Source organism: Myotis daubentonii, chromosome 2 (assembly GCF_963259705.1).
Source record: "Myotis daubentonii chromosome 2, mMyoDau2.1, whole genome shotgun sequence".
Taxonomy (NCBI): domain Eukaryota; kingdom Metazoa; phylum Chordata; class Mammalia; order Chiroptera; family Vespertilionidae; genus Myotis; species Myotis daubentonii.
The window spans coordinates 173,246,910-173,391,088 of NC_081841.1; the positions used below are offsets into that span (position 1 = coordinate 173,246,910).

The window sequence follows — 144,179 nt, forward strand, 5'->3', positions numbered from 1 at the left end:
CAGCCAGTGGCCAAGGACAGAGACAAAGGTCTGTCTCTTTACCTTCAATTTGGATAAACTCTGAAGACCCACTGAGGCTGCACAGTTCAGTTAGCACTGCACTATGTGACAGTTTCTCTTCCCATCCCATCCTGCATTCCGAACGTCCTTTCAGGTATATCTGCTAAGAGTACTCTTCAATAAAGCTCCTGCATGGTATTTTCCATAACAGTTTGTTTCCAGGAAACTGATTTTAGAGTAACTGGGACCAGAAACATCAACCTCATAAAACAAGGCTTGTACTCTTTCTACATTCTGGAACGACTAGAAGATAGTGAATTATTCCTTGAAAGTTTGATAGAACCTACCTGTCAAACCACCTTGCCTGTATCTTTTTTGATGATTATCATCTTTACTTGCCATAACCATTTATATTGCTTATTGACCTACACATTTTAAATTTTTCTAGAAATTTATACATTTAATTTAGGTTTTCAAATATTTTACTGTGTGTTTCTAATAGTTAAAAATGATTTTTAAAATCTATTTTCATCTGTAGTTAGTTTATTTGCACATTCATTTCTTGGCCAGTCTTAAACAAAAACCTTAACATTTTCTATCTTAATATTTTAAAAGACTTGGTTTGCTTCATCCTGTTTTGTAATTCTGCCCTTATTATTTGCTTCTGTATTGTTTGTTTGTTTAGATTTGCTTTGTGGCTCTTTATTCAACCTTTTTTTTGTTTCTGTGTGTGTTAAACCTTTAGCTTTTTATCAGCCTTTCTGATACTGTAGTCATTATACTTAAAGTTGTAAGCATCCTTCTAGACATGGATTTAGAAGAGTCCCACAAATGTTGCCTTGTGGGATGTGCAGACACAGTGGATGTGCATATTTCTCCCAGTACTTTTGTTAACTATTTATTTTGAAGCTATAAAACCAGGAACATCTATGTTTATGATGAGTATAGCTTCCCATTATGTTATTCCTTGTATAAGTAGATAGCATTCTACTTTGTTTCTTTGGTATTTTCTGGTTCAAATGTTCTCTTTGTCTTTGTTGGTTTTATTGTTGTTACATAACATTTCCAGCCCAGCCTTCTCCTTCTTCTTCTTCTTCTTCTTCTTCTTCTTCTTCTTCTTCTTCTTCTTCTTCTTCTTCTTCTTCTTCTTCTTCTCCTTCTCCTTCTCCTTCTCCTTCTCCTTCTCCTTCTCCTTCTCCTTCTCCTTCTCCTTCTCCTTCTCCTTCTCCTTCTCCTTCTCCTTCTCCTTCTCCTTCTCCTTCTCCTTCTCCTTCTCCTTCTCCTTCTCCTCCTTCTCCTTCTCCTCCTCCTCCTCCTCCTCCTCCTCCTCCTCCTCCTCCTCCTCCTCCTCCTCCCCCTCCTCCTCCTCCTTCTCCTTCTCCTTCTCCTTCTCCTTCTCCTTCTCCTTCTCCTTCTCCTTCTCCTTCTCCTTCTCCTTCTCCTTCTCCTTCTCCTTCTCCTTCTCCTTCTCCTTCTCCTTCTCCTTCTCCTTCTCCTTCTCCTTCTCCTTCTCCTTCTCCTTCTTCTTCTTCTTCTTCTTCTTCTTCTTCTTCTTCTTCTTCTTCTTCTTCTTCTTCTTTTTATTTTTTATTTGCTTGATATATCTTTTCCAGCCTTTTGCTTTCAACTTTTCACTGCCCCTCCCCCCTACCCATGTAGTACTTTTTCTGTTGATACCCTCTGTGTGTGTGTGTCTGTGTGATAGTGTGTGTTTTAATTAAATCAGAGAACCTCTGTTTCTCATTGGTGTGTTTTAACCATACACATATAAACTGGATTTCTATTTTTTATTATTTTAATTCTAGGTTGTTATGAATAGATTCCCCTCTTTTATTTTTACATTAAGTTATTTGATAACTTTTGCTGCCCATGTCTCTTGCATCATCTATTTAGATGATTATTTTCCTTCGTAAGAATATTTTCAATGTGTATTTTTGTGGTGTAATATTTCTTAAGCATTATATGTTTGAAAATATTATACCCTTCCTATTAAATTTAATTGCATCTAAATATAAACTTTTAGGTTTAAGTGTTTTGATCTTTAATATGGAAAACAATTATTAATTTGATAACTTCTTCCCCCCAATATCATTATTGAGATTTATGTTCATTTCCATGTGAACAGTTATTTTTTATTTTTTGGAAGTTCATGAAATTTTGTTGTCATTTTGGTATCATGTTGATTTAAGAATTTTCTACTTTATTTGCTCTACATTTTTACTATTATCTTAGGATATATAACTTTTGATTCTTGTGTTATCTTCTCTGTACACTTAATGTTGTATTAATGATTATGCCTGTTTTATAACTTGCAACCATTAGTTTTGCTTTATACACATTTAACTTAACATACCAATGAATATACACATTAGATGAAGCAAATTCTGGGGCTGTTTTACACACTCTTATTTACTTGACCTATGCTGGCAAGATTGCAAAATTTCCAAATGAGCTATAGCAAAGACACGACTTGCCATATCAGCAGGAGTATAACACTCTGACTCCTTGGAGCTTTCCCTTCTTCCTATTTGAGCAACCTGATCCTGAGACAGCACACATTTTGCATAAGTAAATGTGCAGGCAAAGTGGATGCTATAATGCTATCCTCCTATAGATGAAGGAGAAATTACTGTACTGTGAAATTGTAAGGCAAGGCTACTATGATAGTTAGCAATAGGGCATGCACTTGCACAAGAAAACAATAACAAAATCTCTAGACTGCTATTTGGCTTTCTCTTACTTAATTGTCTTCCACTGATGACCCTTACCAACAGCCCTTGCTCCGTATGCTCAGAGGTCATGTTGGCCAAAAGAGCAAAAGTAAATGAGATACAAGAGCTCTAAATTCCATGGAAAGACAGGGATTTCCCAAATGTGCATCTTCCTTACCTCAACTAGAGACCAAATAAGCTCTCATCTGTGCTCTTTTTCAACAAATAAAATCAGGGAACTTAAAATTAGACCCTATGCTAAATACAGTATTGAGGTTCTAGGATGCTAACTTCATTGAAGAAAACAATAGGCAACTCAGAAGAGAGTTGTAGACAGTAACTATTGGTTAAATTGCATACCTATAGTTCTATCTATATATCATAAAACTTTAGAAAGAACTGAATGTATGTGCACTGCCACATGGCACTTGCTCAATAACTATCAGTAGTATTATTATTCAGTTTTTAAGCATGTATATGAACTTTCTTGTACACATTTACATTTGCTGTATTAAAGTAATAGAAGCAATGCTATATATTTGAAGCACAAACTGACCCTAAATCATTCACCCTGTTTCTTAGTCTCACATACATCTATTTAATATGTGGTTCGGGGCAGGTCTTAATCTTTTTGTACCTCACTTTCAACACTTGTAATTTAGTATAAATATTACTTTAAATCACTTCCAAATAATTAAAATAGTTATTTTAATTATCTTAAATTATTTGTTCCAAATAATTATTAAATAATTATTTTAATTATATTTTCTAAATAATTAAAATTTGGAATAAGCTCTATTCATGCAGTTATTACAAGGATGAGAAGAAAGACCATTTCCTGAAACGGTAAAATTTTACATCCTTAGAAAGAAACTTATCTCTTCTTAACTTCCTCAATTTTGCTTAACTCATCATTCTAGTGCACAGAAGCATTCATTGTTTACAATGTATTCAGCACCACTGTGTTTCTAATTCTTTTTAATCAACTATGCATGTTCATAGTTTAGAGTAGTTTTAGCAAACTTATTTCTCTATAGCGCTGATATTTTAGGCTGTGCAAGCAATATGGTCTCAATTGCAACTATTCTGTTCTGCAGTTGTACTGTATGAGCAGTTATAAAATTACATAAATTTTTTAAAAAAGAAAAAAAATTTCTTTTTTTCAGATTCATAGAATATGCATTCTTGGCTGCCTTATCTGAGCATTGTGGATCCTCTTTTTAATAGTTCGTAGAGAATTATAAGTTGTACAATGAAAAAACATTGACAGCTAATTTACAGTTTACTTAAAGAGCATTTTCTACAAAAAATAACCAATATATTGAAGCATGATTCTGATTCCCTTCTGATTCTGACTAACTAATTTTACTAGGATCTAGTGGTTGAGATGTACATAAAATCTTTCATCTGGATCATTTGCAGATTTATCTCATTAAATACTGTAATTTATTATTCTCAGTACTTCTCTGCTGGGGTTCTTGTTCCAGCATTAAGAAGGCTATGCGTAGATTAAATAGGAGTCCAGGGATGAAGCATAATTTTGAAAGGCATTAGGGGTCAGAGGAGCCTAGTTTAAAGGAAACTAAGATCTAAGTTCTAAGTTCTCCTCATCTCAGGACCCCATGCTTTTTTATTAACATAATTTGTCCTGAGGAGAGGCAGAGATATACACTTCAAAGGGTCAGGGTTTCCTATACAGAGGCATTGTCAGAATGGAAGAATTAGCCTACGGCTGTTCAGGTGTTTGGCCAGTAGGAGGCAATGACATGTAGATTAAGATGCCCTGAGCTGTCCTGGCAGCAAACAATCAATTTATTGTATCCTGTTCAGGTTTGGGGAAATGCCCTTGCCACTCCAGATGATTCAGCTGGAATTGGTTTCCGGCACTTCTCTGTTCGACATTTTGAGCCAGCTCATAAAAAAGGCATTTCTTCTCTAAAAAATCCCTGGTTTTGGAAGAAAATCTGAGTAATTGCAATGCATCAAATATTATAGATGCTAGGAAGATCCAGTCAGCAAAGACTTTAGAAATATTAACAGATGAGGTAATGTTAGAGCCTCACCTATTCTATCAGGTGATCAAGACTGTGAATGTGATTCTAGGCTGGGTAAAATTAAGTGCAAATTCTCAGATACATAAACACAGAATGTTCATGTTCAAATAATTACAAAGAGCTTTAAAGTCTATGTGGGAAAGTGAGTCTACCACTAGGTCATGAAACTGATTTCCACCTAATATTGATCTTTATTATTACAAGTCATGTAGTAAAGTCTTTTTTTCTAACTAACCAGGCAGTGGCTGTCAACACTAACCAGTGTAACTCAGGTTGGTGTTTATCATCTCCAAGCTTATTTTTGACAATTACCAAAATGCATGTTTTCCAAATGAATTCATATACTTATTTTTCAGATACTTTTAAAATTTGAGGTTATGATGCCATAAAGCATATGTACTGTCAGTATTCAACCTGCTAATTCACTTGATGTTATGCTTTTAAGATCTATCTTTGAAGATACATTTAGCTCTCTTTAATCATCTGAAGAAAAGTGATTTATTCCATCATGTAGATATATTTTGTATTTATTACATTTCCTATTGGTGGGTATTTAATTAATTTTCTATTGTGTTTTTTTTTTCCCTAGAAGCTTTATAATGGTAGGTTTTATATTTAGATATAGCTGCAGCTCTGTTGACCACTTTGTACTTACTGTTACTACACATAAAGTGAATGTAGGAGTTATATTTCATAAATAAATGTCCTAGTTTATACATATAATCTTGGCATAAAAGTTAATGTTACCTTTCATTATTCAAACTGTCTTATTTTAGAGAAAGAAATACACCATCACCCAAATAATAAGACATTAAGATTGTTTCTTATCCAAAGTATATATAACACTTTAGCCAGAATAATAGTAGTAACAAAGCTATCATTTGTTTATTTTTCCTTTGATAAAGCAATAAATCTGGCTTTGAGTTTCATTTATATGGAAAACTTTTCGTTGCAAAATGGCTTCAGAACTCATTGAGATCCTTGAAAGTATTAGATCTACTTTATGTAGTCCTAAAGAGCTGACAGATAAAGGGCATTCATTACTTACTTAAGAGTAGGCAGGCTGGTAGTGCCAATTTTTTTTTTATATGACAGAAAAAGTATGTCTAATTTGGTGAAAGAAGTACATGTTGGTGTAGTCTTTCAACATACTTAGAAAATTGATAATAAATAGACACAATAATAAAAATTAAATATTGTGCTTAGTCATTTCAAAATAAGTTATATTTTACTTATGTTGTACAAGATGGTAGGTAAAATTTTACATTACTGAGAGAACAGGCAAAATGAGAATAAGGAGATTTGGGGATGCCATGTAAGCTAGTAGCCAAAGGGTACAATTGATGTAGGGACTATTTGATATATGGGTACCTGTTAATGAATAAATGAAACACACATTGCTTTATGGTTACCCCATGGATATGAAATGGACCTCCTTCCAATCAGTACATTGGATTTGAGGCCGATAACAATACTCAAACACAAGAGAATTTTGTATGACTCATATCGTGAATTTTTTCTGGAGAAAGCAAGGCAGAACTCAAGAGGGTCTATAAAAGCTGGAAAGACTCAAGAGGAACAACTGGCTTTGGCTTTTATTTGTTTATGGAGGAGGGCTATGGTGCTAATTAACCAACTGGCCATGGCTGTGTGGCTTGAACTTCGGTGTCAAAGCAGGGAGGACATGGACTCTCTTATTGACTTGCCCAAATGTGGAACAACAGAGAAAAGGGAAGGGTAGGCTTTAAAGCTGTCAGCAATCAAACATCAAAATGGAGCCAGGCTCTTTTTCTCACATTAAATTAGCAGCATTAACATATGTTCACAAGTTTATGCAATTGGAAGATAAAAATATTAATTACTTAATACTATATTTTTACAGTGCATATTTCTTACACTTGAAATGTTTATTTTTACTTTGTTTTAATATGATCTCAGAAAAACACACTGTGGTCCATTTCAGTAGGACAATACATTTGAATATTAAAAAAGAAAATTAAAATTTAACCTTAAAGGAAATAAATTCAGCTGTGCATAGCTAGAGGAAAATAGGCTCCAGTGCCAAATAGACCTAAATAGTATAAACATTAAACATGATGAAGTGTGTTTCAATTCAACTGATAGATAATTATGCTGTAGGGTAGCTGGTGATAAATAATCGTGCTGTAGGGTAGCTGGCGATAGATAATCGTGCTGTAGGGTAGCTGACGATAGATAATCGTGCTGTAGGGTAGTTGGCGATAGATAATCGTGCTGTAGGGTAGCTGGCGATAGATAATCGTGCTGTAGGGTAGCTGGCGATAGATAATCGTGCTGTAGGGTAGCTGGCGATAGATAATCGTGCTGTAGGGTAGCTGGTGGACTTCTCCATGAGGGGGTGGTTGGGTGGCTCAGGTGCTGAGGCTCTATTCATTTTATGACCCTGTCAGTCATTGTGGATTTGCTCTCAGATTTATCAGTTCAGAGAAAGGAAGAGAACATTTATAGCTTCTTCAACACATTGGCCTGCATATTTCATACAACATATGCCACATTCTCTTGGCTATGATTTTGTAGCATGGTGAAACACAACTGCAAATGGGACTATGTGCTAAGAAAAAGAACAGCATATAGATTATGTTGAATAGGTTTATCCACTGCTAATCCTTAGGTTTGTGGGACCTAAGGCTTATCCCCAAAGTGGAGTCCAGAGTAGCAGCAAGACTAAAGTACAGGTTCCTTGAATTTGTGATGATATTTAAAATGTAAATTCCTTCTCAGGCAGGATTACCACAAAAATTATATCATACCAGGACCAGAAATAATGTGTCTCAGTGATAACAGCCAGGTATTATTTAGTACATGGGGGATTGAAATAAATTTAATTTTATTAATATTCATATATACTATTTCACATGATATAAAGAGATCAGTCTCATAAATACTTAATATATTTTAAAATATAAGGTGTTATATCTTCCTATTTTTAATTATTTTTATCATGTTTTATTTATATTGGAAAATGTTGTGATAAAAATGCATTATAGTTCTAATGAACTAGTAAAATTTATAGAGAAAAAATATTTTAAAAATCCATTTATATAGTAACAAACCAATTTTCATGTTGAGGTTAATCCGCATATTAAATGATTACACTGGGCAATGCAAATCTAATTTCCCATCTTGTGCATTAGGCTGCCATTTATTATATATGTTTGCTTTAGTCATTTTGAGTCAATGCATGGTAAAATCCAGAATAACCACAGGTAAGCCAGAAGGTGTGGTGGGAAAGTATGATGAATCATTACATTAATTTTTATTAGTCCTTCTGGATGGCAATTGTATTTATTTGTGTATTCTTTTTAAGGTGTTGAAATCACAGTACAATCTTCTCAGTAGATTAAGTGGCTGGTGAGAAATCACTTAAAAAATAAATATTTACACAATTTATAAATGAATTACCATTTTCGAAGTGTAAAATGAATACATTTGTGGACTTAAAGATGAAAATTCCAAACCAAAATGTAAAGATTGTCAGATAATATTTTATTGAAATAAGTGATAATTTTTAAGCAACATTTTTTTGTTTTTTGGGAGGGTTTTCTTTTTCTTTTTCTTTTTTGCCTTGTGGCACAACAATTACACATCTAGAAAATTTATCTTGTAGCTAAGAGTATAAAACAAATGACTGACTGTTACAGCCTTAGTATTTTTGAGAATGAGTTATAATTGTTCTACATATATAGATATTACTAGCTACTATTAGTACTAATAATTATTAAGAGTAGTAATTATAAAGTGATATTAGAAGCATTCGTAGTAATAATTGCTGCATAAGAAAATATTATCTACTGTAAAAGGGACAATAAAGATTATCCTCTTGCCGAAACCGGTTTGGCTCAGTGGATGGAGCGTCGGCCTGCGGACTGGGGGGTCCCAGGTTCGATTCCGGTCGGGGGCATGTACCTGGGTTGCAGGCATATCCCCAGTAGGAGATGTGCAAGGGGCAGCTGATCGATGTTTCTCTCTCATCGATGTTTCTGGCTCTCTGTCTCTCTCCCTTCCTCTCTGTAGAGAATCAATAGAATATATTTTTTTAAAAAGATTATCCTCTTGATAATAATTTAAATACTGCTGAATATAAAAGAAGGAACAATAAAATGATAACATTATGATAATTTTGAGGTTCAGGCCAGAATTCATCTTGAAATATCTCCTACCTTTAAAAAAAGAACAGAGACTCATTTCTTTAAAATCATAGGAACTTGAAATCCTATGGGTTTTTTAAAATTGAGGACTGAAAGGCTCTTGAATTACTGATCTGGGAGGTCCCCTCTAATGTGGTTCTAGGCCAAAGGCGGCTACACTGCCCTTTATAGAGATTCCTACAACCGGATTTTGTCATAAGGGAAAGACATTCAGTTCTACTCCCTTACTAGTAGTCGTCCCCTACTAGAAACCGCCCCCACGCCCCCGCCCCGTAGAAGTCATCCCAAATAATGTCTGAAAATCTTTAACAAGTGTCAGAATAATTTTTCTTTAACAGGGTTGCCAGCTGCCAAGTGAGCAGTAAATGAGAATCACTGAGTTTAAGACAGTTTTTTTTTTTAAACTAGAGTATTTGTAATAAAATATTTCTATTGAAACATGTTATCCAGTTTCAATAAAATGCCTTTTCAGATGTGTATAAATATCACCTTTGCAAAGAATTCTTTTGGAGAAAAAAGTACTTTACTTAGAAGATGAAAATATGATGTAATATGTTTCTGTGATTTAAAAAGTAAAGGCAATATGCATAAGAATTAAGGCTGAGAAGTGGGGATTTGGTACATATTCTTTGCTTCTTGTAACTTTTAACCTAGAATGCCCATTTCAGAAAAAACAAACAAACAAACAAAAAACAACCCCACAAAATAACAGCCTTACTTCATCTTTGTTCATGCATGCATCAGCTCCCTAAGGTTCAAATTTACTGAACTTAGCTACTTGGTATTTTACTCTGATCCTTTTCAATTTGTTGAACTGACTCAACAACAAGCACTATAAAAAGCATACCTTCCTTCAAAAAATGTAGAACCCTCGAACACCAGAGGAGAGGCTAGAGGCCATATAATGGTAGCAGAAGAGTGAAGCTAGTAGAGAGAATATAGTGATGGAGAGAGAGGTGAGAATAGAGCCTTTGAGAAATAGATTGAAAGATATAAAACAAAATATAATTTCAGGGCTGGGAGGGGGGAACGTCATGGAACCACTGAATTTAACATGTATCATCATCATCATCATCATCATCAACATCATCATCATCTTTACCACATAGTAGTTTGGATGAGAGGTAAACCGTGACTCTACAGTCTTGAAAAACATACTCATGCATGGAGTCTAGAAAGCATACATAGCCTTGCCCTTCAATTGTTTACCTCAGGAGAATTAAAAAAATAAAACAAAACACAATTCTTACCATTTGCAATAGCATAGATAGACCTGGAGGGCATTATGCTAAGCGAAATAAGCCAGTCAGAGAAAGTTAAGTATCACATGATCTCACTCATATTTGGAATCTAATGAACAAAATAAACTGATGAACAAAATATATCCAGATACATAGAAGCATGGAACAGACAGACAAATTTCAGAGGGAAGGCAGGAGTGGGTGTGTGGGTGGGGAATGATTAACCAGAGGAACTTATATGCACATATGCATAGTCCACGGACACAGGACACAGACAATAGCGGAGGGGTGGGTTCAGGGCGGATGGGATTAATGGGGGAAAAAACAAATGGGACATTTGTAATATTTTTAACAACAAAGATTTTTTTTTAAATAGTATGATTTTAGGACATCAAAACAGTGCACTTGAAATCCATTTATGTCCTGGTCTTTTTATTTTATTTTTCTTCTTTTATAGCCAGCTATTTGGATATTTGGTCTTTTCCCTTCCCTGTATGTGCAGTAAATGAGACTGTCCCAGGTTAGGCATTTGCTGCTAGGAATTTAGTGCTGCAGAGTAAAGTTTACAATGTTGTTCCCTGTGAGAGGGGAATGAGGGCTATAAGCCAGAGGCTGGGATGGCAAAGAGTTTCTACCTCCTAAACTCATTAACAACAACACAAAATGTGTAAATAAAGACATAAATTAGGGATATATTACTTAGTAGAAATATTATTCTTAGTTTCTAAAACCTTTCCTTAAAACCTCTTAAGTTCAATTTAGAAAAATTAAATTTTGTCATCAATGTGACAATTTCTTTCCATCTCCATACACATCGGTATTTAATCCTTCAGAAATTTCCTCCTTAATGTAATTCTTCTGATCTACTTTTCTGCTCTTTTTCAAGAAAACTAGTTTTGGTTCTATTTTTTTTCTTTATTATCTGTCATCTTTGCAAACAGCTCACATCTAATATTTTTTATTCCTTTGCCTTTCTCTACGAATAATTAAAACTGTTGTCTATTTCACTAAATCAGTGTCATGCAGTACAAATTTAATTCCCTTGCATACCTGCCATACCTTACTAATTGACCTTTTACTTTAAGGGGGCTCAATTAATAATACCATTTTTTCATCATATCTATTATGTTTTTCTGAGATATTTATTTCCTACTCCTCACTTGTGCGTGGATAGAAGCTTCCTCATGTCTGGCTTTGCTGTGTCTCTTCCCTGACTTCCAAAGAGGAAGAAATAAATTATCTGATAGATGCATTTGGTCAGATGAACAGAGACTTCATGTTCAAGCCCTTCTGATTCTCTTTGTAATTTGTCTTCTGCAAACAATTTTGCAGTTCCATACTCTACTTTTACAGGTTATAGTCAGCAAATATGTGTAATCAATGATAGGGGGTATAATTTTAATTTGGAGATATCCATAAACCTAAGACATATTTTCCAAATATTTTATTATCATAAGGTGCCATTTCCATTTCCAACGTTTTTTTCTAGTTATCATTCAACTTCAAACCTGGTGGGAGAAAAAGGAAGTAGAAGTTATTTACTGAACCCTCAAAATGCTAACAGATGATATTTCATTTTAGAACAAAAAAATCAGTTATCTTTCCTTGCTCCTTCTGCTGTGAGAATGTACAACCACTTAACATAATCCCACTAGAACACAATAAAGGTATAGAACTATATTGAAAAAGGCAAATACCAAGTATTAGAAATGTGGGTCTGTTATTTGGCATGTTACCACTTGGCACACAGTATTTATGTTCTATGACTATATGTCTATGATGAATTTATTTGTAAAATGATGGGGTTATACAAAATTCTAACATGCTCTATAAATCTTAATATAGTATTTCTTAAAAAAAAAAACACCACAAAAAACAAATACCCACTGCAAGTAAAAGTAAATAAATAAATACATAATAATTTTTAAAAATCTGTATTTAAACAGATAACACCACCAAAGTTATTGATGTAATAAATTGTATGGGCCAAATTAATTTGTAAAAATCTACTGCACTGGCCATGGCTGGTGTGACTCAGTGGTAGATCCTCAACCCTCACACGGAAGGGTTGTGGGTTCCATTCCCTGTCAAAGGTCAAGGGCATTTACCTGGGTTGTCAGTTCATTCCCAGGTCCTGGTAGGGGCATGTGTGGGAAGCAACCAATCAATTTGTCTCTCTCACATATCTCTCTCTCTCTCTCTCTTTCTCTCTCTCTCTCTCTCTCTCTCTCTCTCTCTCTCTAAAAAATCAATGGAATCAATGGAAAAAACGTCCTCAGTAAGGATTTAAAAAAATTACATTTTATCCACCATATAAACTGATTTTTAAAAATTACATTTTATTCACTATATAAAATGATTTTTCAGAACTTTCTGATGATCTCCATCCTGATTTGAACATTAGTTATATGAAATTATATTTCTAACAACTAAAAGGAGTTTATTTCAGAGCCAAGTAAATGATCCTGAAAATAGCTTTTCACCAATGGCTTCTAATTGAAATTTAGGACAGTAACCTTAATTTCACCAGCTGTTCTTGCTGGAATAGAAGGCCTTGTGAAAAACACAAAGCTATAAACTGAGATTTACAAACACATGTTGTAGGTGGTCAAGCAAGATCTTAAAACAACAAACTTTCTAAATCCAAGCCAGATTTTTTATAATCTTAGAACATGCTGCTACTCTCTGAGAAGGAGAAATTGTTTAGGACAGTATAATTTTATGCACACAAAGATTTCAAAAATGATATTTAGAGACACACTAAATATGAATTATGGTTCAAAGTAGCATATTATTTTTATTTTTCTATTGATAATGTTTATGAACCATGAACCAGATGCTGTAATAATCTCAAGCTGAGTAAAGGGTTTTTTAAAAAATCTATATTCAGATATTTTGTTACTTGTATCTGTTCCAAACATATAAAATTGTAACTATGTTTGAATATTGAAATAAGGAATTCATTTACTATTTTGTGATCTTCCTTTATATGGCCAGAATACCTTCAGCAAGAAAGAGACAGGAAATACAAGAAAAGCATATAATAAAAATAAGTTTAAAATATTTATAAGCTCTGACTATAAGATTCATAAATCATAGTCAGTAACTTTTCCCAAAAGCTTTGAGGTAAAAATGGACCTCACCATTCCTTAGTGTTTGTTTAATAACCTCATTTTCATTTACTAGTATCTGTATGTTCCATTTCATGCTTTTTTAAAATTTTCATCAGTACTTCTAATATACTTAGTACTTTGCTCTTTCTTTTAGGAAATGAACTTTCTTATTGTTTTTTTTAGAAAACAAAGTATATCAATTGGAAAACTGTATATTTCTCCATAATTAACTATCCAACATTCCTATGTTATCTTCTAATTCCTTCCTGTTAAAGCAGGAAAATGGTTTCTCCTGCCAAAGGCTTGTGTTCCTAGTGCTTGAAATTAGATTTCTCCTACCTTGTCTTGTATTTAACACTCTCAGTTCATACTCTCCACAAACACATAGTCTGCACACTTTAAACTGCCTTGAAAACTCATCTACTTTTATTCTAGCTACTGTTCCATTCTGGGCTTTCTTTCTCACACAATAATTTGAAAGATTATCTCATATGATGCACAGACTTCATCATTGTCCTTACACTCTCAATAAAATACATATCGCACGATAGTGTCATGGGAATGTTCCTGGACATCTCTAATTACACTCACATTAAAGCCAAATGCTTTACATGGACATGATGTTCTGCATGCTGTGTCCTCTGCCTAACTCAGGGCCTTAAAAATCTAATTACACTGAAACCTCTGCTTCTGCCAAGAAGTCATCGACAAGGCAATGCATGATCTACTGCAGCCCCAAGCCACAGAAACATCATTGGTCCCACTCTTAACCATATTAGCAAATGCCAAATAGGGGAGCCTGGGGTTTCACCCTTGCAAAGCCGTAACCATTCACTCCAGCACCCCTATCATATTAGTGTCAAGAAGGCCACGCTGCTAACAAGTCCTGCTTTTGTGCCAATGCAAACCTCCAGAGTAGCCTGGACTTATCTTCCCTTCCCACAATAATGAGGTCCCTCTGTGACCCTCCTTTTCCCATACGGGTTAGAGTCAAGGGAAGCTCGCTAGACAGTCAAGAATGTTGTTATTGAACAAAAAGGCAAGCCCTACCCTGGTGACAGGTACGATGATGCAGGCAACCAGAACCCCCACCACCACTTTCATTCCTGGGGGGAAGCTAGGATGCCCCCTCCACCTGGCATTAGTGAGGCAGCAAACTGCCCATCTCCTCAGGAGGAATGGCAACAGCGAAAACGGAAGCTTTGCTGTAAATAAGACCCAGTGTCTCATGACAAAACATGAAGATGTCCAGGTTTCAATTAAAATCATTTGTCATACCAAGTACCAGGGAGATCTCAAAGCCAATGAGAAAATGAAAAAGGACAATCAATATATGCAAAACCTGAGATGACAGACTTGTTAGAAAATTAAAGCAGTCATGGTAAAAATGCTTCAATGAGCAGTTATGTAGGTACTTGAAACAGCAAAAATTAGAAATTATCAGCAAAGAAATAAAGGATTTTAAGTAGTACCAAATAGAAAGTTTCAAACTGAAAGATATAATTATCAAATTAATAATAATTATTATTATTTTTAAAAACTCCATGAATGGGATGAATAGGAAATGAGAGGGCACAGAGAAAGGAATTGGTGAATGGGAAAATAGAACAGAATAAATTACACAATATGAACAACTAGGTGAAAAGAGAATGAAAATACATGAACACAGCCTCAGAAAGCTGTGAGAATATAACAAAAGACCTGGCATTCATGTTACTGTAGTTCCAGAAAGGGAAGAGAAAAAAGGCAAGTTTAAAAAGTACTTGAAGAAATAATGGCTGAAACCTCCCTAAATTTGGAAATGATATAAACCTACATATTCGAGAAACTAAGAGAATCCCAATCATGAAAACCACATAAATTGTATCAAGATGCATTTTAGTCAAACTTTTGAAATCTAAAGACAAAGGGAAAAATCTGGAAAGCAGCTAGTGCAAAATGACACCTTACAATGTGAATGACAGCAGATCGCTCATTAGAAATCAAGAAAGCCAGAAGAACTAGGAACAAAATCTTTTAAGGGCTGAAGAATAAGAACTGTACACCAAGAACCTCATACTCAGCAAAAGTGTACTGCAGAAATGAAGGGAAAATCTATATCTCTGCAGATGAAGAATTTGTCATCAGCAGATCTACCCCAAAAGAATGACTTAAGGAAGAAGTTCTCTAAAACAAAATGAAATTATTGTTGTTGCCTTTTATTGTTTTTAAGTACATTGGTATGTCAGAAGGAGAAAACAAACACGGTAAGCAAAAATGTGGGTAAGTGCAATGAGATTTCCCTCCCTTAAGGTTCTAAATTATGGTTGACGGTGAAGTAAAATTTTAACACCATGTGATATAGTTTTAAATATATGTAGAAACATTTAAGACAATTATATTCTAAAATGGGGAAGGAGACTGAAGTGATATAAAATGAGATAACATTTCTATACCCTGATAACATGGTGACACCAGTGGGTAAGTTATATGTGTAGTTCACATTTAGAATAACCACAGAAAACCCTCTAAGTAAGTAAAATGAAATCCCAAATATGTTTGAGTAACTCCAGGAAGGCAGGACAATGAAAACAGAAAAAGAATGCATAGGGAGAACACACAAAGGACAAAAATAAATTGGAGACTTAAGCCTTAATGTGCCGGGAGCCGGTCCATCCTTGCTGTTTCAAGGGACCTGGCATATATGGCATACGGTTCTTAATATGTTTGCTCACCTTCTTGGCACTATGTGTTTTAACCAAGGTCACCTTTCTGAGAAAGGTTGTTTCCCCAGGTAGGGATTGTCCCCTGAAGTTAGGGAGGGAATAAAACCCCTTAACTAAGTGACAGGTGGGTAATTAATCACTTTAACTACGAACAATCATGCTTAAGCTACATAATCTTTACTCCCTGGAATGGAGATAAGAAACGCCCTAACCTTTGGAATAGAGATTGATAGGATTGGAATCAACTGGTATAAATACAGATGTAACAAGACACAGTACCTAGACACAGAACCTACACAGAACCTAGAGACAGAAGAACTTCGCTGGAGAGAACATGGCAAAAGATCCTGGACAGAAACTGGCCTCAGAACCTAGAGACAGAACCTAGCGAGAGAACATGGCAAAAGATCCTGGACAGAAACTGGCCACAGAACCTAGAGACAGAACCTGGCTACAGAACCTGGATAGAACATAGCTAGAGAACCTGACTAGAACCTGTTGACTGAACCTGGCTGGAGAACCTAGCGAGGGAACATGGCTACAGAACCCAGCTGGAGAACCTGGAGAACCTGGCTGGAGAATCTAGCAAGAGAACATGGACACAGAACCTGGCTGGAGATCCTGGCTAGAGATCCTGGCTAGGCTGCTTATCAACTGAACTCTGTCTCCGTGTCGTTCCCTCTTCCCCGACTCCATCCACACCTTTGGGGATCCCTGGACCTGCTGGGGTTGGACCCCAGCAAATATAGTCTTCATTTATCTGAGATAAATGCTCAGGAGTACAGTTGCTGTGCTATATGGTAAGTCCATGTTTAGCTTAATGAACAAAGAAAGAAATCCTATAAAATTATTTTTGGGATGGACTATCCCATTTTTATATTCCGTATGTAAGATATGAGTGATCCGACTTTGAAAATACTCAAAAGCAATTAGAGGTGTCAGGATTTTTTACTTTTTGCCATACATATAGGAGTATAATGCTAATCCACTGTGGCTCTAATTTGCATTTCCAAAATGGTTAATGATGTAGAAGATTTTCTTTCCTGAGTGAGTTTGCTGTTTATTCTGTTTATTCTATTCAGTAAGATCTCTACCTTTTGCTCATTTTAAAATTGAATTGTTTTTTACTATTGGGTTTTAAGAATCCCAAATTATATAATTTAGATACAAATATGTTGTTGGATATGTGATTTGCAAATACGTTCTCCCACTCTGTAACTTGTCTTTCTTTTTTTAAAAAAACATGCTCACCTGAGGATATTTTTCCATTGATTTTTAGAGAGAATGTAAGAAAGAGGGAAAAACCTCGAGAAATATTGATGTGAGAGAAAAACATCGATTGGTTGCTTCCTGCATGCGCCATGACCAGGGCCTGGGCTGGGGAGGAGCCTGCAACCAGACTGGAATCAAACCCGGGACCCTTTGGTCCACAGGCTGACTCTATCCATTGAGCCAAACTGGCTATGGCTATAGCTTGTCTTTTCATTTTCTTAATAACATCTTTCAAAAAGCAGAATTTTAAATTTTTTTTTTAATTATTATTTTGGGGTCTCATAACATTTATTTTATTTTTTAAGTTTATTGTTGATCTCCCCCTATTTTTTACCCCATTGCCCCTCTCCACCACAGCCTTCACCACTCTGTTGTCTGTTCATGGACAATACATACATGTATATAAGTTCTTTGATTAATCTCTTCTCTCTCCCCTTCCTCCTTCCCTCTGAGATTCGTCAGTCTGTTCCATGTTTCCATTCATCTGGTTCTATTTACTCATCAATTTATTTTGTTCATTAGATTTCACATATAAGTGAGATCATGTGATATTTGTCTTTCTCTGACTGGCTTATCTTGCTTAATGTAATAATTCCCAGGTCCCTCCATGTTGTCTCAAAGGGTAATGGATCCTTCTTTTTTCATACCAGCATAGTATTCCACTGGGTAAATGTAACACAGCAGTTTTTATCCACTCATCTACTGATGGACCCTTGGGCTGTTTCTAGATATCAGCTATTGTAAATAATACTGCTATGAACATAGGAGTGCATATATTCTTTCTGATTGGTGTTTAGGGACTCTTAGGATATATTACTAGAAGTGGGATCACTGGGTCAAATTTTGATACAGTCCAACTTACCAATTTTTCCTTTTATGGTTAGTGTTTTTGGTATCGATTGCGAAATCTTTACCTACCTCTCAATTTTCTCCTACATTCGTTTTTAAAACTTTTATAGCCCTGGCCAGAATGGCTCAGTGGTAGAGGATCAGCCCATACATTTAAGGGTCTTGGGTTCAATTCCTGTTCAAGGGCAGGTACCTGGGTTGCAGGTTTGTTCCCTGGCCCTGGTCAGGGCGCTTGTCTCTCTCATACTATTGTTTCTCTCTCTCTCTATCCTCTTCCCTCCCTTCCACTATCTACAAAACCAATGGAAAAAATATTCCCAGGTGAGGATTAATAAAAACAGCAACAACAAAAATACTTTTGTAATTTATGTTTTGAATTTAGGTTAATGATCCATTTTGAGTTAATTTTTGTTTAAGGCATGTGACTTAGACTTAGGTCAAAATTTATTAATTGATTAGTGGATTGACTGAGGAAAATTTGGCTATAGATTATTTGGTGTAAATTGCTATGTCTTCTAGGTGGTTTGGCTTCTTTATCATTATATAACGTTCCTCTTTGTTTCTGGTAATTTTATTTATGAAGTCTATCTTATCTGATATAATATAACAACTTCTAATTTCCTTAATTTTTTGTGATTTATATTTTTCCATGTTTTACTTTCAAACTGTTTATATCACTCTTTTGAAGTGAGTTTCTTATAGACAGCATATAGTTGGGTCATGATTCTTAATTTCTTCTGCCAATTTCTGTCTTTTAATTGTATATTCACCAAGGCATTTAATAGTCCGTTAATGCTGGGGTCCTGCCCCAGCAGGTCCAGAGGTCCCCAAAGGTGTGGACGGAGTCAGCGAAGAAGGAAAGACACGGAGGCAGCGTTCAGTTGATCAGCAGCCTAGCCAGGATCTCTGGCAAAGTTCTGGTTAGGATCTCCGGCAAAGTTCTGGTTAGGATCTCCAGCCAGGTTCTGTGTCCATGTTCTCTTGCTAGGTTCTGTCTCTAGGTTCTGTCCAGGTTCTCCAGATAGGTTCAGTCACCAGGTTCTAGTCAGGTTCTCTTGCCATGTTCTATCCAGGTTCTGTAGCCAGGTTCTGCCTCTAGGTTCTTCAGCCAGGTTCTCTCGCTTGGTTCTGTCTCTAGGTTCTGAGGCCAGTTTCTGTCCAGGATCTTTTGCCATGTTCTCTCCAGCGAAGTTCTTCTGTCTCTAGGTTCTGTGTAGGTTCTGTGTCTAGGTTCTGTGTGCTGTTGTCTTGTTACATCTGTATTTATACCAGTTGATTCCAATCCTATCAATCTCTATTCCAAAGGTTAGGGCGTTTCTTATCTCCATTCCAGGGAGTAAAGATTATGTAGCTTAAGCATGATTGTTCGTAGTTAAAGTGATTAATTACCCACCTGTCACTTAGTTAAGGGGTTTTATTCCCTCCCTAACTTCAGGGGACAATCCCTACCTGGGGAAACAACCTTTCTCAGAAAGGTGACCTTGGTTAAAACACATAGTGCCAAGAAGGTGAGCAAACATATTAAGAACAGTATGCCATATATGCCAGGTCCCTTGGAACAGCAAGGATGGACCGGCTCCCGGCATATATTCAAATGAAAACCTGCTCACAAATGTTTAGAGCAGTTTTACAGTAAGAGCAAACCTTGAAAGTAGCTCAGATGTACTTGACTGAGTTAATCATTAGATAAACTGATATATCCATAGCATGGAGTACTGCTTAATAATAAAAATGAATGATCTATTGATAGTTCCAACAACCTGGAAAAATCTCCAAAGAATTATGTTGAGTGAAAAAAGCCAATCCTCCAAAGGTTACATAATCTATAATTCCACTTATATAATCATCTTGAAATGATAAATTATAGAAATACAATGCTAGTAGTTGTCAGGAATTAAGTGGGAGAAGTGTGGGAAGAGAAATAGGTGTAACTTTAAAAAGGCAAAAGCATTATGGTGGTATAGTAACTTGACTGTGTTAAAATCAATATCCTGATTTGGATATTACATTAAAGTTTATTAATATGTTAGCATTATGGAAATCTGGATAAAGTGTACATAGGATCTGTCTATATTTTTTCTTAGACTGCCTTACCAGTTTATTTTTATTTTTTAAAATATTAATTTATTCATTGATTTGAGAGAGAGAGGGAAGAAGAGAGAGAGAGACAGAGAAGAAACAATTATTTATTGTTCTACTTCCATTTATTTATGCATTCAGTGGTTGATTCTTATATGTGCCCAGACCATAGATTGAACCCACAACCTTGCTGTATGAAGATGATGCTCTAATCAACTGAGCTACCTGTCCAGGGCTGACCAGTTTATTTTTAAAAAGTTGAAATATATGGAGGAAGAAAAGGGGGGAACAGAGGAAAAACTGTTACATCTATCTGGAAAACATTGACTTGGAGCTTAGTATTTTAAAAGTATTTATGTTATATTTCACATTCTATTTTTTTATATTAAGTCCTGGAAATATAATATGTATATTATATTTATGGCACCTCAAAATTTGGACTAGCCACACTTCAATTGCTTAGCTGACACATGTGACCAGTAGCTACTATATTATAATGTATAGAAATAAGTGTTCTGTGAACATTTATTGGAGGGAGTGATGGAGGATGGGAGGGTGAGTGAAAAATAAAAGATTAAATGAAGAAAGGAAATATTTGTTCAGTGGGAGAGATAATAATTTAATATTAACTATCTGATAATATTGATCAAATATAAAGTATATAGTCTATCTAAATGGAGATTCGTATCCAAAATATATAAGGAATTTATACTTAACTAGAGGCCCATGCACGAATTCGTGCATGGGTGTGATCCCTTGGCTTGGCCGGTGATCAGGGCTTATCGGTCAGCCAGGGGAAGGGACTGCAGGAGATTGGCTAGCCATGGAAGGTTGGCTGTGGGAGCACACTGACCACTAGAGGGAAGTTCCTGCATTAAGCGTCTGCCCCCTGGTTGTCAGTGTGCATCATAGCAAACAGTCAACTGGTCGTTTGGTCTTTCAGTCGCTTAGGCTTTTATATATATAAAAAAAAAAAATTCTATTTAAAAAATAGCAGAGGAACTGGATAGATACTTCTCTGGGAAGGTGTCTAAATGGTCAACCGATACTTGAAAAGATGTTCACCATCACTAATCATCAGGGAAATGCTAATATCACCTCATACCACTTCAGATGTGGAGAAAAGGGAACCCTTGTGCACTGTTGATGGGAATGCAGATTGATACAATCACTGTGGAAAATTGTATGGAGCTCCCTCAAAAATAAAAGTAAAATCACCATATAATTCAGCAATCCCAATTCTGCATCCATGTCCAAAGGAAATGAAATCAGGATCTCTGCACTCCCATGCTCTTTACAGCATTATTCACAATAGCCAAGATATGGAAACAACCCAAATGTTCATCTGCAGGTTAATGGATAAAGAAGATGAAATATCACTTCCACAAGAAATAAGGAAATCCTGACATTTACAACCACATGGGTGGACCTTGACGATATTATGCGAAATAAAGTCAGATAGAGAAAGATAAATACTGTATTACCTTTCTTATATGTAAAATCATAAAAACCAAAAAACCAAAGTAATGGAAACAGTAAAATGGTGGATGCCAAGAGCTGGGGAATGGGGAAGGTGATTGTCAAAGGGTATAACTTCTAATTATTAGATGAATAAATTCTAAGTATCTAATGTACAGAATAGTGCTTCTTATTGTCAAAAATACTGTACTCTGTGTTTGAAAGTTGTTTAGAGAGTAGATGTTAAATGTTCTAAATACAAAAAATAAATGATGAAGGTGCTATCTAATGCTATGGTCATAATCATTTTGCAATATATGTGGATCAAATCAACATATTTTACACCTCACACTTGCACAGTGTTGTATGCCAGATATCCTATCTAATAAAAGAGAAACAAGGTAATCAGCCATACCTCCGCTACACTTCCCATTGGCTAATCAGGGCGATATGCAAATTAACAGCCAGACAAGATGGCGGCTGGCAGCCAGGCAGCTTGAAGCAAACATGAGGCTTGCTTGCTTCAGTGACGGAAGAAGCTAACGTTCCCTGCCTGCCGCTGCCGGCCTCTGAGCTTGCAGTTTGAAACATTGTTACAAATATAGAAGCTAAACAAAACCCCAGAAACCTGCTTTCAGCCAGCCGGGATCTCAGAGCTGGAGTTGAAACAATGTTTCGATTACAGAACCCAAACAAACCAGATACCTGCTTTCTGGCCTCAGAGCTGGACCCAAGCCTCAGATATAAAGCTGGCCCAGAATAAAAAATAAAAAGAAAAAAAGGAGCAGTTGGGAGCTTCAGTCACCCACCAGCCTGAAAACAGCCCTCAGCCCCTAACCCAGACTGGCCAGGCACCCCAGTGGGGACCCCCAACCTGATCCAGGACACCCTTTAGGACAAACCAGCTGGACCCCACCCGTGCACCAGGCCTCTATCCTATATAGTAAAAGGGTAATATGCCTCCCTGCACCGGGATCAGCGGAGGCGCGAGGCCTCCCGGCACCGGGATCAGTGTGACAGGGGGCAGCGTCCAAACCCCCTGATCGCCCTGTGGCTCTGTGTGTGACAGGGGGCGGGGCCGCAACCTCCCCATCGACCCTGCCTTGAGTGTGACAAGGAGCGGTGCCCCAACCCCCCAATCGGCCCTACCCTGAGCATGACTGAGGGTGGCATCGCAACCGCCCGATCCTCCCTGCTCTGTGCATGAGAGGGGGCCCTACCCAACTCCCCAATCAGCCCTGTTCTGAACCTGACCAGGGGCTGCACCTAGGGATTGGGCCTGCCCTCTGCCACCCAAGGGGTCCCAGACTCCGAGAGGGCACAGGCCGGGCTGAGGGACCCCCTCTCCCCACCAAGTGCACAAATTTTTGTGCACCAGGCCTCTAGTTTTATATAATAAAAGCCTAATATGCTAAGTGTCCGGTCCACTGGTTGGCCATTCAACCAATTAAAGTGTAATATGCTAATGATATGCTAAGGCCACTCAACTGCTTGCTATGATGTGCACTGACCACCAGGGGGCAGATGCTTTGACCAGTTGCTTAGCTTGCTGTTGGAGTCTGGCCCATCAGGACTGAGTGAGATGGGCCAGACACACCCTGGAGCCCTCCTGCGGTTCCTCACTGGTTGGCCAACCTCCTGCATTTCTCTGATCATGCACTAGTGGGTTCCCTCGGCCTGGCCTGTGCCCTCTCACAATCCGGACCCCTCGGGGGCTGTCAGAGAGTGGTTTAAGCCTGATTCCAAAGGGGGAGTGCCGCTCAGCCAAAAGCTGGGCTCACAGCTGGTGAGCACAGCGGCTGTGACAGGAGCCTCTCCCGCCTCTGCAGTAGTGCTAAAGATGTCCGACTGCTGGGGAGTGGCCCTAAGCCATCAGTTGGACATCGCCCAAGGGCTCCCAGACTGTGAGAGAGTGCAGGCCTGGCTGGGGGACCCCCCAACTGTACAAATTTTGTGCACCGGGCCTCTAGATCTTGATAAAGATTTAAGGGGGAATATGTGGTTTTCCAGAGACAAAAAGTCTGGCTATTAAATATATTAATTGTGTGAATTTGAATACCCATTTATATAATAAAACAGATAATGTCAAATTTTCATTTTTGAAGATTAGAGATAGTATTAAAAAACACTGGAACAATCTCTACAATATAATGACCTCTAATTAAAATTGATTCTTATTATAAATTTTCCTAATTTTTATTAGTAGGCATTTCTATACAAGAAAATATATCAGATTGCTCAGAAACTAATAAAAAATTACATCTTCTTATTTTATGTTACAAAATGTATTTCATATTACATATTTCATATTACAATTCTGGTTGTTTAGACAGGTTGTCATATTTGAGAAAAATATTATGTAAAAATATTAGAGTTGGACACATGTTGGATTGTTTTCTTTTTCTAAATAAAGACAGAAAAATTTCAGAATGTAAGAAAAAAATTACTAAATGCAAAAGAAACTATTCCAGAGTTTGTTTTGGCAAAACCAAGCACCTTTTCACGTGCTAACAAAGGAAGGAATTATATTATAAAGCTTTGGGGGAAGGGAGATAAGAAGCTTGTTAATCTATAATATCCAAATTACCATTATCATGTGAAGAATGCTAAATGTCATTTGCAGATATGGAATAATTTTGAAAGATCACTCTTCTTGTACATTTACTAAATAATCTGTGCGCTTTGATCTTCAAACCGTAGAAGGTTTGAAGATCATGTTCTTAGTAGAGAAGTGGAATTGATCAGAGAGGCCTATAAACTTCCACTTACTTAAAATTATGTGTGCATACATTTTTACATAGATGCATATTGTCAGTATAGTTTATGCATGTCATATATATATGCATATATATTCATTACAGGCTATGCATGCTATAAAACATACCCTAAAATTGAAAAACAATTTAATATAGTAACTGGAGAAATGTGGGGATGCAGGGAGCATATTGAGGGAGTATAGCACTGTTTTCCTTGATTGTCCTCATGAAAAAGAAAACCAAATAACCAGGACAGCCAGAAGTCTAAACCAAGTTTTGAAAACTTTTTTGGTCAAGGACCAGCTACAAATATTTTGTGGATCACATGTGGTAATTTTTTCTTATTTCAATTGTTTTAAAATGTAAAAAAAATAATTCCCTAGCTTAAGGGCTTATGAAAACATCTGATTGGCCACATTTTTTTCTGTGGACTGAATATTGCCTTACCCAGATTCTAGATTCACCAAGCACAAATGTTTGGATCGTAGCTGGAGAATATGATTAGGATACTGTAAGAAGTTAAGTATAGGATTAATGGAGAGTGAAAACCTAACAACTTGAACTTTTATTATATCTAGCATAGGTAGGTTAATTACCAAAATAAGAGGCCTCAAAATTTCTAATTTATCAGTTTAATTTTAATCATCTATTTTATTCTTTAGTATTATTCCATATTAAATCCTTTCTTTTTTTATAATACTATTTTTTATTGATTTACTGAGGACATATTAAAAGAGGTGGCTTCAAAAAATAAAAAATCACTTTTATTATAAATATCGGCTTAAGTACATATAATAACAGTAAATATTTGACTTTTTAATTGTTTATAATATCTAAGGTGAATAATGAATTATTTTCTTTCTACACTTGATAAATTATTCTATTAAAAAGATTCACTAAAACTTGTTTGGATGAGCAATGAATGTGAGGAGTGAATAAAAATTTATGTGAATTCAAATTAAAATAGAGCCTATAAGAGTTGATATTAAATGTGCTGACTTTTTGTGTTTTAAAATAGGAAAAAAAGCAATATTTGCTAATGAAATTTCAATCTAACCTTAAAAACCTTTACAATGAGAATATACAAATAATCAAGTATATAAACATAAAAGAATAATCAGAAATAGATTAAACAATCTGGATAGACAAATTTGAGTATTGAAGGATATTTCCAGTTCCAAACTGTCACTGATCTTAGCTAAGTTAATTCTTGTTTTCCCTGACCAAAAAAAAAAAGACAAAAAAAAAAAAGAAAAAGACAACTGTCTTAAGTAGGTTCAGGAACATGGGATTGGCTATATACTTTTCAGTTTATCTCCTGTTAGGATCTTTTTGATTCTGATCCTTTCTATCTTCCTTCTATTATTTGTTTGAAGATATGTTTATACCTGGTGCCTTGTATCAGTCAAGACCTGATAAAGTATATTGGTGGATGAGTTTTTCAATTGCAGTTTAAGACTCCCCATCACCCCAATGAACAAATACCCTTACTAAGCAGAATTTATTGTATGTATTTAATCAAAATTCATGAACCACAAAATATTTCCAAAAATTATAATTTGTTTTTAAAATAAATAAAAATATTGTATGAATTAATGTACAGTAAGAGTAAACATGTATGAAAACATAATGTCTATTTCATGTCTTCATAAATCCGGAATCACTCATGGTCTATAAAACCCTTCCTGGGGCTTATTATTATTATTATTATTTGCAGTAAGTTTACAATGAAATAACTCCTCCATATTAGAAATCTACACTTCTCATGCTTTGAAAGTGCTTTCTTCCTATATGATATAACAGTAATTTGGAGACATTCTGAGACCACGCTGTATTAACAGAGGGGAGAGGAGTAATCTTAAGCACTGTTTTCTCAATTTTCCTGGCAGTAGACAAGTGGCCTTGGCCTCAGATGTTTCTGTAACCTTCTATTTCCCTCGCCATGATCTCCTAACCTGTCATAGAATCTCTGCCTCTGACATGCAGTATCCACGGAACATCAGGTGCTGGGGGATACTCAGCACGTTTTCAATTTGGGCTGTCAGCAACCACGGTAAGGCAAGACAACAGTGACAGCACAGCAATCTGACATTTATTTGTTCTTTTTTCCTATGCTACCATATGAAGTTGTAAAATTTTTACCAGTAGGAATGTCATCAGTCCTTACACAAGAGGGCCAAGTCAAAAAGGGTGTGAACAGAATAAATAATTATTCTTGAGAACATTTGCATCACTCTCAACCAGTGATAAATTTTAACTATGTGCTGCTTATATTCAGGCATCTCTAATTGCTAATGATGTTTTTCTATGGAAAAAATTCCTGTATTATTGTCTGAAGACTGGCCCTCCGCAGTTTCTCATTTAATATTAGTTCACAGACTCTTAGGCTATGGTCTGAGGCAGACATCTACTCTGATAGGCCCATTCGGATTTAGTTTATTAGAGTCTTCCCTAATGAGAACTGGAAGCCATTGAGTTGAATATATTGATAGTGCAGATATTGGCTTTTCTACTCCTGGATTAAGTTGACAGGCACACTTCTTCCCAAGGGAACCCCTGCTACACATGCACACACTACACACATCCATATGTGTTAAATGAGACTTCTGATGAGAAAAAAATTAAAAGAATATTGTTCGCTAGAGAATTTAATTCATATCATGAGTATGAGTTCTCTTTGAGTTTTAAGTTTGTAACCCTTTTCATTTCAAACTTTAAACAACACTGAAATTCTCAACCAGCTATAAAAAAGGTGATTTCTTGTAGTCAATATGGATTCATAGAATACATAATTATATATATATGTATACATATACATATATATGTTTATATGTGTTAATATTTAAAAAGAATAAGGAGTTTATTTATTCTATTTCGTATGGGAATTACCAATATCTTGACTGTTAAAATGTTAATCTATTATGTTAAAGTAATACATAGTACTACATTATCTACAAAATTAAATATACATCTCTCTATACAATTCAGCAGAAACTGTAATTTCAATATTTTCCTTGATCTCTTCTTTCAATAGTCTCCTATATATCTAATGTTGCTACAAAATTGGACTAGCTTTATGCTCTTTAATCTGCCTGCAGTGTCTTTCCAGTCTCCTTTATTTTACCTAAGTTCTGAAACTTACTTAAAATATGTTTTCCAAAAGTCTTTGGGACAGTTGACCTCTGGAATTGTGGCTTGGAGAACTCTGTGGACCTTTGCCCCAATGAAACAGCCTTATCTGGTGAAATTAGACAAATAAGTAAACAAACAACCCTTTAAAGTTCCTATAAATTGACCTAAGGGCATACAACAGATTAAGATGCATGTATTGAAGAAAATTTATTAAATCTAGCAAAACTAAGAGTCTGTGTTATTTGAGGCAGGACCCTCTGCCACACAATATGATGGAAGATACATTCTAAGGAGTAACTAAAAAACTCTCTCCTCTGACAGAAGGGAACCAGTTGATGACAGCATTATCTGCCCAGGCAAGGCAGGGAACCCGCATTTCTAACCTACTCAACTCCATGCTGGATAACAGGCAAGACCAGCTAAGGTTCAGGGACTTTCTTCCTCCATTCAGCCCCCACTCATAGGATGGAAACTATACCACACATAGCAGGCCATGAAACTGAAATTCCAATTACCTCTCTTCAGCTCATTTGTAGGGTAGAGGTGCCTCAACAGAGAAGCAAGCCCTGAACAGAGGCCATCTCTCCTGACCAGCTCATTGCTCACAAAGTAGGGACACCACTATGGATAAGTGGAGCCTTGTCATTGCACCCAGCTCCTGAGTAGTGCCTCAGAGATTTCCCTGGAGAACAGGCAGGCCGTCACAATAGAGAGGTACTAAAGCTCTCCCAGTGACCTGACTTTATTTAGGACAGAGTATAGAGAAGTTCCAACTTAAGGATGCTCTCAAAGACAGCGGAAATTTTGGTGACAAACAACAAAGAATCCAGTAGCTCCATGTGAGCAAGCAGTTTAATAGGGAGAACCAGGCGGCAGAAACAGCAAGCATAGCCATCCTGGATTCAGAACAAGTCTGAAAGATTGTCCACTAATACTGCCAATTCTGCACATATCAATTCATGTTAATGTGACCTAGGGAAATAATAAATGTTTTCACCAATTTAACCATTATTTTCTGTATTTTTCTAAAATTATAATTACAGAATTGTTGTTCCCATAAAATCAATAGATCTTTTACTTAGAGGAGACAATATTATACAAATTATTTATGTGTCCCAAAATAAATCAACAAAAAGAAATACTTCTGTAGCTATATATTAAATGAAATGTTAATAAGAGTCTAGGATATATTAGGAAAACATTTGAAAAAATTAAAACCTATAAATAAAAAATTAAGATTTTTTAAAATTATAGACATCAAATATGATAAAATAATTTATGTTGAAAGAGAATGTATAAACTATATTTCCTATTTTAATTAAATTATATTTGTTAAATGAAAGAGGTTATATACTGTTTTTAGTTGAAGGTTTGTAAATTGAAATGATGACTCATAGATGTTTTAGTTTTCAGCTTTGTTTTTATTTTTAACAGTCGGGGGGGAATGTTTTTCAAGAGAAGTGATTATAATCAAATGGATGTTCTATATTTAGCAAGGCTTAATAATATGGTTCTCATCTGACATAAAACATCTGGAGATGTTTAGATTATATAAATAAGCAAAGCCTTCTGTTTCTTACTTTAGATAATAACATATAAATCTTAATTCATATAGCATATGCTTATTACAGGATAAGAAAAGCAAATCAAATAGCTTGGAGAATGAGGTGTGCATTTGGAAAAGATATAGTAAAAGAATATTTTGCCTGGCTGGTGTGGTTCAGTGCTTGAGCATCAATCCATGTCACAGTTCAATTCCTGGTCAGAGCACATGCCAAGGCTGTGGGCTCAATCTGCAGTAGGGGGCATGCAGGAGGCAGCTGATCAATGATTCTCTCTCAACATTGATGTTTCTCTTTCTCTCTCTCCCTTCCTCTCTCTGAAATCAATAAAAAATATATATATTATAAAAAGAATATTTTAAGGACTCAAATATTCAGAGATGCATTAAAAATAACATTTTAATTGAACATTTCTCATCATTTATAAAACAAATGTACAAACTAACTGAAAAAATAGAAACATATGAGATTACAACACAATTGGCATGTTTTCAAATTAGAAAATGCCATAATATACATTAACTACTTTCCTCTCCAACTGGTATTCAATTTATAATTAGTATAATTAGATTTATAAATGTTTGTGTTCCTTTCTGTTATATAGCTCAAACTCTATTATTTTTAAATGGCAATATTCTTGTTTATGAAGGATGACAATTGAGATATTTACCATAAGATAAAGTGATGATGAGACAAGGGTTAATGATATCTTTCTAATAGTGTGAAAACAGTAGTTTAGGAAGACACTACTGATAAGAGTGGGATTAAATGATAACAACCTTCTGTAGAGTCTGAGTAGTGACATATTACTATGCACACTCCCTCTATGTAGGCTGTTACATATACCAGTCCACCCTCATCCTTGCTTCCTTGCTTTGGGAGAATCACTGCTTTTCAAGGCATACAGAAACCTCAAGAGAAATGGAGGAATAGGACTTGGCCCATACAACAAAGAGCGTAAGGTAAATAATTGCACTATTTTGTGAAGGGCGTGCGGTGTGGGTCAGAGTTGATTGAGATAGACAATGGGTAAGGAAGCATGATTATTTGAGAAACATTCAGACACTCACCCAGATTTTCCTGGACAATGATCTACTTGACACTTGCTTTCTCCATCTTTGAGAGGGAGGACTTCACTTGATCTCAATTACCTACCAAAATGACAAAATCCTTCCTCCATCAGGGAAATCTACATCTTCACATGCTTCTCAAGTTTTCCAGGTATAGGGTAGCTAGCTCCCCCAGATCAGTACCATAAAGAGCTGGCACACCAATTCTAGACAACATAATGTCAAGCTATCTGTATATTCCCTACAGACAAGGTTTATCCTATTTTAAAAACACCACAAAGAGCTCAACCAATGTGGCTCAGGGGTTAAGCCTTGACCTATGAATCATGAGGTCATGATTCGATTTCTGGTCAGGGCATATGCCAGTAGGGGGCATGCAGGAAGCAGCTGATCAATGATTCTCTCTGATCATTGATGTTTCTCTCTCTCCCTCTCCCTTCCACTCTGATATATATATATATATATTAGAGGCTCAGTGAATAAAATTCGTGCACTGGAGTGGAGGGGGTGTCCCTCAGCCTGGCCTGCACCCTCTTGCAGTCTGGGAGCCCTTGGGGGATGTCTGACTGCTGTGGAGGCAGGAGAGGCTCCTACCACTGCTGCTGTGCTCACCAGCCATGAGCCTGGCTTCTGGCTGAGTGTTTCTCCTCCTGTGGGTGAGCACTAACCACCAGGGGGCAGCTCCTGCATTGAACGTCTGGGTGGTCAGGGTGTGTCATAGCCACCGGTCGTTCTGCTGTTCAGTTGATTTACATATTAGCCTTTTATCATATAGGACTAGAGGCCTGTTGCAGGAAGATTCCTGCAAGAATAGGGCTTCCTGTGGCTGGAGCGAAGCAGAAAAGGGAGTGAACCCCGCTGAGGCAGGCTTCACTCCCACTCCACTGCACGGCTGGTTGGTTTCCCCTCCCACTCTGCTGCCCAGCTGGGTTCCCCCTCCCGCTCCTCCGCCTGGCTAGTTTCCCTCCTGCCTCCTGCCTCCTGCCTCCGCCGCCTTGGCTCCGTTCCTGTCTCCGCCACCTCTACTTTGCTCCCTTCTGTAGCGCGTCGCTTCCACGTTGTCTTCAGTCTTCGATCCCAGTCAGTATATGCAAATTAACTGCCATATTGGTTGGGTTAATTTGCATATGGTTGCTCTGATTGGCTGGTGGGAGTAGTGAAGGTATGGTCAATTAGCATATTTGTCTTTTATTACTGTAGATGACACAAAGAGAAAAGTGCCTCAGTACAGAAATTCAAATCTATCCTGGCCCAACAAAAACCTGAATTTACCACTCAGTTGATGCCAGTTTTCTCTGATGCATGGAAATGTTTGATATTTGATAGAAGATATATCCTCAAAGAATAAACACTAATAATATTGCATGTTCTAGTAAATTACATGCCTTTATTTAAAAAAAACATATGAATCATAAGAATCTAAGTAACATTTTTTAGTTAAACTAAGATGACCATAAATGCAGTCCTATGTCCTGTGCCTCATTACAGCATCAGAATATTTGTTTACTCAGACTTTGATCTTAATTCAAAGTGCCATTTTTCCACATTTTGTTATGGCTCTTAACTAAATTTTGCCTAATTCACAAATTATTTCATCAAATCAGGCATATTTATTTTTCCTATAATAATTGGTATGTTTGGGAGAAACAAACTACAGCTATGCAAGCATCTTTAGTGACAAAGCCTCATGTATCAGCCTTTGACACAATTTTATGACATGGAAGACAGCTTCATGTGAGATTAGCAGCAATATATCTTCATTAAAGACTGCTGAGGAGAGCATAATGATTTCAAATTTGTAAGCATATTGTTAGGCTAGAAAGAAGAGCAGTAAAGCATATTAACTTGTTCTGTTATGGGTAGGAAACTTTTATAATTAGTAGAGGAAAATTATGTTTGGCTTCTTTTAAACAGTTAGGAGAGTTAAATACAAAAATGATTTTTATGTCTCTGGTGCTTTAATTAGTGCCTGAGCTATTACTAGAGAATTTTAATAATGTTTTCAAATTTTTGTATCTTCCATTAAGAGTGACTTTAATTACCTACTTTTCATAAAAACTGCTCAATGTGTCTTTAAAAATGTTATCACAGTTTCTTTTAAATCTATTGAATTTTATTTGACAAGACAACCAGACTAATCAGATAGTGCTCAGCTTTTAACCCAGAAATGTTTATATATTTCACAGTCATGTTTTTAAGCCATATTTTTTCCATGTACATATTCATGGTCTCAGTCATTATTTCTCCTTAAAAAAAATTGTTTTAAACCTCCAATAGTATAATCCATTACTGGTATTTGTACCCATGCTAATGTTAATGGTGCTGTTATTACTACTACCAATAATAATAATAATCAAAATAATAGTGATGCATTTTCCATTCTTTCTCTGGCCATGCTTTATTTATTTATTTATTTATTTATTTATTTATTTATATTTTTTTACATTTATTGGGTGACATTGGTCAACATGATCACATAGGTTTTAGGTGTGGGTTTCTATGTTACAAGATCTGTATATTGCACTGTGTGCCAACCATCCAAAGTCGAATCTTCTCCTGTTACCTTATATTGGGGTCCCCATATCCCCATCCCCTTCCCTTTGGCAACCACCACTGCTGTTTGTGTCCAAGAGTTTCAGTTTTATATCCCACATATGAGTGAAATCATATGGTTCTTAGCTTTTTCTGACTGCCTTATTTCATTTAGCATAATATTCTCAAGGTCCATCCATGTTGTTGCAAATGGTGCTATTTCATCCTTTCTTATGGCTGAGTAGTAATCCATTGTGTAAATGTAACTCATCTTTATCCAGTCCTCTATCACAGGACACTCTGGTTGTTTCCATCTCTTGGCCACCGTGAATAATGCTGCAATGAACGTAGGGGTGCATATATCTTTGTGAATACTGATTTTGAGTTTTTCCAGTATATACTCAGGAGAGAGATTACTGGATTGTATGGTAGCTCTATTCTTAACTTTTTGAGGAATCGCCAGACAGCTTTCCATAGTGGCTATACCAGTTCACATTCCCACCATCAGTGGATGAAGGTTCCCTTTTCTCCACAACCTCTCCAACACTTGTTATTGTTTGTCTTGTTGATAATGGCCACTCTGACAAGCGTGAGGTGCTATCTCATTATAGTTTTGATTTGCATTTCCCTAATTGCTACTGAAGTTGAATATTTTTTCATATATCTATTGACTCTTCGTATGTCCTCCTGGGAGAGGTGTATTTTCAGGTCCTCTGTCCACTTTTTGATTGGGTTGTTTATTTGGTGTTGACCTTTATGAGTTCTTTATATATTTTGGAAATTAAACCTTTGTCTGAGCTACTGTTGCCAAATATCATCTCCATCTTGTTGCTGTCTGTTTTATTGTCAGTTTCCTTTGCTGTGTAGAAGCTTTTTAGTTTGATCTAATCCCATTCATTTATTTTTGCCCTTACTTCCCTTGCCTTTGGGATCAAGTTCATGAGATGTTCTCTACGACCAAGGTCCATAAGTTTTGGCCATGCTTTATGCCCATATATATTTGACATGCAATCATTTGTTTCATGTTTATAACATGTGTATTCATCATAATTACATTAATTATGTTTATATATGTGGAACTGTAATTGTCCACATTCACATAGTGAATAGTTAGTTGATAATAGTTGAATTTATACAGTCTTTCATAGATTTTGAATTTTTTAGTACAGAGTTATGAAGGTTTTTCCTATTCCTGTGATGTTATGATAGAAATTACATAGTGAATGCTTGTACGCTTTTCTTTTTCACTATTTGTATAATTCCTGTTTTAGAACTTAGATTCCTAATTCATTTTGGACTCAGTCTTGTATACAAGTGTGACATGGATCCAATTTTATCTTTTCCAAATAGTTGTCCGGTTATTTTAACATCATATAGTTAAAAGTTCATCATTTTTCCTCTAACCTGAGATGCCACATTTAGCCTATATTAAATTCCTCTATAAAATGAATCCATACCTAAATTTTCTATTATGTACTAATGTCTATAAATATGCCAATAAATTATTATAAAGTATGAAAGTTTTATAATAAGGTTTAATATCTGGTAGACCTGTATATCAGTCAGGATTGTAACGGAAGCAGAACTTTTACATTCAATGTGGCAGAAATTTGACCGCATGTAACTGGGGGAGATGGGTGAAAAGACTCTGTACGCCCTTTATCTTTTTATTTGATGCTGAACCTTGAAGTAAAAGGGCAGGCAGTCAAGTAGAGAAGATGGATGTAAAGTGGGGAAGAGCAAGGACAAATTGCAACAAACTGCCAATAAACTGGAAACTAACTGTGTTAGTCTCTCACCACTTCAAAATTTGATGATGCTGGTGTCCTACAGAAGAAGTTGGCAAACTTCATCACAGACCTAAATATGCATCTAGCTCAAGAGTTGGGGGAAGATGGAATAGCTTTTGGCAAGCTGCTGCCCCATGCCAATGAGGTGAGCCAGCAGATAAATATCAAGATGTGTGCGCTGAAATAGCACCTGGTGCTTCTTCACAGGCCTCTGATTATGAAAGCAATATGGATGCTGCATCAAATTGCACACCAAATATCTCTTGTGGCGTACCCTAACCAGAATATATAGGGGAGGAAATTTTGGAAATATAATTTAGCAGAGCCACGGGGATGTATAATAAAGCCACCACAGTACAGCTCATAAACCCAGCATGCAAACAGAACTCCTAAAACCATATGCAGCTTCTAAATAAAATAAGAATGGAGTTATGTTCCACCAGGCCTGATGAAACTGTCCCACATGCAACCGAATACAAACTTAACTCTTTCTCCAAAAGAAGATTGTAAAGCTCTCTTTCGCTTTTAGTTGAAGTTCATTGTTTTTCTAACTGAATCTCACTACTCTGTAATTTAAATGCTGAGATATAAAGTTAACTCCTATAAACATACTTCATTACAGTTGGAGGGAAAGTTTTGGGAGAAGTTCTTATACATGCTGTTGAGCATTTAGCTAAGTTACTCTATGATATTGGCACCTCAGCAACCATTTTGTTTGGCAAAGTGGCTTGTTGGATCTTAAACAGATATTGGTCCCATCATGCAAGCGCATGCCCTACACAGAACCCCACAGTCACAACTAAATGTAAATTCCTGAAATGACTTTCCCAATAGCCCTTGTGATCAACAGCCACCCCCCCCCCCCGCCTTTCCGAGTCTTCCCCTGAATTGACCCTTAGATAAGACCCTCATGGAAAAACCCTACTCTTTTTGGTTTGAATCGATGGGTAACCTTAGTATGGGAACCTCAAAACACTGCATCCTGGGCCCTAATAGAGGTATTTTTCCTAGGTCTTTTCTCTTGTTCTGCCTGGACCCTGCTTTGACTTCCCTGTGTAACCTCTTGAGGTGTCCCACATAATTCCTTCAGAACCTCTGAGCAATAAATGTCTCCATTTCAATTTCTCTTGGGCCTTTTGTTAATCCATGGCTCACCAATCAACAACCCAGGGCTGTACTTAACAAAGGTTAATTTAACAAATTTATAACACATACAGCCACAAGCAAATGTATTCATGTCAATAAAATAGTAAGAAGAAACTACTGATAAATATTGCAGTTTTTCTGTTCGCATAGCTACAGCTGGTATTTATAGCGACCTTCTCTCACTATCCATTCTATATATCTTTGACTTTAGAAAGCACCTCAGCTGGCTGAGCATGAGCCACACTCTGTCTGCTTGGGTCATTTTAGTTTTCTATTGACTTTAATCACAGGACATGTGAATACTAAGTATTCCCAGAAGTTTTCCTATATAGCAAACACATTCATCCCTACTGCATAGTAGCAACCCCAATTCTGCCTCAGTTATCAAAATCAATCACCAGTACAATAACCTGTTTCCTTCTCAGTCGACTCACTGAAACAAGGAACCTGTAGTGTTTAGGTGGCAGTCTCACATGTATATGAATGGAACCATCGCCGTGCATTCTGGTGAAAGTATCCCTAATTTGAAATTAACTCTTACATTACCAGAGCCCAACATTGCAGGGGTGGGAAAATAAAAATGTTCTCAGTTGATTAACATTTATCTGTATAAATATACTGCCACTCAATGCCCCATTAAAAAGTCTTGTTGAAAAGCTGAAAAGTCTTCAACTCAAGGCCAAGGCATGTCCAGTTTCTCAGAGTCAGCACCTGAGTGCTCACTAGTGGAACGCGGGCCCTGCATGTATAATAAAGTGTAAACTATGGACGTGTAGGCATGAGCACTTTGGAATTTCCAGGAGAGTTTTAAAAATACTGCTTCATGGATTTCACCTCTAGAGAGTCTTACATAATTCATCTAGGGCAGTGGTTCTCAACCTTCTGGCCCTTTAAATACAGTTCCTCATGTTGTGACCCAACCATAAAATTATTTTCGTTGCTACTTCATAACTGTAATGTTGCTACTGTTATGAATCGTAATGTAAATATCCGATATGCAGGATGGTCTTAGGCGACCCCTGTGAAAGGGTTGTTCGACCCCTAAAGGGGTCGCGACCCACAGGTTGAGAACCGCTGATCTAGGGCGTGGTCTGGGCACCAGGATTTATAAAAGCTCCTCAGTGGTTCAAATGTAAAATCAAGATTAAGTAAAATCAATGCTAATTTCATCAGTCTGTTGTTTTGACTTGTTTCCCTGTTGAAAAAAAACTGAATAGATAAAATGATTGTGTTGGAGTTTCTGAATAGAAAACAAAACAAAAATAAAACAGTTAGTAACACCTTTAAATCTTATAAGATTATAGAAACAACTCCAGATAACTAAGAATCAATTATAATTTATTCACCAAGGTTCTTTTTTCTGGAGACATTTTTGGTAGCAAATTATCTATAAGTTGTGTTCAGTGAGAAAAGCAAAGTGGGATAAAGGCTGTTTTTAAGACTGTTGTAGTTTATATGATGCTCGACCTTGAAACCTGTGGGGCAAGTAGTCAGGAAGTAAAACTCCTGTGGGTCTCAAAAATAATTTTAAAATGGGACATTGCTTCTCTATTTTCTTAAATATTCTACATGGCATCATTTATATTCATTTTGCAAGTAATTATTTTTACTTCATCTGGAATAAATTCATCTGAAGATAGATTTAATTTTTATTCACTTCTTATTTATTTTCATTTTATATTTTTTCTGTTTGATAAGCTTATTTTAATTTTAATTTCTCTTTTACCATCTTTGTCCTTTGATCATTCTTCTCCATTGGTAGGTTTTTTGAAGTTATCTCTATGCAGATTATGTGTTCCTCCATCCTAAAGACATCATTTATTATAACTCAAGACTCCTGCCCTGTGGTAACATGGAGAACAGCACAGGTTTAGTCATCATCCCAAATGACAAGCCTATGTGGTTTTCTTTGCTCCATGCAGCATTTTTCCTTATTGCTGTTTTGTTTTGTTTGCTAGGGTGTGTGGGAGGAGGTAAAGAGTTTCACCTTGGTGTAAACACATTTTCAGACAGGCAGTACATGTTACTGTTTCTGGTGGAATCTCATATGAGATCTCATTTCATAAGCTGGGGAGCTCAACCACCTCCCATCTCTGAAAGAAGTATGCCTCCTGGCTTGTCATCTCATCAGGCAATTTTATCGGCCTTGAGGTTGAAGTCAGAGGTGACAATGTTTATATACTAGTAAGGGTTAGATAAAAGGCCTTATCAAACACTTCAAATATTTTGTAAAGTTTGATTTTTAGCTTACATGTTGAAGCCATCTTAAAAGTGTTTATGAAGAATATCCAGAGTTAAGAAGATAGAATGTAGAGAGTTCTTTCAAGATATATGCTTTTTAAGGAAAGCAGAAAGCCAGGATGTTGGTCTAAAGAGGAAGAATGGCTAAAACATGAAGACATATTGATACTACAGGCAGAGGAAAAGGATACAGTAAGCACCGTGTGTCATTGCTGGAGCACTAACCATATGTCAGAATTTTAAGCAAATTATTTAAGTAAATTTTTACTCCAACTTCACATTATCAATTGTTTTATTACTATTATCATTAGTCTCATTTGATGCATTTTAAAAATGATAAATTTGAGAAAATAAGAAATTTAATCACTTGCCCAAGATCACACAGTTAATAATTTAATACAAATAGAAGCTATGTGAGTACAGAGGACCTGGGATATTAATAATTTTATCTTGTAAAGAAAGAGATGAGTGAAATATGATTTGCTTATGGAGACACTCATTATCCACATTCACAAGCATTCGGTATACACAATGGGCCGGCAGGTCAAATATCAAGACCACCTAGAGTAGCACGTGTGTGGGACAGAAGTCAAAGCCAGGTTAGTATACAAGTCCAGGATCCAACAGCTCTAGGAAACACTATTTACATTCTTTCCCTAAGATGATCATTTGTTACAACCTCTTAAAATGTTTTAGGAAGAAGCCATGTGCAAAACCAAATTAGGAAGTAAAACTGATAGAATTGAAAATGGTCATGGATAAAATGACAGAGTAAGTTTATCTTGTTTTCATCATATTCCTTTGAGGATATGATTAAAATCCCAAAGTTTTCTGAAAGAGTTATGTAATTTCTATTAAGGAATAAATGGAAAGGACTACCTCTAGATTGCTTCTATCGTGTTCAATTGATTGTTATCAAAGAAGCCCTTGAAACAGTTGATCTGGCTTGGGTGTGGGGAAGGAATAATAAAAGTGAAAAAAACACAGAAAGATGAAAGTGAGACTGATGCAAATGCAGGAACCTAAAGAAAAGTATTGAGGACACAGTGAAGCACAGTGGGAAGCAGTAAAACATGACTCTCTACTGAGGAGAAGTGAGACCTTCCAACATCCCATGCAGTCTTGCTGGTGCCTCATACTGAGCAACTCAATATGAGCAAGAAGCTCATGCTGTGAGTAAGGAATAGAATTATTTCTGAAAAAGATACTGCCAGTCAGAGAAAGACAAATAATACATGATCTCGCTTATATGTGGAATCTGATGATCAAATAAATGGAGGAACGAAACAGATTCAGAGATATGGAAGCACGGAACAGACTGACAGATCTCAGATGGAAGGGTTGGGGGTGGGAGGAGGGTATGAAGGCAGAGACTACTCAAAGACCTTATATGAATATATGCATAGCTCATGGACACAGACAATAGTGCAGTGAAGGCCTGAGACAGTAGTGGGGTTGAGGGGGCCAACAAGGGGATATTGGGGGACATCTATAATACTGTCAACAATAAAAAAAGAGATATTGTGATCCATAATCAGAATGGTTATTAAGCTTTCTGTCTCTTTCTTTCTCTCTCTGTATGTATATTCAAGATGTATATTAATGATGAAAATAATATAATATGCTGTGGATTTCAGTTATGGTCAACAACTTATAAGTAATACGTTTGTTAGGAATAGTATCATTGAAAATTATCTTTAAGTTCAACATTTTTCCTCTATATTACAATATCCATTCCTCACTGCCTTTTCCCCATTGTTTAGCAAAAATAATGTGTTTAAATGTACATATTCATTTTTGTGAATTCATTTTGTCACTTAAAATGTGTACTCTTGAGCCCTGGATGGTTTGGCTCAGTGAATGGAGTGTCAGCCCGTGGGAGGGAGGCAACCAATCGATGTGTTTCTCTCCCTCTGTCTTTCTCCCTCCCTTCGACTCTCTGTAAAAATCAATGGGAAAATATCCTCAGGTGAGGATTACAAAAAAAAAAAAAAAAAAAAAAAAGTATACTCTTGAGATGCATGTATAGCTCAAAATTAAGCCAATGAAGTCCAGTTCTGCTTCACTTTTCCTTTATTCATTTTTATGAGAAATTTTCTTCTCATTCTTCTTCTTCTCTCTCTCTGCCTGTTTCCTCATTTTCAACTTCTCATCTATAAAAAGACATTGATTTATTTACATTTTTATGATAAATTTATGAGATAGAATATTCTCTAAACAGTAGTAAAAAAAGATGACTTTAAAAATATACAGAATAACAAACATTAATCCAGTGTCTTACTAGAACAATGGTGGAGCCTACTTGGCTTTCTCTTCTCCCCTATATCTGGACTTTTGTTGGCTCCTCTGAACACTGGTGAGACTATGGATAACCAAGAACTTATCTTGTTACCTCCTCACCTGATAAGCATGTCTCCAATTGCTTGTCATGGGAAGACAGTCTCCCACTAAAGACATAAATCTTTGTGAATTCTTAGTCTTCCTGGTATTATTTTGGCCCTGCTTCTTTAGTTGATCACTAGCTGAATGTATTACAAGGCTACAGTATTATGGGATTGCTTCTCTGAGTTAAGCAGCCTCTCCTACATATCTGGGCTTTTTGGTTAAGTCCCAACTGTATGAAGTGCTGGTTTTCTTTCCTAGCACTGGGTCTCAGAAAAAAGGCTTGACGATCTATCTGATTCTCCTTCCATATCTGGAGCCTGTTCTCATTTATTTTTTTCTCATGTAAGAGTTGAAGCCCCTTCTGGAAAAATAGAACTCCTGGGATCATGGAGCTCAATCTCAAATTCCTTTCTTAATCTTCTGTGTCTCTTCTCTACTTCTCCTCTTCTCTTATTTGGAGTCTGGTCATATTTTTCCTGTCAACCCTTCTAACTTTAATTTAATTTTACTTTATTTAAATTATTGCATTTAAATTATTTTGTGGACTGTTACTGCATTCAAATTGCTGCATGTGATACAACAAATTTTTATGGCATGTAAATTACTGTATACAATATCATTTGGACTTTTCCTGTATTTAAAATAATACACTAAAAGTTACTTGGGTTAATTGTCATTGTACTAGTCAGAAGAATTTGTGTATAAATATAAAGGTTGTTGCTAGTTTCTCATTTTATATTTTTGCTATTATCACATGTATCAAATGTGATAATATAAGTATAATTATTGTCATTTTTGATCTGGGTTGTTATTTTATGACACTTTAAATATAAATGAGAAGGATATATATGATGGAAAATGTCAGAAGTAACAATATATAATTCAAAATATCTGCAGAGCAAAGTACTCAATAAACCAAAAGTAAAAAGTTAAACAAAATAATAATAATTATTGAAATATGCATTAAATCATATTACTATACTAAGGTTATAATATTATTCTTTCACATGTATAAATTGCCATCACTTTTCTTGTGGTAAGTTTTAGAATTTAAGGTTTTTTGACAAAAGAACTTCACTTGTATGGATTTAGTCTGAAGAAATAATTTACAACCCTGTAATTCTGCAACTGTAAGTTAACATTAGGGAAAACACCAAAAATGGATATCTTTTACAATTCTTATGTATTATTTAAAATTGCAACAAATTAGAAGAGTAAATGTCCAAATGAAATGGTTGGTATAGGTAAATAATTTTGTCATACAACATAAGGAGATAATATTCATGTATTAATAATGCTATATAGGATATCCTATCTAATAAAAGAGAAACATGGTAATTGGCGTACGACCGCTACCCTTCCCATTGGCTAATCAGGGAGATATGCAAATTCACTGCCAGCCAAGATGGCGGCCGGCAGCCAGGCAGCTGACGCGAACAGGGACGCTTGCTTGCTTCAGTGACGGAGGGAGCCAAGCTTCCCCGCCTGCCTTGCCGGCCTCTAAGCTGCACTCTAAGCAACACTGAAACAAATATAGAAGCTAAACAAAACCCCGGGCTTCAGCCAGCAGGACCGCAACATTGTTTCAAATACAGAAGGGTAAACAAAGGGCAGAAACCTGCATTCAGCAGCGGAGGTCTCATAGTTGGAGCTGAGCCTCAGAGCTAAAGCTGGCCCAGAATTAAAAAAAAGGAAAAAAGGACAGGTTGGGAGCTTCAGTCACCCGCCAGCCTGAAAATGGCCCTCAGCCCCTCACCCAGGCTGGCCAGGCACCCCAGTGGGTACCCCCACCCTAAAGGGTGTGTGACCAGCTGCAAACAGCCATCATCCCCTCACCCAGAATGGCCAGGCACTGCAGTGGGGTCCCCACCCTAAAGGGTGTGTGACCAGCTGCAAACAGCCATCATCCCCTCAACCAGGCTGGACAGGCACCCAAGCGGGACCCCCACCCTGATCCAGGATACCCTTCAGGGCAAACCAGCCGGCCCCCACCCATGCGTGCACCAGGCCTCTATCCTATATAGTAAAAGGGTAATATGCCTCCCAGCACTGGGATCAGCGGAGCCACGAGGCCTCCCAGAACTGGGATCAGCATGACAGGGGGCAGCGCCCAATCCCCTGATTGGCCCTGCTCTGTGCGTAACAGGGGATGGTGCCGCAACCTACCCATTGACCCTGCTTTGAGTGTGACAGGGGGCAGTGCCCAACCCCCCAATCGGCCCTACCCTGAACGTGACTAGGGGTGGTATCGCAACCTCCCGATCCACCCTGCTCTGTGCATGACAGGGGGCGGTGCCCCAACTCCCCAATCGGCCCTGCTCTGAGCCTGACCAGGGGCTGCACCTAGGGATTGGGCCTGCCCTCTGCCACCCGGGAGCAGGCCTAAGCCAGCAGGTCGTTATCTCCCGAGGGGTCCCAGACTGGGAGAGGGCACAGGCCGGGCTGAGGGACCCCTTCTCCCCTCCGAGTGCACAAATTTCTGTGCACCGGGCCCCTAGTCTACACTAATAAAAGAGAAACATGCAAATTGGTGTCACTCCGCTACCCTTCCCATTGGCTAATCAGGGAAATATGCAAATTAACTGCCAGCCAAGATGGAGGCCAGCAGCCAGACAGCTGATGCAAACAGGGAGGCTTGCTTGCTTCAGTGATGGAGGACTCCAATGTTCCCCGCCTGACTTGCTGGCCTCTCAGCTGCAACTCTAAACAACTATGTTGCAAATATAGAAGCTAAACAAAACCCCAGAAACCTGCTTTACTCAGCCAGACTTCAGCCAGCTGGAGCACAACATTGTATCAAATACAGACGGTAAACAAAGGCCAGAAAACTGTTTTCAGCAGCCGAGGCCTCAGAGCTAAAGCTGGCCCAGAATAAAAAAAAAGAAAAAAGAAAAAAAGGAGCGGTTGGGAGCTTCAGTCACCTGTCAGCCTGAAAACGGCCCTCAGCCTCTCAGCCAGACTAGCCAGGAACCCCAGTGGGGACTCCCACCCTGATCCAGGACACCCTTCAGGGCAAACCAGCCAGCCCCCACCCATGCACCAGGCCTCTATCCTATATAGTAAAAGGGTAATATGCCTCCCGGCACCAGGATCAGCGTGACAGGAGGCAGAGCCCAAAACCCCTGATCGCCCTGCGGCTCTGTGTGTGATAGAGTGCAGCACCTCAACACCCTGATCGGCCCTGCTCTGTGGGTGATAGACGGCGGTGCCCCAACCCCCTCCCCCCACGGGCCCTGCTCTGTGTGTGACTGGGTACGGAGCCCCAACCCCCTGATATGCCCTGCTCTGTGTGTGACAGGGGGCGGTGCCCCAACTCCCCTATTGGCCCTACTCTGTGCATGACAGGGGGGAGCTCCTCAACCCCCTGATTGGCCCTGCTCTGTGCATGACAGGGGGGAGTTCCCCAACCTCCTGATCGGCCCTGCTCTGTGTGTGACAGGGTACAGAGCCCCAACCCCCCTGATGGGCCCTGCTCTGTGCATGACAGGAGGCAGCACCCCACCCCCCTGATCCTCCCTGCTCTGTGCATGACAGGGGGTGGCGCCGCAACTTCCCTATCGACCCTGCCTTGAGTGTGACAGGGGGCGGTGCCCCAACCCCCCAATTGGCCGTACCCTGAGCGTGACTAGGGGTGGCATCGCAACCTCCAGATCCGCCCTGCTCTGTGCATGACAGGGGGTGGCCCCCCAACTCCCCAATCGGCCCTGCTCTGAGCCAGACCAGGGGCTGCACCTAGGGATTGGGCCTGTCCTCTGCCACCCGGGAGCAGGCCTATGCCAGCAGGTCGTTATCTCCTGAGGGGTCCCAGACTGGGAGAGGGCACAGGCCGGGCTGAGGGACCCCCTCTCCCTCCCGAGTGCACAAATTTTTGTGTACCTGGCCTCTAGTATATTTAATAAAGGGGACACATCATTGCTGTTGAACTGTAACAAAAAGAAAATTATACTTACGTTTAGTTAGGGCTTTTTGAGCAATTTGTTTTGAAATCTGTGGTCTGGCTTAAAAGTTGAATCTGGAAGTTATATAATGATAATAAAGCTAGTAAGAACTCCAGGCAGATTTATCTGAAGTTGAAAGTAGGCCATTGTTTTTCTAAATACTGAATTAACTAACTAACTAGCCACATATATCTATATCTATCTATCTGTACAAATTAAGATATATTTTATTCACATGCTTACCACCAATTTAAGGACAAAACTTCAAGAAAACTCATAAATCCTAAAATTAAATAAATCCAAAATAAAGTTTAAATACTTAAAAACCATTAAATACTGTTAACATCATATAATGGAAGAGAAATATATGAATTTTAATCAGTCATCAAGGAATCTATATCTAACTGATGAAACAAAACTCAAAAAGTTTGTTTTTCATATGCATTTTTTAACATGTATTTATTGTTTATACCAAATTAATAATACTAATTTCATCTCTGTGGTCTTTCTGACCATCTGGTAATCAATGCTCACATCACACTAAATAACTGCAAGACTGAATGTATTATTCTGGGAGATATTAGTGAGCAGATTAAAATTCCAATCTCAAATACAAGACGTGAAGGAGTTCTTAGCACAATAAGTAGTGTACAATAAGAGAGAGAAGTTTCTGAAACCTGGGCAGTGGGAGATAAAATCATTTCATCCTATATAATAAAAGCCTAATATGCAAATCGACCGAACGGCAGAACGACCAGCGGAACGACCGGTCGCTATGACACACACTGACCACCAGGGGGCAGATACTCAATGCAGAAGATACGCCCAGCCTGCTGGCTCTAGGCCAACCAAGACAGGTGCCAGAGGGGACCCCCTGATTGCCCTGACAATTGCCCCTCAGAGGGAGGCAACTGGCAGTGGAGGTGGGGGCGGGGCTGTAGAGCGGGTGGCACCAGGTTGGCCAAGGCGGGTGCCAGTGGGGGACCCCCCGATTGCTCTGCCGGTCGCCCTGCAGATTGGCCCCGCCAGGCCTAAGCGCCCTTCCCGTGCATGAATTTCATGCACCAGGCCTCTAGCTTACTTATAACAATTAGTTGTCTCTCATGCCATTACCTGGAAAGGGAGATGGGGTTCTGTGCTGAGGGCACCAGCTGAAGGCATCTGGAGAGCACTGATCCATAGTAAGTTAAAATCACCTTGAGCACCTTCCACATCCTGATTTATTCACAGATAATTCTTACAGTAAATAATATGTCAGTGATTTTGATTGGAAGCATGGAAAATAATATATATTACTTTCTGATTTACATATACCAGCATTAAACTTTGTAACTATGGCACTGCTGATTAGAAGCTCAGATATTTATAAGCTAGTTTTTAAAACCAATCTTATTCCAGCTCTTCAGCAACAGCTTCAGGGTACCAGACTTAACATTCTCATTACAAACATTTTTTTTTCCCCATTCCTGTTTGTACAGACAGATACCTGCTAAAGCAGAAATGTGAATTTAATCAGATGCAATACAGCATCTTTAAAAAGGTAGCATATATCTAACACCTGTCAGCTCATCAATGTTTGGTCTACTACTCTACAAATTACTACATATATCATTCCTGACACCTAAACTGATGGAGGGAATAAAACACAACTTATAAATTTTGTAAGACTTACAAACGAGACATATGCAGCAGAGTATCTGTTCTCAAGCTTGGTCTTAGAACTCCTTTAGACACTTAAAAAGTAATGACAACCCAAAACAATATTTGTGTGTATGGATATATAAGGTTAAATTTTGCTTCACAAATAAGTTGGAGTACTTTATTTACATATATATGTAAACACATATATTGTATATATACATATACACATATGTGTGTATGTACATATGGATATGTGTATAAATTTTTAAATTAAAATTGGAAATTTTAAAGATGCACAGAGATCAGGGATGGAAGGCATGAAAGACAGTAACATAAGCAAGGTACAAGCCAATTAATACCAGACAGTTGTCTAGGGAAAATGCATTGAGAATGTAGCCAGGAGCTTCTGAGCCTCTCGGTATAGGGAGCAGGGAAATATGAAGGTACTTACAAGACCACAGGCACAAATTGAACACCGTAAACTACCAAAAAAAGGTTTTGTGATCGTGGCAGTGATTTTAGTGGTGATGGTTTTATTGTAATTCAAGATATTTGATTATATCAGTTGAGACTCTTCTGAAACGTTGGTGACTATATAGTAAACATTTGACCATGAACTCTTTTAGTGCTTGAAATTGTTCAGCCTATAAATTGTCTGTGAGAACATCTAATGGATACATAGAAAAAAATTCCCAGTTACTTGTCAGCTGTTACCAGTCTCACATATTTTTGCTTTCTATTGCTGAATATTTCTAGGTTTTACTTGATTCTATTTTTACATTCAAATATTTAAATACCAGACCTTTCTATATTAAAATGTTATTTACAGAAACATTTTATTGAATTTTAATATTAAAAAACTATTCTAAATATTATTTTTTACATCAATGGTTGAAATTAAATGTGAAACCCAAGGAGGTTAGATATTAGAATGGAGTAAACCAAGATCAATCATGATGTGATTACATTTAATCAAAGTATTAACAAATGGACAAGCCTATTGGTTATGAAATATATGCATAGGAATTCAAATAGTGCCACTAGAGCATTATTTTTAAAAATTTAATTGTGGTCAGTAATTAATCATTCAACTAGTACATCCTATAGTCTTCAAAAATGGTTACTAGATATAGCATGGTTTATTTCAAATATACATCAAACATTCAGATTCATTTTATGGAGATTTGAATTGAAATTTAAATTATAAAGTAAAAATTTTTCTTATTCAGTGTAAAAACTAAAAACATTGGGTATATTTTTTTCTTTTAAAATTTAAGTGATGGAATAACATGTATTATAAAAACACATTTATACATGTTTATTAAAATAACATTTAACAATATTATTTTCTAAAATATTAAATAGTTGATAACTGTCAATTAATAAGTTGATGGTATCTTGTTTGGCTAGCATTTATTTTTTTCCTCTATGGAACTAGGATGACATAGTCTTCAATATGCATATATACTTGTGTGTGTATGTGTGTGTGTGTGTGTGTGTGTGTGTGTGTGTGTGTATACACACTAGTGGCCTGGTGCACAAAATTCTTGTACGGGATGGGGGGTGTTCCCTTTCCAATTGGGGACCCCTTGGGGAATGTCTGAATGCCTGTTTAGGCAGTCGGACATCCCTCTCGCAATCTGGAACTGCTAGCTCCTAACTGCTCACCCTCCTGCCAGCTTGATCTCCTTAACTGTTCTCCCCTGCCAGCCTGATCACCTCTAACCACCTCTTCTTTGGCCCCACCACCATGGCTTTGTCCGAAAGGATGTCTGGAATGTCATCCAAAAGTTGTTTGGTCTAGTTAGCATATTACTTTTTTATTAGTATAGATATATATTTAACTAATTATTCAATGCTCTACATAGCCTAGTGTAAGGAGCAAAGGACTTCTGGGAGCCACAGACTCAAGGAAAATTTCCACTTAGCCTTAGGGGGATAGAACATTTTACTCACAATGTACCTTCTTCTTTTGCATATAAAAGAAAAATTTATATTTTTCTTAAGTTGGAAAATTAGAATTAAATGTGTCTAATTCATTTAGTTAAATGATAAAATAAAATAGTTGAAATTAAAAGGATTATCAGTAGAAAATTTCCACTGCTCTTTGCTTACGGTAATACCATAAAAGAGAATATATGGAACTGCTATTCCAATTACATTTTTAAAAGCAGACATCCTGTTAATTACATGTCTCTTCTAACATAAGTCCATTAGCATTACTATGGTATTATGCATTTTTTACAATATATTGCCAGTGTAACACATTTTATATTGGATTTTGTTTTCTCACATGGATTGATTTTTTTCGTGAAACCCTTTTCTGTTCCATCTTCGCTAAGACTACCAAATAGCTTTCTTGTTTGTTCAAGTCCAATAAGAACTGTATGCATTATAATTGATGTTGTTTATTCCCTGAAAATAATTTTATTCACTAGATTAATTTGTATATTAGTAATTTTGAAAAATAATAAATACATGAACACAATATACTGAGATAATATTAGGATAAGGTGATAGTGAATGGGGAAAGATTGGGTAGATAATCCTACTTATATTAAGACCATTATACAGTGATGGGAATGTTTATTTGTGCAAAGATGAGGAAAATGTTTGAGGTAAAGGGAAGAACAGTGTAAAAACTGGAGTACACATATATTTGCTGTTTCAAAGACAGGGTGTGAGGAAAATATGCCTGAAATGAGGTCAAGGAAGCAGTTGAAGGTCAGATTATGTAGAAACTTGGAGGCTATGGTAAAAAAATAAATAAATAAATAAAATTATGTACTATCCCTGTACTGTGCTCACACAATGTAATTAATTACCAAGACAGCCTCCGCTGGATTATAGATTGTGGTAGGCAGAATAATAGCCCCTAAAGGTATCCAGCCATCATCCCTGGAGCCTGTGAGCATGCTATATAACACATAAAAAACACTTTGCAAATAAAATTAGGTTATAGATTTTGCAATAGGGAGATTATTCTAAGTTAACTGGGTGGGATCAGTAATTACATGGGCCCTTAGAAATGAAAGAAAAGGCAAAGGAGAGGTCAGAAAGTGGCCAGAGAGGTCCAAAGAGTGGAATCCATTCCTGACTTTGAAAATGTGAGATGGCTCTGGAAAATGGGAACAACTCTCACTCAGCTGAAAGACAGAAAGGAAATGGGGCCTCAGTGCTATAACTATAAGGAACTGAATTCTACCAACTACCAGAATGTGGACAGAAATTGGTTCTCCCTTGCCTGGAAGGATCACGTCCTGTCCACAGCTTGGTTTCAGCCCAATTAGATGCATGTCAGACTTCTGATCTACAGAAATGTAAGTTAATAAAATTCATGTTGTTCAGTCTGCTAAATTTCTGATAATTTTTTATGGCAGCAATAGAAAATTAATACCTAGGTCTTACTGACACTCAATTTACTTACTAACGATTCAAAATATATGCGTAAGAACTAGGTATAGATGAAGTGTTCCTAGGTGGAGGGCACTGGATCTGTGAGATTCAGCTCCCTCCAAAATTGTCCCTTTCCCCAGGGTTTGGATACATTGGTAAATCAGATTAGCAGATGGGTTTGGAAGGACATATATGCAAATGATACACTTAGAGAAATTTTAGGTCTTGGGCTCCTCAGTGCTATAACTTATTAGCTACCTAGCAGAAAATACATGTATTTTTAAATTTTGGATTGCTTACATTGTAGATACAAAGACATAATTTTTAAAAAATATATACTTTATTGATTTTTTACAGAGAGGAAGGGAGAAAGAGAGGGATAGAGAGGTAGAAACATCGATGAAAGAGAAACATCGATCAGCTGCCTTCTGCACACTCCCCACCGGGGATGCGCCCACAACCAAGGTACATGCCCTTGATGGTAATTGAACCCAGGACCCTTCAGTCCGCAGGCCAACTCTCTATCCACTGAGCCAAACCAATCAGGGCCAAAGACATAATTTTTAATATTTACACTGTTTTAAATATCATAGTTAAATTTTGCTTCATACATTCTATTGGAGTACTTTCCTTACTTTTTGTTCCATTTTTTAAATTTTTAATATGTATTTTTCGTGGATCTTATTTATTTATTTGCTTATTTATTTATTTTAGAGAGAGGAAGCGAAAAGAAGTGAGAGAAACATTAATGAAAGAGGAAGCATCAACATGAGAAGAAACATCTGATCCGTTGCCCCCACACGCACGCCCTGCACCACAACTGGGGATCAAATCTGGAACCTGGGCATGTGCCCTGACCAGAAATCAAACCAGAGACCTCTTGGTACATGCGACGCTGCTCAACCAACTCAGCCACGCCAACCAGGGCATTTTGTTCTGTTTTTTTTTTTTTTTTTAGAACTCTCTGTATAAGAAGGGACTGTGATTCTTGAAATTGTATTTGAAATCAAATACAGTTGTTGCCCTAACCGGTCTGGCTCAGTGGATAGACCGTCGGCCTGCGGACTCAAGGGTCCCAGGTTCAATTCCGGTCAAGGGCATGTACCTTGGTTGTGGGCACATCCCCAGTGGGGAGTGTGCAGGAGGCAGCTGATCGGTGTTTCTCTCTCATTGATGTTTCTAACTCTCTATCCCTCTCCCTTCCTCTCTGTAAAAAAGTTTAAAAAACAAACAAAACAAATACAGTTGTCTATATCTGGTATTGCTTTTCAGTCAGTAGATATTTTTTACACTGACCTATTTATATGGATAATCATGTTATACTTAGGGAACCCCTGGTAAATGATTGACTTTGACCTTCCCTTTCTATACATTAAAAGGTATAATGCCTAGGTGGGTTTATAGAATGAGAAATGTTTTAACATAAAATGCCCTATAGGGGAGCAGAACAAAAAAGGGAAGAGGTGATGATATTTAGCAGAAATATAATGAGACATCTATCTAAAAAAGTTAGGACAATACGTCTAGTTAGTTTTAATTAATTATTGTAAGTAAACGTAGATTTATGGGAAATAGATTCTTAGAGAAATGAAAATGATCCTGGTACCAAAATCTATCCTAGTTTTATATGCTGCATAGCAATTTATCATACAGAATGGTTTAAAACAACTACCATTTCTTATCTCACAGTGTCCAGGTCACAAGACCAAACATCTAGCTGGGTTTTCTGTTCAAAGTTTCATAAGACTGCAATCAAAGGGTAGGCCATGCTGCATTCTCATCAGGAGACTCAACTAGAGAAAGATTTTCTTTTAAGCTCCATCAGGTTGGTGGGAGAATTGATTCTTTTATTGATGTAGAATTTATGACAGTTGGCTTCTTAAAAGCTGGTAACAGGTTTGCTGCAGCAAGTCAAAGACCAATGGACCCACTTATAAAGTGCTTGCCTGAATAGGTCAGACCCATGAAGAATAATCTCCTTTTCTAGTTACTTAAAATAAATTGAGGAGGTATGGATTACATCTTCAAAATCCCTTTACCTTTGTATATAACATAACCTTATCATGGCAATACTGTCCCATCATCTTTGCCAAACATAGGTTTTCCGGTTCTCAATTTGAGGGTATTATAGAAGGGCAGGTCATTTGTTTGAAAAGTGTTTCTTTTCATTCATTTTTATAAGCTTACAAGGGATTGTTATATTATTTTTCATAAAACTCAGACTGTTAAAATTTCTACAGGTCCTGCAGCTAAATCACGGATTTTGATTTTCTTAATATTTGTATATCTTCTTCTTCTTAAATTAATCTTGTCAGACATTGTCTGTTTAATTAGCATTTCCAAAATTCTGCTTGGTTCTAGATAACTTTTGATCACATCTACATTTTTTAAGTTAATTAATTTATACTACTGTTCATCTTACTTCCTATCTTATTTGTTTTTATATGCTGATTTGAACTTCTTCTAAACACTGGAGTAAAATATTTGCAACCTTTTCTTTTAACAAAAGTTGTATTGAGGTATAATTTACTCATGGTAAAATTTGGTCTTTTTTTTTTTAATTTTCATGTGAGGATATTTTTCCATTGATTTTTAGAGAGAGTGGAAGAGAGAGGTAAAGAAAGAGAGAAACATCGATGTGAGAGAAATACATCAATTGGTTGCCTCCTGCATGAACCCCCACCAAGTCCACTGCTGGGGAGGAGCCTGCAACAGAGATATGTGCCTTTGACTGGAATTGAACACGGGACCATTCGGTCCACAGGCTGACGCTCTATCCACTGAGCCAAACTGACTAGGGCAAATTTGGTCTTTTTTAATAGATTTCTGCCGGGAGCCGGTCCATCCTTGCTGTTTCAAGGGACCTGGCATATATGGCATACGGTTCTTAATATGTTTGCTCACCTTCTTGGCGCTGTGTTTTAACCAAGGTCACCTCTCCGAGAAAGGTTGAATCCGCAGGTAGGGATTTTCCCCTGAGGTTAGGGAGGGAATAAAACCCCTCAACTAAGTGCCAGGCGGGTAATTAATCCCTTTAACTACGAACAATCATGCTTAAACTACATAATCTTTTCTCCCTGGAATGGAGATAAGAAGCGCCCTAACCTTTGTAATAGAGATTGATAGGATTGAATCAACTGGTATAAATACAGTTGTAACAAGACAGAAACACTCAGAACTCAGGAGACAGAATTCAGAAGACAGAACCTACACGGAGCCTAGAGACAGAAGAACTTCGCTGGCGAGAGCATGCCAGAGGATCCTGGACCGGGACTGGCCTCGGAGCCTAGAGACAGAGCCTAGCGGGAGAACATGGCAAGGGATCCTGGACTGAACTTGACTACAGAGATTGGCAGGAGAACCTGACTGGAACCTGGACACTGAACCTGACTGGAGAGCCTGGACAGAACCTGGCTGGAGAACCTAGCGAGGGAACATGGCTACAGAACCTCGCTGGAGATCCGAAGCAGAACCTCTCTGGAGATCCGGGCTGGAGATCCTGGCTAGGCTGCTGATCAACTGAACGCTGTCTCCGTGTCATTCCTTCTTCGCCGACTCCGTCCACACCTTTGGGGACCCCTGGACCTGCTGGGGTTGGACCCCGGCATATGGCGCCCGAACAGGGACCCCTAAGTAAGCGCCCCGCACTCGGGACGGATCGGACTCCACCGTAGGAAGAGGGTGGATAGTCTTCGCCGACTCCGTCCACACCTTTGGGAATGCCTGGAACAGGATTCCCTTAGGTAAACCCCCCCCTCATTGAGAACCCCACACTCGGGACGGATCGGACTCCACCGTAGGAAGAGGGTGGATAGTCTTCGCCGACTCCGTCCACACCTTTGGGAATGCCTGGAACAGGATTCCCTTAGGTAAGCCCCCCCCTCATTGAGAACCCCACACTCGGGACGGATAGGACTCCACCAGGGTGCTACAGACCCCCCTATAGAGGATAAGTAGGGTAAGAAGGTGGATAGTACAGAACTTAGATTGAGAAGATGTGCCTTACTGAGTCCAAAGAAAGAAGACTCTGTATTGATTCTTAGATTGAGAAGATGTGCCATACTGAGTCCAAAGAAAGAAGACTCTGTATTGATCTTTAGATTAAGAAGATGTGCCATACTGAGTCTAAAGAAAAAAGACTCCGTATTGATCTTTTAACATATATGCTTGCTAGCAGAGGAATTAAGGTTACTCCCAGTCAGACAGAACATTTTATACAAGAAATACGTCCATGCTTTTCTGAGGAAGGAAAGGTGCCGGAAAGGTAAATGTAGAGGCATGGGAGAAGGTAGGCCCAAGGAGCCTTATCCTTAACCCCACTGCAGCCTTTCCACCCTGGGAAAGTGCAGGATTGGCAAGCTCTCCCTGGGGTGATAGATCAGGACTCAGGTAATAGCAGAAAGCGCCAATCCTACTCTTAAAATGGATACAAGAGAGCGTTTCAGGTTTTTCTTTTTAATGCTTGCTTTTAAAAAATAAAAAAGGGGGAATTTGCCGGGAGCCGGTCCATCCTTGCTGTTTCAAGGGACCTGGCATATATGGCATACGGTTCTTAATATGTTTGCTCACCTTCTTGGCGCTGTGTTTTAACCAAGGTCACCTCTCCGAGAAAGGTTGAATCCGCAGGTAGGGATTTTCCCCTGAGGTTAGGGAGGGAATAAAACCCCTCAACTAAGTGCCAGGCGGGTAATTAATCCCTTTAACTACGAACAATCATGCTTAAACTACATAATCTTTTCTCCCTGGAATGGAGATAAGAAGCGCCCTAACCTTTGTAATAGAGATTGATAGGATTGAATCAACTGGTATAAATACAGTTGTAACAAGACAGAAACACTCAGAACTCAGGAGACAGAATTCAGAAGACAGAACCTACACGGAGCCTAGAGACAGAAGAACTTCGCTGGCGAGAGCATGCCAGAGGATCCTGGACCGGGACTGGCCTCGGAGCCTAGAGACAGAGCCTAGCGGGAGAACATGGCAAGGGATCCTGGACTGAACTTGACTACAGAGATTGGCAGGAGAACCTGACTGGAACCTGGACACTGAACCTGACTGGAGAGCCTGGACAGAACCTGGCTGGAGAACCTAGCGAGGGAACATGGCTACAGAACCTCGCTGGAGATCCGAAGCAGAACCTCTCTGGAGATCCGGGCTGGAGATCCTGGCTAGGCTGCTGATCAACTGAACGCTGTCTCCGTGTCATTCCTTCTTCGCCGACTCCGTCCACACCTTTGGGGACCCCTGGACCTGCTGGGGTTGGACCCCGGCAGATTTCTATAAATTTTTACAAATACATATAGTCATGAAACCACTAATAAGTTCAGATAATAGAATGTTTTCATCTCCCAAATTTAGATGTGTTTACTTCGTTGCAAGTTATTTATCACAGTGGTAATTTTATATTTATTTGATGAACCTACACAATTAATATCTATATTCTTTTTATAATTTTTTTCTTTATTTTTATTTTCTTTATTGATTAAGTTATTACATGTGTCCTTATCCCCACATTACCCCCACCCTCCCTCATGCCCTCACCCCCCCTATATCTATATTCTTAAGTAAACATAAAGATTTCAAATAGCTCCACTTTTATTATAATATTTTTTGTGTTTTTTTTTTGTTTGTTTTCTTTGAGAAAGATAGGAGAAGAGAGATAAAGAGAGAGAAAGACATTCATGTGAGAGAAAAATGTCCATTGACTGCCTCCTAAACACACACATCCCATACCCAGGACTGAACCTGTAACCAGGGCATATGCCCTGATTGGGAATCAAACTGGCAACCTTTAAACTTTCAATGCATGAAACAAGATGCTCAACTAACTGAGCCATATTAGCCAGAGCATCTGTTTTCTGTTCTTGATGCTTAGTATCAGTTCAGCAAGTTTTGTCAAGTAAGTCATATGTGTGACTCAAGATATTTCATACAAAAGCTGTGATATGTAACATAATTATATTGTTAGGTTCTTCCACATCCTTTACTTTACCCTAAAAACAGACGAAGAGTAGATCACATATTGGTGAGAAAATAACACAAAAAGTAAATTAGGGAAATTAGAAATTTTACCTCATTTGTTTTATTTTACATTCTGTTTGCTTTTAAGATTAAGTCTATTTTCTCTAGACTTTAATAAATAAGGACACTACTTTGAAGAATAAATAAATTACTAGATGGGGCAGATAATATCTGAGACTTTTCTTTTAATTACATGTGTAAACTGATCCAAAACTTCCTCACTATTGTAGTTAGGCATCTGATGGACATTTTAATGGATTTCTATTGAAAAACATAATATGATCAATTATTTCTAATTGTCAAATTTAAATAGGTATCCCATACCGAGTTACTTTAAATGGCCTTTCCTTTAACTTGTCTCCTTCCTTGGGATTTTTTAACACTATTTTCTTCCTCTGATAACTCAGTTCCTTTGTTAATTCATCTTTATTCTCTAACATTTATTATTCATATTCTCTAAGATCTATATTTAGCCTTTTTATTTTATTGTTCTCCAGTTGTTCCTTTATCACTGTACTAGAGGCTTGGTGCCTGAAATTCATGCACTCAGGTGGGGAGGGAGTCTCGCAGCGTCAAGCCCCTGCCAGCACCCGCAGGACCCCAGGCCTCAGCGCACAGCCCCGCCCACCCACACATGCCTGCTTTGCACACAGCCTCCTGGTGATGGGTTGTTATGGCATGAGGGTAGGTCATAGGCTTTGATTATATAGGATAACCTCATTCATTTACATAAACATAACAGCCTCTCTAAGCTTACTCTGTAGTATAGACCTATGTGTAATTGGGAGCTCCTGGCTCCTTCTTATTTATAAATGAAGATGATAATATCCATCTTAAAAATGTAATTTAAATAAGATAGTGTTAATAATTTAATAAGACATAAGGGAATGTTGAAAAGGAAAAAAGGAGCGGTTGGGAGCTTCAGTCACCCGCCAGCCTGAAAACAGCCCTCAACCCCTCACCCAGACTGGCCAGGCACCCCAATGGGGACCCCCACCCTGAAGGGTGTGTGACCAGATGCAAACAGCCATCATCCCCTCACCCAGGCTGGCCAGGCACCCCAGTGGGGACCCCCACCCTGATCCAGGACACCCTTCAGGGCAAACCAGCCGGCCCCACCCATGCACCAGGCCTCTATCCTATATAGTAAAAGGGTAATATGCCTCTCAGCACCGGGATCAGCAGAGCCACGAGGCCTCCCGGCACCAGGATCAGCATGACAGGGGGCAGCGCCCAAATCCCCTGATCACCCTGTGGCTCTGTGTGTGACAGGGGGCAGGGCCACAACCTCCCTATCTGTCCTGCTCTGTTCATGACAGGGGAAGGCACCCCAACCCCCTGATCAGCCCTGCTCTGTGCCTGATAGGGGGGAGCTCCCCAAGCCTCTGATCACCCTGCTGCTCTGTGTGTGACAGGGTGCAGCGCCCCAACCCCACTCCCGCCCCCCACGGGCCCTGTTCTGTGTGTGACGGGGTAGAGCCATGACCTCCCCATTGGCCCTGCCCTGAGTGTGAGAGTGGTGGCGCCCCAACCCCATGATTGGCCCTGCTCTGTGCATGACAGGGTATGGAGCCCCAACCCCCCTGATGGGCCCTGCTCTGTGCATGACAGGGGGCAGTGCCCCAACCCCCTGATTGGCCCTCCTGTGTGCGTGACAGGGGGTGGTGCCGCAACCTCTCCATCGACCCTGCCTTAGTGTGACAGGGGGCGGTGCCCCAACCCCCTATCCGGCCCTACCCTGAGCATGACTACGGGTGGCATCGCAACCTCCAGATCCGCCCTGCTCTGTGCATGACAGGGGGTGGCACCCCAACTCCCCAATCGGCCCTGCTCTGAGCTGGACCAGGGGCTGCACCTAGGGATTGGGCCTTCCCTCTGCCACCCAGGAGCAGGCCTAAGCCAGCAGGTTGTTATCTCCTGAGTGGTCCCAGACTGGGAGAGGGCACAGGCCGGGCCTAGGTACCCCCCTCACCCCGAGTGCACAAATTTTTGTGCACTGGGCCTCTAGTTAATTTCATACTCAAAATGCAGTCACCCCAAGGTTCCCAGAAGTCTCAACTTATTATAGAATCAACTCAATTCCAAAATCTCATATGTTTATATATATACTAGAGGCCCGGTGCATAAAAATTTGTGCACTGGTGAGCGGGGGGGTGGGCGGGGGCGGTGTCCCTCAGCCCCACTTGTGCCCTCTCACAGTCTGGGACCCCTCGGGATATAACGACCTGCTGGCTTAGGCCTGCTCCCGGGTGGCAGAGGGCAGGCAACAATCCCTAGGTGCCTGCCCTGCAGGTACTGGTCAGGCTCAGAGCAGGGCCGATTAGAGAGGCCACACCCTGTCATGCACAGAGCAGGGCGGATCAGGAGGTTGCGATGCCACCCTCAGTCAAGCTCAGGCTAGGGTCGATTGGGGGGTTTGGGTGCCACCCCCTGTCACAATGAAGGCAGGGTTGATGGGGAGGTTGCAGCGCCACCCCCTGTCATGCACAGGGGGTTGTGGTGCCACCCCTGTCACATACAGAGCAGGGCCGATCAGGGGGTTGAGGCTCCATACCTTGTCACACACAGAACCGGCCGATCAGGGGGTTGGGGCGCTGCCCCCTGTCACACACAGAGCAGGGCTGATCAGGGGGTTGGGGAGCTCCCCTCTGTCCCGCACAAAGCAGGGCCAATCAGGAGGTTGCGATGCCAACCTCAGTCACTCTCACGGTAGGGCTGATTGGGCGGTTGGGGCGCTACTCCCTGTCACACTCAAGGCAGGGTCGATGGGGAGGTTGCGGCGCCACCTCCTGTCACCCACAGAGCAGGGTGGATCAGGGGGTTGTGGTGACACCCCTGTCATATACAGAGCAGGGCCGATCAGGGGGTTGGTGCGCTGCCCCCTATCATGCACAGAGCAGGGCCGATCAGGAGGTTGTGATTCCACTCTCAGTCACGCTCAGGGTAGGGCTGATTGGGGGGTTGGGGCGCTGCCCCCTGTCACACTCAAGGCAGGGTCGACGGGGAGATTTGGGCGCCACCCCCTGTCATCCACAGAGCAGGGCCGATCAGGGGGTTGGGGCACTCCCCCTGTCACACTCAGGGCAGGGCCAATGGGGAGGTTGCGGCTCCACCCCGTCACACACAGAGCAGGGCCCATTGGGGGTTTGGGGTGTTGCACCCTGTCACACACTAAGGAGGGCTGATCAGGAGGTTGGGGAGCTCCCCGCTATCAGGCACAGAGCAGGGCCGATCAGCGGGTTGGGGCGTCTTCCCCTTTCATGAACAGAGCAGGGTGAACAGGGAGGTTATGGCCCCGCCCCCTGTCACACACAGGGCTGCAGGGTGATCAGGGGGTTTGGGCGCTGCCCCCTGTCACGCTGCTCCAGGGGCCAGGAGGCCTTGCTGCTCTGCTGATCCCAGTGCTGGGAGGCATATTACCCTTTTACTATATAGGATAGAGGCCTGGTGCATGGGTGGGGGCCAGCTGGTTTGCCCTGAAGAGTGTCCTGGATCAGGGTGGGGGTCCCCACTGGGGTGCCTGGCCAGTCTGGGTGAGGGAATGAGGGCAGTTTTCAGGCTGGCGGGTGCCTGGAGCGCCCAACCTCTACTGTTTTCCTTTTTTTTTTTCTTGGATTTATTTACTTCTGTAGCTGTCACTGGAGGTGAGAGCCGGCTTTAGCTCAGACCTCGGCTGCTGAAAGCAGGTTTCTGGACTTTGTTTACCTTTTGTATTTGAAACTTTGTTGTGACTCCAGCTCTGAGATCCTGGCTGACTGAAAGCAGGTTTCTGGGGTTTTGTTTAGTTTCTATAGTTGTAACAATGTTTCAAACTGCAAGCTCATAGGCCGGCAAGGCAGCCGGGGAACGTCACTGGCTTCCTCCGTCACTGAAACAAGCAAGCCTCATGTTCACTTCAAGCTGCCTGGCTGCTGGCCGCCATCTTGGCTGGCAGTTAATTTGCATATCACCCTGATTAGCCAATGGGAAGGGTAGCGGAGGTACGTCTAATTACCATGTTTCTCTTTTATTAGATAGGATTTGTTGATAGTATTACAGATGTATCCCATTTCTCCTCTTTATCCCCTCCACTCAGCCTTTGCTCCCTCTCCTTCCTTTCATCATCACATTATCTTCTCTCTCTCTGCTTCTAACTCTACTGCCCTTTTTTTGTAAGGATAATTATGATTATATGGTGTCCCCCTGGATTATCTGACTCATCTCCAAACCTTAAGATATTTAAAATAATCACATTGGCAAAGTCCTTTTACTGTAGAAGATAACCATTTTACAGGTTTGAGGTTTAGAATATATATAGCTTAGGATGGAGGAGACATTATTCATCCTAAAACATCACATTTTAAATATGATGTATTTATTAAGAGAAATAATGACATAAGATAAGATTCATTATATATGTAAATTAAATTATAATCATATCGTACTAGAGTCCTGGTGCACAAATTCATGCATGGGTGGGGTCCCTAGGCCTGGCCAGCAATCAGGGCCAATTGGGGCCAGGCTGATCGGGCCAGGCCAATAAGGGCTGGCCAGACCAGGGCCAGCTGATTGGGCCTGCCAGCTGGGGGAAGGAATGGGGGGAGGGACTGCAGGATGTTGGCCACTGGCCCCTAAAGAGGAAGCCAGCCCTTGGCCCCCTGGGAAAGGGGCTGTGTCTGCCACCACCCACCCCCAGTTCCTGTCCCAGCCTGGGGCCCAAAGGCCCTGGCAGGGTCAGGAGAGGAGGCAACAGTTGCTGGGCCAGGCATGGAAGGAATGGATGCCGGACATGGATGCCACGTTGGTGCCCACCACCGCATGGTTCCCCGCCTTCCCCTGTCCTCCTTCCCACTCATAGGAACTGGTCGACTAGTCATTCTGGTTGTTGGGTCATAACGGTCGCTTAGGCTTCTATATATATAGAGATAAGGATTATGATTACCAAGTGATAAATATACATCTAATTATATTCTCTACAAATCTTCTTGATGTTAAATAGATCAAATTGCATTGTTTTCCAGAAATAAATGCAATTTATTTTCCCCAGATGTTCCAGGTGTTTTCCAATGAAAGTTCTATAGATACTATGGTCATACAAAAAGTCCTAATTTGAGAAGGATTGCTAATTCTTGCTTACAGAGTGAAGGAGACACATTATTTCACAGGCTCTAGACATCAATTTTGATTGCTTAAAAATACTTTAACTCATTTTTATCAAGCTATTAGATATTGTGCATATTGTAATTATTGTCATTTTGTAGTTTGCTATGCATAGCCATATTATTTTAGTTTTAAAACTATTTGTATGCTTCCCATTTGATTACTTAATAAATTTATATTTTCTAGAATTTAAGCACGTTTCTTAGGGACAATGCTGTAATCATACTGATGATCCTTTTCAAAGCTTTGTGAAAGCAACTTGCTTCAAATAATTTAAAAAAGTGGCTTTCTGTCCATGAACTAATTAAACCCTTTATCACCTCAGCATGTCTCTTGATGTTCATTAATATTCCTGTTATTGATTAAAAGCATAGAGCACAGCTTATCAACTACATCCATTGATTCAGCGATATAATGAAGAACCAAGATTTCTGTTAAATAATATGTTTTAGGGTTGCAATTGCAATGAAACAGTAGAAACATCTACAGCCCAATTTTTCACAATACTAAATTAATGTTAAAAATTTTTATGTGATGAGGACATCTTTAATAGTGTAAACAAAAAAAAAGTTTAAAAGAGTGTTAGGTGAATTTGAAAAAATGGAGGTGATCAACATAAATCTTTTAAAATTGCTAATGTACATAAAGTAGCACTGAACCCTTTCTTGTAGAAATAGAGTTTAATTCAAATGCTACAGCACAACTTTCAAGATCTCCAGTTTCTTAACTGAAGAGTGGTAGGAGATTTATTTTCACTGGAGAATATTAAGGTACTAAGATATTTCAGAAGAGAGAATCCCCTTTCTCTATGCTTCCTATTTGTGTTCTTTTGGCTCCTTTGGCTATTAAATTTGAAAGTATTTTAAATGGAAGGGGAAAATATGCAATAGTTGGGAAATCTTTTAGGCATCTAATTCATACTGAGTTTAATGAGTATAATAAATACTTCCTTGTTGTCTGTAACAACTTAACAAAAAGAAGAAATGATCAGTGAAAGGATTTTAAGCAATATATCAGGATGCTGGAGATATGACACAGTTTGGGGAGAATCTTGGTAATCTGTATAAATAAAAGCTTAAGTGACAGTTACAACCAGACAACCGGACAACCAGCTGGTCGCTATGACACACACTGACCAGGGGGCAGATGCTCAACTCAGGAGCTGCCCCCTGGTGGTCAGTGAGCTCCCACAGTCAACCTCCCACTGTCCGTCCCGTGGCCGGCTGGCCCCCATTGTACCGGATTGGAACTGGGCAAGATGGCTCCGATCAGCCCCAATCGCTGGCCAGGAAGAGGGACCCCACCCGTGCATGAATTCATGCACCAGGCCTATAGTTATAAATAAAACCTTATGGATGACTGTCTATTCGGTGCATGATTTGCCTTGCAATGTCTGCACATGTGCTGACATCTTAAAAATTCTATTTGCATTACTCTTTTGTTGGCACATCTTTAACCAAGAATACTGATGAAAGTATTGTGCTATGACCACTCTACATAGTAACTGATGGAATTATTTTAGAATCCTGCTCATTTGTGTAGAAAATAAATTTAATATTTATTATATTGAATAAATTTAAATAAAAATCCCTTAATAAATTTCTTAATAAAAATTGCCTTTGATTTTAAAAAAAGTTTATAAATAAACTCTGTAAAAAAGATGGTTTTTATCTTATGTTTCTAACCCATACAAATAACACAGAGAAATATTTGATTTTCTGGAGTTAGAATAATAAATGCTAAATTTTAAACTTCATAGTGCCTTGGTGAAGATGGCAAAAATTGATTAAAATTAAAATTAATTTATTTTTCAAAACTAAATGCTTTTAGATTTTTTTTAATTTCTAAAAAGAATTACAAAGTTTTCAAATGACTTTTTTGTTACTTTGTAGTATTTATACCTTTAAATTATAAAAGCTGAAGACTATTTAAACATATAGGGATACTATAGAACTGGTGTTCATACATTCAGAAGTTTTTATTTGAAAAAGTTCTTTTTTTCTAATAAGTGCAAAAAATAATTTCAAAATCCATATGTAACCACAATAGACTTTGAATAGTCAAAGCAATATTATAAAAGAAAAACGGCCCTAGCTGGTTTGGCTCAGTGGATGGAGTGTTGGTCTGTGGACTCAAGGGTCCCGGGTTCGATTGTGGTCAAGGGCACATGCCCAGGTTGCAGGCTCGATCCCCAGTGTGGGACGTGCAGGAGACAGCCAATCAATGATTCCCTCTCATCATTGATGTTTCTATTTCTCTCTTCCTCTCCCTTCCTCTCTGAAATCAATAAAAAATATATTTAAAAAAAGAAAGAAAAACAGAGCTAGAAGAATCACATTTCCTTATATCAAATTATGTCACAAAGCTATAGTAATCAAAACAGTATGGTACTAAACACATAGATCAATGAAACAGAATAGAGAGCACAGAAAGAATCCCAAATACATAAGGTCCATTAACTTAAACAAGGGCACCAAGAATACACAATAAGGAAAGGATAGTCTCTTCAATGATCAGTGTTGAGAAAACTGGATATACATATGAAAGAGAATAAAACTGGAACTATATTTTACACCATACACAAAAATCTAGAAAAGCACTGGCCAGTGTTCTCAGTTGTTAGAATGTTGTCTTGTGCATGGAAGGGTTTGATTCCTGGACAAAATACATGAGTGGTAGGTATGATCCCGGCTCAGTCAAGGCACACACAGAAGGCAACCAATTGATGTGCCTCTTTCATACCTCTCTCTTTCTCTCTCTTTCTCTCTCTCTCTCTCTCTCTCTCTCTCTCTCTCTCTCTCTCCCTCCTTTCCTTCCACTCTCTCTAAAAATATCAATGGGAAAAATATCCATAGGTGAGGATTTACACAAACACACAGACATACACAATATAGTAAAAGCTGATTAACAAAGGAAACCATACCTAGAAGAAAACACTGGTGGAAAGCTCCTTGCCATGGCCTGAGCAATGACTGATATGACACAAAAAGCTCAACAACAAAAGCAAAAGGAAAAATAAATGGGGCTACATCTAACTAAAAATCTTCCACAAAGTAAAAGAAACAATCAACTAAATGAAAAGATAGATGACCTATGGACTGGGAGAAAATATTTGAAAACCATACAGAGTGGGCCAAAAGTAGGTTTACAGTTGTTCAAATGGAAAATAATACAATAATTAATAAACAATAATACAAAGGTAAACTGTGTATCACATATTCACAACTGTAAATCTACTTTTGCCCCAACCCATAGCTCTGAAAAGTGGTTAATATACAAAATATATAAAGAAATAAATACAAGTGAGTAGCAAAAACAACAACAAAAACAAACAAACAAAACACACAAACACACACACACACACACACACACAGAACCTGATTTAGACATGGACAAAGAAACCTGAACAGACATTTTTTTCAGGGAAAGCATATATAAATGGTCAACAAATTCATGAAAAGGTGATCAACATCACTAATCATCAGGGAAATCCTAATCAGAACCACCATAAGATATCATCTCACGCCTGTTATGATGATTATGGTAAAAAATACAAAAGATAACAAGTGTGGGCCAGGATGTGGAGAAAGGGAACATTTGTACACTGTTTGTGAGATTGTAAAGTTGTGGAGATGCTTTGCAAAACAGTGCGAAGGTTCCTGAAAGATTAAAAATAGAATTACCATATAATCAAACAATCCTGACTATTTATTCAAAGGAAATAAAATAAATGCCTCTAACAGATATCTGAACCTTCATGTTCCTCACAGCCTTATTCACAATAGCCAAACTGTTAAGTAACCTAAGTGTTCATTGACAGATAAATTGGTAAAGAAATGTGCTGTCTAGATACAATAGTATATTATCAATAATAATAAAAGTATAATATGCAAATTGACCAAATGACTGAACAGCAGAACGACCGTCCAGATGACCTCCTGGACAACCATGGTATGACATGCACTGGCGCCACGTCAGCCAAGACAGCTGTGAAGCGATTGGTCGGGAGCCTGTCATCCCCCATGATCTCCCTGCATGGGGAGGTCCAGGCCACCGGCCAGCGGGGTGATTGATGTGAGGGGCTCTGTGATTTCCCCAAAGAGGGAGGCCTAGGCCACCCTCTGCAGGGTGATAGATCAGGGGGCTCCGCGGAACCAGGGAACCGGGGGTGTGTGGCAGCAGACATGGGCAGTGCCAGGCCAAGGCAGGTGTGGGCGGGGGGGGGGGGGGGGCATAGTGCATGAGGCAGCTGGGGCCGCAAAAGCCTACCCTTGCATGAATTTTGTGCATCGGATCTCTACTTTACCCATAAAAAAGAAGATCCTGCCATTTGTAACAACAATGATGAACACTGAGGACATTATGCTGAGAAATAAGCAGACACAGAAAGAAAAACAACTTTCTGATCTCACTTATATGTAGAATCTACAATTATTCAATACACAGAATCTCAGTTTAGAATGGTGGTAAACAGGGAAGAAAAGTAGGGGGAAAGGAAAGATGTTGGTCAAAGAGTACAGTTTCAGTTATGTTGGCTGAATAAGTCTAGAGACCTAATGTACAGCATGATGACTATCATCATGTGACTTGAATACTGGAAATCTGCCAAGAGAAAAGATTGTACGTGTTCTCAACACACACACTCACACACACACACACACACACACACACACAAGCAGTAACTATGTGAAGTGATGTGCATACTTTAAATATATGTAATTTTAATTTTAAAAAGACCCTCTACTTTGCAAAGGTTATCATTCCAATTAAACAGTTTGACTATATTGTGGATTCCTATTCTGAAAAAATCAGTTATTTACATGTATTTTAAAATTTATCAGAGATAAACAGACAATATATGTTTATAGAGATAAAAACTGTTGGTTTTAATTTTTCTGCTATTGTTAATACTACTATTATCCTGTCCTCAATTTTATTCATTTCTGAAGATATATAATGCATATAAATTGGTTATCTAACAAAGTGTTAAAAAACTATTTGATGACACTCTTAGATTTCTTAACATCTAATATGGAGGTAGAAAATAAAATTTAAAAGTAAGCTATCTTAGGCCATAAATCATGGAAGAAAAAAATCAGAGTACACCAGCAACTTTGAGAGTAGGAGAAAATGGCAGATGAAGTAGGAAAAAAAATGTATAATTGTATGACTTTTAAATATATTTTAAATGATAGCTTCATATTTCTAGAATATTCACAGAACTAAAGCAATATTAAATAATCATGGATTCTACACCTTCAATCTTTTTTTATGCAAAAATTATCTATAAAGACACAGGAAATACTTTAAAAATTTTAATACCAAAAATAGTAAAAAGAAATCTTATAAAGTATTTAAATAAATTTAAAAATTATCTATTCAAAAATATTTAGAAATTTAAAAAAATACACATTCCCAGAGATACCTTTAGATTCAACGGGAAAATAAAAGTGGTTTTAACGTAATTTTGAAAATACCGATCATGAGAAAAGTACACAGAAAAATCTGTATGATTGCCAAATCTGTGTTGTGTAGCAGAATAATAAGTCAGGAAAATCTCTGGGCAAGTGGAATGGGGAAATTGAGACAAGAAAATTACGGCCAAACAGTTTGGGCAGCTTGCAGCCAGCTTGTGAATTATAAGACTTTATCTTCCCCAACCAAAGGCACTTGAGAGCAAATGCTTTATAGTCCAGCGGTTCTCCACATATGGGTCGTGACACTTTTGCAGGTCGAACGACCCTTTCACAGGGGTTGCCTAAGACCATCCTGCATATCATACTTACATTATGATTCATAACAGTAGCAACATTACAGTTATGAAATAGCAACGAAAATAATTTTATGGTTGGGTCACAACATGAGGAACTGTATTTAAAGGGCCAGAAGGTTGAGAACCACTGCTTTATACTCTCCTTTCTAACCAATTAATGCCAGTTGTGCAGCTGACTCCAAGGACAGGTGAAGTCGGGGAACAAATAACAAAAACCTCATTAATGCCAGAACAAATAAAACAGTAAAACAGACCAAAGGACAATCCAGAACTCCCCTAAACACTCATTTTGATGCATCAGCATATTAAAAAATGCACCTGAAAAGCTCATGAATTTTCTACTGAAACTGTCTCCTAAGATTCGCACCTGCAGGAAAAAAAAAAAAGAAGAAGATCAAAAGCTCTCAGAACAAATACCCAGTGCGGAATCACTCTTCATGCCCATGCCCCTTTCCAGGGGTGAACTTCTTCTTTCCAAGGGTCCCTGAGAGACTTGCAGCCTGGGGGACGGTGGGCAGTGATAGAGCCGTAGCTTCACCAGGGATCGCCCCCCACCCCCACTGACCATCCTGTCTCCAAGGCCCCTTCTATCTGACTTCCCAGTGAGCTAAAGCAGCCCCGCCTTGGCTCACTTCTTCCCTGTAACATTTCTACAGAGCCAAAGCAGAGCACCATGCAGGCTCTCCCTTGTTCTTACTTTTACTCTAATTTCTTCCTCTGATTCATTGTCCCCAGTATTAGTAAACATACCCTCAAACCCATCAGGACTCCTGTTTGGAAATCTTTCCCACACCCACACACAACAGACCAGCCTGAGGCAGACCAGCTCTGGGTTGGCCCCTGTCCTGTAAGACTTGAAAGATAGCACTTTGTTTTATAATTCCATTAATAAAAATAAATACTAAAAAAAAAAATGCTAATTGTTTCACTCAAAATGCTTCAAGTTATAATAGTAACCAAGGAAGTCTAGGAAAAGAAGAAAAATTAATGCAGACAAAAATCAGAAAAAAAGGAAGAAATTCATAAATGAGGAGACATATAGGAGAATATAAGACTCTTTTTTTAATTGAATAGACTTCATGCTAATATTAAGAATTTTTTTTCATTGCCCTAACCGGTTTGGCTCAGTGGATAGAGCGTCGGCCTGCGGACTCAAGGGTCCCGGGTTAGATTCTGATCAAGGGCATGTACCTTGGTTGCGGGCACATCCCCGGTAGGGGGTGTGCAGGAGGCAGCTGATCAATGTTTCTCTCTCATCGATGTTTCTCTCTATCCCTCTCCCTTTCTCTCTGTAAAAAATCAATAAAATATATTTTTTAAAAAGAATTTTTTAAAAAAATAATACAAAGAACCTTCCATTGAGTAATTGTAATATGATGCTATGCAGTGAGGAATTAGATTCCCAGAAAAGATATTCCCATTTTTCCATAGCTGGCCCACAGATTTGATTTTGAAATTTGATAGGATATCAATAGGGTGTGTCAGAATTTCTCTATTTTCTTCCTGAGATAGGTCATTGTTATTTCGGGCAAGAAAATTTTCTTTAACTCTTGCTAACTTTTCTGATTTGCTCATTTAGTACTACAGCCCAAACAACCATCTATATTCCTTTGATGATATACTAGTACTTTGCTCTAATTCCTACTTTCAATTGCAGTGTTTCATGTTATCATTGGTCTTTTGTGTTTATTAATATACTAGAGGCCTGGTGCACAAATTCTTGCATGGGTGGGGTCCCTTGGCCTGGCCAGTGATTGAGGTTAATGGGGGAATGGAGGAGGGGCCACAGGAGGTTGGCTGGCTGGCCATGGGAGAGTGGCTGTGGGAACACACTGACCACCAGGGGCCAGCTCCTGCATTGAGCATCTGCACCCTGGTTGTCAGTGCGTGTCATAGCACTGGTCAACTGGAATGACCAGTCCTTTGGTTGTAACAGTTGCTTAGAATTTGGTGGTAGACATGAATTATCCCTATGCTATTGCTGTTGTCCTTCCCAGAAAAACCTACATTGTGGATCTAGTAAAATTACTTATATAAAGTAGGGAAAAGAGGATTCTGTACTTGAAATCAGTATAACCAGATCTCTTAGAACTTATCCTCAAATCCATAGACACTCAGGATTCATTAACCTTCAAATCTTGTTCCTGTCATCTCCAAACTACATTTCTGATCATTTTTCTATCGCCACAATGTATTTATTGTTTAGGTGAGTGCACTGGCTTTCTATCTGGTTTCCCGGCTTTCTTTCTTCAGCCTCTCCATTTAGCAGATGGAAGAAAACTTTTTAAAAAACCAAAGTATGCTATTCCCAGGTTAAAGTCAATGATTTCTCATTCTACTTAGAAATCAATTAAAACCTTTTCCCAGAACCTATCAATCCTGACTAGCCCACTTTGCTGATTTCATCTCTTAGAAACTCCCTAACACATTCACTCTCCTATGATCACAATAGCTTTTGGCAACTCTGAGAACACACATGCCACATTCTCCATTTCAAAGCCTTTGCATTTATTATTCGTTTGTTTCCCCTGCCACCTGGCATTCCTGGCCCTGAGTATCCTGCAAGTCTCAGCTGAAATGTCATCCCTTCCGGAAGCCATTCGCCTTGCTATTCTGTATCACAGAATCACAGTATTGTCTTCATAGCACTTAAATACTCGGTATTTATTCGAGTCATTTGTTGTATTATTTTGTTTCCTACACTAAAGTATAATTCCTCTATGTCAAGTATCCATCTGTCTTGCTCATTATATTACCCAGAGTGAGGAGCACTAAGTCTAGTTTACATAATGTTGAATAAATAAGAGAACAAGGAAGAGATGTTAAACATTTCCTTGGTACTTTACAATATATGTTATATTATAAAATATGTGTCTTTCATGTATAAAAGGAAATCAGCCATTAGGAAAGAAACAATTTAGAAACATTTTGCATCTGGGACAGAACTCTAGAGGCAGAGAAACAAAATTAGCCAAAAATGAAAAGCAAACAATTTTATCCTTTCTTATTTGGGTGCAATAAATCTATTCTGTTGGCAATTATGACCTAGCACTGTTTGAAAATGATTGTATATTTCTTACAATATCAAATGTATTAATAAAACTTGTTTAACTAGGAGACTTATGTAGACGTTAGATAGGAAATAAATAACAAAGGTTTCCATGCTAAGCGAAAGATAAATATCACATGATCTCACTCTATGTGGGATATAATGATCAATATAATTTGATGAACAAGAATAGATCCAGAGACAAATGGTAGGGGAGGGGGGTTAGAGAGCAACCAAAGGACATGTGTGCATGCATATTGGCATAACCAATGGACACAGACACTGGGGCGGTGGGGACTTGCCCGGGGTGGGAATGGCTGGGGCAGGGGGTCAATTGGGGAAAAAGAAGACATATGTAAAACTTTAGACAAAAAAAAATAACAAAGGTTTCCAATATTTTTATGACCAATATTATAGTCACTCAACAAATAATTAGTTAGTAAAAATGAATTTTTAAAATACCATAGTTAAACATAAACCTGATTTCATTGTTCTACTATTTAACACTGTTTAATAAATTGAGATTGAGTAATAACCAAATTCCTATGATAGTATTGACTATCAAATAATATTTGAACTCCGGTTACCTCTTTTTTTTTTCTTTTTTAAATAAATCTTAATTGTTCAAAGTATTACCTATGTCCTTTTTTTCACCCCATTCCCCTCTCCAACCACCTATTGTCTGTTTATGGATTATGCATATACGCATATGAGTTCATTGGTTGGTCTCTCCTCCCCCCCCCCCACCCTGCCCTGCCTTCCCTCTGAGGTTTGACAGGCTGTTCGATGTTTCTGTGTCTCTCTGTCTATTTTAGTTCATAAGTTTATGTTGTTCATTGGATTCCACATATGAGTGAGATCATATGATACTTATCTTTCTCTGAGTGGCTTATTTCGTTTAGTATAATGCTCTCTAGGTCCATCCATGCTATTGCCAATGGTGAGAGTTCTTTCTTGTCTATTTGCCCCACAAAGACATCTTTTATATTAACTACTATGTCCTTTTGCACTGTGCCATGTACAAGCTGTCTGCTCATGATTCAAGATTCAGCATATGTGTAACCTGCCTTGTCCAACTTTCTTATAAATATTTAGGTGAGTTAAGCTCTGCTCCCTTTGAACCTTCAATTGCGTTTTGAATTTCTATTTTTACTATCCCAGGGCATTCTTATTTTTCATATTTCTCTTTCTTGTAATATGTTAAGCCAAAACAGAGACCAAATTTTTGTTATCCTTGCACAATACTTAAAACAAGCTTGTGTTGCAGAACAGGTGTTAGTCTCCAAATAGTGAAATGGCTTGAATTGAAAACTAGCTTCTGTGCTAATAGAGGAGTTAGCACCACTAAAAAGTTGGAGTGAAGGAGGGAAAATTCCCCAAATGTTCGACACCTAGTTAAGTTCAAATCCAACTCAGCTTTCAAAAACCCTAGTTGTTTCTGTGTTTCTCTCCTCATGATTTTTAATATGTCTACAATCCCAAGAAGAAAACATGGCAGACACAGGTTTTTGATGGAGCACCCTCACATGTTGGCAGTGTTGTGTTCCCCAGAGGGTTACACTGACACTCACCGTCAGCCTGGAATGGCCATTCTTGGCCTGCAAAATATCCACTCTCTGTATTGCTTTAAATCCTTCCAGATACACTGTTTGGCTTTCACTTGGAGGCAGTACTGACTTAGTTGAAAATGTACTATCTGATTTGTTTTGTTTTGCTGTTCTGGCTTGATAATTTATTCATTGTCTGCTTTATCATCAGATATAAATATTTAATCAATTTAACTTGTAAATATGTCAATTTTAAAATATAATATCTATATCAAAAGTTTTTTTCCTACAAATTTAATAAGTCAATAAATGTGTAGAATATTGGCACAGTCATGGGACATTATGGACAATAAAGGTAATTAGTTAATGCAAACTTAAAATATCCTCCACATATCATAGTTTGAATGTACACTTCACATGTTTAAAGTATGTTGCATCTAAAAAAATTATAGATAATAATAACAATGTCAATTTTAAGATGAATAAAATATCAAATATTCATGAGTCATTTTGTTTTCAAAGTATATAGAAAAATTTTAGATAGACAATTTAGTTCATTAAACATGAAATTGAAATATAAAATCATAATGCTGTGTTTAAATATATCGTGTGTTACTTTATTTTCTAAAAAAATGTTTATGACTAAAATGAAGCAGTGAAGGAAAAAATTAAATTCTCTACACTGATGAATTATTCTTGGAGGCATTTATTTATAATCTAATAATTTATTTGAAAACTTATTATGTTTATTAATTTCTGGTTTTTCATATGATTAATATTATATTCTCTTTCAAACAGTTATGTTTTAATTTCATGAGGCAATTAAAAAATGAAATATAGAACACATATATTTTCCAGTTTGAATATAAATAATCTTAAGAGTAATATACTAGATATATCCTTATCTTACCATTAGTTTTTCCACTAAAAGTACTGTGTTTTAATTAAATTACTGGCAGAAAACATGACTTATTTTTTAGGATATATCTCTGTTTTGTACTTACTTAGCAGGGGAAATATTCCTCTTAAAAAAGATATTTAGAATGCTCCTGTTTATAGCATAGAATAATTTTTAAAAATCCTCTCTAGTTTCTCTATTTTCCTATTTTCTCCATTACATTTACTATGGCATGATTCTCTTATTTGGAACAATTTATTGTTCTTTCTAAATTTGAACCTCTTTCCTCACAAATGATGATGATGACAAGTGATCTCTACACTAAGCCAGAGATGTATGTTTATCACGAAAGTAAATTCTCTCATGATTTTTATTTCAAAAGGATGTATGCAGGCTTTACTTACATTAACGGAGTGTTAACCTTTAGCTATTAATTTAATTAACTGACATCAAACCATTTTCTCAGAGCTCCAAAACTTTAAAACTATAGTCATTTATAACTCTATTTTATCTTTTGCTGGCTGATAGAGCTCATTGAATTACAGAGCCAACATATTTTTAAATAAAAATCAAGCAGTTTAGATCATTCAAAAGCTTTGTTGAACTGAAAGCTTTTTAATTTATTTTGAAATATGTTTTTTAATATTTTAATGTACTATACACCTCTTGGATTTTTCTTATGGTTAGATTAAAATGAGCTATTTCAAGAAAGAATCAAATGAAGAAAAACTTAATAAATCTTTATGATATAATGATTTAATACCATTAACAGATATTAAATTTATAAAATGAGTAGTTAAAAATAAGTTATAATATGACATTTTATTTTTATCTTGAAGTTTCCTATCATGTAGGCAATCTAAAAAGTATAGGTTGATAATAAAGGAATGGAAAAACAGGCAACAGTGTACAAGGACCTGGGAATGGTGGGTACTAGATTAAAAACAGACCTCTGATACTCCATTTATGTCTGATGCCTTTACAGTTAATATTTAGAAGGGGAAATTATTAACTCAGTTATCTCAGATTCAGTCTTGGTTTAAATGAGAATTAAAAATAGGTCTGGCTGGTTTAGCTCAGTGGATAGAGCATTGACCTGAAGGTCCCGGGTTTGATTCCGGTCAAGGGCATGTACCCTGCTGCAGCAAGCTAGATCCAATGCCAGGTCAGGGCACATGCAGGAGGCACCCAAACGATGTGTCTCTCCCACATCAATGTTTCTCTTTAACCTCCCCCCTACTCCTTTCTACTTTCTCTAAAAATCAATGGAAAAATAGTCTCAGGTGAGGATTAACAAAAAAAGTGAGAGAGAAAAAAGAAAAAATAGATCACAATACTAGTTGTTTAGTCTTTGAAGCAAAAAATCTTAGGGGAATCTCATTGTATTTTAAAAGTATTGTATTAGTACCTTTAGTGTTCTTTGATAAAGTGGCAGAATTCACAGGTGATTTTCATTTCCCATGCCTTATAAAAGCAAGGTTTGCAAGCAGTGCATATAAAAGAACACTCCACTGATAAAAATGATTTAATGGAATGTATTGTACGCAAATTCATTATCCTATATTGATATAAGAAATTTTCTGAGATAATAAGTATTTACAAGATGGCGGCCGGCAGCCAGGCAGCTGGAAGCTAACATGAGGCTTGCTTGCTTCAGTGACAGAGGACTCCAACGTTCCCCGCCTGCCTTGCCGGCCTCTGAGCTTGCAGTGTGAAACATTGTAACAAATATAGAAGCTAAACAAAACCCCAGAAACCTGCTTTCAGCTATCCATGATCTCAGAGCTGGAGTTGATACAGTGTCTTGATTATAGAACCCAAACAAACCAGATACCTGCTTTCAGCAGCAGCGGCCGCAGAGCTGGAACCAGAGCTAAAGCTGGCCCAGAATAAAAGAAAAAAGAAAAAAAGGAGCGGTTGGGAGCTTCAGTCACCCGCCAGCCTAAAAACAGTCCTCAGCCCCTCACTCAGACTGGCCAGGCACCCCAGTGAGGACCCCCACCCTGATCCAGGACACCCTTCAGGGCAAACCAGCTGGCCCCCCACCCATGCACCAGGCCTCTATCCTATATAGTAAAAGGGTAATATGCCTCCCAGCACCGGGATCAGCGGAGCCGTGAGGCCTCCTGGCACCGGGATCAGTGTGACAGGGGGCAGCGCCCAAAACCCCTGATCACCCTGCGGCTCTGTGTGTGACAGGGGGCGGGGCCACAACCTCCCTATCTGCTCTGCTCTGTTCAGGACAGGAGTAGGTGCCCCAACCCCCTGATCAGCCCTGCTTTGTGCCTGATAGGGGGGAGCTCCCCAACCCCCTGATCACCCTGTGGCTCTGTGTGTGTCAGGGTACAGCGCCCCAACCCCCTGATCGGCCCTGCTCTGTGTGTGACAGGATGCGGCGCCCCAACGCCCCCCCCCCCCCACGGGCCCTTCTCTGTGTGTGACGGGGTAGAGCCATCACCTCCCCATCGGTCCTGCCCTGAGTGTGACAGTGGTGCCAGACTGCGAGAGGGCACAGGCCGGGCTGAGGGACCCCCCTACCCCCTGAGTGCACAAATTTTTGTGCACCAGGCCTCTAGTGGAATTATAAAAATATAGTAGTAATTGCTACAGGCAATATCCACTGGAAAATATTAATATCAGTAGGCAAAGCTTTAAGGAAAGACAGGATATTTACACAGCCAAAATGTATCACCCCAAAATATTCATTGAATACTGTAGTGGTATTTATGTACTCAAAATTCATTGATATTCCTCCTTCCAGAGATGTGGAGTCCAATTTTATTCCCTTTTACCATGCTCTGGACTTAGTGACTTGCTTCTATTAACTATAGTATTAAATGGAGAGAAATTCTGTTGGGGAAACCCAACACCATCTTATCCATGTAATCAAGGTTAACATCACCAGTAGTAAGCATGCTGATAGATGGCATTTCTCTCCATATGATCCCATAAGAAGAGCATATTATTTCTCTGGTATTCTTCCCCCAAATCAATAGATCGAGTCCAATCAAGATAAAATATCAAGCAAATGCAAACTAAGGAACAATTCATAAGCAGTAATACCTAAGCAGTCATGTACATCAAGAGAAGACTAAGAACTGTTAATAGACTGAAGAAAACTTAGGAGTCATGAAGACCTGGCATCTTGAATTGGAAACTTAAACAGAAAAGGACAGAAGTGGAAAAATTTTTGAATCTTAAGTAATCATTGAATAACATTGTAGCTATGTTTATTTCTTAATTTTTTTCAATGTAGCACTGTTATATAAGACTAGAGGCCCGATGCATGAAATTTGTGCCTAGGGGGAGGAGGTGTCCTTCAGCCTGGCCTGCACCTTCTCCAACCTGGGGCCCTCGGGGGATGTCTAACTGCCGGTGGGATCGGGCCTAAACCGGCATTCGGACATTCCTCTTGTAATCTGAGACTGCTGGTTCCTAACCACTCTCCTACCTGCCTGCCTGATCCCCATAACTGCTCTCCCCTGCCAACCTGATTGCCCCTAACTGCCTCTGCCTCGGCCCTGCCACCGTGGCTTTGTCTGGAAGGATGTCCGGAAGGTTGTTCAGAAGATGTCCAGTCTAATTAGCATATTCCCTTTTTATTAGTATAGATGTTATTAGGAGAAACTGGGTGAAGGAAATATAGAAGTGCCTCTATTATATAACTTTTCGGTAGCTCAAATACAAAATTAAAATAATATTAATAATAATAACAATGCTCTCTTTGAAAACTGCCCCATTACATTCATAATGACTTCCAAACTCTCTATTTTGGCCCAAGTAGCCTTTGAGTTTCTGGCCCAGATATTATCAAATTTAGCTCCTTTCCTTGCTTACACTAGTTGCAAGAACTTTCTTGCATAGAAATTTTTTGAATAGAAATTATCTGTTGAGTCCTCTGCCTTATGACAACATCAATATATTTTCTTCCCTATCCTTTTAGAATAGTTTTTTATTTTTATTTTTTTAAATTTATCTTTATTGTTGAAAGTATTACAAATGTCACCCCCACCCTTGTTTTTTTTTTTTTTTTTTTTTCTGGCAAATCTTGTTTAAGTGATAAAATTACAAATGAACCAACTGAATTTTAAAAATCAATTGAACTTTTTATGTATCAACATTCAATTACCCTTCCTAAGTTGTCATTTGCACCCCAAAATTAGTATATAATCAATTTAATTAAAAATATTTTTGAATTTTAATGTTAAATATGTGTTTGTGATAGCTTACAAACCTAATTCAGGACATGACTGAACTGAATGAGTATATGTGCCTTTTTGAACAATTTAAATTTTTACTCACATAGCTTATTTAAAATAGGTTTTCATATTTCAATTGATGAAAGGTAGCTCAGTGTACAGTGACTCTTTATTTTACAGATGAAAAAACAGATTCCCAAAGAGAGCTTATGGCAGGAATGGATAATATAACACAGGAAATTTGTAGGAGTCTCAGGGCTTATGTTTAGCTCTCTCAATTGTCAAGATAGTTTATGATACACAGGTTTCCTGTTTCTTTTAAATAAAATCTTCTTTATAAGTGGGAGCTATATATTATTCAAATTTTGCAGTTGGGGCCTAAGGCATGAAAAAGTATTGACAAAGTAAAAGTCATAGGAGGTCACATTTAACAAAGAAGTAGAAGTAACCTATCTCAGCCACATTTTTTTTATTGAGATAAATGAATATAAATACTTAATTTCTAAGCAAAAAAATTTCACAGAAGTAAGATATCCATTTCCATGAAGAACACTTAAGAATATTTATGAGATATTAGAAATTGTAAAATCGATAACTAAATAAATGACAAAACCTTAGTATTGATTGAACACAGAAGCAATGACTGCTTCTTTCAAATATTAATAACTTCTTAAATTGCACATTAAAATCCCATCACATGAATTTATTATTTAAAACTCTAGTAAATTTAACATCATTTCTAAAGCAACTATTATAGATACTTAATGGATTTCTTAATTAGGAAGTAGTATTAATGGTTATAGAACTCTGATTAAAATGGAGGGTTTGAGAAACTGCCAAAGTGTGAAGAAATTATTCATGCAATGATTTTATTAAAAAATAATAAACAGAAGCTTTATTCACAATATTAAAGGGAAATATACAAATCATATACTTCATTTAATCATTATAATATTTCTCATGAGGATTAGTATGTATTATTCCCTTCTAAATATATGTTCTATTTTACTTTTATATCTCAGAACTTATGTAATTCATCTTTTCTTTTAATTAGACTAGTGGCCCAGTGCATGAAATTCATGCACTGGGGGTGGGGGGTTCCCTCAGCCCAGCCTGAAACCTCTCCATTTAGGGACTCCTTGGGGGATGTCTAGCTTCCATTTAGGCCACAGGGATATGGCATAAACCAGGAGTCGGACATCCCTCTCACAATCTGGGACTGCTGGCTCCTAACCAATCACCTGCCTGCCTGCCTGATCGCCCCTAACTGCCTCTGCCTGCCTGCCTGATTGCCCCTAACCCCTCTTCCTGCCTGCCTGATCACCCCTAACTGCCCTCTCATGCTGGTCTGATCTCTCCCCTAACTGTTCTTACCTACCGGTCTGATCTCGCCCCCAACTGCCCTCCCCTGCTGGCCTGATCTCGCCTCCAACTGCCCTCCCCTGCTGTCCTGATTGCCCCTAACTGCCTCCGCCTCAGCCCCCATCACCATGGCTTTGTCCAGAAGGAAGTCAGATGTCCAGAAGATGGCCGGTAGACCCAGTCTAATTAGCATATTACCCTTTTATTAGTATAGATAAATTATATAGGATAGGATTGCTTAAATGGGGTGGGGGAGAAGCCTTTTTCAACAGGAGGAGATGCTCTTGGCAGACAAAAATACATAGTCCCTATATCTGGACTAATAGCCAGCCATATGCACTATACTGCCAAACTGGTCATTAAAAAATTGAACCACTTTCTTATACCTTACACCAAATAGCTGTTGCCCTTAAAACTCCTTCTCAGCCCCCACCTTAGGTTCTGTCTTCACAGTTAACTCAGATTAAGATCTGATTGGGCAGTGTCTAAGCCAGTCAGCATCAAAAGCTCTGCCTCCTAGGCAGCCATTGGCTCCTCGCAGTTCACCCAGATTAGGTTCTGATTGGTCAGTTTCTATGCCCGTCACCGTCTCTGGGCCTATCTCTAGGCCTGATCATAGAGGTGGGGCTGACCAGCAGTCCCTATGCCTGCTGGCAAGGCCTGGAGAGAAAGAGAGGTCTGGCTGCTTGTGAGGGCCAGAAAGAAAGAGAGAGACAAGGGTTGATCAGCAGCTGCCACAGAGGCTACAGATCAAACCCTGCTTCTCTCTCCGGGCCTCTATCTGGTCCTGTTCCATAGGCCCCTCGGCACTCAGTGCTGGGTCGTTGCGCCCACAGCAACTTTAGGACTGACTTCCAGTGTTTGGTCATATGTTTGGCTGTTTTGATGTTATGGACACTGGCTCTTTATATATATAGATTGTATTGGTTTTACAAAGAAATGCAAATGTATCTTCTATGTTACTGCCCAAAATTTTGTATGTCTGGAATTTATTTCATAATTTTACTTATTTGAACATAAATTTTCATTATACATGTATCACTGCATTAATAATTTATCTGGATAATTTTATTTTGAAAATGCCCTTATCTGTAAAGAGTTGCTGTAATCAGGAAGACAACCAAGATGGCGGCATAGCTAAACCCCTGTACTTGCTTCCTCTTACAACCACATCAAAACTACAACTAAAAGACAAAACAAATATCATCCAGAACCACGGGAAAGCTAGCTGAGTGGAAATTCTACTAGAAGGAAAGAAAAAAGCGCATTGAGACTGGTAGGGGGTGCAGAGGTGCAGAGGTGCAGAGGTAAGGAGGTGCGTGCAAAATGGGCTGGCAACTGGGTGCGCTGTTGTTTTATTTCAATCAGGAGGGAGATACAAGCTCCTGATTGTGCTGAACTCCAGTTCTGGGCGAGACTCTGGGGACCCAGACTCATACAGAGAGAAACTAGATTGTCTAGCATCAGGCCGGAGCATGAAGGTGGCTTTCTCTCAGAGGTGCTTGCAGCGATCATTGTTCCTGCAGGGGGCCAAGGGACAAAGAGACCCGGGGACCTCTCTGGGGCAGGGCTGACTGGCAGCCATAGCTGTTTGCTCTGCCCTGGTGATTCCCTGAGTCCCTGCCCCACTCAATTTACAACCCCATCCAAGCTATACACAGTGACTTTTGCATATGAATGGTCTGTCCTTTTGCAACCTAAAAACTAAGAAACTACAGCTAGGTCAGAGAGCTCAAAAGCTTCCAAAAGAAGGCCTAAGACACAGCAGCAGCAGCCTGCATTGCTTCACAGCTGGGCCTCATCTGAGCACTTCCATACCCCCAAACAAGAGGAGGAATCTGAAGATCTCTCTGTAGCTCCTGCTGGGTGGCCACAGGCAGTGGCTGACTTTGCACCTCCTTGGAGATCCAAGAGCCAGTGTACCCAGTAGTCAGTGTGAAACCATACCAGATTACAACTCTTCACATACAACTCTTCATATAAGTGACACAATCAAGGGGAAGACTCAGTGAGCATCGCAGCCCCACTGAAGCAAGTCCTGCCCCATAAGAGTGTTTCCAGCACAGCAGTTCTCCCATTGTAGACACAGCTGGTCCTCACAGACAATTGGCCTGGAGGTGAATTCCTTCCAGTGATACCAACAGCCATCAAGGCTTAACTACAACAAGACAGCACATAGCCCACAAAGGGGTGCACCAAGAGTGTCCACCTCAGATAATTGGCTGAGCCACTGGCCCTATAGGACACCTAGCACAAAAGGCCACTCTATCAACACAGGGAAGCAGCCAAAATGCAGAGACAGAGAAACATGTCAGAAATGAAAGAAATGGAGAAAAGCAAACTACTGGATATAGAGTTCAAAGCCATGGTTATAAGGTTATTAAGAATCTTCTAGAAACCTCCAAGAAATTTACTGAGGCCTCAAGGATATGAAAAAGGACCAAGCAGAAATCAAGGGTATACACTGACTGAAATAAAGAATAATATACAGAGATTCAACAGCAGACTAGAGGATCCCAATAATCAAGTCAAAGATTTGAAATATGAAGAAGAAAAAACACTGAAAAGCAAAAAGAAAAAAGAATCCAAAAATATAAAGATAGTGTAAGGAGCCTCTGGGACAACTTCAAGCATACCAACATCTGAATTATGGTGATGCCAGAAGAAGAGAGAGAGCAAGATATTAAAAACCTATTTGAAGAAATAATGACAGAAAACTTCCCCTACCTGGTGAAAGAAATAGACTTACAAGTCCAGAAATTACAGAGAACCCCAAACAAGAGGAATCCAAAGAGGACCACACCAAGGCACATCATAATTAAAATGCCAAGGGCAAAAGACAAAGAGAGAATCTTTCTTTTTTTAAATATATTTTATTGATTTTTTACAGAGAGGAAGGGAGAGAGATAGAGAGTCAGAAACATCGATGAGAGAGAAACATCGATCAGCTGCCTCCTGCACATCTCCCACTGGGGATATGCCCCCAACCCAGGCACATGTCCTTGACCGGAATCGAACCTGGGACCCCTCAGTCTGCAGGCCAACGCTCTATCCACTGAGCCAAACCGGTTTCAGCCAAAGAGAGAATCTTAAACGCAGCAAGAGAAAAACAGTTTGTTACCTACAAGGGAGTACCTATACAACTGTCAGCTGATTTCTCAACAGAAACTATGCAGGCCAGAAGGGAGTGGCAAGAAATATTCAAAGTGATGAATAGCAAGAACCTACAACCAAGATTACTCTACCCAGCAAAGCTATCATTTAGAATTGAAGGTCAGATAAAGAGCTTCACAGATAAGGAAAAGCTAAAGGAGTTCATCACCACCAAAACAGTATTATATGAAATGCTGAAGGGTATTCTTTAAGAAGAGGAAGAAGAAGAAAAAGTTAAAGATAAAAATTATGAACAATAAAGTGACAACAATACATATCTATCAACAAGTGAATCTAAACATCAAGTGAATAAAAAGTCTGGTGAACAGAAAAAACTGGTGAGTATAATAGAATCATGGGCATAGAAAGGGTGTGGACTGACAATTCTCAGGGGGAATAGGGTGTGGTGGGTGCGGGAAGAGACTGGACAAAAATATTACACCTATGGATGAGGACAGTGGGGGGCGGGTAAGGGCATGGGGTGGGGTGGGAACCAGGTGGAGGGGAGCTATGGGGGGAAAAAAGAGGAACAACTGTAATAATCTGAACAATAAAGATTTATTAAAAAAAGAGTTGCTGTAATCAAAATGATTTATATATTTATTTATTTATGTGCTATTTTTATTTATGCTATTATTGAATTTATTTGGGTGACATTAGTTAATAAAATTATAGTTTTAGGTATACAATTCTATAACACATCATATGTCTATTGTATTGTGTGTTTACCACCCCAAATTTAGTCTTCTATCACCATTTATCCCCCTTTTACCATCCCTACCAACCCCTCTTGCAATCACCACACTGTTGTCTGTGTCCATGAGGCTTTCTTTTTTTTCTTCATTTAACAGCTTCACCCTTCTCACCCAGCCCCCAACACCCTCTTCTCTGAGAGCTCTCAGTCTGTTCTCTGTATTCATGAGTCTGTCTCCATTCTGTTTGTTAGTTTATATTGTTCATTAGATTCCACATATAAGTAAAATCATATGTTATTTGTCTTTCTCTGACTGGCTTATTTCACTTAGCATAATGTTGTCCAGGTCCATCTGTGCAGTCCCAAAGGGTAAGATTTCCCTTTTGTTCATGGCTGAGTAGCATTCCATTGTGTAAATGGACCACAGCTTTTTTATCCACTTTTCTAGTAATGTGAATTAAGGCTGCTTTCAAATCTTGGCTATTGTAAATAATGCTGCAATGAAAATAGTGGTGCATAGATTCTTTTGATTTAGTGTTTTCATTTTTTTTTTTTATACATTCCCAGAAGTGGAACTTCTGGCTTATAGACAGTTCCATATTTATTTATTTTTTGAGGTAATTTCATACTCTTTTCCTCAGTGGCTGCACCAATCTGCATTCTCATCAACAGTACCCAAGTGTTCCCTTTTCTCCAAATTCTCATCAACACTTATAAGGTGTAAGATGATGTCATATAGGAAACATTAACATCATTAAACTGTCCATACTACCCAAAGCAATCTATAGAGTCAATGCAATTCCTATCAAAGTACCAACAGCATATTTCACAGAACTAAACAAATATTCCAAAAATGTATATGGAACCACAAAGATCCTGAATAGCCATAGTGATTGTGAGAAAGAAGAACAAGTTGAAAGAATTATGCTACCTGATATCAAACTATACTATATGGCCATAGTAATCAAAACAGCATGGTATTGGCATTAAAACAGACATAGATCAATGGAACAGAAAATAGAGCCCAGAAATAAACCCACAACTTTATAGCCAATTAGTATTTGACAAAGTAGACAACAGTATATACTGGGATAAAGATAGTCTATTTAATATATGGTGTGAAAATTGGATAGATGTGTGCAAAAAAATGAAAGTAGACTACCTTCTTATACCATACACAAGAATAAACTCAAAATCGATTAAAGACTTAAACATTATACTAGAAACAAACAAACAAAAATCCTAGAAGAAAACATAGGCAGTAAAATCTTAGCATGAATATATGGAACAGACTGGCCAATGCCCAAGGAGAGGGGTTTGGGAGGGGAATGAATAAAAAAAAAAAGGTGGAGAAAATAGCTAAAGAACATACATGCATGCCCCATGGACATGGACAGTAATTTGGTAAAGGCTAAGGTAGAGGGAGGCCAGGGAGGGTGGAGGTGGGCAAAGGGGTATGTTGGGGAGAGGGGAGCTCCTGCAATAATGTAAACATTAAAAAATATTTAATAAAAATATTAGAAGATAAAATATCTCAGACATTTCTTATAGCCACGTTTTTCTCTTATGTTCCGCCATGGGCAAGGAAACAAAAGAAAAAATAAACAAATTGGACTACATCAAACCTAGAACTTTTTGCACAGGAAAGGAAACCATCAACAAGATCAAAAGACAATCTACTGAATGGGAGAATGATAACTGCTTAATATTCAAAACATATAAGGAAATGATAAAACTTAACACTAACCAAACAATCCAATTAAGAAATGGGTAAAAGAACTAACACTTCTCCAAAGAGGGCATACATATGGCCAATCAGCATGTGAAAAGATGCTTGTGGTCACTAGTCATCAGAGAAATATAATTAAAACTACCTAAATGATGATTTTGAAATTAAGTGATAGAGTATAATGTCTGACTTCAAACAATATACTTTGATTAAAATAAAAATTATTTAGAGAAACTTTAATCCATTATTATCCATGCTAAGAATATACTCATTATTTTTAGGACTCTTTATCAGATAACATTCCTTTCATTTCCTTTACTAGTCTCTCATTTGATAGTCAGAAGGTGAAAGGATTAGCCAAAGAACATATATGCATAGCCCATGTACACAGACAATAATGTGATTGAGAGCAAGAGGGAGGGAAAGTGGGAGCTTGGTGGAGGGGGGGAAGGAAGAGGATGGAGGAACATCTAGAATGATCCTATCTAATAATAGACAAACATGGTAATTAACTGTACCTCTGACACGCTTCCCATTGGCTAATCAGGGCGATATGCAAATTAACTGCCAACCAAGATGGCGGCTGGCAGCCAGGCAGCTGAAGTGAACAGGAGGCTTGCTTGCTCCAGTGAAGGAGGAAGCCAGGGTTCCCCGCCTGCCCTGCCGCTGCTGGGCTCTGAGCTTGCACTCTAAGCAACTATGTTGCAATTATAGGCTCTAAACAAACCCCATGCTTTCAGCCAGCTGGCTGAGCTGGAGTTGCAACAGAGTTTTGATTATAGAATCCAAACAAACCAGATACCTGCTTTCAGCAGCTGAGGTCTCAGAGCTGGAGCCGAGCCTCAGAGCTAAAGCTGGCTTTCAGTTCCAGTGACAGCCATAGCGGGTAAATAAATCCCAGAATAAAAAAAAAAAAGAAAAAAAGGAGGGGTTGGGAGCATCAGTCACCTGCCAGCCTTAAAATGGCCCTCAACCCCTCACCCAGACTGGCCAGGCACCTCAGTGAGGACCCCCACCCTGAAGGGGGTGTGACCAGCTGAAAACAGCCATCATCGCCTCATCCAGGAGGACCAGGCACCCAAGCGGGACCCCTACCCTGATCCAGATAACCCTTCAGGGCAGACCAGCCAGCCCCCACCCATGCACCAGGCCTCTATCCTATATAGTAAAAGGGTAATATGCCTCCCAGCACCAGGATCAGTGGAACCGAGAGGCCTCCCAGCACCGGGATCAGCGTGACAGGGGGCAGCGCCCAAACCCCCTGATCGCCCTGCTGCTCTGTGTGTGACAGGGGGCAGGGCCACAACCCAGACTGTGAGAGGGCACAAGTGGGGCTGAGGGACACCCACCCCCCCGCCAATGCACAAATTTTTGTGCACCGGGCCTCTAGTGTTAACAATAAAAGTGAAATATAATTTTAAAAGAATAAGTAAACCATCTATAACAAAAAATATAGCATGCTCTTTTCTGTTTGTTTATTTGCTTAGCTCCTTGCTGCATGTATAAATTATTTGTTTCAACTTTTTTTGCTGAGTAGCATTCCATTCCATGGATATGTGATAGAATGTTTATCCCTTCAGCAATTGATGAACATTTTGATTGTTTCCAGTTTTGAACAATTATAAATAAAGTTTTTATGAACATCTATAAAAATAATTCTAAGTCATTAAATCCAAGTAAATCTGCTAGTAAATGATTAAAATTAATTATTTTTTCCAATTCCAAATTCTGACAAAAAGAATCTGATTGTTCTGACTTAGATGAATGTCCATTTATGGTGCAGTCAACTTTGGTCTGAGACTTGGATTCTATAATATATGTAAATGTATGAGTCAGAGTGTAGACCTGTTGAAGGCATGTATAACATCAGAATAGCAGAAGTCACAGGCTAGTAACTTTCCTCAGAAAGTATAAAACATGCATGGAATGAACAAACTATCTCTCATAAATTAAACTGTAGAAACATTTATGTTTGTTAGAAATACTTCTTCAGCAATATTGAACTGGCACTGTTAACTTTAAAGAGTATAAAATAAAGAAAAAATTTGGTGATTTATAGTAAACTGATATTTTATTGTTCATAGTAGGATTTTATTAGAATTACTTTCGGTGGAGTCTAGAATTATTTCAGATAAAGCCTGGATTCAACAGCACAATATTTTTTATGTTTAATGAATTTTACAGTTGACAGACTATATACTAATTTTGAAGTGTTGCCAGTTTATCTCTTATTTCTAGCTAGATATAAGTATACCTTTTTACCTCCTGTAGAATTCATCATGAAGCTTTTTGGAGGCTGAACAACATATTTTAAAATCATCTAAATGCTTACTAATAGGTAACATAAGCCCCTAAGACACATCTAAGTTATATCTCTAAAAACAAAAAACAAAAATAACTAACATAAGGTTATTACAATAACCTTTTGTGGTGATTTTATTTTATTTTTGTATCCTACCTTGAGGCAACTAAGGCCAGCAATTCTTTACAGGCGGCCACGGGTGGGTGGTGGGCTTTGGTGGGCACAGGAACCCAGTCCACCAATGGGCAAGTCTAGCACAAGGTCCGCTACTAGTGGATGCGGACAGGTGCACCTAGTGCATACCTCCACACCGCCTCAGGCAGTCCAGCAGGACAGATTCAGCCTGCTAGCCCCAGGGGCAAGGCCCTGCCCCTTGCCTCCTGGCCAGGCTCGGAGGGCTGGGGTCTTCCAGTGTGGTGATTGATTGAGACCCACATCAAACATATTAGATTTCTTTGACACAACATGTATTCTCTAATAGAATACCCACCTACACAATAAAAACTCAAGATATAACAGCCCTATAACATCCCAGCTAATATCTAACTCTATTTTTTTACTATCCTGATATTATGGATGTCTTGTGCCCTGTCCAAAACCAGAATTACTCATGGTAATATATTGTAAGAAATTTCAAAATGAACAAATTTCCTCTAAATATCTCTAGAGCAGCCTAACCTTCTACATTTTCAAAGTACCGTATCGTTCCTGGCACACTAAAAATACTCAAAACATGTTATTGAATAAATGGATGAGTAAATGGATGGAGGAAAAAAATCTAAATTTTAAGTCAGACCAGGGATTAAACCAGTCATTATAGGAGGAACTGGACCCCCAGCTCCCATTAATGGGAATAATCACTTTTATAGAGTTGATCTGCAAATAAAATAAAATCATATTTTTAAGCACTACATTTCTTTCTGGCACAAGTTATTTTAGGCTTATTTCTTACTGCCTCAGCCATCAAATCAACCATTTCTCCACTGAGTCTTAGTTCATCATAGTGAAGAATAGCTTTGAAACATGACAAACCTGGACAGAATTAAGGTTCTGTAACTGCTAGCCATAAAGACATGAAATGCTCTTTGGAGGAAATAAAATACTAATAATTTATATTTCCCTGGAAATAATATAGAGCATTAATTCAACAATTACTAGGTATGCAAGGACCATAAAACTAAAAATAAAAGAAACAACTAACAAGAGATACAGATTCACACATGAACCAAATAATGGAGTAAAAAGACAAGATAACTGATTGGAAACTTGACTAACATTTCACATACTAGTACTGTTCCAGAGAATACCTAATGTTAATGAGCTCAACATTATCTTGATTAAAATGAAACAGTTACTTTACAAAGCACAAAGTATATACTGACCTCATTCCTGAAAATTAAGCAAAACTATTCTAAACAAAATATTAGCAACTCAAATTATGGTTATAAATGGTTACAAAAGGTATTTACATTAAAGGACCTGTACAAGAATGTTTATAGTAGCATTATTCATAACACTTAAAGGTTGACTATTACACTCAAAAGTTTCTGGAAAATAACCCAGAAATAGACTATATTTTTGCTTCAAACTTTTTCCTACTTATTTATATAATAAAAAATTATTATAAAATATTTATTAAAAGTTTATAAAATAAATATGTTATAAATAAGAGTTAATACAATTTTATAAGTTAATGAAATATTTATAAAATAAATAACTAGACCACTTTCTTACTCCGTACACAAAAATAAACTCAAAATGGATTAAAAACTTAAATGGTGAAACCATAAAAATTCTAGAAGAAAACAGGCAACAAAATCTCAGACATTTATCCTAGCCATATTTTTTCTGATATATCACGTAGGCAAAGGAAACAAAAAAATAAACAAATGGGACTATATCAAACTGAAAAGTTTTTGCACAGCAAAGGGAACCATCAACAAATGAAAAGATAACCTACTGAATGGGAGAATATAAGGGCTTAATATCCAAAATTTGAAGGAACATATACATCTCAACACCAAAAACCAACAACAAACAACCCAATTAAGAGATGGGTAAACGAACTGAATAGACACTTCCACAAAGAGGACATACAGATGGTCAATCAACATATGAAAGGATGCTCATCTTCATCACTAATTATCAGAAAAATAAATTGTTTTACTTATTTTTCAAGTATTAATTGCTACTTTTAAAAGTAAGTGAAGGGCTGCCGAAACCGGTTTGGCTCAGTGGATAGAGCGTCGGCCTGCGGACTGAAAGGTCCCAGGTTCGATTCCGGTCAAGGGCATGTACCTGGGTTGCGGGCATATCCCCAGTAGGAGATGTGCAGGAGGCAGCTGATCAATGTTTCTCTCTCATCGATGTTTCTAACTCTCTATCTCTCTCCCTTCCTCTCTGTAAAAAATCAATAAAATATATTTTAAAAAAAAGTAAGTGAAGGGTGTGCAAACTCAATATCTGAATATATGCTTATATATTTATATATTACTATAAAATATAAATAATACTATGATGTTAATCTGCTCTCACAGAATGCATGCTCATGAATTTATAAAAGAAATGCAAAACTATATTGAGTAAGTATACTGTATACTTATACAGTATTATAGACATGTCTATATATGTAACGATTTATTGTAAAAATTATATTTATCTCATCATTATTTTATTATTTATTAAAGACATGTTAAACTGTCAATGAAGAAAAAGAAAACTATCTCTGCCTTTTTTGAAAGAAAAACTTTTATAGTATCAGTGATGTTAAATGCAACCTTAGGGAAAGATGCAAACACAACATAACTTTCTTTTCATTAAATACAAGAAAAATGACAGGTGCAGCTTAAACTACTTGGTGGCTTTAAGCCCTAAATTCATGTATAGTGAAACTGACAGAATCAGAATTTCCTTTTATATTTTGAAATGAAGTGCTGAGGTATGGAAAACTGCATTCTAACACAAAGTGTATGATAACAAAATAAACCCAGAATGTCCAAAGCATTCTGAAACTTATTCATCTGTACCATTGACTTACATTAAATATATCCATTAGAATAAAACTATCCTCTACATTAAATATACTATTTAAAGTATGAAATTATTTTACAATAGCACTTACTTGGTCACAAAATCAGAAGCCCAGGCTTGAGAAATTTTGAGAGTAAAAAATAAAATTTCCTGGGTCATGCAACTATACCAAAGAGACATTTGAGACAGTAAGAACTTCAACACTGATAGCAGTAATGATAATGTGGTTAACTTTTATTAAGTGCTTACCATATTCTATCCACTGTCCTGATTTTTCATGTGTAAGACCTATTTAATACTTAACATAAACTTAAGAAATTAGTACTACCAGCATTGTTTTAAAACATTGATCTTTTTATCTTTATTTCTTCATTTCTATTTTTGAAATATTGTGTACCATATATAATAGAACTATGTAGGATGGAACAATACAGAAATAAAAGTAGATAAATAATCACTAGGTTTGGGCTCAAAATTATTCATGAAAAGTTTTATGATTTAAAAAGAATTGAAGGTCACTGTCACAGGTAATGGGAGAGGTTAAAATTCTTAAGCAAGATGATAATTTGTATTTTAGAATTATCTGCCTTCAAGGTATTTTCTTTGCTTTCATTTTTTTTCGCTACAACATTTCCTTTACAAAAAGAAAGCTCTATCAGCCCCATATAATAGTAGGATATAGTTCCATCATTTTAATTTCAATATATATAGAAATAGTCCTATATAATAAAAGGATAATATGCAAATCAACCAAACGGTGGAACGACCGATACCGATCGCTATGATGTGCACAGACCACCAGGGGGCAGATGCTCAAAGCAGGAACTGCCCCCTGGTAGTCAGTGTGCCCCCATAGGGGAAGAGCTGTTCATCCAGAAGCCCTAAGCTGGGTTCAAGGTTGGCGAGTGCAGCGGTGGTGGTGGGAGTCTCTCCTGCCATCGCAGCAGCGCTAAAGATGTCCGACTGCTGGCTTAGGTCTGCTCCCCACGGAGTGGACATTCCCCTCCGTCAGAAATCCCCCAAGGGCTCCCGGACTGCCAGAGGGTGCAGGCCGGGCTGAGAAAACCCTACGAGTGCATGAATTTCAAGCACTGAGCCTCTAGTATCAACATATTTATCTTTTTAAAGTTACTTTTTTAGCAATTTGAAGGAGTGCTAAAGTCAAGTCTCTTGACACTTATTTCATAAAGAAACAATTCACAATACATGTGGTTTCAAATGGAAAACTTAACTATAGGCTTGACTTCAGGTTCTATTAAACTGAGATTTTAAAAAATAAGTAAATAAAACAATTTAACCCAGCATACCTAAAATACAATATAGTCTCGCACACTGAAAGCACATAGGTGTGGGAGGGCAATCTCTTGTTTGAAGATATCTTAGACACGAAACTGTGATATATAGGCCAAATAAAAAATACTCTAACTACCCACACATTAGACTCACCAATAAATCATCTCTTTCTCAACTCCTCTTCTCGATAAACAGTAACAAATTTTTAATATGTTCTTGTCATTCACCATTGTATCATTTCACCTTACATTTTATCAATAGAAAATTGAACTTCGAGTTTATTGGGCATAGATCAAGGGGTTTACTAAAGTGCAGATTTTTTTTACTACACCCAGAGGGAGTATGATGCAGTAAAACTCTGGCACACTTGGATTCTGAAAATTTAACAAGTCCCTAGGGGTCTCTGATGCAGGTGTTCTTTAGACTACAGGGTATCAAATTCTTGGATGAAGACTTACTTCCAGCCAGGCTGGTGTGGCTCAGATGTTTGAGGGTCAACCTATGAACAAGGAGGTCCTGGTTTGATTCCTGTCAGAGCACATGCCTGAGTTGCAGGCTCAATCCCCAGTAGGAAACTTGCAGGAAGGAGCTGATATATGTTTTTTTTTTCCTATCATTGATGTTTCTATCTCTCTCCCTCTCCCTTCCTCTCTGACATCAATAAAAATATTTTTTTTTAAAAAAAGAGACTTACTTCCACATCATCCACTAGAATTTAATGTAACTTATCCAAGAGTTACCATTTCTACCCTATACCCCAACATTCCACTTATGTAACATTTAGTTTGCAGTTCAACACACTATTCTTTTTCACACCTGCCTTTGTGTTTCTGTTTCCTCTACTGGAATATTCTTATATTGCCCATTTAGTGAATCTACTCAGCCTTCAAATATCAACTCCTTATTGAAGATGTGATTCTTTGCACTCAACCAGCACTTTATTTATGTTGTTAGAATATCCTCCCCTCCCCATAACATTTCATTACTCCATAATGTCTAATGTCTATGATTCTATGCAAAGTCCTTTGTATTTGCACATAAACACAAGGTGATCAGTAAATATTTGCTGTCAGGTTCACAAGAAAAACTTAAATGATCAAAATCACATGTTGAAAATAATGGTTCAATGTAAAAAAGTAGGTAAGGAACTAGAGATTTTCAGACTCTCAAGTCATTTTCTCTAAATATATTCTATATTAAGGGTTTGTTTTCCTTTTATCTTTCATTGTGCTTAAAGTGGACAGCTTACCTGGCAACAATGACCTACTCTAGAATTTTATTATATCTAGATATACTCAAGAGAAATGTCCTGTCTTTTTCTTATCACCACCATTAGCAGTACCAATTTTTATTATCCTTATCTCCATTATTACGACAAATGAAGTGCAAAACCATTCAACCAAAGCAGCTATCCAGAGGGACATAGCTTCTTTATTTACCTGCAACAAGACTCCGGACTTTGTTTAGTTAGAGGCCGAAATTTTATTGTCACTAATATCAAACCTTAAGACTAGGCACTTGCAAAGGTGTTCCTTAATTAATTGATTTTTTAACTTCCAAATTCTCTCAGAAAAACTAGTTTTGTAGAAGAAATGCCAATGTTACCAATATTTAATACTTTGAGTAGCTAAATAGTAAAACCTTCCACAAACATTTAAGGCATCTGGGTGTTCTATTTCTTTTGCTCATGTTTTAGTGTTACATTGTATCAAGCTTTTTTTGTCATATAACTTTAAAATATTTTATTTCCAAAATATAAAGATTTCTTAACCATCTATTTTGTGAGTGTTTGAAGTTCCTTTTTACAAATGCAGTTGATCCTTGAACAACATGAGTTTGAACTGGAGGAATACATTTATATATGATTTTTTTCACTAAATACTATAAATGTATTTTCTTTTCATTATTATTTTTTAATAATACTTTCTCTTCTCTAGATAACTTTATTTTAAGAGTAGAGTATATAGTACACATATAACTATGTTATTGGTAAAGTTTCTGGTCAACAGTAGGCTATTAATAAAATTTTGAGGGAGTCAAAGTTTTGTGTAGATATCTAATTATACAGGGGATCGGTGACTCTAACCAGGGCTGGTAATTTGTTTGCATTTGTTTGAAATGTATGTTGCATCTCCCTTTTTTCACCCTTTTTATTGAATTTATTGAGATGGCACATTAACAAAATTATACAGGTTTCAGGTACTCAATTGCACAACACATCACCTGTGCACTGTATTGTGTGTTTATTACCCCAAGTCTAGTTTTCTTCCATCACCATTTATCCCCCCGTAACCTCCTCCATCTTCCCCTATCCCCAGCAATCTCCACATTGTTATTCATGTCATGAGTTTTTTTCCCCTTTATTTTTGTCTTTTTTTTATCAATCCTTCCACCAACCACCCCACCCTAGCCCCCAACCCACCACCCACCTACAATGGCCATCAGCCCGCTCTGTCTATGGGCCTGTTTCTATTTCGTTTGTTAGTTCATTTTTTTCATTAGATTCCACATATGAATGAAATCATATGCTACTTTTGTCTTTCTCTGACTGACTTATTGCACTTAGCATAACGCTCTCCAGGTCCATGAATGCTACCACAAATGATAAGATTTCCTTCCTTTTTACAGCCAAGTAGTATTCCATTGTGTAAATGTACTTCTGTATTTTTATCTATTCACTAGAGGCCTGATGCAAGAAATTCATGCAAGGCGCTCAGCCCTCACAGACCTGGCTTTGTCCAGAAGGTCTGGGAGGACGTCTGGTCTAATTAGCATATTATGCTATTATTATTATAAGTCTATGATGGCCACTTGGGCTGCTTCCAAATCGTGGCTATTGTAAATAACACTGCAATGAACACAAGGGCGCATATATTCCTTCAAATTAGTGTTTTGTGATTCTCAGAATATATTTCCAGAAGTAGAATCGCTGGGTTGCAAGGCAGTTACATTTTTTATTTTTGAGGTAATTACATACTGCTTTCCACAGTGGCTGCATCAATCTGCATTTCCAGCAACAATACACTAGGTTTCCCTTCTCTCCACATCCTTGCCAACACTTGTTTGTTGATTTATTGATGATAGCCATTCTGACAGTTATGAGATAATATCTTATTGTGGTTTTAATTTGCATTTCTCTGAGGATTAGTGACATTTAGCACTTTTTCATACATCTATTGGCCATCTGTGTGTCCTCTTTGGAGAAGTGTCTATCCAGGTCCCCTGCATATTTTTAAATTTGATTGTTTGTGGAGTTTTTTTTTTTTTTTTGGTGTTGAATTTTTTTAAGTTCTTTATAAATTTTGGATATTAAACCCTTATCAGACAACACCATTGGCAAATATGTTCTTCCATTCAGTGGACTGTTTTTCATTGTTTTGATGTTTTCCTTTGCTGCACAAAAACTTTTTAGTTGGATATAGGCACATTTATTCATTTTTTTCTCTTGCCTGGGATGATATATCAGAAAAATATGGAAGAGAAAGGTATTAGATTTTACTGTCTATGTTTTCTTCTAGGATTTTTATGAACTTAAAATGAACTTATATGAAATTAAATATTTAATCTATTTTTAGTTAATTCTTATGTATGGTGTAAGAAGGTGGTCTAGTTTCATTTTTTTGCTTGTATCTGTCTAATAGTCCCAAAAATTGATTGAAAAATCAATACCTAGGAAGTAAGTTTGTCATAGAAAGTTGTTAAAATTAAGGTTCTTATTTGTTTTATGCATAGTTGGATATATATTCAAATGTGCATATTTTAATATACTCATTTATAATCTGACTTGTTTTAGAATAAGTTTTCAAGTAGTAATATACTATACTTTTTAAACACACTATAGTTTGGGATATAAAGAATCATTTTTAAGACCACAAAACAGAAATAATATATAATTAAATATAATATTTAAAAACAAAAAAATCTTTTCACCGTATATAAAAATAAGTTCTATAATTGCACAGTATGGCATAAAGGTGAAAAATAATTGGGTTATAATTTTCACATTTCTAATAGGATATTTCATTAATTTCCTTTTAATTAACACAAGTTTTAGCAAACAGAAGAGGAAATGTTATAAGCTGCAAGAAATACAAATATGTTACAAAGCACTATGATATAAATAATTCACATCCCTAAATCTCAAATATTTTATAATCTGGCCATATAAAACTTAAAATGTCACAGTAATGAAATGATGTTAAAATGTAGTTGCAGATTTAGAAGTGATCCAAAACCTTGGGAACAATTCCAGGTTTGGAAACAGACTATATATTTACAAAATAGAATATAATTTCATATCTTTTATAAAGAGATAAAAATAGTGGGTGCAATTACTGTACACAGATAAAGACTATATTCTCAGTTGTTAAAGATAAAAAGTGGGAAAAAGTGGTTCTGTAGATGAAAAATATTTTTAATAAATATGTTTTATCATGCCCTGACCGGTTTGGCTCAGTGGATGGAGCATTGGCCTGTGGACTGAAGGGTCCCAGGTTTGATTCCGGTCAAGGGCATTTACCTTGTTTGGGGGAAAACATCCCCAGTAAGGGGTGTGCAGGAGGCAGCTGATCAATGTTTCTCTTTCATCAATGTTTCTAACTCTCTATCCCTCTCCCTTCCTCTCTGTAAGAAATCAATAAAAATATATTTAAAAAATAAGTTTTATCATTTGTAAAACTTTCAGTGATATTTTTGAAATATATAAAGATTTTAAAACAGGCTCTGACACATAGTAGTTCTGAAATAAATATTTATTTTACCTCTTCCTTTCCAGTGTTTCTGGGAGGAATAGTTGGAAAGTGACCAGGTAATTTAAAATAGTACCCTATCTAATAAAAGACAAATAGGGTAATTAACCATACCTCCGATACGCTTCCCACTGGTTAATCAGGATGATATGCAAATTAACTGCCAACCAAAATGGCAGCCGGCGGCCATGCAGCTGAAGCCAGCAGGAGGTTAGCTTGCTCCAGTGATGGAGGAAGCCAAGGTTCCCCGCCTGCCGTGGCCCAGCTCTGAGCCTGAAAGCAACAGCTCCGAAAGCAACTATGTTTCAATTATAGAAGCCAAACAAACCCAGATACCTGCTTTCAGCAGCTGAGGCCTCAAGCTGGAGCTGGGCCTCAGAGCTGGAGCCGGCTCTCAGCTTCAGTGACAGCCATAGAAGGTAAATAAATCCCAGAATAAAAAAAAGAAAAAGAAAAAAAGGAGAGGTTGGGAGCTTCAGTCATCCACCAGCCTGAAAATGGCCCTCAGTCCCTCACCCAGACTGGCCAAGCACCCCAGTGGGGACCCCCACCATGAAAGGGGTGCAACCAGATGCAAACAGCCATCATCCCCTCACCCAGGCTGGTCAGGCACCCAAGCGGGACTCCCACCCTGATCCAGGACACCATTTAGGTCAAACCAGCTGGCCCCACCCATGTACCCGGCCTCTCACCTATATAGTAAAAGGGTAATATGCAAACTGACCCTAACAGCAGAAGGACTGGGAATGACTGGTCACTATGACACACACTGACCACCAGGGGCCAGATGCTCAATGCAGAAGCTGCCCTCTGGTGGTCAGGGCGCTCTCACATGGGAGGAGCTCTGCTCAGCCACAAGCCAGGCCGATGGCTGCCAGTACAGCAGTGGTGGTGGGAGCCTCTCCTACCTCCTCAGCAGTGCTAAGAATGTCCGACTGCAGTTTAGGTCTGCTCCCCGCTGGCAAGTAGACATCCCCTGAGGGCTGCCGGGCTGCCAGAGGGATGTCTGATTGCCATCTTAGGCCCAATTCCCCGGGGACCAGGCCTAAGCCATCAAGTAGTCATCCCCCAAGGGGTCCCAGACTGCGAGAGGGCACAGGCCGGGCTGAGGGACCCCCCCCCAAGTGCACAAATTTTTGTGCACCGGGCCTCTAGTAACTTATAATTATACAGCTGAAAGTTTTCTTCATTCATCTCATAAAACAAAAGATGCATTCCATTAAAACTCTAATAATTCCAAAATTTCTTTTACATATATGATTTTAGAAACCTTCTTTTTTATTTTTATTTAATATTGAGCACATTTATAATTGTATGTATATCATAAGTGTAATGTGTAAGGTAAAACAAAGTGACTGCTTTGTTGCTTGCTGACATATGTAATGACCACTTTGCCCACTAGGGTAGTAAATGAAACTTGTTTTTGGCTTATGCCACACCTTGCTTATGATGGTAGGACATACTAACAAAACAAACAAAACTCATAGTGAACAGATTGGAAGTTGCCAGGAGGGAAGAATGTTGTGGGTAGGCAAAATGGGGCAAGGGTTCCAGACATGTCCTGTTCTGCTTAATGGCAGGGATGCTTTCTGAGAAATGCATTGTGATCTCATTGTTGTGCAAACATCATACACTGGACGCACACAGACATAGATGGTATTGACTACTACACATCTGGGCTATATGATGCAGCCTATTGCCCCCAGGTCACAAGCCCATAAAACATGTTACTGTGCCAAACAACACGAGCTTAAAACACGCAATCAAAAGAAGACCCAGTAAACAGGAGATGTATGAGGCTGCTGCTGGCATAACACAGAATACTATGTTACATTTATAGCAAATGTTTTTTTTTATAATATATTTTATTGATTTTTTACAGAGAGGAAGGGAGAGAGATAGAGAGCTAGAAACATAGATGAGAGAAACACCGATCAGCTGCCTCCTGCACATCTTCTACCGGGGATGTGCCCGCAACCCAGGTACATGCCCTTGACCGGAATTGAACCTGGGACTCTTCAGTCCGCAGGCCGACGTTCTATCCACTGAGCCAAACTGGTTTCGGCTTGTTTTGTTTTTTAATAACTGAGAGAGTCTATGATAAAATGCTGAAAAGTATACTAGTAGTATAGCAACTACATAAACCAGTAACATAGCTGTTTATTATCAGGTATTACATACTGTACATAACTGTATGTATACGTTTATGCCATTGACAGTGGTGTAGGACTGTTTCTGCATTGCACTACAACATTAGGAGGGCTACAGCATCACCAAGTGATAGGAATTTTTCAGCTCCATGATAATCTCATGAGACTGCTGTTACATGCGGACTGAAAAATTGTGCAGCACATGCCAGTGTACAATAAGTAAATGATGGGCATGAAATGTAGAACATAAAATGTAGAGCGTGACAACTATAGATAATACCATGTTGCCTATTTGAAAGTTGGCAAGAGAATAAAATTTAAAAGTCCTCAAAACAGGATGAAAAAAAATCGTAACTTGTTATGGTGATGAGGGTAGCTAACTTATTGTCATTACTTCTCGGGGCATCCAAATATCAAATTAACATGTTGTACACCTGAAACTAATATGAAGTTATATATCAATTTTACCTTTACCTCAATTTAAAATAAGAAGGCTTTCAAATGAATTAAAACAAAATAAAATAATCACCTTGAACAGAATATCCTTAGATAGCAGTTTACATACATGTGAAAAAAGGCCCTAATTTTCATGTTAATAATCTTCAGAGTATCAGAGGATCATGTCAGAGAGATAATGCTGAAATGCATACACCTTTTAGCATGGTACATGAAGTCAATCTTATCTTCCTGTGTTGATTTTATCACTTAGTCCCTTCCCTACATATAAGACTATAAAAAATGCAGCCTGGCCAGTGTGGCTCAGTGGTTGATCATTGACCTATGAACCAGGAGGTCACAGTTTGATTCCTGGGCAGGGCACATGCCTGGGTTGCTGGCTCAATTCGCAGTAGGGAACATGCAGGAGGCAGCCAATAAATGATTCTTTCTCATCACTGATGTTTCTACCTCTCTTTCCCTCTTTCTTCCTCTCTGAAATAAATTAAAATATATTTTTTTAAAATTCAGACCATATGTCATAAAAGAATCACATAGGCACTGTGTTTTCTACATTTTACCGATGAACAGCCTGGTAGCTCAGGTGTGTTATTCTCTACTGTATAGTAGTGCTGACATTTGACTCTTTTCAATTTTAATTCTACACCCAGAAGGGGTCTAAAAACAACTTTACATCTGGAAAAAGTGAGAAAGGAAATACTATATCTTTAATAAAAATCAAATTTTGTCAGCTCCAGGGATACCCTGGAAATGCAGAAATAAGGTTAAGCAAATTATCTTAAGAATTAGAATTGCCAGTAGAGATAATCAAACTGGGAATTTCAGTGCCTGCCAGAGGAATCCATACTCTCTTCATTGGTTTTCCTTGCAAAAACAAAAATGGTTTAGGAAATGACAACATTATTTGAAGCAAAAAGGGAACAGATTCAAGGTTCTGGGTCATATGGAAGAAATATCTATTAAATTGTAACTGTTAGAAAACAAGATGAGAGTTATTCCTAAAAAGATACATTCATCGTTCAGTATTTCTAAGAAGGTGGGGAAGAAGTCTTAAAGTAGTTACAATATCAACTAGTAGGTGGCTAAATCTAGATTTTAAGCCAAAACATATTTAGTTTTGATTAATAGGAAACTTTAAAGAAATTTAAAACGAGTAAAGAAAATAAAAACAAAGCACTAAGTTTGAGTATATATACATAACTACTAAAATTTTTCAATTAAGAACATGAAAAAAATTTAAAGAAGCACCCTGGTAATGTAGAAATTCATAAATAGAACACATTAGATGAATTTAAATTAATTTTAAGATCTTAATAGACTATATTCTCAGTTTGTGTTGCAAAGGTCAATCATTGTTTTATCAGAGAGTATATTTTAATCAAAATAAAATCTATTATTTAAAGAATTACAGTGTATTTGTGAAAAACGTGTGCTTCCAAGTACTGTAAACATGAATATGAACGCAGTTCTATCACTTACGAGGCAGGCATTGAACTCACTAAGTCACACCTTCTCTGTCTATAAAAATGAAAATTTTCCTCATCTCTATGATTACTTTGAGAATGAAAAAGAAAATTAAACTCAATATAAACCACTCAGGATAGTGAATATCACATAGGCAGCATAGCGTTTGCTATTATCATTATTATTCTTCTCACTAATTTTATTTTATTGTTTCAAAAGCAATTATAATAATTGATAACACTAGTTAATAATGTGGTTAGTTAACCAAATAGCATTTGCATTTACATTTGGAATTATTTCAAATTAGACTGATAAAACTCACAGAATATAATGAAACATTACCTAAAAAATGCTATACATGCAAGTGCCACCTGCAAGTCTTCAATCTTGAAATGACAATAGACTCATGTGGGTCTGTGCATACCCAGAAGTAGGATTCAATCAAGTCCCACAGGGTACCCTGTATTTTCTATCTATACCCAATCCTTTTTTATTTGACCTCTATGCAATCCAGGTTCTTTGATTCTGTAACTCTAAGTTTGATTTATGGGACAAGAAATATTTCCTGAGCTAACCCTTGCCTGAGTCATCTAGTCCTCTTCCATTTTCTTAGAACGCAAATACTTAAATCTAACTTAACAAAGAGCCTAGGTCAGGCCAATCCTAACTCAATCATGTCCCATAAAGCAAGTGCAGAGCAGAAACTCAAACACCCAACAAATAAAATCATATAGGGGAAAAACACTTTTACAATAACAAAAAATTTATTTATTTCCTGTTCCTTAAGTGGCATGTGATTTGACCATAAAATATTTTAATAGTTTACAGGTTCTGTTTTTTATCAAGTATAGCCTGTTGCCTTCAATTTATTTTATATTGTTTGAATGTTAAATATTCAAAAGATTCACATTTGTATATATGTCTTGTTAATAGGACTTCTATAATATATAATTCAAAATGTAATATTTTTGCATTTCATTAAAAAGACTATAAAAAGTAGACTAATCAGAATTTGCCTTCTCTCTTTCTTTTTTTTTTTTTTTTTTTTTTAGCATTCTCTTTTAATGATTATCCCAGATTAAGCAATGGGGATTTCTTAGGCAAAAAGCAGTGGTGTAACTTTAGTAGAAATATAATTATGGCAATGGTATAATGATGATTGAATGTAATTTGTGTCCTGCAAAAACAGTGATGGTACTTTTATTACACTCAACAATAAACATAATTTTCCATTTCATATGTACATATATGTATATGCATATTATTTGGATACACACAAACACAGAGGGAGACGACTAAGTTTAGGACATGAAAGACTGGGTCTGTTTGGCACCTGCTAAATGGGAAGAATTAGTTAAAAGAATACATTTAAGAAAGTCAAATCTATTATATCTTTTATATTATGTCTCTATATTATTAAAATATTTGAACACAAATATGAAATATATTATGTAAAGTTAAATAAACTGCAATATATAAGGTCTATGTAATTACACATAAGTCACAGAAATGCTATTAACACTGACTGATATTTTAGTATATCTTAAGATTTCTGAAACAATGGTAGTAGGACAACCAAAAATAAATGAACTAAGGAGTTTATAAAAATAAGCAGGACTGGACAATCTACATTATTTTAGCAAGCTAAGGATGATGCCAACCACTTTTCAGAACTTATGAGAAATAATTCGTAGATACAGATCCATTCAATCTGTAGTTCATTTATTAAAAGAATATTTATTGAAGTCTAACTACAGTCTAGTTACTGTTATGTATATTAAGATTGAAGTTATGGACAAGACCAACAGGATTGAAAGACAATATTACACAGGTGAATTTTACATTCTCTTTGAATAAAAAGAATAGACTCACACATATATACATGTACATGCTAGCAAACACTCATATATAAATGTACCCATATATAAAATGTTGGATAGTGTTTAGTGATGTGCATAAAATTACAATGAGGTAAAGAGAACAGGAGTGACATTTCAGGTTGTTGAGACTTCACTTAAAGTGAAGGAACAAGTTTTGTGAACAACTGATGGACAAATTTGCCTGAGAGAATGTTAAGCGAAAGTGCCCTAAGATGGAATATATTTTGCATAATAATTGGCCAAAACAGCTCAAGTAAATGAGGAAGAATTGGCAGTAGGAAATAAAGCCAGTGACATAATGGAATATAATATTGGAAACCTTTAAGCCTTAAGAAGGTTTCAGGGTTTTAATTTAGATGCAGAACCATCCTGATGGAAAGAAAGCATCAATGTCTGACTAAGTTCCCTTCACAAATATTAATACAACGCTGTGGGAATAATTTTAGGCAATTCTGAATAAGCACAGTGAATTTGTATAATTTGGAGTTGTAAGGGTTGAAGATAATAAGGCTATTGGGAAAACAGAGATATTTTAAATTGGACTCACTTATGCTGCTTCATGTCAATAGTATTCATCATTGTGACTTTGGACCCAAGAGATCCAAAAGCCCACATCAAGCAAAGTTCCTGGGTGTCCCAGGAGATTCCTCACCTGATTCTCAGGTCATGGAAGACACGTTTACCATCCAAAGTGCCATGCAGAAGGCATCAGTGACTAATGAGCAACTAAAATTTTCCACTTATAAATACTTTTTAAAAATAAGAACTTATTTGAGCCAAACAAAGAACATACCTGTAAGCAAGATCTCAACAGATTGAGAAAAATGCGTCCTCCATTTATAAATATTTTTGTGCCAGGTTAGAATCACCTGGGCTTGAGATGGGAAGAAATTAATCAAAGTAAAAGCCTAAATTTAGGGTGACTTTTCTTTGAGAAATAGTTCATGTTGAGGGATTACTTCCCTAAACAAAGAGGGGCACACTTCCCAAATTGAAGCGCAAAAGCATTGTAATGATCCCATTTAACCAAAATAAATTCAGTTTAACAAAATTCCAGATGGAGAAACCCCATACAACCATTTTCCATATACATATTGCGGATTATATACACACTAGAGGACCGGTGCACAAATTCATGCATCAGTGGGGTCCCTCAGCCTGTGCTGCAGGATTGGACCAAAACTGGCTCTCCAACATCCCCCGAGGGGTCCTGGGATGCGAAAGGGTGTAGGCCATATCAAGGGACCCCAAATGTGCATGATTGGGGCTGGGGAGGGATATGGGAGGTTGGCCAGACCATGGAGGGCTCCAGGGCATGTCCGGCCCATCTCGCTCAGTCCTGATCAGCTGACCCCAGCAGCAAACTAACCTACTGGTTAGAGCATCTGCCCCCTGGTGGTCAGTGCAGGTCATATAAACTGGTTGATCGGTTGACTGTAGGCCCTCTGGTGGTCAGTGCACGTCATAGAGACTGGTAGAATGGTCGAATGAAAGATCAGACAGCATATTAGGCTTTTATTATATAGGATATAAATTGGAAATATATTTGTGGTCTATTTTTTAAAAATATATTTTTATTGATTTCAGAGAAGAAGGGAGAGTGAGAGAGAGATGGAAACATTAATGATGAGAAAGAATGATTGATCGGCTGCTTCCTGCATGCCCCTTACTGGGGATCAAGCCCACAACCCAGGCATGTGCCCTTGACCAGATCAAACATAGGACCCTTCAGTCCCCAGGCCGATGATCTATCCACTGAACCAAACCGGCCAGGACTATTCATGGTTTGTTTTTAACAACCATTATAAAAGCATGGTCATAGTAATACTGAAGCTTATTTGCATATATGTTAAGTATTTATCATGTGTTAATTCAAGTAAGACCATAATATGAAATAAGGGAGTGTGTTTTTTCCAAAATAATACAAGCAAAAAAAAAAAATCAATGATCTATCATTATTTTTTATAGCTTTCAAACACTTGTACAGACTTTGCATCACTTAATTATCAGAGACATGTATAATGATATTATGAGATTATAAGGCCAAGAATTCTTGCAAACAGAATAGAGAGTATTTAGCATTTGGGAGCTCTCAGTGTAGAGTCTGGGTATGAAACAAATTGATAAGGCACAGAGTCAAGTAATTGAGTTTGGTCACAAAAATAGAATAATCCACACTTGCCCTGAACATTTTAGCTATGGGAGGTAAACAAAAACCAAAATAATATTTGTTTTAAAATTCTTGATGTTCAATTGCCTCCTATTATTAAGATAAAGATTGATAACTGTCAATCTTACTCATGAATGGATGAACTAATTCTAGCATTAATTCATTTACTTCATTGTTTTCTTTAAAATATAGTAGCACACCATGAAGAAAGCAATGTCATATTGGATTATGTATGTGAATTCCTTGGTAGGTATAGAAATGATTTCTACAAATAAAAAATTAGGCTTTATTTTTTCTAATCTCAATGTATGAATTTATTATAATTGCATTTTATAAAATATCCACACAAATAATCTTTTTGCTCAAATAATTTATTGCTGTGATGAAACTATCCTCAAATACATAAAGCACAGCAGGTTAAGAACTATTTCAATGGTCACAGGAGGGGTGTGAACAAAGGAACCACTCAGCTGGAATAAAGGCATTATTTAAGTTTAAATGCTTAAGAGTTTTCTATCTTAATTATAGTTGAGCTCTTTAATATTTCAGATTAACTGGAGATTTTTATTTAATTTCCTAGTTATGCAAACTTTATCAGCAAGAACGGCAAAATCTAGCTGTGCAAATATTTTGTATTAGATTGGGTCTAATTGAAATTTCATATATCAACTATTTTCTATCAAATTGATAATTTAATAGGTTTCAATCAAGTGATAGCATTTTTATTTTTAAATTTTTTCTATAAAATACATTTGTTTAAAGTAGGGGAAGTTTCTTATTTAAAATTTAAATAATTGCACTATTTTTTGCAAATAAAACTTTGTGTGTGTGTGTGCATGTATGCAAGTTTAGATGGCTATCTTGTACAAATATAGTAAAAGATAAATTGCCTATAACTTATCTAAATAAACACAAAAAAAACCTTTTTTGTCAATCAAGATGTGAATTTTTAAGTATCATGTGAGATACGGAATGAAGTATAGTTTTTAGAAAAAATAGAATATTTCTTAAATGCATTAATAAATAAATGGATTCTTAAAGTATGCTTTAAATGTTTTAATATACAGTAATGTCTTCAAATTGTATTTCTACAAACAAGAAAATATTAAAATAAAGATAAATGAGCCAAGAAGTAAAAAAAGAGAAGCCTATTATGGAATAGTTGTGGATCATTGAATAAGCTATCAAGGCAATGTAAAAATCCAAGAATATAAAATATGGCTTTAATAGCTAATACATATTTGTTATTTGATGAAAAGATTCATATTTCCATAGAATACAGATTACATCCGTATAAATCAAGTTTCTCTGGCACATAAAACATTAGGTAAAGTAACAGAAAATACACAGATGTATGTATTTAATAAATATAAAGCACAGTGTCATAATTGTACAAATAATTTATTTAACAGGTAAAATTTTTCAAAGCTAAACAAGTTAGAAGCTTTATTTTATGAAAGCCAAGATATTAAAAAACTTGAAAATATGCGGAGTTTTTGTTATAAAGAAAAATGTTTTAATATTTTAACTGTGTTTTTTATTTGTTTTGTTTTTCTGTAGACACAAAGTTTTTCCTAGCATTATATTCTTATAAAAAATGTAGTACAATGGCCACTTTATAAAAGTCATAAACAACATAATAAAAAATGCTCTTTACCTTTATGTCTGCAGTGCATAAATAATATAGACTTGCTTTATAATGTATTCCATCAATTCAAAAGCATATAACATATATGGAGTCAGCTATGCCAACAAATTGCTATAGTATACTGGAGATTACTAAACCAAATGTAGAGCTTTAGGAGATTTAACTTGATAGAAATGTAATAGTTAAAAACATTTAAAAATTAAAAAAATATTATTTGCATCATCTCTTTTGTCTTCTACATTGCTTTTAGTGAATTGAAGAACTGTAAAAATCCAATTTTATTTCTACTTTATGCATTTGTATAGGCTAATTATGTTTAGCATGTCATTCTAATAGAAGTATGAAGAAAATTCAAAGAAAAAAAATAGATATTTACTATATTTATGGCTCCTTATTCTTCCATTCCAAGCCACGTCCCATTTTTTTTATGTTTCGGTCATACTACTTATAACGGAAATAGTTGTTAGTTTACGCATCATTTGTTAATATTATTAAATCATTAATTGAGTCTTATGAATCCCTTTTACAGGGTCTAACCAGGAAATAATAATTTCAATTATCTTATGGCATGAGCAAGTCAAGACTAATGTGCTAGTTGCTGATAATTTCACCTCTTATATATAAAATGATCTTATATTTCTTACCTTATTGATTTTTACAGAATAGATTTGTTCTTTCCAGCTACTAATAGCAGTTCTAAAGATGATGCAATTATATTGGTTTTAAACATGATCCTCATAAAAAATATGGGAGAGACCTTCCTGTAATATACTATATCTAAGAAGATATATTAGAGAATTATCTGAGGAATAAATATCCTTTACTATAAGCTGACAAATTTATATATGCTTAAGAAATAAAGATCAAGGCTCACGGTTACAATCTTCTTCTATCTAATTATAGAAATAATAAATATAAAATTAGTGAACTGCCCATGTGTCAGACCTCTTGTATTAGAAAATTTGTCTAAATATCTCTAATAAATCGATAATGTTTCTTTATAGGAGTTAAGGCAAAGAAGGATGTTGCACCCTATTGAATACATACTCCTCTATTATTATTATTTAATGGAATGCATAGTATTAATGATTAATGTCCTTTAATACAGTGACCTTTTACATTTTGTATTATAAATGATCATTTACAATAGCTGACCCAGGATGAAAAATAGGCAAGGGCAAAATTCACCATGATGTAAGACAATATTCAAAATAGATTTAAGTTACTTTAATAATTTTACATCACCATTGAGAATGTCAGCTTTACAACCTCTTTCAATATAATACATCCTCAAAACCCAAGTAAGTATATAGATAGCTCACTATGCTAAATTTTCTCAACTTCTTAGTCGTGAGTTTTTGAGGGTATTTGTCATTCTCCCTCTCGGCTATCAGTCTGTCAGCTGTTATTTTTCATTGCTGGCAGTGTGATGTGATGTCCCATTATAAACTTCCTCATCACATTTAAGCTACATGGTCTGGAAAACTGGATAGTAAAATATATATATATTCTCCATTTGGTTCAAAAGATAGCATATAAAACCTAAGTTACAGAATATGTGTGCTTGGAAAAATACTTCAAGAAGCATTATATACAGGTGTTATGCATAAAAATACCGAAGCTCATAGCTGATATCTGGGCTTTATTCATTTCATCTTCTGTACATTTGCTTATTAATTGCTTGTAGGAAAATAACTCAAATCTAAGAAAAGGAAAAATTAATATAAAATTCTAGAGTGTATCTTCTTGATGGAAGAGTTTAAGAATATTCCACCATCAGTATCATCTTCAAATAAATTTATTTTTTCTAAGATTATAGAATATAGAAGAGATAAAGATAAAATGCAATAAATTATCAGGAATGCTATATATGTCAGAAAGAATACAAAATAAAAGGAGGCTGTTGAACCTTCAACATTCTACCAGCAGAAAAATAAGTGTATGGAGGTGGGCAAAGGGTCGGGAAAAGGGAACACCTGCCATTATGGCAACATTAAACATTTTTAATAAAGTAAATAAATAAATTAATAAAAATAAAGTAGGCTGAGAAAACTACTCAGATATAAACATGTGATATCTTCCATGATAATAAAAAAAGGATGACTCAGTGATGTAAACCAATAGACCACAGGGTAGAACAGGAAGTCACAGGGTATTATTGCCAGACCTAAAAACCAAATCAAGATCTGGCTGGAGTTTGCCAGGCTGGATTTCAGAACTGCCTTGGACCAATGATATTTTCTTGCTTTTTGAGTCAAAAGGCCTTTAGCAATTAAGCTATTCCTGTCCCACCTTCTTATGTTGGGTGGGGTGGAAGTACATAACCTTAATTTCATGAGTTAAAAGATGGTGGGATAATGTTCCAGGAGTTGTAAGTAATATATTACATTTAGGAATCGCATCTGAATCCGAACCTGAGATTTTGAACTTAGGGCAGATGCTGTAATGAGATGAGACTTTGGAGACTTTGGGATGAGGTGAATGTGTCTTACATATAAGAAGGGCATAAAAAATCTCTTGGATTCAGATTGTTCACTAGCTTAGAAACATCATACTGTAAACCCTAATGAGTCAGATTCTTCTAGAGTTCCCATCCGTTGACCACAGGAAGAACACTTTTTCTAGTTGACTTTATGGGAAAAGATCAAGGGTTTTGGCAGACATGCTAGTAATTAAGATCTGAATGAGTTGTTATTGAATTAAACAAAAGAAAGATTATTAAGATGAGCCTCAGTCAATCAGGATAAAGCCTTTAAATGAGGGACTGGGCCCCTTCCTGCAGTGAGAAACTCTCTTTCCTGCTGAGCCAAAGGAAACCAGTTACTGAATTCTGCAGCTGTGACTGAATGTGTTCTAACAGCAACCAACAATATCTTGGGAGCACATCTTTCCCCAGTTGATCCTCTGATGAGAATGCAGTCCAACTCACATCTTGATTACAGCTGTGAGACCCTGAGTAGATGACCTCCTATACTGTGCTGACACCTGACCCATTGAAACCATGAGATAGTATGTGGCCGTTGTTTTAAACCAGTAAATTTGTGCTAATATGTTAGGTAGCAACAGAAAACTAATGCAGTGTCAATATTATTTTTTCTTTTTCTGAGCATTTCTATATTTTTTATAGTTTCATTTTTATGCTGAAAGATTCTATCTTTTCTTCATGTTTAATTTTTTTTTTACTGAAATGTTTAACATATTAAGCACTAGAGGCCCAGTGCACAAAATTAGTGCACTGAGGGGGCTGTTCCTCAGCCCAGCCTGCACCCTTTCCAACCTGGGACCCTTTGGGGGCCCTGTGGGATCAGACCTAAACTGTCGGTCAGACATCCCTCTCACAATCCGGGACTGCTGGTTCCCAACCACTTGCTGCCTGCCTGCCTGATTGCCCCTAACTGCTTCTGCCTGCCAGCCTGATAATCCCCTAACCACTCCTCTGTCAGCCTGATTGACACCTAACTGCTCTCTTGCAGGCCCGATAGCCACCAACTGCCCTTCCCTATTGGCCTAGTAGCCCCCAATTGCCCTCCCCTCCCATCCTGGTCACCCCTAACTACCCTCCCCTGCAGGCCTGGTCACCCCCAACTGCCCTCCCCTACTGACCATCTTGTGGCTGTGGGCGCTTCCATCTTTGAGGCTATGATAGTCAATTAGCATATTCCCGCCTTATTGGCTGTGGGCGCCACCATCTTTGTGATGGTGTGAGGGTCAATTAGCATATTCCCTCTTTATTAGATAGAATAGTTATGTAAAATTACATCTAGACTATGTCTAATTGTTGATTTGAGTCTTATTTCTTGACAATGTGTAATTTGTTATTTTTTACTACAGGTCACAGTGTGTGAGTTTTTATTCTTGCTGACATAAGAAGGAAAATCTCACATTCATACTAAAAATTCCAACTTGAATCAGGAATTAAGCCTTTATTTCTAATGTGGAGGAAGGGAGTGGTAAAGAGAGAAAGAAACATCAATGATGAGAGATAATCACGATTGGCTGCCTCCTGCACACCCCCCTACTGGGGATTGAGCCTGAAACCCAGGCATGTGCCTTGACCAGGAATGAAACTGTGACCTCCTGGTTCATGGGTCAACACTCAACAACTGAGCCACACCATCCAGGCAAGTATTTATTTTTAATGGAAAGCCACAGCCTCCTGTTCCTGTCTAGTACACATATACACTAACATAATTTCCAGAAATTTGAAACAGTTAAGTCCAGGCCTGCCAATATGCCACCACTCAGATAATTCAATTCTTCCTTCAAATTCAATTCAGAGAGCAATAGATATGAGCATCAGACAAAGAGCAATAGATGTGAGCATCAAACAAAATAATATAGGACAAGGCTTTAAAAATACAATCCTGGAGAGGCAGACATGCCCAATAAGGCCAGCAAGGAGGGTGAGTGAGGAGGTAGCTGAAAGTATCAGTAGGCATCCCACCTGCCCCAAGAGCTTCCCTCCCAAGAGAGAGGGATCATCCTAGGACCTGCCAGGCTAACAGTCTTGAGCCACCAAGCGTTTAGAGACCAAATTGGCAAAGAGGGTGGGGGTGAAACACTGACTCAGCCTTGGCAATGTGAGTTCTTTGTAGTTATTTATATGCAACATACTCTTTCACACCTCCATTTCTTTCCAACGTGAGGCCCTTCTATTTCCAAAATTACTTCTCGTTTTATTAGTATGGCCGACTCTTACTTATCCTTTATAGACCACCTTAGGTTTACTTCCACAAGAAACTTTGGTTTCTCATCTTTATAATAACGGACTGATTTAAATAAACCCTTGAGGTGTCAATCTACTAAGATCCAAATATAATTGAATTGAAACCCTGTTTCCACCCTGTGGAAACCCTCAAGTCCTAACTAAGTGTCCTGTTGATTTCCCAAGTTTATATATTTTTAAGGAGAGTTCAATCTTCCTGCTTTGTTTTGTCCCTCCCCCACCACACACACACACACACACACACACACACACACACACACACACACTCACTCTGCTTTACATTACATTAATACAAAGCTCAATCTCAGCTATCTGTTTTAATTGCACCCAATACTCAGGCAAGCAAAACATGTAACACTGACATATAACTTTCATTTGTTATAATTTATTTAATAGTGATTTGTTTTTTATTATTTTGATGATGTTAGTAGGTTGAATAAGGCATCAGAGAATAGTATTAAAAACCAATATTTGGACTCTAGGTTTGCTCATTGGTACTGGAGTTCCTTTGCATCTAGGTCATCTTAAGTGACACAGCAAGGAGTATGAAGGTATATGAATGTGCTAGTACAAGTATATAACATATATACAAAGACTTCTATGCATAACCATCTGTGTGTGTTAAGGTAACACTACTTCATAATGACATCTCCAACTCTAATACATCAACAAATGGATAATTTTAGCTTATCTATAATCTCCTAATCCACAGTGAAAAATCCTGGTTCACACTATCTGCCATTCATTTATTCAATTGTTTACTTCCAGAATATATGTATAATGATTTCAGAAATGTTAACCCATATTCCCATGGGAAGAAATTTTATCTAATAAAATATATGCATTTGATTCTGAGTTCCAGTTCTTTTTCTACCGATGATGATAATTTTTAATAATTAATGAACATAAATATTTTTATTATCACAGAAACATGCAAGGAAGCTAGAAGGTAGAAGTCAATGTGTATGTAATGCATCTATGATGATAAAAAACGAATAGACAAAAAACATATGGATCATTATTATAGTTAAACATTTATACTCTTAGCTTAGAATGTATGTTAAAATGTTTATATTTTTGTTTGTTTACTAAAAGTAACCTACTATGATTGTACTTCCTGTTTGTTTACTGAAGGCACTTTATGATGAGTTTAATTCTAGAAAAGAAATAATTTTAGTCTTGACCCACTAACATTCACAAGAGAGTGAAACAGCTTAAAAATAATACATATGTAATGAAAATAATTCTTAGGATAAATTAAATAGTTTAATTAAAAACACAACCAATTATGCTCTTGTACATCTTATAACTGCTTATAAGTCTCATCTCACTTAAGAAATCTGTTAGTTGGTTAATGACCTCATCTTTAGTTTGGATAGAATCTAATGACTGAATTCAATATATCCTATTTAGAAACTGTCTATATTCACATTGTTATTGTTTTTAAATCTCATAGTACTGAATTCCTGTGTAAACTAAAATGTTATGTCTTCTCTCTAGTCAGAGAAAATACATTTGAGGAAGTCTATTAGTTTTGAGTCCTGCCACACAGCAGGATAGAAATGGAAACACAATATAATAAATAAGCTAGACATAGTCAAAGAAAATGGAAAAAATCACTCATCTGAAAAAAATCTGAACTTTAGTTGTTGGGTATTTCTTTTTTCTTTTAACAAGTGCAAAATACAGACATACTAGACACCTATAAATAAAGACAAATTTTTGGTTTTCCATCCCAATAACATTTTCTACAATCACTAATACCCCTCTCATTTTTAGTGATGAACTGAACTTCCCTGATCTTTTCCCTAACCTTGCAATTCAAAGGTAAATTTTGTAACTGGAGAGTGCCAATTAACACACCATTCTTCAATGGGATCTTGGTAGAAAGGGTGATAGCCTTTTTTGGGGTACATCTTTAAGATTAGGGATAATCTTAAAGAGAAATATAAGTCATCTTGTGTGTGTGTGTGTGTGTGTGTGTGTGTGTGTGTGTGTGTGTGTGTGAAGCCTTGAAGAACTAGGCCCCCAAAATGTACTTAATAGTGATAAGTGTATTTGACTCAGTGTTTTGGGAAAAATGGCAAACTGCAACTCAGAGTTTTCGGTTTTGTACACCTCTGGGACCTAAACTTACTATTTCCTCTTCTTTCTTGGAACAGAATCTGTCAAGAGTAAATTCATGGGAGATGGCCACTCCCATATAATTTATAAGACCAAGAAGGGATCTGAGAAATTGCTGAGTTCTGAAAGATACCTAGCAAGTTTTGTTTGGGATTTAGTTTTTATTTTTATTATTATTTTTTTTAATAGCAGGGTAAAATTGAATAGAGTGGGGGAGGGAGGGATAGACCTGTGTAGAGTGAATGAAAAAATAAGATTAGCAAAGAAGAAAAAGTCCAAATGGGGTATTAGCTGAAGGTACAGAACTTCAAATTTTGAAAAAATTCTGAGGAGTTGTTTTAGAGATAGAGGAGTTACTGTGGACTCAGGTTTCCCCCAATGAACTACAGTGAAGGAAATCCTACTACCACCTTGGAAGACTGCTTTCGGGAGCTCTTCCATGAAATGATTTGTGCATACACTGCATTGTGTAATCTGATAGAATTGGGAACACACAGGTTTAAAAGAAAGGCTCATCTAGTCACAGAACAGGTGGCGCTGAACTTGGAATTCCCTAGAGTGGTTTTATAGGTGAGAAAATTGAGAAAATTTGTGGACATTACACTATTTTATGACTCAATCCTACAAGTCTACCAAAAGTAGTCAGATTTAATGGATCTACCATCAGTTTACCTAAAGTTTTGTTCCAATATTACGTGCTATAAGCCAGAGATTGGTAACTACTTCAAATTGAGCTACACATTCAGGACATGCTGACAACCCAAGAGACAAGAGGCTGCAGGCCAGATGAGACAACTTCACTCTTACACCAGCTGGTTAAGCCTCCCAGGTAAAACACAACGGTGCTGATTTGAACAGCTTTAGCGCTTAAGATTTTTCAATGCCTACAAAATTTTAGCTGAGAGCCATTTTTATCCTTTATTATTGTGATGTGATGTAAACTATACTAGAATGATAATTACATCTAATATTTGCAAGGCCCCAGAATAATTTGGCAGTGTTCTACTATAATTATTTTTGTCAAGAAAAGTCAATTATTTGAAGGACTTGATTAAAATTACTAATTAATAGCATTATCTCAAGCCCATGTTAATTGTGCATTGTTGTAAGGCAGAAGAAATCAGAGAAAATTAATATGTGTGAAGATTATTACAAAAAAAAACCAGTTAAAATAAATTCTGCTCTGTACAAAAGGCCCTAGATTGCTTAGTAGCTAGATAGTTTAGTTTCAGATGATAATATACTTACATTTTAGGAAAGTGAATAAATACATTTATCTGGCCAATGGGATATTGTTTTTTAATTCCAAGATCCCTTGCATCCTTGCAAACACTGATGTTTGAAGATGTTCCATTATATTCAGGAGTATGAATTACCTAGATATGAAGATATATCTTGACAACTTAATTGAATTTAAAAGGGTTTGGAAAAGTAAGATCAATGAATTTGGGGAAAAGTAGTTTCTAATGAGGCACTTAATTAATTTTCAATTTTGTCATATCTTATTGAAACAATAAGCCCAACCAACCTTGAAGAACATTCAGAAAAAAATATGCCCCCCATAGTTTGTATCCTCACACATGAATGCAAAGAAAATTAAAAGTGTTTAGTAGATAGTGGTTATTTGAGGCACTTTGTCAGAGAATTTCTCAACATAAAAAAAGTCTCTTATGAAGTTGGTGTTGGAAAACCATATGAGGGTAGATCGTCCAATGTAGCCCTAGAAAAGATATTCTGTGCCATTCCTCATACACATCATAGAGAGAGCAGTATGGAGAAACCTTCAAGAAATATCATTACATTCACTTCTGTTAATTCTTATATGCATTTATATTAAATGTCCACACTATATCTGGATTTGGGGAATAGTGTATTTTTGTGAGGACAATATATTACATTTTCTCATGGATATCTAATTATAAAATGATGTATTTCGCAACATTATTACTTGCTAGCCATAGAAAATAACTCTGGCTAATTTAAAGAGAAAATGAATCTCTATTTTATTCTTCTATGTGAAGTTATTTTCATGCAACCTATATTTAGAATGTGAGGAAAGTTAAATATAGTATTTTTTTTAGTGAAATTGCTACCAAAGCAAGCATATTTTAACAGATACTGAGGTAAAGTGGGATAATTACATAGGAGTGGATAAAGCTTTAGAAGTAAATCCTTTCACTGAGGGACTCAATAGCAATTCTGGACTGGATGCTATAAGAAACAGTGAGTTTAGCAAGTTCCCAGGCAATGCAGAGGAGATGGACAGGCCTATTGTTCTCACTGATGTCACTTGTTTTATATTTTGATAAATAAGGAGCTTTATTTATAAAGGTTTTCCTACATCAGTGTGGATATCTCCAGCTGTAGGTTTGACTTAAAAAGCTCTTCAATAGTAGGAATTTACATATCAAATATAGCACACATTTCTTTAGGCACCAAGCCATAAAGGATATTAGTGTTACTTGGCTCATTGATGATTCTGAGCACATTAAAACTAGCAATGTTTTTTACATTTTTGGAATTCTAGCTGGAGGGAGTCATTAAAGGAAGCTGGTATAATGATGGCAACATCTAGAAATGGTTTCCCGAGATAAATTTTTGTGCTTCCTTCCATCTTTGTTAGAACTGTAGTATACCTCTGTAGCTGGACATTTGTAAACAAAGATCTGAAGTCCTGCCAAGAAGAGGTGAATGTTCTATCAGGAACAACCGCGTGACTTGCAAGAGAGTCAGGCTGGGTCAAGATTGCACACAATCTTGAGTTCCCAGAACATTTACCTCTCTAAGAAAGGATAAGATTAAAAAGTCGAGGGTAGAGCTGAAAAGGAAGTGCACAGCTGCAAGTTGTCTTCAATGCGCTATTGTAATAACATAGAACAAAACAAAATTTTGTTGATTAACTGCTGACGCACTAACCTGGTGCCAAACCCCAATAAAAGCGATGGTTAAGGGTACAGAGTTGCTACATGCCTGAGCGAGCTGTAGCCCTCTGTCTGGCATCAATCGCCTGTGTGCTCGTCTTATCTCTGCATCTTCGGTTCATTAAACATCCCTCAACATACCTCCCCTGAAGAGAAGCTCATAGCTCTACCCTTGTATTTGTCACCACTACGAATGGCCATTGCTCCAAGTCTAACTGGGCAACTGCATTGTCATATATGCATCTATTCAGATGTTTAGAATTAAAAACTAGTTTGGTGAGGTCCACAGATTTCCAATCAATAATAATGTTCCAGAAAAGCAACATTATTTATAGTTTTCCTGATTTTCTAGCTCTTTTACTGCATGTGGCATATCGCTGCAGAAATAATGATTACAGGATTAGGGACAATAGCAGTTCAACTCCACATGTATGCTGCCAAAGATAGATCTTTGGTCTTTGAAGAAATATTTAGATATTAGCATTGAATAAAATAAGATAGTTTTGTTCTTTCATATAACTCTTGTTTGGAGTAGCAAATTAAAAAAAAAAATAGAAAGATTCCTCACTCTTGTGAACCTGAAACTACCTCCAGATGTATTTAACATGTACCTGTTACTGACCTCAGTAACCCATGATAAAATGCTTAGGTATTTGAAAAATAAGAAAATATTATTGTGACTTCATTAGAAAAACAGCATTATTTCTTATTGATTCCTTTTGCTTTGTTCTTTTGTTTAACTGTATTTCAATCAATCCTGTAGTGTGTAGAAATACATCTATCCCTTAAATTGCATTTAGAAATACAAAATTCCAATAATATAATTACTTAATATTGATAAAAAATATACCAAATTTTCTAAATATCTCTCCCCCTCCACACACTGATATCTTTCTTATTTGAGTCTTTGTGCATGAACTACAATAACAGACCATTATATTCTCACTAGAGGCCTGGTGCACAAAAATTTGTGCACTGGGAGGGTGGGAAGTGGGGGTCCCTCAGCCCAGCCTGTGCCCTCTCACAGTCTGGGACCCCTCGGGAGATAACGACCTGCTGGCTTAGGCCTGCTACCGGGTGGCAGAGGGCAGGCCCGATCCCTAGGTGCAGCCCCTGGTCGGGCTCAGAGCAGGGCCGATTGGGGAGTTGGGGCGCCACCCCCTGTCATGCACAGAGCTGCAGGGCAATCAGGGGTTTGGTCGCTGCCCCCTGTCACACTGTTCCTGGTGCTGGGAGGTCTCCTTGCTCCGCTGATCCCGGGGCCAGAATCCCTCTCGCTCCACTGACCCCTGGGTCCTGAGGCCTCGCTGCTCCGCTGATCCCGAGGTCCTGAGGCCTCGGGGCTCTGCTGATCCTGGGCCAGGAGGCCTGTCTTCTCCACTGTTCCCGGGCCCTGAGGCCTCTCTGCCCTGCCGCTTTAGGGCTGTTTGGCTTCGCTCCACTTGGAGCCTGAGTATGCAAATTAACCGCCATCTTTTAGCTTCTATAATTGAAACATTGTATCTTTTGGAGTTGTTGCTTCAGGAGCTCAGAGCCCCCCAGCTGCAGACCAGGAACCTTGGCTTCCTCATGCTGGGGCAACCAAGCCTCCCTGTTTGCATCAGCTGCCTGGCTGCCAGCGGCCATCTTGGCTGCCAGTTAATTTGCATATCTTGCTGATTAGCCAATGGGAAGGGTAGCGGTCGTGTGCCAATTACCATGTTTCTCTTTTATTAGTGTAGATTCCTTCCTAGTTCAAAAAGAAAACATGCACCACAGAAGGCAGTGTATGACTGACTTCTTTTGGCTCTCACAGGCTTCAAATACACTTGTAAGAGTGCTATCTAACTTTGAACTTTATACAAGCATTAATTAAACCTGCAAAAATGAAGTAAATATAGTGAAGTCATTGACAAACACGTCACCCCGTTTCCAAGCAATTGTCTTGCGCTAATGTCAGTGTTTTGCAGAATTGTTTTTAGATAATTTTTGTTTATTTTTTCTTGAAGCAAAGAAAAAGTAAAAATGTTGACTTTTTCTTATCTAGAAAATGCCATCCATTCAATTAATGTATATATTACATTCACAAGCCAACTCATTTTATTTCAACAGATGCAATTCACTTTGGTGATTATAAATCCGTGCTGTTATTAGCAAGGCCACTTGGGGACAGAAGAAATTCATACTGTCACTAAGAGCCTTTTTTTTAGGATTTTTATTACTTTCTCTCTCTCTCTCTCTCTCTCTCTCTCTCTCTCTCTCTCTCTCTCTATATATATATATATATATATATATATATATATATATATATATATATATATATATATAACAACATACAGGGTAATTTGATTCTACAAAAACATGTTGTAGATAAATATTTATTCCTACTTGGACATTATCAGCTTTTAACAGAAATGAATTCTTGACACAATGTTTGGTAGGTAATTAGCCAATTCAGTAATCTGCAGAAGCAGAAAATAAATGAGTGCCTAAGGGTCAGTGGCCAATATTTGAGATCCTAAGCATTTTCTTTTTGAATACTCAGTCTGTGTTTAATATGGGAATTCAAATTAGTTACTGCCAGTAGAACTGGCAGGAAAGACAAGAACTCATTAAAAATTAGAGAAATGTAATCCTTTTAATAAGCCTTCTGAGTTAGTTTCATTCCTTTATAAAGTCTCAAAGGCATAAGATGTGTGGTATCATTTTAAATGATTCTTATTAAACATTTCAAATTTAATCAATAAAGTAAAAATTACTATGTTGCATTAAGCTATGATTATTTTTACCTTTTAAAATGTACAAATAGAGAATACAGAATTTTTTCTGCTCCATGACTGTTGACAGAGTTAATTTCTCTTTCAATAAATTTGTCCTAGGACATTACCTGGAAGAAGAATAAAAATAAACAATAATATTTACAGGGTGGAGCAAAAGTAGATTTAGAGTTGTGAGCATGTGAAACACAAAGTTTATTTTTGCATTATTATTTATTCATTGTTGTATTATTTTTTATTCGAACAACGATAAACCTACTTTTGCCCCACCCTGTGTTGTTGAGGTTGTTTTTGTTGTTAAAGTTGGAAAAGAATTTATCCAACAGCTTCTACATTGTAAGTTCTCCATAAATGTTATTCGACTAATATTACATTCTGGCAGAAGGCAGCTATAGAGAGAGAAATTTCAAAGTGTGTCAATGAAGTCAGGACAAATGATGCATCACATTCTTAGAAGAGTAGGAACAGCATGTGTTGAGGGTTCTTTGGAAGTCTGAGAAAAGGCTGACAATATGAGAGGAATGTATTGAGTTTATAGTGAGGATCATAGGAAGCTATGGAATTCCAAGCGTGACAACATGTAAGTTAAAGCCTACACATCTGCTCTAAAAGATGTCTTAGGTTTTGGAAATGATTTATAGGCCAAACTGAGGCAAAATCTAGGGGAATTTTTTCTTAATTTTTTTTGTTGGAAATGAATCAAACTTTTCATTAGTAAAAGAAAAGGGCCCAGATGAAAGGGAATTTCTCAAATTACAGACAAAAATCTTAGTTTCCATTATGCTATACTCTAGCATTTTCCCTCAGATTCCACACAAAGAAGATTCAAATATTTGAAAACATAATGTTCAGTATTTTGAAGAAAACAAATCCAGAGGTACTACTACCAAGAGAAACATAGTTATCTTGCAATTGGGAAGGAAACTCTCAGGAAGGCACATATAGAATTTAAATTTGGGTAGAAATTTTAACCTGATAAATTAATATATTTTGCAATCCATGTGATTTAATAACATCATTGCTAGACTATACTTTTAGATTCTGCTTAGAGTTTGACAGGGAAGGAGGTGTCCCTGAGAAAGAAATTTATTTTGTGCTAGTGGATAGATGAAATGCTGCAAGCAGGAGGTTCATGCAGTTTATGCCATTTGTGTATTACACAGAGATTCCAGGCCAAGGGGATACAAGAGGTAGGACTATGCACTGCACCATGACTCATGCCCCCAGGATCATTTTCCTGACACAGAGTACTATCTACTCACCAAGTCATCCAGCTGCAAGGCTGCATAATCCAGAAAGAGAACTCTTTTTCCTAGTTTATGGAAAGATGATTATGGCTAAAAACATGCCCTGAGCAGGCGCAATCTCTATCTCATGTGCAATATATACTATTTTTCTTCTATCATAGCCAAATTCCCATGGCCCCTCCCCCCGGGGCCCAACTCGGGGAGGGGGCAGCAGGTCAACCTCTCACAGTCCCTCACTGCTGCTGGCTGGCCCCAATTGGCCTCGATTGCAGGTCAGGCTGAGGGACCCCACCTATGCATGAATTCGTGCACCAGGCCTCCTGTAAATAATATAAGAGTATAGCCCAGCTTGCATGGCTCAGTGGTTGAGTGTCGACCTATGAACCAGGAGGTCATGGTATGAATCCCAGTCAGGGAACATGCTCAGTTTGTGGGCTCTATCCCAGGTGTGGGGCCTGCAGGAGGCAGCCAATGGATGATTCTCTCTCATCATTGATGTTTTTATCTCTCTCTTCCTTCTTCTCTGAAATCAATAAAAATATTAATAATAATATAATGGTATAAACTATCAATAAAAGACAAAAGAATAAAAGAAAACATTAAAAGTTGATCTAGAAGTGCAAAATTACTAGAAAGCATTAGATATATGCATATGTAAGAAAAGGATTATGCTTAATATATTACCTACAGTTAGTTATGCTTACACATTGACAGATCAGATACAGGGAGCTGTGAAATGAAGTCACAGGTACAGACAGCAGTGCAAGGTCTTAACTACTTTCTGGCACAATAGCCAGGAGGTTTCTGCAGGTGAAACACAGTTACTTCCCTATACTTTTTCCCTAAATTATCAAAAATAAACCTTTAGCATCCGAGGTCCTCAGTTTAGAGGTTCTCAAGGAAGAGATCTTTATGCTTTATCTCTTCTTATGCACTTCCAAGTTTGCCAAAGGCTATCAGTACTGCAGAGTCAAAATGCTGAGAATGAATATTAGGAAGTATTCATTGCATAAAATGTGGATATTAGCTTAGGTATGATATTAGTTGTTTTGAAAAACCACTGTCTGATCCGCTTTATTTTTTATTAATAAAGATAATTTTGTATGCTTACTCAAGTAGAGCAAATTATTAATAATTTCATTATACATATTTTTGGAACCATTAAGCATTTAATGTACATATTTGTGTACTGATTTTTAAATGCTAAAAATAAAAAAAATTGTATATAATCATTCTTCTGTTATTCGACTCAGGAATTGAAATTAGCCACAGCTGCCAATGATTTCATCAAGAATAAATCTCTCTGCCACTTTTGTAGGATTATCTGCACTATTCTTTCTTAATTACAATGCTCATGTGCATCAATTTGTGGCTATTTTATTTCTAATTAGGTTTATTTGAAAAAGTTAATTATACGCTACTCATTTTCTTTCACTTAATATTTAATCAAAGCAGATTCTCTGTGAGACAGATATTCTGTTAATAAATATATTTAAAAACATAAAGTTCAGGCTCAGGCAATATATTTTGGTATATTGCCAGAGTAATGTTTTGTACTATTATATTTAATCCCTGAATATAATTAATAAATATTTTTGCTTACAAGCTATAAAATATAATAAACATTCATGCTGAGCAAGTGCATATATTACATATGGTTTGTCGTTAAATTCATTTTGTTGTATTGAGAAATCAAAGCAGTAAGAGATGATTATTGCTGTATAGATAATAAAAAAGACATCAGCCATCATTGTAATATCTGTCAACACAATAGCACATTGAACTTCTATAAATATGTGATACCATGCTGGTATTCCATAAGCCAAAATATATCGCCTAGTTCCCAGCACTCTATAAACTTATGATCACTGACAAAAACATGCCCTATAACCTAGCCAACAAACATGAAAAATAAACTCTGAGAACATACATAAGTACCAATAATGATCACCACTAAAACATTGTTCAGTATGGTAGAATTACTTATTACAACAGAATTTAAAAGAGATAAAATGAAAGGGCTAATGCCATTTCATCCTTATAAATTCCTTAGCTAACTTTATGAATTCCTTAATTAACTTGACTAGCCATTTCAGGATTAGGAAGGCAAAAATATTCTCATCGCAAAAGGATGTAAAGTGTTGTACAGTTTTATTTTATTCAGCTAAGATGCTGTCTGATTATCAAATAAAACCTGTACCTCAACAAAGCTTTCAAGAATTCTTCCTTTTTTCCATTTATCTCTTGCAATTGAGAGAACAAAAGCCATTCTCGCACACTCTCCTGCATGAGGAATAGCTGCCTTATTTGGTTTGTCAGGAACTTTCAAAGAAGCTGAGCACTTAGAAATGCAAATAATGAACACTTCTTGCAAACCTAAGGTATCTTGAGAAGTGGATGCTTTTGTTGACTAATGCAGTTCCAAATGTGAAGATGAGTTTCAAAACTCATAAAACAATCCAGCATTGTTGACTTAAGAAGGTAAGTGGCATTTTCTATAATTTATTAGTAGACTTCAATTATTAAGATTTATGAATTAACTAAACCTAATGCCAAAGAGAATGTAAGCATTCATGATTTATAATGGTATCAATTTTCTCAAAAAACAGCACCACCTAGATAATATGTATATAAAAATATGTTTTTAGCTGACACAGAGGATAGCAGAGAACTAAGTGGGTTATTCCCTTCTCCCCAAATCTACCTGATTTTTGACATAAGCTTATGTTTGGAGAATGAAGTACTGTAACAAGGCATTATTTGTAAAATAAGACATTTAAAAAAAATTAGACAAAAATCCCTGCCTTGAGAAATTTGGGGGACAATAGACTGACCAAATAGATATAGTCAGCTAACCCACACCTTGTACATTATAGATCTTAAAAAAATATTAATCTTTTTGCTTTCTCATATTCCTCTCTCAAAACAATTAGTTCAATTATAGCAATGATACTCATTTTTTTTTAGAATTCAGAAAAAAAGCAGACTTGCATTACAAATCATTTATATCATTACATTATTCCATAAAAAACAATTTTATTAAAAGAACATAATTTCTAATATTTGTTCTTACTATTTTCTAGAATAGAATCACTCACATTATTTACATAAAATGCACTTAAAACAGAATCTTACAGAGGAAATTAAATGGTATATATTTTTATGTCAATAAAGAAATATGTTCCGTCATGGCCAGTGTCGCTCAATTGTCATCCTGTGCACAGAAAGGTCACAGGTTTGATCCTGTTGGGACTGTGCAGGAGACAACCCACTGATTTCACTTGCACTTTGATGTTTCTTCACTCTCTCTTTTCCTCTCCCTTCCTCTCTCTTTCTAAATTCAATAAAAGCATGTCCTTGGTAAGGATTAGAAAGAAAGAAAGAAAGAAAGAAAGAAAGAAAGAAAGAAAGAAAGAAAGAAAGAAAGAAAGAAAAAGAAAGAAAGAAAGAAAGAAAGAAAGAAAGAAAGAAAGAAAGAAAGAAAGAAAGAAAGAAAGAAGAAAGGAAGGAAGGAAGGAAGGAAGGAAGGAAGGAAGGAAGGAAGGAAGGAAGGAAGAAAAGAAAGAAAGAAAGGAAGAAAGAAAGAAAGAAAGAAAGAAAGAAAGAAAGAAAGAAAGAAAGAAAGAAAGAAAGAAAGAAAGAAAGAAAGAAAGGAAGGAAGAGGGAGGGAGGGAGAGAGGGAAGGAAAGAAGTTCCAAACTGGTAAAAAAGTTCTTTCCAACAAAAATCATAAACTCCTATATATAATCCCATTCAGATGCAAAATAAATAATAAGAACAAAATACAAAAATAGCAGGTAACAAAACAAGAAGTAATCGATCAGACCTTCAAAACCTCAGAGGGAAGGTAGGGGAGGGTGGGGGTAAGGGGGAGAGATCAACCAAAGGACTTGTATTCATGCATATAAGCCTAACCATTGGACACAGACACCAGGGGGGTGAGGGCATGAGTGAGAGGGGGTGGGGAGGCAATGGGGGGATAAGAACACATATGTAATACCTTAATCAATAAAGAAAAAAATAAATCAAAAACAAACAAACAAAACAAAACAAAAAGTCAGCAGTTCCAAGAAAATAAAGGGAGATGATATTCACAAGTTGTAAGGAGGTTGATTACCATGTTGGAGGAAAACATTTCCTTGAGAAACCTTCATCAAGGAAGACCTGGGAGAGAAAATTACCTTTAACCTGATCTTATGCATAGATTAAGAATCTTTTTTTTTTTTTCAGTTTTAACAAGCTTTTAGCCTAAGAAGGTGACACAAATGAGAATGGTTTGGGATAAAAGAAGCACAAGATTTACTGAAAAACATCCTTAGAATAAGAATGAGTAAAAGGAGGCCAGCCAAGAATACAAAAGACACCTTTGGCTAAGGGTTCTTAAATATGTAAAATAAGAAATTTGGGAATTTATATAATGATTTTATTCAGATGCTCTCTACTTTTTTATAGTATTATTATCCTTAAAGAATCACAGTTACCATAGCACATGTTATTTGTCCTTTTCATTTATTTATCTCTTTAGAAATATTTATGTGAAGTAGTTATTTTAGGCATTTTTAAATATAGATTGAAAATTGTCCTGTGGCTCATGGAATAAGAATAAGCAACTTCAATTAAAGGAACTTCCGTAGTTACCTTTAATGGGAAGCATAATTATGAGTGATAGGTAAAGTATTTCCTAAGTATATATACTATACTAAATATATAGCATACCAAATATATAGTCTACTAGGACAAATAAAATATGTACTTAAGAGATATAACAGGAGTTCAAAATTATGTTTCTGAAAATAAAGATATACTGCTGTCAGTTCAGCTTGTTTTGAAAATGTGGACTTGTTCCAACATGATTGACATATGAGGGGATAATTTGAGCAGAATGCAAATTTAAAAATAATGCTTTGTGTGATTTTGTCCATATTAAATACTAGGTGAATGCAGAAAACTTCAACTAATTAAATCAAGGCATGTAGGAATATACAAAATGCACAGAATACACACAAGTACACACTTCAAAAATCTAGGAACTACCTCCATGCAACCATTCCTATTTCATATAACTCTTCCCACCACTTTTCACATGCCCAGTGTCCAGCAAATTTCAGGTATTTTTTAAGATAAAGTGCTAGCTTAGTAGATATTGCTTAATCATCTGACACTTGTAAAATTGTGCTACCATTTTTAAGCTCTTCTCTCTTATTGTGTTTCTGTCATTGAGAAAATATTTGTTTTTTTCCAACCCTACTTTTTGCCTTTGGATTTATTGGATAGTTTTGCACAGTGCAGTGCTATTTAGGAATGCATATGTTGTCTTATAGCACAACTGACTGTATTAGGAGGTCAGAAGAAATAGCATTGTCATATACAGAGTCAGAAAATATTTCTAATATTGTATTTTCATAAAACTTCAAGAAAAGTTTTAGAGACATTAAAAAAGGGCATTTCAATAGTTCAGAAAACAGGAAAAGAAAGGCATATGCCTGGTCGGTGTGACTCAGGGGTGAGCATGGACCTATGAACATGAAGGTTCTGGTTCAATTCCAGGTTTTTGGGCTCAATCCCCAGTAGGGGGCGTGCAAGAGCCAGCCGAACAATGATCCTCTCTCATCATTGATGCTTCTCTCTCTCTTTCCCTTTCCTTTCCTCTCACATAGCATGCATATTGAATATAAAGGAATTAAACTGATTTGGGCTAAAGGTTATGCCAATTAAGAAACAAATAAGGACTCATCCTTAGTAAAATATCTCAAGACAAAGATATATGATGTCCTAATTACTGCATTAAAATGCATTTATTTATTTTTCTGGGGTGAAGAAAATATTTGACATGTGTTCATTTTAATTTTTCTGTTTTAATAGGGTCATGTCTTTAACTTTTTGAATATTATGTTTTTATGAATTTTCACATTTTTCTAAATAGAGGAAGTATAGTGTGGGAGCTTATCTGTTCGGGGTTTAATGTAGAAAGCAGATGTTTGTTAAAAGACAATCTCATCTATGACTGGAAATCCAAACCCAAAACTTAGCCTATTGGGACGATGCTCTGAGCTACCTTTACCAGGGAAAAATAATCGATCTTTAAGAAGATTACCTAGCATGTAGCATGTGTTTAAAGGAATCTATAATAAATCATACATATGATGTAATTATAATTGCATAAAAGGAAATATTAACATTTATTTCTACTATTTAGGAAGATGTATAGAGGAATGCTTAAAATTTGCATTCTTAAAATAATTTAAAATTATTTTAAATAAGAAAACAAAAACCCATTTAAATGTATGCATTCAATTTTATTTTAAAAACAAAGAAATGTGGCCCATTTTTACATCAATGTTTTTGTATGCTACAAGGTACCATGCAATATGGTGTATTACTAATGACATTTTATAATGTCAAATCCAGAAAAGGCATTTTATTTATTTACTTCACCTGAAATCATCTACCAAGATAGCATAGCTTTTAATTTATGTTATTTGATTAAATTTTTTTTTCAAAAACCTACTGCATATTAAAGATTGTTTTTGAATAGGACTATCTTGTTGAATAAGAAACCAGTTACAAAAATCTGGTGGTTGAATCAGAAAAGTCAGTAATTTTTAATTAGATGACTGCTTTGACATGTGCTTGCCCACAGGTTCTTAAAGGAATACATAGAGTGATAACTAACCCAATCCTAGTTTAATTTGTTTAAAGATGAAGCATATTTCACTTTGCTAGAGGCCCCAGGTACTTGTGGTGGGCTGAACAGATGGCAGGGATTTCAGGAACTTCCCAGGAGCTGCCAAGAATTAATCTTGGGGATCATTCCTGCTCTCCCTCTCAGGTCATCAGCCACTGGAAACCCATAGCTAGTGAAAGTTCTTATCTGTCTGTAATGTACTGGGTTGCTGATTGGTGTTCTTTGCTTGCTTTCTTATCTTTGGGGGACTTAGTTTGAAGTTTCTAAGGCTAATGTCCCAGTCCACCCTTTTATGAATATTCATCTACTTAGTATAGGGTTTTTTCCATTTCTGTTTTTAAGATATCTTCTTATATGTAAGATTCATGTTGTTAGTCTAATCAGAAAGAAAAAATATGGGGAATAATAATTTAACACCCCCCCCCCCAAGTCTTTTTCCTAGAAGGATTAGACCTATAGAAGTGCCCTCCATTAGGCTACAGAAATGGCAGTGTGGGGGCCACTCCTATTTTTATAAAATAATCTATAATAATAAAAGCATAATATGCTAATTAGACTGGACAGCCAAACAACCTTCCAGAAGTCATTCTGGACAAAGCCTTGCAGCAGGGGGCTGAGGCAGAGGCAGTTAGGGGCAATCAGGCAGGCAGTCAGGTGAGCAGTTAGGGGCAATCAGGCAGGCGAGCCATTAGGAGCCAGCAGTCCCAGATTGCAAGAGAATGCAGGCCGGGCTGAGGAACACTCACCACCCCCCACCCTCCCCCCCGCCCCACATGAATTTTGTGCATCGGGCCTCTAGTAATTAATAATAATAATAATAGTACTTTAACATTAAAGCCACTGAAGGCTAGTGAGTTATCTTTGTTACAAAATTTGCCAAGAAAATGCCTTGGGTAATAATAATTGGCTTTAAATTTAAAATCTCAAAGTTTTTAAGGCAAAATAGATATAACTAAAATGAAGGGTATATGATAAAGCTTTTTCAGTGGTAATTATATATGCCTAACGTAGTTTTTCAAAGTGTTTGGTAACTTAAAACTTTGGAGTTTGCTGGATTAAACAGTAAAAATTATTAAATATCTAGGTATTTTTAAAAGGCTACTGAATATTAATCTGAGTTTGCTTAATAATCAAGAGGATGGATTTGAATCTGTTCATGAATAAGTCTTATATTTTAATTGAAATATCTCTTAAAATGTGAATGTATTGTTAATCTGAGGAATGTTCATTGCTTACATGCCGTCTAAAAAATAAGGTTTCTGAAGGTCAAGAAATCTAACTAATTGGAAAGAAAGTATGACTTTGGTGCAATAAAGCATGAGGCATGGAGATGCATTTTGAAGGAATAAGAAAGTGGATTCTAAAGCTGGTTATTTCTGAAAATTATAAGGTTTCTGAAGAAAGTTTGTGAAAGTTGTAGAATTTTGTGAAGAGAAATGTTGAAAGGAAGTTATGTAAATGACACAGGCTAGTAAGCCAGGGCAAAAGGAAACTGAGATGGTTAAACAGCAATTTGGAGCCATCTAGTAAATCCTATCTTTCCTAAACCAAGAACACTTAAGAGTCAATGATTTGCATTTTGCCTCCCTAACCAGAGGGTATAACCAGATGGCAAATAGCTTATATCAATGTACTCAGGAAGACTGATAGCAGAAATCCAATTAGTGTCATTTGCTGACCACACCCAAGGACAAATGAAGTTAGAGAATAAACCTTATTTTATTTGGTTAGTCTTTTTCTAGTCTGATAAAAGGAAAAATATCTGTTCTGTTTTTCTACCCAGGAAGCAAAAGTTCTATAAATTAAATTGGTTATATGTCATATTAATCAGGTATTATTTTTTAAAAAAGAGGGTCCTCTTTTAATCATGGAAACTGAAGTTTGATAGCCCATGTTTATGTCAAATACACTTTGATATATGATTTTTTGGCAAAATAAATTTGACAATTCTTCCTGGGTTTTAATTTTAAGAAACTTTTTCTTGACCTAGAATTGGCTTTAGATTAATCACTCCAATAGGCTCTGGAATTTCTTAAGGATTTTTTCTCTCTCATGAAGGAAATTTTTCTGCTTGAGGTACATGGGAATCTTTGTCAAATAATAAATAACTATATTATGCTTTCATTTATAGCTCTAATTGTTATTCTGGAATATTGTGTTTTGCAGAAAGGAAAAGTTTCCATTTCATTTGAAAGTATTGCTGATTTTTAAACTTTTTGTTTTTCAGACATGAGGAAGAATTTTTAAAGCAATTTGGTAAATTATGTATTTTCCTCCCTATCTGTCCCTCCAGTATTTTGGCAATTTTTAATAAGTGGCAATACATTTCTTTGCATGAATTCAATAAGACATGTTTCTGATTGTAGCCATATTAACCAAGATAAACTGATAATGGACCTGCTTATAGTGGCCATGGCTTCACCACCTTTTGCAGAACTTGGTCCATCCAGCATTCTACAAGAATCCCTTACAATCCACAAGGACAGGTTATTGTTGAACATGCCCATACTACCCTGAAAGGTATGGTAGTAAAACAAAAAAGGGGGAATATGGGACTCAAGGACACTGCTATGATTCTATCAAAAGCACTCTTTTCCCTTAATTTTTTGAATTTGAATGATCATTTTCAATCCTCAGTAGAACAGCACTTTACCTCAATAGCCTTATCTCAGAAACCACAAGTCTTGTGGTGAGATGTGGACACTAATAACTGGAGGGGACCCAGTGAATTATGAACATGGGGGAGAGGATATGTGTGTGTTTCTATCCCCATAGGGCTGCTGTAGATTCCAGCTCACTGGATTAAACCCTGCCACGGCATGGCATGGGACCAGTGTTCTTCCAGAAATGGAGAATTTGGTCCTGGGGCCGAATGATGCACTTTCTCCAGACCCAGATGGCCCCCAGAATAACCTGGCGGATGATGATGAAGCTGAAGGCAGAAGCTGAGCAATTATTGGAGTGTACTCATACTCTACACATTCCAGATAATTAACCATTGTCTTTTTATTTTTCTTATAGTCTGTAAAATCAAAACTGGAGCAGTAAACATGCTTTACGGACCCTGACATTCCAAAACAGAAAGTTCACCTCCCTCTGTCTTTTACATTCAGCAAAACAAAAAAGGGAGAGATGTTGGGGAGCACAAGAAACTTGGTTGGAAAGTTATAAGGAGGACATTCTGATAAAAGGGAAGTGAGTGGAAGCCCACTTACCCTCTTTATTGGAATTCTGACTTAGGGGAGACTTAGGGGAGTGTCAAAGGTGACACCCCTAATTATTCCTTGACCTTTCCAAACAAGTCTGTACATATGCAGACCCCCAGGTGTGGAATCCTTATGCTTAATTTCTGGAAGCCCTTGCCCTAGAGGATGATGTAAACACATGTGTCCTCCCAAGATTACTCACCCTACTGACTGTATCTAAAGATAAAAATTCCAATAAAGGCCCAAGGAGGCAAGCAATCGAGGTTGCTCTGGCCACTAGAGCCAGGAGGCCCTTAGCCCTTTCTTTCACAGTCAAACTGTGGCTGAGTAATCTGTTCATCCATCGCCCAGGGGTTGCTGGTCAGCCCCCACAATTCCCAAATGGAAATCCTAAAGAAGGATACTCAGTTCCTTTTTTAAATAAGTAGAAAATTAAAATTATTGATTCTGTTGGAGAGAAAATAAGGATTAACTATCTAATTCAGTTGAAACAAATCTGCAAATAATTAAAGGTGAAAAAAAGCTGTGAATTGATACCTTCAAATGAAGTATGCATGGGACATCATCTCATCTGCTTTATATTCAATTATTAAAAAAGATAAAAATAAAAGACAATACCTAAACTGTAAATTCCAGTGATAAGTAATTGTAATTGTGACTCTCTGTGATTCAAATATCCCTTAGAGAAAGAACATCTACAATTTGACAAGCACTCGTTCCATTTTTTAAATGTATTTTTAGCAATATCTTGTGAATACAAGTAAAATTTTGACTCTAGTTCATTGACATACATATCAAGCAGAACATTGTCATGGATGAACAAACCACAAATAAGATGCCCAGCCTGATTTAAGCTGCTGAAATAGTGATTTTACTGGCAAGACATGGTCTGCATGCTGTTTTGAGTCAGGTGCCAAGGATACTCTGTGGCAGGATCGTTTGCATTTCAGACATTAGCTATTTCTTTAATTAACAGAATCTGTGATGTATTTGTACTTCATAGAACTGGATCTCAGGGAGAATGGTGCAATTTACTAAATGGTAGACATTAGGTAAATCATATAACTTTTTGATTCTGCCTTTACCTGTGTAAAACAATGTATTGTGCTATGGAAAAAATCAATAAAATTATTATATAAGGCATGCAGGAAACTCAAAATGCTACCTCCTATGTTTCAAAACATTTTCTTATTTACTCTTCTGCAATCACACCGGTCTCCTTAGTGAACCTTGAATATCCCAGGCAACAGACAACAGGGCTTTGATACTTGGTTTTCCATCTGCCTTGAAAAAATGTGCAAACTACACATTTGGAGTAAAGACCTCTTTTCTCCAAGTCATTCACTTGGTCACTCTAAGATTTTATCCCCCCCCCCCCCCAGCTCTCTCCTCCACACACACACTCTCTATCCTCCTTTCCTTTCATTATTTCTTGTTATTTTAGAATTTGCTTCTCTATAGCATTTTGATGTTTAACTTATTCACTGAGTTTGCTGTCTCCCCAATTTGAATGTAAACTCCATGAAAGGAGTAAATTTTTATGTATTTGTTGACTACCAGAACCCAATGTCTACAGTAGTGTCAGTGACAAAGTAAATGCTTGATTTTTTTCATAAATAAATAAATGCTATATGGATGATAATTTTTATTATTAAATGGTAAAATAAATCTATTCTTAAAGTAACTGCCCCCTTTTGTTTTTATATGTTTATGAGGTGAAAGTGAGGGATGATAATTAAAGAGAGTATAGAGATTTTGAGGGCCGAGCAAAAATGACAGATGTTATTTTTGTCATGCTGTCTTCACTCCTGATAGATGCTTCTTGGGGCATTATGCTGATGAGATTTTTTTCCATCCTGGCCAAGACACAAAGACTTTGATTAAAAATACTGTCCTCACTGGTTTGGCTCAGTGGATAGAGCGTCATCCTGCAGACTGGAGGGTCCTGGGTTTGATTCTGGTCAGGGACACAGGGGAGAGGGGAGCATGCAGGAAACAGCCAATCAATGATTCTCTCTCATCATTGATGCTTCTATCTCTCTCTCTTCCTCTCCCTTCCTCTCTGAAATCAATAAAAATATCTAAAAAACAAAACAAAACAAAGCCTGCCTTTGGGTTTTGAGTAAGGGATAGTGTCAAACGAGTGACAGTTTCTGTGCCACATATTTGATATGTCCATAGTAAATATTTCAGGATTTCTTTTTCAGTAGATATTTAGAAATTTAGTGTAGCAGATTACCTAGTTTAACAGTCTATTAGAGTCACTGAAGAACTGGTCACATGTTTTTTAACCTAGTAACCTAGAGAAAGATCTCCACTTATTCAATGCGCAAATGAAAACCTATTAATGTCCCTAGAACTTGCACAGGCCTTTGTTTAAGGACATTAACAAATAGAACTTGTAAAACATAAAGTAATTGCCACAATAGTAATTGTGGGTCCTCATGGCGCACATAGATTTGTTTTTGGAATAGGTTAAGGAGTTAGATGCTGTGACATGTAACATATGTCATGCCCAGAGCTAGAATGAGTTGTCTACAGAGAGAGAGCATCAGCTTATGAAGCTTTGTTGCTGTTAAAAATGAAGGGCTGACAACCAAGGAGAAACTCTTTGCAAAAGACAGATCTGCTAAAGGACTTCTATCCAAATATTCAAACTCAGAAACAAGAAAATGAACAATTCAATTTAAAAAATGGACAAAAGAGCCCTGGCTGGTGTGGCTCAGCTGGTCGAACATCATCTCATACACTGGGAGGTCACAGGTTCAAATCCGGTCAGTGCACATGCAAGGCTTGCAGGCTTGATCCCCAGTAGATGGCATGTAGGAGGCAGCTGACTGATGATTCTATCCTCAATGATTCTCTCTCTCTCTCCCTCTTCCTTCCTCTCTCCCTAAAATCAATAAAAACACATTTTTTATAAAATGGGCAAAAGACCACAACAATGAAAATATACAACTGACAAATAAGCAAATGGAAAGATGCTCTACATATGTTATCAGAGAAATGCAAATTAGAACAATGAGATACTATTACATACCTACAAGAATGACCAAAATCCAAACACTGACAAAATGCTGGCAAGGATGTGGAGCGACAGAAATTCTCATGCATGACTGGTAGGAATGTAAAACAGTACAGCCACATTTGAAACCATTTGGCAGTTTCTTACAAAACTCGTCATACTCTTACCATATGACCCAGCAACGATGCTCCTTGGTTTTATGCAAATAAGCTGAAAATTTATATCCACATAAAAATCTGCACATGAATGTTTGTAATAACTTTATTCATAACTACAAAGATATCTTTCAGCAGAAAAATGGATAAATGAACTATTATTGTATATCAGATAATAGAATATTATTCAGTGCTCAAAAGACATGAACTATCAAGCAATGAAAAGACATGGAACAACCTTAAATGCATATTATTAAGTGGAAATAAACCAATCTGAAAAGGCTACATACTATATGATTCCAATTGTATGACATTCTGGAAAAGGTGAAACTACAGAGACAATATAAAAGCATTAGTTGCCAGGGATTAGGTTGGGGGAAGATAAAAATAGAGCACAGAGGATTTTTAGGGCAGTGAAATCTATTCTATATGATGCTATAATGGTGGTACATGTCATTATACTTTTGCCAAAACTCACAGAATGTACCACACCAAGAGTGAACCTTAATATGAACTATAGTCTTTGTATGATAATGACATGTCAATGTAGACTCATCAGTTGAAACAAATGTTCCACTCTAGTGTAGGACATTGACAGTAAGGCAGGCTGGGTCGGAAAAGTGGGTAATAGGGGCATAGGGAAAACCTTTGAAACTTATACTCAACTTTTCTGTGAACCTAAAACTGCTCTAAGAAATAAGGTCTGTTAAAAAAAATCATCTAGATTTTACAAGCCTATGCCAGCAAATGTGTGTTAAGAAGAAAAAATTGACACATACAGTTTTAAATTCATAGAAAAACTTATATTTTACTTAGACCTCATGACCTCATTAATTCAGAGCTGCTCATTTCAATGCATGATATTCAAGCTGAACAGAAAAACACTTTGTAGTCCTACAACACCTCCCCTCAAAGGAAGGGGGTGGAAATTATAAATAGAGAATCCTTATTTTGTTAAATATATTCATCTATTTTCAATATTTGAAGCACTTTAAGAAAATTATTTTACACATGAATGGCTGAAGTACTAGAATATAAACTCTTAGCTGTGTATATAAGAATGCCTATTCGAAAAGTTTCTTTGCTTTGAATTTTTTTAGTTGTCATGTAGCAATATAAATGCTTACTTTTTAAAATTATTTCTAAAATTGACTAACATTTTTGCTTAAATATTTCTAATTCCTGCCCCTGACAACATTTCAAAATAAATTTTGATATAAGTTTGTGTATAGAATGCTTGTTACTGAAAATATTACTTTTTATTATAATACTAGAGGCCCAGTGCATGAATTTGTGCACGGGTGGGGTCCCTTGATTTGCCCTGCAACTGGTAGGGTGGGGGTTGCAGAAGGGACTATGGGAGGTTGCCCACTGGCCATGGGGAAGGGGCCATCCCATGGTCGGCCAGGGGGAAGGGACCACGACTGACCGGGTGGAGGGACTGCAGGAAGTTGGCTGTGGGAGCGTACTGACCACCAGGGGGCAGCTCCTGCATTGAGCGTCTGCCCCCTCGTGGTCAGTATGCATCATAGTGACTGGTTGACCTGTCGTTCTGGTCATTCTAGTCGTTCGGTAGTAACGGTCCTTAGGCTTTTATATATACTAGAGTCCCGGAGCACGAAATTCGTGCACTCAGGGGGGTTGGTCCCCCAGCCTGGCTTGTGCCTGTCACAGTGTGGGAGCCCTGCGATCGATCGCCTCAAAGAGGTAGGCCCTGCCCACCCATCTGGAGCTCCTCGATGAATTGCCCCAAAGAGGTAGGCTGGAGCCGGAAGTCCCACCTCCACGCTGCCTGAGCCGGGAGGCGGGACCCCCAGTCAGGCCTTGCCACGCGGAGCTGAGGGACCCCAGGCAGGCCTCCCTGGACCCCAAGGCAGGCCTTGCCCCGCAGAGCCAGGGGACCCGCCTCCTGAGTGCACAAATTGTGTGCTCCGGGCCTCTAGTATATATAAAATATACGCTATATGCACGTGTGGAGCCAGGAGGAAGCCAGACTCCCAGGCAGGACTCCTAGGCAGGCTCTGTGCCACGCATGCACTGTCAAGCCCAGCCCCACCACCTGCACGTGCCCGCTGTGCGTGCAGCCATCTTGTGACGATGTGAGGGCATCATGGCATGATGACCACTTAGGCTTTTATTAGTAAGAATAGATGAACTGCTCTTTTTGTCTTAGTTTTTAATAATGAATTATTATTGAACCAATAAAAAATACATGATAAATCAGGCTTTCAAATCTATAAATGCATTCTGTACATCAAAGACCAAGTTTTGTTCATAAACATCATGTAAAAGAAAGTAAACTTAGATAATTTTAAAACAAATATTTAGCATGTGTAAACAGAATATACACAATGCACCATGAAAGTTTATATTGGGTGAATTCTCTGCAGAAGATATTTTAAAGTACAAGTCTAAAGAGTTTTAAATTATGTGTTTTCCTATTAGTGTTTCTTAAACATTGACATTCTTGATTTTTTTTTTCTAAAACATATTAAAATGTTCAAAACTTGGATTATCTGACCCAATGTAAAATGTGTTAAAAATGCTTTTGAATGTCTTTGTTTTTTAAAATGTATCTTTATTGTTGAAAATATTGCAGATGATCCCCTCCACCTGGCATCTGTCCCCCCTCCAGGCTTTCACCTCACTATTGTCTATGTTCATGGTTTATGCATATATGCAGATAAATTATTCGGTTAATCTCTTCCCACCCGCCTCTCCCTTTTCCTTTAAGGTTCATCAGTCTGTGTCATGTCATCTATGTCTCTGGATTTATTTTGTTCTTCAGTTTATTTTGTTCATTAGATTCCACATTTGAGTGAGATGATGTGACACTTGTCCTTCTCTGACTGGCTTATTTCACTTAGCATAATACTCTCTAGGACCCCATGCAGTCTCAAAGGTTAAGAGATCTTTCTTTTTAATGCTGTGTAGTATCCCATGGTGTAAATGTACTTTTTTTTATCCACTCATCTATTGATGGGCACTTGGGCTGTTTCCAGATCTTCCCTATTGAAGATAGTGCCGCTAAGAATAAAGGTGTTTCAGGGTTCTTAGGATATAATGTCTTTAAATGGTAAATACTATGGGAGAGAAAGATTCTTCCTCTCCTTGAGCATTTAATACTCACTTCATCTAAATTAAATATTGGTCACAAATCTGCTTTTCAAACGTTTCAGCTAACTTTTATGGGAAACTAGCTAATGATTTTGGATCAAAATTGATATCATGGTCTAAATTACATTGTTATGGTAAGCTGTATACTTCTTACATAATAAAATATCTTTCTAGTTTTCTTAATAGTAGTTGTTTTCTTTCTTTTCTTCATGTGTCATGTTGTTTTTGTTTACTTTTATTTAATTCACTCTACATTTTAACTAAAAATACTTCAAAAAAATTTTTATTGAATTTATTGGGATGACATTGGTTAAGAAAATTATACATGTTTCATGGGTACAATTGTGCAATACATCATCTGCACATTGTATTGTGTGTTCATTACCCCTAGTCAAGTCTCCTTCAATCACCTTTTATCCTTTTTTTACCCTCTCCCACCTCCTGCCACCCTCTGGTTAGCACCATACTCATCTGTGTCTATGAGTTTTTGTTTGTTTTCTTGTTTATTCATTTGTTGCCTTCAGTTTTATATCCCATATATGAGCAAAATCGGAAGAAATCATGCAATTCAACACCAACCACTCTAATTAAAATACAAACAAAAACAAACCAAACAGATACTTCTCCCAAGAATACATATAAATGGACAACAGATATATGAAAAGATGCTCAACTTTACTAGCTGTTAGAGAAATACAAACCAAAACTGCAATGAGATACCACCTCACACCGATTAGAATGGCTTTTAGCAACCAGACAAGTAATAACAAGTGTTGCAGAGGTTTCAGAGATAACAGAACCTTCATTCACTGCTGGTGGGAATGTAAACTGGTACAGCCACCATGAAAAACAGTGTGGAGGCTCCTCAAAAATTAAGAATAGAGTAACCATAGGACATAATAATTCTTCTTCTGAGTATCTACCTGAAAATTTTGAAAACATTTATTTGCAAAAATATATGCACCCCAGGTTCATTGCAGCATAGACATAGAAAAAAAAAACTGAAGTGTCCTTTGATAAATAGTTGGATAAGCAAGATGAGGTCCATGTATACAATGGAACACTACTCAGACATGAAAAAAAAAGAAATGCCATTTTTTGCAAGAGCATGGATGGATCTTGAAAATATCATGCTAAGAGAAATAAGCCAGACAGAAAAGTTTAAAATGCTTTTCTTTTTAATCAGACTAATTGCACTGACCTAGAACCAATATAATTTTATCTAGGAATTGGTTTATATGTAAAACATTATATATATCCTATCTAATAATTGAGAAACATGTTATTAACCATAACTTTGCTACCCTCCCCATTGGCTAATTAGCAATATATGCAAATTAACTGCCAACCAAGATGGCGGCCAGCGGCCAGGCAGCTGAAGCGAACAGGAGGCTTGCTTGCTCCAGTGATGGAGGAAGCCAAGGTTCCCCGCCTGCCACTGCCGGCCTCTGAGCTGCACTCTAAGAAACAATGTTGCAAATATAGAAGCTAAACAATCCCTAGAAAACTGCTTTCAGCAAGCCAGGCCTCAGAGCTGGAGTTGAAACAGTGTTTCAATTATAGAAGTGAAACAAACCCAGAGACCTGCTTTCAGCAGCCGAGGTCTCAGAGCTGGAGCCGAGCCTCAGAGCTAAAGCCGGCTCTCAGCTCCAGTGACAGCCATAGAAGGTAAATAAATCCCAGAATAAAAAAAAAGAAAAAAAGGAGAGGTTGGGAGCTTCAGTCACCCACCAGCCTGAAAATGGTGTTCAGCCCCTCACCCAGACTGGGCAGGCACCCCAGTGGGGACCCCCACCCTGAAGGGGATGTGACCAGCTGCAAACAGCCATCATCGCCTCATACAGGTTGGCCAGGCACCCAAGCAGGACCCCCACCCTGATCCGGGACACCCTTCAGGGCAAACCAGCCAGCTCCCACCCATGCACCAGGCCTCTATCCTATATAGTAAAAGGGTAATATGCCTCCCAGCACTGGGATCAGCAGAGCCACGAGGCCTCACGCCCCAGGATCAGTGGAGCCATGAGGCCTCCCAGCACTGGGATCAGTGGAGCCGCAAGGCCTCCTGGCCCCTGGAGCAGCGTGACAGGGGGCAGCGCCCAAACCCCCTGATCGCCTTGAGGCTCTGTGTGTGACAGGGGACGGGGCCACAATCTCCCTATCTGCCCTGCTCTGTTCGTGACAAGGGAAGGCACCCCAAGCCCTGATTGGCCCTGCTCTGTGCCTGATAGGGAGGAGCTCCCCAACCCCCTGATCAGCCCTGCTCTGTGTGTGACAGGGGGTGGTGCCCCAACTCCCCTATCGGCCCTACTCTGTGCGTGACAGGGGGTAGCTCCCCAACCCCCTGATCGGCCCTGCTCTGTGTGTGACAGGGAGTGGCGCCGCAACCTCCCTATCGAACCTGCCTTGAGTGTGACAGGGGTGGCGCCCCAACTCCCCATTTGGCCCTGCTCTGAGCCCGACCAGGGGCTGCACCTAGGAATTGGGCCTGCCCTCTGCCACCCAGGAGTGGGCCTAAGCCAGCAGGTTGTTATCTCCCGAGGGGTCCCAGACTGTGAGAGGGCACAAGTGGGGCTGAGGGACACCCCCTGACCAGTGCACAAATTTTTGTGCACCTGGCCTCTAGTATATATATATGAATTTGATTATTTTTAACCATACATGGTAATTTTTTGGGGGTGGGGGAGCTATATTTATAAATTTCATTTTTTTAGCCCCAAAATAAATATAAATGAAAACCTACTCTTCAAATGCTTGGAGGCTTTCCCTATAATGTACCATTACATTTACTGCACAAAACATTCTCCTATGAAAATCAGCATGCAGCTCTTTTACACACAATTAGATATATACACACACACTATATATATTCAAGGAGTTATGAATTGTCTACTTACTAAGATTCCTGTAGTGGAAAATTAGGAAAGTGGGCAATTCCCATACTTTTCAGTCTTGGGAAGGTAAATACAACCTCTCTAAATGTTTTTAAAACGATGAAACATGTAAACTACACATCCTCCTTAAGACATGTACTCATGTTGTTAGAAGAAAGCAAGGACCCTGCCGCATAAATGATAGTGTTTCTCAAAAGAGAAAGAGATAACATTTGAATAAAAATGCAAAGTTGGCCCTAGCCGGTTTGGCTCAGTGGATAGAGCGTCAGCCTGCGGACTCAAGGGTCCCAGGTTCGATTCCGGTCAAGGGCATGTACCTTGGCTGTGGGCACATCCCCAGTAGGGAGTGTGCAGGAGGCAGCTGATCAATGTTTCTCTCTCATCGATGTTTCTAACTCTCTATCCCTCTCCCTTCCTCTCTGTAAAAAAAATCAATAAAATATATTTTAAAAAATGCAAAGTTGAAGAACATATAAGAGGATCAAAGTTGTTATGTACATGTTCCATGGAGAAATTGGAATTGTCTCACAGAAACAGATCCTCTATGCATCTCAGCCTCTTCTAACATTAAATCAGCCCTCACTGGCAGTAGTCATGATCTTCCTGTACAGTCAAATGCTTAAGCAGGCTCCATGCCGCATCTGTTTAATTCCAAGTCAATAATGAGGTCATGTGGTAAATTCCCACTCCTCAAAAAAGAAGTGCAAAATCAACCTCTGTGACTCAAGAGCTCAACCAGGTCAAAGCTTTGGTATATACCAGAGGCTGTTTTCATGATAACCAAAGCTTAGAAAGATTCTCTGTTAAGGGATTTGCCCCAGAACGGAAAACAAAACAAATCCACAAAGCCTATAAATAAAGAGAACAAGCCACGGTTCCTCTTTAGACAAGGGTTTATAGTTTCTTAGGCAGCAGTTCTGAAAGCACCAACTAAAACCACAATGCTTCTAGGAGAACATGATGTTTTTAGGAGAACAGGATGTGTTGGTAAGGCTGCTCTGAGAACATTTGCCCACAGGCAAGTGGCAGATGTGCCACAGAAAAAAGTTCAAACAAACACAAGTCACTTTTCTTCTATTATAACATAAACTGGTCAGCAACCCAGGAAAAACTTAAAGCAATAAGAGGCATTACAAAGAGCCCCGGGAGCTCTTGTGTCAATCACAAAACTTTGGCAGGAAGGAAAGGTCTCTCAAGGCTTTGGGTTGTTGGTTAGTTTGTTAGGTTTCAGATACCTCCTTCTCCTCCTTCTTCTCCTCCTCCTCCCCCCTCCTCCTCCTCCCCTTCCTCCTTCTCGCTGTCTACTTCAGAGGTGTCAGAGGACTCATGAAACAGAACATACTCTCTGCTGCTGAACCCAAATTTAAGTGCATCTTTTTCTTTCAGTTCATAGTATCTCTTTGGTTCAATGCGCTTGTTATTCAAGAACGTTCCATTGAGCCAAAGCCAATGAGGTAGGGCTTCCCCCTGCGGCCACCTGTCCCGTCAGCATGGGTGTACTCCACAAGCCTCTGCTGGAAGATCGCATGTTGGTTTGAACCAGAGGGATAATCGATTGTAATGTTCATGATTGGGCCATGTTGTCCCAAGAGGTAAGCGCTTTGTCCATGGATGTGCATGATTGGAAGCACCTCTTAATTTTTAAAGGGGTAGAGACGATACCGTTTTATAGGGATAAGTGCTTTGGGGGGTCGCTTTGAATGACTACACCTCAGAAGGTTAGTGTCCTCAAGAAATGCCCCCAGAAAGTTGAGGATTGGCTGTTCCTTAACAGGCACCCTTTGTTTTGGTTGCTGCCACCAGGTGAGAAACCAGCTCCTGAGACTCATTACCGCTGGTACTGACTTCAGTCATTTGGCGATGCTCCCTCCCCCATGGGGCATTATAAGGCTCCTGCTCTGCCTCCTGGGCCTGCAGGTTCTGAAGGGCTCCATCAGGTCCCTGAGCCTGCCCACTCCCAGGGCTCTCATTAGAGCCTCTCCTCTGATGGGGGCGGCCCCTGTGCCTGTCTGCGTCACTGTTCCTAGCTCGCCTGTGTTCCTGCCTGATGCCGCCCAGTGCTGCCAACCCTCCCATTCTCCCCGGGACAGATGGTCCTCATGCTCTTGCATCACTTTGACCGTTGAGTGTTGAGGGCTTTGGTTTCTGTCACTCCTAGGAGACGTGCTTCTTCTCTCAGAGGACTTTTTCTTTTTGGCTGGGGACCTACCACACAAACATCACATTTGTGAAGGTCTCTGCTTTCCACACTATAGGAGTCAGGAGGTCACCTTCCTACCTTGTCATCTCCCCTGAGTTCCAGACCCACAGACATAACTGCCTACCAACCTTCTCTCACTTAGATAACATAACTCTTGATTCCCAACCCCTCAAAACTTTTCCTCTCTTAGTCTTTGCCATTTCAGTAAGTGTCGCCACCATCCAACCTGCTCCTCAAGCTAAAAACTTACATGTCATCCTTGATTCATTTTTCCCCTCTCCAAACTTCTCCCCCACAGTTACATTCCCATATACAGTTCCAATGAAAAAAGAGAAGTCATTAGTTAGGATTTACCAAAAATATAAATTACTTGTCATTGCAATTGTTATCACTAACTACATATACAATTTCAAGCAAGGAAAATGATGATTTAGAAGACCTCAAAGAAACACAATTAAGTCTAGAGTTAGAAAAATCCGCACCCAAACTTTCCACTTCCTGTTTGCATGACATTGACAAGATACTTAATCTTTTTTTTCTAATATACATATTTTAAAGATCTCTAGAATATTGTGGATTCCACAATCCTATCTAGTAAAGAGGGAATATGCTAATTGAGCCTCACACCATTGCAAAGATGGTGGAGCCCACAGCCAATAAGGAGGGAATATGCTAATTGCCCTACCATCAAAGATGACGGCACCCACAGCCACAAGATGGCCATCAGGGGAGGGAAGTTGTGGGCAATCAGGACAGCAGGGGAGGGCAGTTAGGGGTGACCAGGCCAGCAGGGGAGGGCAGTTAGGGGTAACCAGGCCGGCAGGGGAGGGCAGTTAGGGGCAACCAGGCCTGCAGGGGAGGGCAATTAGGGGTGACTGGGCCAGCAGAGGAAGGCAGTTGGGGGTGACCAGGCTGGCAGGGGAGCAGTTAGGTGTGGATCAGGCTGGCAGAGGAGTGGTTAGGGGGTGATCAGGCTGGCAGGCAAAAGCGGTTAGTGGCAATCAGGAAGGCAGGCAGGGGAGCAGTTGGGAACCAGCAGTCCCGAATTGTGAGAGGGATGTCCAACAGGGATCGGGCCTAAACCAGCAGTCAGACATCCTTTGAGGGGTCCCAGATTGAAGAGGGTGCAGGCTGGGCTAAGGGACACCCCCCCCCCAGTGCGAATTTCGTGTACTGGGCCTCTATTATTATACATAATATGTATAAATAATGTTGAGTTCATTATTTTTTCCATCACCATTTATCCCCCTATACCCTCTCACCACACTGCTTTCCATGTCCATGAGTTCTTACTCTTTTTTTTCTTTTTTGCTCAATCCTTCCAAGTCATTCGCTCCCCCTACCCTCATGAGCTGTCAGCTGCTCTCTGTCTATAGAGTCTATCATGTTGCTTGTTAGTTCATCAGTTCCTTGGATTCCACATATGAATGAAATCATATGGTGCATGTCTTTCTCTGACTGGCTTATTTCACTTTTCTCCAGAAAAATGGGCTTTTTGGGAACAACAAAGAACTGCAGTTCAGGACAGTGTGGTCTGATATAGCAAAACATGCCATGTCCAGAGAAACAAAGGAGAGACACTCTTTTATGGATATTGGCAAGAAACTAAAAGTTTGGAATGTTGTGACTTTTCATTGACTGAGTTGTGACAGTTTCCCATTGGGTGAACTTTATGGGCCAGGAGGAGTATTTCCTTCATCCTGCTGAGGTAGTATAATAGTATCACTTCCTGTCAAAGATGCAAGGTAGGATTCTTCCTGTTGGAGTCAATAGTGTGCTTTGGGTGACATGTGTGGGAACTCTCTAGTCTAGCCTTGCAACTTCATTTACAATGAAGTTTCTGTTTATTAAATTTTCATACCCAGCCAGGGAATCTAGAGAGTGAAGGAAAACTTTTTCTTCTCCTATAGTGTGTTAGCATGAGTATGTAAATTTTTAGATTATATTATTCTGAAAATTGTATAGCAGATATAAAGTGAGATCAAGTTTTAAAATACATATGAAAACATATCATAAATTGGTACCCAATCATTCAACTAATCAATAAAGAATGCTAATTTAAAAATTATTCCATGTATTTTTATCTCTAAATAGGCAAAATTAGATTTTATATGTTCCTTCCTAAATATATTGAAATTTAAGTACCAACTAATGACTCTAGTGAGATCACGCTAATTCTTCAAAATGTTTTATTGCACTAAGGTGGAATTTTTGCAGTGATGCCTATCTTGATTCTCCTAGGCAGAATCTTTAATTACTAATTCATACAATTAAGGCTTTCCCTTATATTCTTTCATTGTGACATTCCCTATGTTGCATTGCAGTTACTAGCTTAACTGTGCTTCTGCTCACTGACTGATCCTTGAAAAAAAAATCTTGTTTGTATGCATAGTTCCAGAGCCTAAAATAATAAAAATAATAGTTAATTAATATTGAATGTACAGTAATTGAATGCTTGAATCGAATCTACTCACTTGTCCACCTATCTGGATATAAAATACAGCCTCTTATTCTATTGTTGCTAGATTACACAATTGTACATCTTACCCACAATGAAAGGAATAACACATTACTTTTATCTTTAGTATAAACATTAAAAAATAAAAGAAAAAAACATGGTTTCCCTGATTCCTTCCTCTTGCCACCCAATTTCTCTCTGTTAGCATATAAAAATACATAGAAATAATTCTTATAATTATTTTTCTTTATTTTCATAAGATTTATGTTTGGGTTCTGAGAGTGATTTCTACCACTCTTTCAAAGATTTAACTATATAGATAAAAATTTAGCAGATTTAGGAAAACAAAACCAAGAATTAAAAATTCAACACTGAAGATGATTAAATCTACTAATATGCTAATTAGTGAAAATCATATTAATCCTGCAATTGATGGTAAGGTCTTAAATCCCCCTTATTCTTTTTCTGGCAATTTTTCAGAATATAAGTTTTAAAAGGTCAAGTTAGCTACTCATAAACACAAGAAGAGCTGAGAGACATCACCATGGGTGGTAGATATATTGTGAAAACAGTTTTAAGCTAAATGAGTTGTGCTCTTCAAATAAAGGTTCTGGTTAAATTTAGTTTTCTCTCTCTTTACAATATAAAAAGACAATACTTGTGTTGATTGCCTGCTTTTTGTAGTAATTACAAGACAATTTCCTTTGAACAGTGTCTGTCTCTTAATCACAAGTAACAGCAGGTTCTGAGCAATTGATATGTCACACATCTTACTCTGAACAGCATCCACGAAAAAGCTACATTAAAAAAATACTAAAGTGTTCCCAATTAAATAATGATGCTGCTTCTTTCCACTTGATTTAACAAGTGTAGCAATCCTATTGGAAATGTATTCTGAATTCATGTATTCTCATGAATATAGGTGGTTGTGGATTTTTGTTGCTCATAAATGGAGAGTAGAAAAGAAAAATGCCTATTTCTCCAGAGAGAGAATTACCCTTTCCTAAGGCTATACAATGGTAAAAGGGTAAGTCTCTCTTAAGCAAGAAGTTATGACAAACAATGGTATTTATACATTAAAAATGAATGCATTTCTACATCAAGAGCCATGGAGTATTTGGGGCAATATAAATGACAGAATATTCTGTCAAGAAGAAGCCTGTCTAAAGCTTAGTCTTCAGTAATACTAAGGCCATCTTGTTCAATTATTCAATAACACATGGTAACTATTAAATAAACTAGAGGCCCAGTGCATGAATTCATGCATGGGTGGGGTCCCTGGGGTGGCCTGTGGAGATCAGGTCCCAGTTCACACCCCCAGCCTCGCAGCCCCTCTTGACACCCCACCTTGGTCTGGTGCCACCCCCTCACCTGCTCCACCATCCTGCCTGAGTGGTGATCAATCAGGGCCAGGCCCTCGCCCTCACTACCTGGCTCCTTCAGTGCCTGGGAGCCAGGCTGCAGCCCCTCTCTCCCATCGCTGCAGCTGGTCACCATCTGTGGGGTGATCAGTGGGGTGATTGGGCCCCCACTCACACATGCCTTGGCCTGGCACTGCCTGCTCACCTGCTCCACCATCCTGCCACGGTCTGTCTCTGGCCCATTGGGGCTAGCAGTGCCTCCACTGTCTCCTGCTGCCAGTGCCACATCACTGACACCCGCCATGTTCTGCGCTGCCCCCTGGTGGTCAGTGCACATCATAACGAGTGGTCGAACTCCCCGTCTCCCAGTCAAACAACCAACCACCCAAGGAGACAATTTGCATATTAGGCTTTTATTACATAGGATGGGATAATGGCAAGAAGGCAACATTGTGGTACTTTTTGAATCTTCCCTAATCTCCTCAGGGATAAAATAGAAAATAGGATGGGGAAAAAAAATCCTCCAGCAAAAATAACAGAATACCACAAGTCTCATAAGCAATGCAAGTGGAGCCAAACTACCAATGGCAGGAGGAAGGCATATGTTAAAGAAGAACAGGGCAACAGACTAGAAGCAAACTGCAAAATAAGCTGCATGATATTAGGACAATGATAACAAACATGAAAAAAATAAATCAGAATTAGTAACACTTAGAAATAAGACACCTGTTCAATAGGAGGACATTAAAATGCAGTTTGTTTGCTCAAGGAAAATCAGTAATACCAGGAAAAGATTTCAGAAATCAAGACTAAACTAAAAGTAACACAAGAATAAACAGACATCTTTACAAGTATTTGTTATGCATTGAATTGCGCTCCCTGAAAATTCATACTTTGACGCTTTAAACCCAATGTGACTGTATTCAGAGAAAGGGCATTTAAGGAAGTAATTAAGGTTAAATGAAGTCATAAAGGTAGGTCTTTAATCCAAATAGGACTGGTGCCCTTATAAGAAGAAAAAGGGGCCCCAGGAGTGCAGGTACACGGAGGAAAGGCCCTGCTGTGAGGACATAATAAGAAAGTTACCATCTGCAAGCCCAGGAGAGGCCTCCAGAGAGACCAACTGTGAGAGGACCTTCAACTTGGATGTCCAGCCTCCAGAACTGTGAGAAAGCAATTTCCGTTGCTGAAGCTACCCAGTGCGTGGTATTTGTTATGGCAGTTTGAGCAGAGTAGTGTAATATTTAATGAAAATTTTAATTCCAACAAAAAACTTAAAAGAGATAGATATAAGAGTTTTTGAGGGAAGATTTTAGATAGAGACAAGCTTAGATATAGGAGACA

General features: G+C 37.8%; 1 pseudogene; it reads right to left on the reverse strand.

Moving 5' to 3' along the window:
- Positions 1-138,091: 138,091 nt before the first annotated feature.
- Positions 138,092-143,123, reverse strand: LOC132226764 (smad nuclear-interacting protein 1-like; annotated as a pseudogene).
- Positions 143,124-144,179: the final 1,056 nt, after the last annotated feature.